This window comes from Dromaius novaehollandiae, chromosome 9 (genome assembly GCF_036370855.1).
Source record: "Dromaius novaehollandiae isolate bDroNov1 chromosome 9, bDroNov1.hap1, whole genome shotgun sequence".
Lineage (NCBI taxonomy): Eukaryota > Metazoa > Chordata > Aves > Casuariiformes > Dromaiidae > Dromaius > Dromaius novaehollandiae.
Window position 1 is genome coordinate 5655773 of NC_088106.1, and position 112207 is coordinate 5767979.

General features: G+C 37.9%; 2 protein-coding genes across 5 annotated transcripts; one reads left to right on the forward strand and one right to left on the reverse strand.

Moving 5' to 3' along the window:
* Window positions 1-6620: 6620 nt before the first annotated feature.
* On the reverse strand, window positions 6621-22773 carry PDCD10 (programmed cell death 10). 3 transcript variants are annotated; one of them, XM_026105733.2, is made up of 8 exons: window positions 22644-22773; window positions 14954-15164; window positions 14027-14080; window positions 12482-12599; window positions 11696-11822; window positions 9135-9213; window positions 8711-8793; window positions 6621-7104 (listed from the first exon to the last, which is right to left on the reverse strand). In XM_026105733.2, exons 2-8 carry the CDS (start codon window positions 15047-15049, stop codon window positions 7023-7025), a joined length of 639 nt encoding a protein of 212 aa, XP_025961518.1. In that variant the 5' UTR covers window positions 15050-15164; window positions 22644-22773; the 3' UTR covers window positions 6621-7022. The 3 variants fall into 3 exon arrangements, with proteins under 3 accessions (XP_025961518.1, XP_025961520.1, XP_025961519.1); XM_026105735.2 differs by lacking the exon at window positions 22644-22773 and adding an exon at window positions 21749-21917; XM_026105734.2 differs by lacking the exon at window positions 22644-22773 and adding an exon at window positions 15815-19339.
* Window positions 22774-22928: 155 nt separating this feature from the next.
* Window positions 22929-77831, forward strand: SERPINI1 (serpin family I member 1). 2 transcript variants are annotated; one of them, XM_064516585.1, is made up of 9 exons: window positions 22929-23052; window positions 51464-51729; window positions 53945-54175; window positions 56909-57103; window positions 57986-58190; window positions 65517-65614; window positions 71821-71907; window positions 73174-73263; window positions 75012-77831. In XM_064516585.1, exons 2-9 carry the CDS (start codon window positions 51480-51482, stop codon window positions 75086-75088), a joined length of 1233 nt encoding a protein of 410 aa, XP_064372655.1. In that variant the 5' UTR covers window positions 22929-23052; window positions 51464-51479; the 3' UTR covers window positions 75089-77831. The 2 variants fall into 2 exon arrangements, with proteins under 2 accessions (XP_064372655.1, XP_064372656.1); XM_064516586.1 differs by having other exon boundaries at window positions 22936-23003.
* Window positions 77832-112207: the final 34376 nt, after the last annotated feature.

The following is a 112207-nucleotide window of genomic DNA, read 5'->3' on the forward strand; positions in this document are numbered from 1 at the left end:
TTTTTGCCTCCTGATAGTATTTTGGGTGACCTGAATTACTATGCATGAACTACAGAGCACATCTAATATTGGGAAATTTCCACAAACATCTGCATTGCTAGTTTTTGCCCACCGAAAGGGTCAGAGCTAGTCTGACTTAGGGCAGATAAGCAGCATAACTCCCTAAATATTAGTGCCAGATTAACTGATTGCAGTTTGTCTACAGCTGCAGTTAGTATCATATCCATGGGAATCTTATGCAAAAATGATTATTGTGCAGATTGTCTAAATTCAGGCAAATCAGAGGAAGCCTACAGCTACGTCTGAATTTTGCTTCTCAGCCTTCCCAGACAGTATTTATTTTCTTCACCACACTACGTTCTTAATAGGAACATCCGATCTCACACTCCAAACCACTTAGGAAAATTCTGTTTGTCACTTTCATTAAGCAGATGCAGAAAAGCAAGCAAAATTATTAATACTACATGGTTATGCAAACATCAGTGAAAAATGGTTACCGCATTTTCTTGATAAGTATGCAAAATTCTTCCAATTAACATTGTAATTAGAAAATTCACTTACCATGAAAGTGTCCTGCATTTTCTTAAATGTTATATTCTGCCTGCTTTCAAGTTCCTCTACAGCATTTTTACTGTGGCTTCTGAGATTAGATACCCAGCAGCAGGAAGGAAGTTTAAGTGAATTATACTTATAGCTGATAATTGATTCTCTCTTTTAAAACTTGTGGCACTCATGCTTCTATTTCACCCATCACTTGTCCTTGAAGAGTAATTCATCTTTGGAAAAAAGGGATTACCTACTGTGCAAAAGTCTAATAGTTACAATTATGAAATAAAATGCAGAAAACATGTTTACTTAGATAACATTATGTTTTAAACTTTTTGTTTTAAGTTTAGTGAAATACTACAAAATATTCCCAAATCATTATATCCATTTGGTACAATGACCCCTTAAACTGTGATACGGAAAAAAGTTTAGAAATTTATATTGCATATCTGAATATGCATTAGAAAACAGCAATTGAAAATCCATTTTGTTTACCTTGCCACCAATAAGGTGTTCAGTGCTGCAATTATAATTCCATTCCTTTCTTGAATACCCTTTGTAGGCAATAACACTTTGTCTCTAGAGTAAAAGAGTTTAACATTTACAGGAATGCTCAGTTTTTGCTTCTCTACAAAATAACTGAACTCCCCTCTCTGACTTCCTTTGGTTACTAGTCAAAAGAGAAGCACCTAGGAAGCATCTTTAATAGCAAGAAACAAAAATTCTACAGGAATAGCAATGTCAGAGTTAATGAAAGACAAATTTCCAACTGGAAATTTTCTGATGAAATTAGTCTTTATGTAAAGTACGTTTTTTGGAATGGTAGACTTTCAACTTGCAAATTCTCACTGCATATGCTGCCCAGTAAAGCCTTACTGATCTTAACACAATTTGATCACTTAACAAGTACCGCAACCTGGCAGAAAAGGAGAAAGCGATTAAACCCTTTACCCTATAATTGTATACGCTGATAGTGTCCACATGTTGCACCCAAAACACAGGCAAGCTGCACTCCTTGTCCTCACTATTGGGTATTAAGAGCCGTGTCCTTGCACAGATTTTGCAAAAATAGTTGTGAAGACAAGTGGTATATGCTGAATTAAAGAAAACAATCACATGTGAACATGTAGGAATCAATCCTGTTGTAAATCCCTAGCAGGGAGCAGTCTTGCAAACACAGCTATCCTCTTGCTTTTGTTTTACTTTGAGAGAACACAGAGGAATTCTTTGCAATGTGGAATGTGGCCTCTTTAATTTTACAGCTGTTTCTAGGAAGTGTTCCTGCTACATAAGATAGAAAAGGAATTTATTAAAGGAGAAATGTCAGCAAGTAGCATTAGAAAAACAACTATGACTTAGTAAAAAGTAACCAATGGAGCATCTGAAAGACTGAGACTTATCTTATTATCAGCAAACCATCCATAGTAAGTGTGATAATTAAGTTTGCTGATGATAACAGTAGGAAGCATCAGAACACCAAACATCAGAACATTGGATGACTGAGAACAGAGTAATACAAACAGGATGGAATTTGATGGAATAAAAATGCAAGGTTATTATGAGCTGTTAGAAGTTTCTGTTGTAAGTTGGGGGGCTGGAGATGGAAACAGGAGAGGGACAGAAAGATCAGCAGGTTAGGCCATTGCACAGGACAGCAGAACATAAAACATAGCAAAGTCTGATGCTCTAAAGCCTGCAGGGGCTTGAGGCTTCCCAAAGTCCCAAAAGCCCTGCAAGCCAGGCTCACTGTCACAAAGCAATTGGGTCACAGTATTTCCCTACTCCTCCATTTTCCACTTGTTTTCTCCCTCACCACCAGTATATGCTACATGAGTCCTTGACATGACAACGTGCTGCCTGTAGATCCTGCTGCATGCCATACTTGGGTCAGGGTGAATAAGAAGGTGCAAAATAAGAGATTATGGAGAAGATCCTTATGCCATTTGGCTAGAAAATCATCTTGTATTGTGTTGTATGTGGGTCAAAACCACTTTGCAATGTCTCAGAAATCACACTTTAAATCTTGATCAGATAAGATCACACAAGATCATACAAGCAAGGGGGCAGGAGGGATAAAGCAGCTGAGAAGGGACCTCACCACCAGAAAAATCTCTAGAACGGCCCAGCCCTACTCCTTCTCTTTGGAGATGGCAGCTCCTCTGTGGCAAAATTCAACTTTGTACTACAAATGTAAGGATAAATTGTTTTGTCTCAGCCTTGAAGGGAAAAATTTAGCAATGCCTATACTTCTGCTATTTTTAATAAAGACCAAGAACTTGGGATTGTTTATCTTTAAAAAGTGAAGCTGACGATGGGATACAGTTAGCTCCCCACAATACATTAGAAAACTAAAGTGAGGAAGAGGGAAAAAATTATGGACAAGGTTAGTCAATTCTTTCTGATAAATTAAATTTACGCTTTATATTACGCTTCCATATTTGAAAAGTTCCGCCCTGACTGTTTTAAAATTACTTCTAACAAAAGGAATGAGGACAAAAAAGCTGGTCTTAAAATACAGCTTGATAAACTAGTGACCGTTGTGTAATACTGTTACCCTCTGTAACAGAAAGCCAAACTTAGTCTTGGAGCATCTTTTTAGTCCTTTTTTTTTTTTTTTTTCCTAGCATTGAGCAGCTAGTAAGTGATTCTGTTCCTGAAGTACCTTTCCTACTAGTCTCTTTTGAAAGCAACATCTGCTCAGAAGATTGCAGGAGGAAAAACAGGAACACTGAAGTAAAAAATGGCAAAGATAACTAATGCTCTGAATCCTTATGCAAAGCCAGAACAGTTCCTACACAGTGTGTGGGTAGAAACCCCCTGCAATACCCTTTTCAAAAAGATCACAAGTCCTGCAGGAAGATGGAGCCAGACTGAGCTGGTGTCTACTCCAAAGGTAAGTGATAATCACTGCAGTACCAGCTATGGTTATTAGTATCACACATTTTCAGTTACATTTATTTCATCTCCCTTTTGTTCTTTTCATAGCGGAATAATCAAACTCAGATTTGTGGCAAGATCATCTAGATAACCTTCCTTCCATTCCCTATTCAATTCATAAAGTAGTATACATATGGCATCTCTGTAAAATCAAAAGATAACACCTGCAGAGCAAACAAAATACATTTCTTCTCTAGACACGTAGAGAAAGATCTGAAAAAGAACAATAAAAAGACAAGGTACAATTTTGTACTAACCTAGATAGAATTACATGAAAAGAAAGCTTAATCTCAACATTCATACCTTATCATCATCTTATTGTCTGGGTAAATCAAAGTTCAGACACCAGGCCCCAACAAGTTCTCCCAAGAAACTTCATACCTGTCACATTATGACACCAGCTCAAGATAAGGCTTATACTGAGCTAAGCACCTTGCACATTTTAAAAGTTTGTTAAAAACTTCATTTTATGAATATTAAAACAAAAATCTTTCAGCCAGAACTTGGTCTGAGCTTTTCTTCACTTCTTTAAACGCTGAGAAAGGACCATCAAAACAAATCAAGTAATAAGACAAACCATGTTTCTTTGCTTCATAAAGATACCAAATATGCAAAGCTTTAATTTTATTAGATTGATTTTTGTCTGTTAACATTGCATCAGTTATAACCTACATTCACAGCAGAAATTTTATAATAGCAATTAGTAGCACTTTAGCTGCTGTATTAGAAATCTCTTTAAACAGAAACTTATCACTAGCTACTCAGATAACTTGAACATAAAGTGCAAAATCACAGTAAAATTCAGACAGATCTATGCCCCAGCACTTACTCAGTGGAAGATAAAGCAAAGTTTGTAAAACCACTAGATATGGATTCACTGTACACAAGGAAAGAGTGTGACCTGAATATATCAGTTCAAGTTTTCCCATTATCGGACAATGATTAAAAGGAGTAGTTTTCCATTTTTAAGGGTAACAATAAAAAACCCACAATAAGGCTACAAACATAAAACAAAATGCATTGGTCAGACTACCTGAAGCTTATTGCTATACTAGGTACCTTTACCTGATAAAGATGTTTGGAAGAACTGAGAAACAGTTCATTTCTTGATAGCCTTTGTTTGATTCTAACTTCAAGGAATCAATTAACACATCATTCTGCTTGGGACACAAGTCATAAAAAACATACGCGTGTGTGTGTGTGTGTGTGTGTGTGTGTGTACGTATGTGTAGAGATTATTTATATACATATATATTTATATAGTGGGCATGCACACACACGCACACACTTTGTTTTGAATTACCTGCAGAACAAGCATGTAAACACACTATCCTTCAACCAGTAGGAAGGCTGGCCAGCACTAGCAATTGTTCCTATTGTTATTGTTCCTCTCCTGATTTAGGCAGTGAAAACTCTGAATTTTATTAGAACAGAGTCCAATTCATGAAGCATAACCCAAGCTGTCATATGTCACTCCTAACAGCCACTGTTAACAGGGTACACTTGCCAAGGGCAAGCACATTTTCAATGTAAATTAAGTATCAGAAATTGTATGTTTTTCCCTTACATCCACCCGACTAATTAGTTTTAGTTAAGCCCTTTGGTACTAGGCCTTAATTAATAAGTTAGCATCATCCACAAGGAAGACTAGTGAACCTTTTTACCTACAGAATCTAAAGAAGCAAATTCAGTATTATTCTAAATTAGAGCAACTGCCTCCTTCCTAACCGCTAGCATCACTTCTACCACTTTCCAAAAAATGACAGTTTAGCATGTCAAGCTTTAAAAGATACCATATAAAGTTTTAAGTATTATAAACAGTGTATGTATATCTTTGTAACATTACTAAGCTCAATTTGCTAGTAAACACAAGACACCACTGTCGATACACCACTGCCACAACAGAAAACCGCCTGAATAGCAGAGCTTTCAGGACTCTGTCCTGTCGAAAGTTCTACGTAAGCATGAAACTCACAACCTCTGTTCCCAAGAACTCATTTTCACTCAATATCCTCCTTCACATCTTCGTTACATTTCAGTACCGTAGGTACATTTATCAAGGAAATGTTACTATGTACAGAGATACAACAGAACATCCAGAGTAATTTTGGAGGGATGCAGGTATCATTTTTCTACTTCTAGACTATTCAGGCAGATAACCAGAGTTTAAGACCCAGCTGTTGTACTCTGGATAAGGTGCTTGCCCCAAACAAGCAGGACAGCACAAGGCCACAGCATGCAAAGAATGTCTGGCCATACCTTTTCTTCATCATTAGCACCTAAACAGAGGATAGTCCTGTAGCCACTGTGCTCTTTCAGTCTGAAGTGATCCTTCCACAGACAGCTTCTACAGGTTTATAAACTGCTTCAGATTCTTCCCTAAATTTACTAGTTATTTCAATGTAAAGACTAAATGAGATTTTTAGAAATCAGTTCTATGAAGATTCTTTGTATTTCAAAATAAACTCAACTTGCATTTTGAAGGGGCATGCAAGATATTCAGTAGGGCATATGGAATATTGCCATGCAACCAGAGTGATAAGATTTGAGTCTTTGTCCATCAGCAGTTCATCATCTGCATAATAATGAAATTTAACAATCTAGGTCTCACGTGATTTAAAAAAAAAAAAAAAAGCCTTCTATGGCATGCATAGCAGAAACATCACTGGTGTTACCTAGAAGAGGCCCCCCCCCTCACTGCCAAAAGGGGCGCCAATATAAAAAGTAGCTGTCTTAAAATATTAAATTAAACCATTTGCTGCACACTCAGATGCATATATTTAAAGAGGAGTACTCAAAATCCTGGAATATTCTAGGAGTAAAGCCTGCTAATCTGCCACCAACAAAAAAATTAAAGAAGTGGGGTTAATTTCTAACAAAAACAAAAAACACACCTTACTTCTGGCATCCTTTATAATTTTGCCAAAGATATTTTAATAGAATTTTTCTGGTATTCTGGTCTAATATTGAATGACAATCAAAGTCTCAGCTTTAAAAGAAAAACCCTCACTTTTATAACTGATCTAAACTGCCAAAAGCCTTAAGCACCCAAATAATTTGAATTTCTTCCATTTAATCAATGATCTGCAGTTCTGAAAAGATGTTACACATTTCTGTTCACATACAAAAGGACAGTCTAACAGATGTAAACTATTTATTGAATATTTGCCACCAATATTGTTAAATACATAATCTTGCAGATTTTCGCTTTCAAGTTAAAATGTCAGAAACAGAACACCAAATATTTACAATTCTTATAAGGAATGTTACATAATGACACATTAAGGCGTAAATTCTTTTGGCTTATAATTCTGAAAAGAATGATAATAGCAAAAAGTGATGCAAAATCTTCGTTGTGAGATTATGATTAAGCTACAATGTTTTACAAAAATATGGTGTAAGATGGCAATAATCCCATTCAAAATCCTGCACTGGGCCCCTACAAGAGGGGCTGATAATTTATACAGTCAAAACTTTAAAATTTACATATAAAGGTACCCTAGCCACCATTGAAAAGTACAACTCAACATATACAGTTTTCAGGCCACAGTTTTGAAGGTCTGGAGTATCAAGTTGGTTTGATGAATTAGTCGGTTGGCACTTATGAACACATTTATTGCCCTGTTAGAAAAGAAAAAGATAGTATTTCAGACATTTTTAGAAATGTGTCATGTCATTGAATAAAACATAGGATTAAATCTGAGTAACTAAATATATTAGCATCTAGGCTTTGCAAAACAGAAGCACCTTTATATGTTTCACAATATTGTGATCTACCTTAAGTTTACAGCTGGCAAACAGATATCCTTTCTAGACCTACCTATGCAAATAGACCTATCATTTATTGGCAGGAACCTAAAGATCAATCATTTAGTTTTGGGGGTTTGACTAACTAAAGAGTTGAACAGACGGTCATTAAATGTTGTTTTTCTTTTTCTCCTCCCCAGAGCTGAACATTGCATCCCCTGATAATTTCAGAATTTGCAAGTCTCTCCTCAACAAATACTGAACATGCATTTGTATGGAAGCAACACACTATTTTGTTCTTTAACATAAAGATAAAAAGGGTGAGGTCACTGAATTTTCAACTAAGTAATTGTATCTCTAAGTATGACTATACCTTGTTTACTGCTTGTTACTTTCTGGTGGGGCCACAGCATCTTGCAGGGCATGCAGTTCTGACATAGCTAAATTACTTCTTATTCCAGAAGGATAAGGAATTCAAGTCTTATGTAGGATTCCTTGCAACATGACGTAAGGCAGTTTAAAGCTTATTCCCACCACTCATAGCACAGCATTCACTTCACATTGGGCTTAAAGCTGGTCTCCTTCAGTATGGTTGGGTATGCACACATACACCAGCACTCCCCCAAACTTCAGTCATAGCTCTTCCTAATCACCCGACATACTGTTTAGACCTAGGTCATGAGAGCAGCAAGGTGGTATTCCCAGCTGGTCTCATAAGACTTCTTTCCTCTAGTAACACACTGTCCCCTGAATGTTCTTAGCCTTTGCTAAGTTCAGCAAGACCAGAAATGCAAGTTAGTTCTCATCTGTAAAACAGCATCATGTAGAACACACTTTGGTACTGTCAAAAACCCGAGAGGTATAAGCTCATCATCCAAAACCACCGCTACAACGAAATACACAAGAATAACAACTTCAAAACCCAAAGCCTGAAAAAAAGCCTCACTTAACTGACTAAACTACTAGTTAGAGTATAAAAAAATTAATCTGCCGAGTCATTCCAAATATTACAATGCACTAAGTAGCTATGAAGAAAGGACAATAAAAATTTAAGTCATCTAAAAATGCTGCATAGCTGTATAGTGTTTTGCAAATGATATTTTGAAATAGGGAAGTTATTTTTTCAAATAGAATATTCATAATTTTTCCTTGTACATACATACACAAAAACACCACACGAGGCTATACAACTTCACTATTTGTGTAAGAATTCAAAGCTCGTACTGTACGTGGATGTTATATGGTCTCACAAAATCGATTTTCCCTCCCCACAACTGCATTACAAAAGGAATACTTTTTTAAAGCAGCCACAATGGTCTGAGAAGGCACTCAGAACCTGGGTGGAGAAAAAGAGTTAGACAAGCCCTGAGGAAGGTTGTTAATGCCCAAAAGCTCATCTGATTTCTCCAATCATGCCAGTTAGTCAAATACAAGATTTTTTTTCATTAAGTACAGTTTGTCATTACAAAAGCATACTTACTTTCCATCTTTAAAATAGGTTTTCAGAGTATCACTGAAACTTTTGGAGTATTTTACAAACTCTTTCTTTTGGTGCTCAAGTGCCTAAAAAAACAAAAAACAACAGAAGTAGAGTCTTCACGTAAGTGTTGGCCACAGTGAGGGTCTTTAATAAGTTAAAAAAGAAACAGGAAAATAGGTTAAAAATACATACATAGAGGAATTTAAATATTTTAGAAGACATACAGGGAAATGATCCTGTTCCTACTAAACTGATACTTTTCAATTAACAATTTTCTTGCTAAAGCAGTAGGTCTATTTGAAGTTTTCTTTGGCTACACATTCTATTATCGACCAGTTAAGCTCTCCTATTCATCCTTTGATCATAAGGATATGCTTCCTCTTATACTATTAAAAGCGCTGTATAAAGAAGTTATTTCACATACCCTCCGGTTCTGGTATTGATATTTCTTGAAGACATTATTTACTGTGTCAAGAAGTTCCTTTATTGCACTCGCGATGTCCCTATTTGGCAATAAAAAGATAGTTGTAATATCCTCAAATTATCTTAATTAAAGGCTGGAATTTAATCTCCTTCTACAAGCAGTCAAATCATATTTCTTAAAACATTCTCTACTTTATAGAATGAATGTCAGATAGGATGTAGTGAGACCTAATGCAAAGAGCCTGTCAAGTTACAAGGTAATTCAAATTAAGTATCAGCAAGTTAAATTCTGTCTAGTAACATGGGACTCTTGTTAAAAATACTCAACTCTGTTCACTCTTTTATACGCAAGGATCAAGCTACATTCAAATGGGAGCACAGTCATTAGTATCTTCTACAACTGTTTAAATATTCAGACCTAAACACAATGTTTGACCCTTCAATATTTTTCATATTAAGAGTCATTCTCTATGTTGAAGTGTTTTGTCATTAGCATCATAGAAACAATGGAATGAAAAAAAGTCTTCATGGAGATCTCAGTGCTAGCAAACAGACCCCCCGATACCTCCCCAAAGAATAGTGAACATATTGCTATGTAGTTCAAATTGAGCAGGACCCACTCTTAATAAGACTTAGCATTCCCTCTTGCTGTATTGAGGAGTAGTTATCAATATGCCGTATCAAAATTCTTCATTCCTTGACTAAGTATCATTAGGGTCAATAACATCAGGAGAGTCAGAGTTGTAGCTCTGTGGGTATATGATGCATTACTTTTATTAAACTATTTGATAACTTTTTGCATTTCAGAGTATTCAAGATCGTTTTCTGCTCACTAGGCAGAGTGTACAGATATTCAGGTACTTTTCTGCTACAGTGCTACAAAGTACCTTCTTGCTTCTGAGATCAGTGACGTTTCAAAAATATATCAATAAAGTACAGTGAATCCAAAATTAATTGTGAGCCATCCAATAAACCAAGCTTAAGACCTCACATGAATACAACAACTTTGTCTGACCCTTTGCTTCATGTTTAATATTTGTGATTCTGTAAGTATTCTTTGCAATCTTAAGATACACAAATTCTCTACTGACTTTATTCTCTTAAGAAGGGAAATCCACAAACTTCCAACTCCTTGCTGAAGCTACAAATTCCAAAAGACAGAACGGCCTTCATGTTAGAAAAGAACTTTTAGGCAAGGGTTGTGGGGGGAGAGAAAAGACTAATACAGTACGTGAGTAAAAACTAGGTCAGGTAAACTAACTGGTTTACCAAGTATTTTCACTAGATGAATTAGTCTGTCTCTAAGAATTTTCTGCAGAAGGTAGAACCCCTCCTACACTCTGCTGTCAGAGACTGACTACACAATCTGTTCATTTGATCCCTAGCAGAAAAGAAAGAGGAATCTCTGTGTGCAGTGACAACAGAATAAAGACAGTCCTGAGAGAGATCTATTGCTGACAAAGTTTCTCTGCGTCAATGGTAGATTCCCTTTAGGAGGTTCCAGATCCTATTATCTTGCTCTCTGCCTCTACTCCAAGGAGACAGAATCCCCTAGTGTGAAGTGCTAGGAGAAGAACTATTTTTGAGGGAAGCACAGGAGAGGAGGAAAGCTGACTTCTAAGAAATCCATTATTAGATATGGATATGAGGCAAAACTATAAAACCTTACATAATTTAAAAAGGTTGCATAATACTGCGTAACTGATTCTGTTCTTGAAGAGGCCTTTGAGTCCTATAATCACAACAGTACTTAAGCAGCTGTATGTGCACATACAGTTCACAGTATAAAAGGGAGAAAATGAATATAAACATGAAACCAAAGGAAATTAAACACTCAATATCCATTAAACAAATGCCATTAAGTTCTCTTAGGGTAGCTATATAGCTTCATATCAATGTGCTCTACAAACCTTTAAAATGACGGAAGTTGCAAAAGTTAAATAGAATTACAATAGTGCAATTAAGGTGCTATCACTTTAAAGGTTCAATTTTTCAATCATGGAATACATTATATTATGTCAACAAAATAGCCCCTAGCACGTATCGACTGTTTTATACTTAATAGTCATGAACTAGAGAATTCTACACAGGGGTAGAGTGCTTTCTTAGGGCCTCAAGACAAGTATCACAGTAATAATATTACAAGTTTGTACAGCCATTTTAATTAAATCTGTAACAGCAGAAGTGGTATAGTATAAACAGATTCAGAATCTTACATGCTTTGCAACATTATGTGAATGTCACCACAAACTACTTCTTACATGAGAGAAACTGATTTTAATTCAGCTTTTCATGACTGTTGGAACTGAAGATTTATCTGGCCAGAGAAGTTCAGCCCAAGCAAAATTAATGAAGAAAGAAACCATTGCTTCTTCCCAACTGTGCACAGACATTTAGTTTATTTAAAACACAGCATCGGTCATCCTGACTTGGCCTAGCCACGCTCCCCAGGAAGCACCTGCCTCAGCAAGTACCAGCACACAAATTGGTTTTAGTTTGTTATGTTGAAGGACAAAGTGCTTTGATCCTGATCTGCAGATAAATACATAATATAGTACTTACTTGATTGTCTGAAGAAACCTCACTCTGTCATTTATCTCATCAGGAATCTTACTAAGAATCTGTTTAAGTGCTCGTGCCTTTTCATTCAGGTCTTGGAATTCTGATTCTGGTCTTTCAATCATATATTCTAACAAGCAGAACATTCAAATATAGCGTTAGTTTTTCTTCAAGTTTCTAGTGACAGCTAAAACTGCTACTTCACAAAATGCAGCCTTATCCTCATATCTTACTTGAAGGTGAGCTTGACAACAATAGCCACACACCTACAAAACTGCAATGGATACACTTTGCATCAACAGAAACATAGCATAAATACCATTACTGGAAATTTGAACAAGAAAAAAGCCTATCTTATTTTATCAGTGTGAGACACTGAAAAAATTACACTTATCAAATGCAGTATTAAAAAGAACTTAAAGCTACTTTTTGCTCATATAACTACTGCTAGTAATTTGAAACATGGAGAAGAAAGGCAAGTTTTATCCTCTCCCTCCATATTTGCTTTTTTTCTGGTGGTTTAAATTGCAAAAGGCAAACTATGCAATTCCCCACACAAACATAAGTTCTAAACATTCATTCTCTTTCTTTCTCTTATTAGTCAAGTATGTTTGTGAGATTAACTTCTGAAAGAGGTATTCAGAAAGTACTACTATTCTTCTACTATGCTGAATAATAGAAAACCTATTAAGAAAAAGAACTTTTGAAAATAGGTACAGAGAAATACATGTTCCTAGGCAACAGCATAATTAAAAATACACATATTCAATGTAAGGGATGAGATTTTACCTTCTACATCATCAGCCGCCATACGCAGAAGAGACTCTGTGAAGTTCACATCCACACTTTTTTTCTCCAGAATTTTCATAATGATGTCCTGTGTGAGTCCTGGATTTTCTTTCTCAGCCTGCGTCACAAAGATTTTTGTTTAGACATGCAAGACCTGAATACCGTGAGCACAAAGGCAGACTTTTATGCAACGTACTTCACGTAAAGCAGGAGTTTGCTAGAAAATTTAAGAGTCTAATGGGCTTAAACAAGCAGATTACATTGTACACCATTCTTCTACTACAACATCCATTTTTCTTAGATTACATCATTGGCTTTGCATAAGCAACTTTCTCAATAAACTTTTTCATTCATTTCAATGTGAATAATACTCCATAATGAAATTCTCCACGTTTTGTTTAACTCCTATAAACAAACTCTGAGTGAATTAAATCCTAGTATGTACAATACCTTACTTTGTGTCAACCACAGGTATTTCACCCCATTTCCAAAAGAGATTTTAAGTCTGCTTCTTACAAATCACATCATATGCTCAAACATCCTCTCACCTGCTTTTTTGGAAAAGCCACTCTCTTGACAGAGAGCAGCTATCTAAGTCAAGCTGAACTAGACTAACATTGGAGGTATTCACACTACCTGTGTTGCTATCAAAAGATTATGCCCTGTTAAATAAGAATGAGAAGGACTTTTTTAGTACTACCATTTCCTTCAGCATCATAGTTTTTGCATTACTTGCATTCTGCTTAGCTCTTTACCACCAGTTTTAAAAACATTTTTTAACATATAAGAGCTCTAGTTGAGAATTAAGACTCTCTAAGTACAATTAGATTTAAATGTAGAGACAGGGAAGTATTATTTATTTACATGGGTCACATGTCAAGATGGTACATTATGTATATAGTTATTTTTTGTTTAAAGGAAAAAAAATCACCAACACTTATAAATAAAGCACTAGGAAAGAATCAATTCCTAAAGATTTAAAATACACAAAATAAAAATTCTAAAAGGAGAAGCATCTTTTTTTCCACTTACTGCTGGATACAAGAATATCAAACACTGAATCTCCCTCTCAGCCACATAATGAAATCCCATATCCATTCATTTTATAAATAATTTTTGCACTTTGCTACGTACCTATTTCCCCATAAACATCTACTCTAAATAATCTTGCCATGAGTAGACTAAAATTGTTACCTTTACCATTTTGCCCTGCCTTCACTGACCACCCCCTCATTTAAGCTTTTGCATAACAGAGAAAAGATAGGTATATCAAACAGTTTTATACAAGCCACGTCTTAAATCTTTCAGATTCCTATTCATAACATGTACAGCCACACTAGCCTAACTTACAGATGGATATTACCAATCCATGCAATTGTCCACAGATATATTTATATAGATGTGTTTTTAAGATTATGGATTAAGAACAAAGCAGTCTTAAAACAAGACAGTACAAGGAAGCAAGACAGCTGAAAGTTATTTTAAGCTTCATTACAGATAGTTTACATTCCAAATAACCATTTCTCAATACAAGTTACTGCTCACCTTAATAAAAGCTGCTCTCAGTGTCTGAGCTGCAGATAGATTTACTCTTTCTAGCTGCAATGAAAGTTTAGAATGATTAGCAATTCTAATGTTATCAGAACAAAACAAGTCAAGTACTCAGGTCTTACCTTAGAGAGTATAATGGAAAAGGGAACAGACAAAAGAATACGAATGACTGGTCTGATCTGAAGGATAGAGAAGAAGTTTGCTCCCAAAGGGAAAAAAAAAGACACCCCCCCCCCCCCAAATAAAAGTAGAAAAGCCCCCAAAGACATCACTGGACATGTTTTGATTTTGTCCAGCCTGCAGCTGCAGTTCCAAAGCAGCTTTGGAAAACCATCTTGACCATCCCCAATACTTGCAGAAAGAGAAATATCCTATTAAATTACAGCCATTAGCAACAAAGATAAAAGATATTATGCTGTTCACAGGTAATTGTACATTACTTGTCACAAAACACAGAAATTACTAAAGCTATGTTGTATCTGCAACTCTTATAACTGAAATAAGTTTTGGGCTTTCTGTGGAGTTATTTACAAAAAGAAAGAAACACTAAAATAACCATCTCAAAAAGAACTGCATATTCAAGAAAAATGTATAATTTTACCAAGATAGTTGGTCTAACCTTTAACTTCTATATTGTGCACTATCAACCAACCTTTTCTGTGAAAATCTTGTCTACTGCAAGAGTTAAGGAAAAAAAGATCAGGGCCAAGATAACTAGAAACCTTTGAAGAATCCGAAGTGTTGCCTTTGGAAACATGGAAAGTGTTGCCAATGGAAAAGATTAAAAAATCCATAGAAAGAAGATTGTGTTAGATGTGTGGCAGAAAGCTTTCCATATCAAGATGAGCAACCTATTACTGTGATCGTATTTCCCAACGTAAATGGGTTTATTGCATTCTAAAGCAAAAGCATGTAGCTTACCTCATTGAAGACAGGGTACATAACAGCATAAAGTGGCATGGAAACCATAGAAGTGGTCTCTGCTTCATTCTTCATCTCTTCCATTGTCATCCTCATTCAAAGACCCACTTCTCAAGAAAAATGCTATAGAAGCATAAAACTCCTCATTCACTGAAGCGTTTCTTCTTTTTCCTCGTTGTGCAAGAATAAAGAACTTAAAAAGTATGTTGTCCTTAGGATGCATGAAGGGGGAAAGAAAAAAAATTAAGACTTGTGCTTATGACTGAAGTTTCTGAAAATGAAAAGTCACAGAACAACATTAAGTTTACTATTGCCAGAAAGTAGGAATTATTTTATGGCAGGAGTTTAAGTAAATATGTTTCTACTTAATGAAATTTCAAAACCCTAGTTCAAATTTATTAAATGAGCACACATCTTCAGTAAGGTACTACTGAAAAGCTTTGGCTTAAGTTCTTATATAACTCATTTTCCTGAAAGTAGTGATTTTATTTAATATGCAATACATAAATCTTGCCACCACTAGTAAAAAACAGCATAAGATGCCTGGCAGCTCTCATACATGAAAAGCTTTCTTTAAAAGCATTAAACACTGTAAACCCAAAATACTAATAGATGTGTTACGATACAGCTAGCATTAAAACTAGATGCATATTCTAAAATAAATAGTATCTATAGCAAGCTATGATTCTGTTGAAAAGAACACTAACAAATATTACAGAACACAAATATCAGTGCCTGCTTCCTGCCCGTTTGAGTTCTGAATACTACATCTTTGTTTTCACATAAGCAGAAGTCTTGTTTCCATTCGGGGTGTGTCAACTGCTATGTTAACTCAATAGAAAATTGTTCCAGTAACTGAACCTAGTTTTTGGAAGTTCTCCACCCAGTCCGGCTCATCCTCTCCAACATGGAGCCATCACTGCTCAGACCCAGAAGCGGTGTGGAAAAAAGGTCACCCTGTAGGTTCATAAGAAATCTCTGTAAAAGTATGCTGTATTTTTCGTTTAACAGGTCAAGATTCTTTTAGAATATTTTACACAACACATTGGAGTTTATAGACTTAAAGTCCAAGTTCAGATTAAAGATGCACAGATAGATCTAGTTTCTTGACACATTCTTATTTTTCCCAATTGCTAGAAGAATTCTTCAGACATCAGGCATTCGTGTATTCAAGTACTAGATTTTATCGGTATTTTAGTGTAAAGACAACGCAAAGGGAATTAAGAAATATCACAAGCTATTATAGTACTCAGTATTCCTTCTCAGTAGTTTGAATAGGTTAAAAAGGCCAAAATGTTTCTTCTAGCTATATTCCTCCTTATGCTTTGTGGCTAGGAGTCTTCTGCATGAAACCATTTAAATAGAAAAAAAAGATGTTCATTTTGCCCAGGACAGGTATATAGCAGTTAACTATAATTATACAAAGGGAAATTTGTAATTGGTTACAGTAAGCACAGAGAGGAACCTGGATGACTACAAATATCATGCATGTCGTATCTAAGTATATGACTAGGTGGTTTGAATTTAACCAGAAAGTGAGAAATCAAGTAAAGAACTAGTCACATTGTGGAAACAGCCCATAGTTAAGAAAAGATTTGAAAAAAATTAATATGACTATCGTAAGAAGTGACCGTTCTTTATGCGAGTCTTCTGACATGAATCACCTATTCTAATTTTTTTTAATCTTCATTTCATGTATTGTTCAAGCCCTTCACCATGACATACACAGGCAGATTCCTACAGCCATAAAAAAAGGCCTGCTGTGATTTTAAAAAGTGATCTGATCATATGAAGAATGTCCACATGGATGGAACTCCAAAATTAGGATTCTCACATTTATATCACCTACCAGCAGCTATTTTACAGCTCTCAAGAACACAGAAGAGTAAAAGTGAATACTCATCACACCTCAAAGTTGAGTATGTTTAAAGAATTTGTTTCAAAGTTATAAAATCATGCAAGGTCTACTCAAATATTAGAGGGGAAAATACTAGTCTAAACAAGTTTTCATTCACAAGTGCAAGTATCAGCTGTCCTATTTATTATAGGTGCATATTCCCTGCACTAAAAACTCAGGCACATAAGGGGTGGGGGGGAGAACTGTTTATTTTACTGTTTAATTCTGTGTTTCTGCAAGCTCAGTAGAAAGAAATAATCCAGTGACAACTACACAAAGGAGGACATCTGAAGAGAGCATTTCCAGATTAACTTACTGCAAGTTTTTACCTAGGTTATTGTCATCAATAGATTTTTAGCTTAGTTTAAGACAGCCATATCAGGTAGCTGTACATTGCTCTAGTCTTCCCAAAACAAGATTTTTGATCTTGGGAGGGAGAAGACGGAGGATAAAACTAACCATTAGATAAAATTACACTGTTTACCAGTTAGCATTTTTTTCTTCTGAATATTGCTAACTGAAAAGATGTTTTATGATGATGAAAAACTATTATATCACAGACTACAATGAACAACCCATTTACTCCTGAACAGCCATAAACTATTACTAATCTATGGCACAGTTTAATCTGCCATTTAGAAACAAATATATACAATCTATCATCTCTTTACCAGATACCAACACTCAAAAAACAAAAACAGAACTGGGTTTTATATTAATACAAAGGATACAAGTGTTGTGACTGAAGGCAAGAGGTAGTTTTAAAAACATGTACACACAAAAAATACGTAAGAAACACCAAGTACTTTTGTTGTCAGCCTATGAAGAGAAATATAGTCAAGCTATCATTAGCCCTGGTTGCCTGTTATTCTGTAAAGCATCCCATTTTCCAGAAGATAATTGCATAATAACATGACACTCAATTACCTAGTGTATCTGACTGCTAATATCACCACACTATGTATCTTCATAACTAGAAAGTGACTTCTTTACATCTTTTATATGTAATTTAGGTGTACTGCAGTCTTTGATAGTGAAAAATAGCAGGGAATAGAGTCCTTCCAAAAAAACACATTCATTTGTGTTCCAGAAAGATAGTTTGCCATAGCCTCACTAAAACACATACAAATATTATCTTAGAAGGTCTCAATCCTGCTTATGGGCTGAATCGCTACGGAAACTGAAATCAGTTCTTTTATTTAGATAAATTATTAGAAAGTCCATGAGCCTTCAGAAGGGCCTGACTAAAGCCAAATTTTAAATGAAAATTATCATGCAGCTTTTAACATTTTTTTTGGTCTGTGATCAAGAGCGGTCACATGCATAGCACCAAGACTTAGGGCAACACTGTCTTCTGAAAGCTTAACTCCAGTTCACTAGAATCTCAAAACAATCTTTTAACTGAGATAAGTTTACACTAGTTCCATTAGCCATTTAACTTAGTTTTTACATTATCAAAGAGATGGAATAAAATTCTGTGAAAACATGATGTTAGAGCAGCACAATGTGTAGTTCTGTGCTAACTGAGCTCAGACAAATCCTGGCCAATTACTGTCAAAAGATGTACAAAGGTGTTTCTCAACTGGCATAAAACTTGTTAATTGGTCTGAGAAAGCAAGAAAACAGTCTACTACTACCACAGTCTTCTATCTACTGCCTGGAAATAAACACAGACTGCCAAATATAAACTGCACGTAAGCCTGATTTTTATTACAGTGATCCCACAGATTCAAACATAGCCTGTTAGCCAGTAGGTATAACAAAGTCATGCGTTACATCAGATGAAATCAGCCAAAGAGAATGAAAAGGATGTATACAAGGGAATTTAGAGAGAATCTACATTTGAAAACAATGCTAAGGTGCCTGTCTACAATCCTGTCTGCTCAGTCTAAGTCAAACACATCAAGCTCTATTACAAGACATGTATTGACACGGAGTATGCTTTCACTGTCAGTACAAATCTTATATTCTACCCTTTAAAGTTTCAGCACTAAAGTATTGTTATTCCAGCTATTCAGTAAGCACTGAGAGAATCTGTAAATTTTAGCTGATGAACAAATTCCAAAGAATTCTTTGATGGACCTATTCCTCTAATATCTATCCAATGAGATTTTAAATCATTCCACTCAACGATGTCATTAAAAAAACCTTAAGATAAACTTCCTGTAAGCCAAAAAGAATATATAGGAAAAAACACCACACTTTTTGAATTTTACAACTACTGTTAATAGTGACCAAAGTAAAAGATTGCTTTCTCTAATCTTTTTGACTGACAGATTTTTGGTAAAGGACTAAATCAAGTAGCAGAAATACAGAGCTACTTAATGAGAATACCACTACAACCTACAGTAATCTGCCCAAAACTTGTATTTGCTCATAGGCCAACGTGAAAGCCAGTGAGATATCTATGAACGTAAGAAAGGTGTTTGTTTAAAAGTACCTTTTCAAATTCTGTTTAAAGAGAGCACAGCATCTTAATTATAACTCTAAAGCTAAAAAAAGAAAAAAAAAAAAAAAAAAACAGGAACATTATGCATCCACTGGCATAACTCAGGATTGAAATCCTGCCACCAGTAGACCTACCTATGCCAGCATAATGCTGTCTCTATCCCACTCTCCATATACCTTAAATCTGGAAAACCTTAAGCACCTAGACATTAATGCCTAATCATAATCTTTCTTTTAAGAAAGCACTGAAGAGGAAGAAGGCCCTAAGTAGCGATCTAACAGATCAATGATTTCAATTGCTGGCTTCCAGGGGAAAAACAAAATTACGACTCTACAATTGCTGGTAAAAGCTGTCTTTATTGCCCAAAAGTTCTGTTCCACCTTTTGTACTAAGGATTCAAGAACATCAGGTTAAAGAAAGAGCCCTCCAAAATCCCCATTCTACCAAAAAAACCCTAACTTATGCTCAAGAAGAAAGAAGAGGGAAGGGAAATAGCAGTTAGTGTGAATATTATCCTGGATTCACAGAGCCAAGAAGTTTGGCCCTTATTTGTAAATCCAATGTGCACAGTAGTCAAATATTTCTGAGAAAAGAAAGTCTCATTAATTACAGGTGAAAATTTTATGGGGGCAGAGGGGGAAATAGAGTATACTATTTTAACTGCATACACACCGCCACACAGCTTGGTTGCTTTATTATGCCTCCCTCATTAACGGCCATTTAAAAAACAGTTTAAAAATGCTTTTTCCTGTTCAGACACTAACTTACCTGCTAGCACTATACTTCAATTATAGATTGCAATCATCTCCCATTGTACAACTTAAAGTATATGGTATAAAGCCTTTACAATACAAAACTATTTTTCCTCTTTTAAAAATTGAAGAGACTTCATGATGCAGTATGCATTTGCAAAAAGATTGCCAGAAAAAACTAAAGCAGCTGATCTTTCAGACCCAGACAAGCAAGGCTTTGGCTAAATAAGAATACTAAGAAGGTAAGGCTGGCTTGAGACATTTGGAAGTTAATTCCTTGTCATTCACTTTCTGAAGGCCTCCTGCTTCAGCTTTCTGAAGGGCAAGCAAGAAACACCATTTCTACATATTGGGAAGAACTACCTCACCTTCTCTGAAAAACAAAACAAAACAAAAACCCCAAAACAAAAAATAGCTCTGGATCTAGCTGACAAATATAGCTTTCTACTTTTAATTACTGCAAGCCTTAGAGAAACCAAAGGCTTACACTGAAGAAAATATCAGCTTTACCTCTACTTTCCTTAAGTGCAACATACTAGCCATCTGAAAGATAAAAAAAAAAAATGAAAAAAATGTGAAGACAGACATTTTTTCATTGGAATGAGGCGAGTAAGGAGAAAAAGGCTGATATGTGTATAGGGGGTAGGGAAAGGGATGAGGACTGAAAAGCCAAGTCTGATCAATACCCATCTTCTCCAGTGTCCTCTCTGAAAGTGGTTAGTAACACATTTCAGAGGAACACACAAAAGAAATCTCAACAAAACATTAGATCCAACAGCTTTACTTTTAAAAATCAGAAGAGATTTCAAAATTTAAGTTTCAACAGTCACTTTCAGACGATTCATTGGAATGAGCGTAGAGTTCAACTACAATGACAACTTCTGTATTTCAGAATCAGTAATGATAACCAGAAACAGTTAAAAAGGCACTCTACTGTACTAGTTCCACGTTCTAATTTGTATACTCAGTAGTTTCACTGAAAAGATAACAGAAAGAATATTGTCAGAAGATAGCATTGAAGTTTTAAAAGGATCTTTAAACACCCTCTACTAAAGACATATGCAGTTATCAAACACCCGTCCAAATACACTATAGCCACTTACACTTGAGTTCGCTCTGACAAAGCATAACTGCTTATGCATTATATCTTTGTGAGAGTGATTCCTATGACTAAATCAGAAGTCACACAAGCAATTCATAATAAACCCAAGAAGTCTACTTTTAGAATCGGATCAACTTAAAAAAATAAAAGCTTATTCTGAAGTCACTCTTATAATTAATTCACATTCTTTTGTGATGCTGAGCTTCAAAATGAGGATGATTTAGACTTTCCTAATACACCTAGTTTTAGTGCTTGCCACATGAGGAACAAGAATAGCCTCCTGGACTGCATCTCAATTTCACTAGTTACCCAAATGAAAAAGTTATTTTAACTGAAACAGGTCACTATTCTTAGCATGCATAATGGAAACAACATATGTCAGCTTCTTTTTCAAGTTCCTCCGCCCTTTGGGGATTTGAATGTGAAGGTAATATTTCTGTCTCTATTTTTCCAACAAACACTCTAAGAAATTAGATACAAACAAAACCACTTTCAAACACACAAACGTGTTTAACAAGCAAAGGAACAACAGAAAGCAATTGCTTCCTCTAGTACAGAAAAGACACAAGCCTGGCCCAAAGTTTCAGCCACCTACCTGCGCCCCCCACACCTGTAAGCGGCGGGAACGGAGCAAAGCCGGCAGTTAACGGAGCAGGTTAGAGGGACATCTCGGTGTTTACTTCGCTGTTTCTCCCGGCGGTATTAGAGCAGCCCGGGCAGCGCTGCCGGCCGAGCCCCGGGTGCGGCGTGGGGCCGCGGGGCGCTTTCGCTTTCCGCTGCCAGCCGGGCAGCCGCAGCGCTGCCCCTGCCCCAGGGCGGGTGTCAAAAACGCCTTTCCCCACCCACCGCGCCCGGAGAAGCGCTGCCCGCACCGCGGGGCGCCCTCGCTCCCGCAGCGCGGCCAAGCCACCTGACAGCGCTCCCCGCCAGCGTTAGGGCGAGCTAAAAATACACATCCGGGCCTGCGTTTTCCAGGCCCGGGCGTCCACCCGCAGGGCGCTGCCGGGGACCGGGCCGAGGCCGGGGCAGTCCCCCCCCCCGGGCCCAGTACGGGCGGGCCCCAAACCGCTAAAGGGCGCCGGGAGCGGGGGGGTGCGGGAAGGGCGGCGGGAAGGACAAGCCCGCGCCAGGCCTCGCCCCCGCCTCAGACCAAGGGGAAACCGGTCACCTGCCCGCCCGGGCCAGGCGCCGCGGCGCGGGGGTGGGGAGGGGAAGGGAAGGGGGGCGCCTCCCTCGCTCCCCGCCGCGCTGCGCGGCCCGCCCGCGCTCCCCTCACCTCAGCGCAGCGCTGCCGGCGGCCCCCGCCGCCCGCCCGAGACCCCCGCCCAGGCCCCAATGCTCGAAGGCGTTTTACGCTCCTAGCGCAGCGCAGCCTCGAAGGGAGCGCGAGGCCCTACGCAAACACACTAACGACCCCCCTCTCCCCCCTCCCTCTCCTGAGCGCACGCACTGCCCCGCTGGCACGCGCCAACGGCGACCCCGCGCCTTACCGTCCCCCCCGCCCCGCCGAGCCCCCAGCGCTCCTGAGTGGGCTTCGCCGCCGCCGCGCCGGAAGTGCCTGCGAACAGGAAGCGTCCGCCGCTGTTACCACACACCAGGCGTTGTCCGGAAGTAGCCGGCGGCCGCGCAGCCTCCTGGGATTTGCAGTCCGCTCCCAGCCGCCACGCGCCCCACAATGCAACGCGGCGCTGGGCGCCGGGCGGAGACCCGGAGGAGGAGCGGGTGGGAGGGAGCGTCCAATCGGCGCGCGGGGCGGGCGGAGGGGGCGGGGCCTCCGCGGGGCGGGGCGGGGGGATATCTAGGCGGTGGCTGAGGCGCCGCGAACACTCCCCGCGGCGGAGCGCGGAGCGGTGGGTGCGCCGGCAGCGGGCAGGGTGGCCGGAGCGGCGCGGCGGGGCGGTGAGTGCGCTCGTCCCTTCCCTGCCGGCGCCCCGGTGAGGGGTGGGAGTTTGCCCGGAGTGGTTTTGTTCCGTGGGTTGTGGGAGGCTCTTCGGTGCCGCCGCGCTGGGTGGCGGCTCGCGCGTGCGGCGGCTCGCGCGTGCGGCGGCGTTAACGGCCGCGGGGAGCGGTTGCCCCCGCGCGAGCGGTTGCCCCCGCGCGAGCCCGACCGTTAGCGCCTGAGGGGAGGCGCGCGCGCCTGAGGGGAGGCATCTCGCTGCGGCGGGGAGGGAGGCGGCGAGGGAGGAGGGTGTTTCCCCGCCGTCAGGAGAACTTGAGAGAGGGGGGAGGAAAAATAAAAATAAAAACCTGCTGCTGTCAGATCCTTTCCGCACCCGCCTGTGACGCCTGGGAGCGCGTTCCCTCTCCTCGCTGGCAACAGGAGCCGTTCCTCCGAGGGCAGTCTCGGCCGCCCCAAGCAGCTTCGAGCACGGGCGCTTTATTTCCAAGTAATTGTGTGATGAGTGTTGCAGCAGTACTTTAAAACTCGCTTATGCCGGAGAGGGTGATATAGTACAGGTCTGCATGGCTTTTCTGGTAGCTGCCCAGCTAGAGCGGTGATGGGCTTCCCTTGTTTGAGACACAAGTGTTTTGTGGGTGTTTTTTGTCAAAAATCGTAAGGAAAAAGATTGGAAGATATTTTAAGGAATTATCTGGCCATCTCCTAGTTCCAGGGCAGGGTCAGTTATACATGAAGATTTTGTATACAGCTTTATATGGATACATACAGCAGTTACTCTTTCCATTTCCAGTCAAAAGGCTTACATGTCCTGACCAATTGACCTATGACTGTGTTTATTATGAAGTTTGTGACTATGAATAATCCTTTTGCTTCTGAAAGCAGAAGTTTCAGCTTTAATCTTATGGTATCCTCCCTTTTGCTTATAATAACATTGTAAAGCATTTCAGTGCTCAAAAATCTGTAGAAATATACAGAGTATTTTTTTTGTCTGTTAGGAAACTTACTTGCATGTTATTTGCTAGAGATAATTGTGTTACTGAAAAGCTTTAGATTAAAAGTTTTAAATTGTATTTAAAAATAATTCAATACTGTTGAAGTGTATAACTCAGTTTTGGGTTTGTATCTGCATTTGTATACATCAGTATGAAAACTTTTTTTTAATACTGTCTAGTATGGCTTAATATTAACAGGACAAATTCTGATGCAAACAGGTGGATGAATATGTAACTGATTAAACTTATGAAGCATTGTCTGTAACTTCTAGCAGCAGTGAGATGGCAAAGTGGGAAGACTTTGACATCTGTCTGTCTGAACATACATATCATATACACATACTACATATGTTAACACTTCAAAATACACTTCTCATAGGTAAGTAAGAACTCACAGAAAGACACCCGGATTGTTGCGCTTTATTATGTGTACAGATTTTTTCCTCTTCCTCCACCAATTTATTTTGTTTTTAATCAGATCTATGTATGATCAATACATCAAATATTTCATATATCTTGCCATTAAAGGACCAGTCATATAACTTGCATAATGTGTGTGAACTGTTTCATTAATTGCATATTATCTTTGATTCCCCAAGTCTTTTATCTTATCAGTGTTGATATGACCAGTACTTTAGTTTGATGGAAAACTATGCCACCCGGCTTAGATGAGAGACGTTACCAAAATGTCATCTCATAGATTGAGGTATATGCATGTCTATGGTATTTTATCCTTTCAGTGAAATCAGTGTTTTTAAAATAAAGCTACAAAGCTTCATACAGTCTTAGTGGTACTAGTTTTTGAAATAAAACTATTATATATTATACAGTGGGATATAGATAGTTGAATAGAATATTCTATATTTCCCTGGTTCTGTCTCTTTTAAGCAGTGAGATCTTGGACTAGAGTCGTACTTCAGTGTTTTCATTTCCTTAATATTTTTCAGAACTGTTGTAGCTGTAAGCTTGCTTGTGTGATAGGGAGTTATCCTCTAGGAAGTGAGGGAGGGAGAAGGAATGGTTGTTGATGGGCTTTTTCTTTAAGGGTGCAGGTTAGGGCTAGGTATTGTATTAAATAACCTCTTTCCTTAATAATGCAAGTTTTAAGATATATGTTTACACCACAACAGAGGTATACTTCTGTGCTTTAGGTTATAGCTTTGTTAGATGTTTGAAATCTGAGTGGTTTTACCAAAGGCACAGCTTTCTTCATTCTGTCCTTTTTAACTTACGCAGGGAAAATGAAAGAAGAAAACTTGTGGAGCTAAATTGTTCATGGAAAAAAAAAAAAACAATTCAAGCCAACTTTAGTATCTGCTGTGTAATTAAACTTCAGAAAGGCATGTAGCTAACAAATATTTGCATAACACAAGATGAAGTTAAAAATACCACATTTTTCCAAGTTATTTTCTTCATATCCTCCAAAAAGGGAATTTGGAATTAGGAAAACATAAAAGATGAATTACATGTTTTGATGGAAAGCTGAAAGTAGGGCTTGCAAGACTCAACAGGGAGAGCAAGCAAGGTTGAAACTTATGAAGGAATTGGTTCTTTCTCTGCCCCTTCTTGGTTTGGTTTCGATGGTATTGGATGGAGAGTGGGGGGAAGTGAGAGAATTGGAATTATAAAGAAACCTGAAATCAAAAGATACAGCAAGAAGTCTTCACCTTTCTGCTGTATTGTGAAATGTGTGGGTGTGTTCTAGAGGATCCCACATCCCCCTGTACAGGGAGGGTAATGGTGGAAAAATGCTATTTAGTCTTTTGAATCATTTTTCTCTGATGAAAGCCCCCAAAGCTCTCCCTTGTTAGACGATGTTACTTTTGGTTGTCAAATCTGGATAGCAAATATATGGGCATCACAAGCACATGTGAATTACAGAATTAGGAAGGAAAAAGGCAAACCAAATTCTCCTTTTAACCCTTAAGGCAGCTTCTTTTTCTCTTATCTTACCTTTTCCATAAGATAAGTGAGTCCTATCCATTCATGGATAGCTATTCAGAACTACTTGTTATGTGAATGATTGCCAAGAGTAAAATAGAATCTATACTCTTTATTTTCAGTTGTTCTAATATCTGCAGGGGAAAGGGCCTACTTATGTAACTGGTGAGAAATATAATCCAGTTTCTCTCAGTCAGCGCAATCTCATATTGCAAGTGTATGAATGTGTATGCAGGGAACTGGACAAACTTCCTCTGTGGCTGACCGTACTATACTATAGCTTTTTACTTTCAGTGCCTCTAACTTAAGACAGATCTAACACTTGTGTACAGAATTACACAAAGCATCTAAGAGAACACAAGGTGAATATTTGTGGCATTTGTTCTCTTTCCCCTGCAGATATTAACACAATTGAAAATGAAGAATATTGATTCTATTTTGCTGTCTGTTATCAGTCACATAATGTGATTTAATAGTACTAAATGGCTTCCCATTCATGAATAGAACTTACTTATCTTATGAAAATCATGTAAAGTCATGTGTAGGAGATAATGAAATTAGCAACTTCAAGATAGAGGAAAATCCTACAGCTGCATAATAAGGGTAAAGATTTGGTCTTATTTTTCCTTTGCACTTGGTATTTAAAATTTAAAGCAATACAAAAAGGCAGAGATGTAAGCAAACTGTATCAATCACATTAGGAGCATATTTAATTTCTTTTATACCTTAAATAGTTTAATATGGTTATTAGGGGATTTAAGTGTCTCTAAGACAATAATAACAATACTATGAGAGCGTAAGTTGGATAAATTGCTGTTGCTATATGAAAAGTGTTACACTTCCTGCTTTCACTGACAGAATGATGTGATCTTGCTTCATTTTCTCCCTCCAAAATTCTATTTCTAAAGTTAATCACACACTGTACTAAATATATATGTAGATACTAAGATATCCTGTGCATTTTGCTAAAGAGTAAAGCTACCCTAGATTGCATTGCTTCAAAAACTAAAGGCTTCATTTTGTTTTCTGTATTAGTCCCTCTTGCACACATACACAAACACACACATTCTACTTGTAGCTCCCTCAGCCCAGATACAGCGTTTAAAAGTAGCTAGTCCTTGGCCATGTGGCCGATACCTGTTGTCTTTTTGCTGTGCAACAGTTATATTCTTTTCTGCCTGTTTCAATGTTGAAAAATTCTGAATCATATCCCATCTGGTGGCCTTAAGAACAATACCTTATCACACATTTTATGTGGTGTGTAAGGTCACATTCTGCTTTGTTTAATATACTTCAAAGCTAATGATTGTGAAAACTGCAGACTGTGGCTAATATGATGAAAACTAATTTTAGCATTATTGTGAAGCAACTGTAGCTATGGGACAGGAAAAGAAAATTTTTTATTGATAAAAGCCAATGAGTTAAATGCATTTGGCTTTAAGGTTAATAAGACTTGACCTCCTGTGTTGTAAAGGATTTGTGTCTTAGCCAAGGGTTTAAAAATTACCATAACCTGTAAGAAATATTTTTCAGGTCTTAAGATTGTTCTTTCAGGAAGAAATAATGACAAACAATATTCCTGCCAGAAGAATAAAGTTAAACACTGTGGTTGCATTCAGTTTTACCCAAATAGCTGAACTATTAGTCAGAAGACATCTTTCCCTTTATTCATGTACTTCAGCTCTGCAGTTCTACAGCATTACCATTACAACCAAGCAAGTAATTGCTTAATAGTGCAAAGTGTTTCCAATCTACTGTGTATGCCTGAGAAATCTAAACTCGTGATGACCTTGATGGGACTAAGGGTCAATCAGCTGCCTCTAGAAAGATCCTGATGCCTGTTAGGACTGAAACTTTGAAACTGTACCATATGTGCAGCAGGATTTTTTTAAATGTACAAACACAAGCACTTGTTAACTAGCAGTGGTCTTTCCAAGCCTTGGAAGAACTTCAGTTCCTGTGATTTTGTTTTCATCTGTTTTTTTTCCATCTGTTTTTTGTATGTGTACTGGGTTTGGGGGATTTCCATATCTGAGAAGGGAGAATTTTCACTTTCTTTCTGGCTTCTTTTAACAACATACTTAAGACTTGTTTTGTTTTTTCCAATGTTATTCCTTGAGGTTTGCTTAGTGCAGGAAAGGAAACACTTTAATAATATAATATAAACACTTCCCAATAATATAGTTTGCCCAAACACTTTCTCCCTAGTTGCATTCTGTATCTCCTCCTTTTGAGGAGAGATTCCATTGCACCTCTTGATTCTCCTGCAGTTTGTGGTGTAAACCACAGAACCTGGCGTTATACTTTTTGAATGCTTTTTTTAAACTGATCTTGACATGTCAAGGCAATGTTAGCACAGATATTTTATTAAGGATGGCCTGATTGCCTCACCATCACTTAACCACTGTAGACTGCCTCCTTCCTTGGCAATATAGCAAAATCTCATTTTCCAGTAACTACTGTTTCAAAGTCTGAGGTAATGTTCTCTGCCCCAGCTTTTCCAGTGTGCATTTCAGTTATATAAGCTGTAGTTAGAATTAAAACAGGTTTAAAGATTTAAGATGTATCTTTTTAATTGGTACAGTAAAACTGTCTTTTTAGAATGCTTTTTTTCCCCTCCACATTTAAACTAAAGCAGTTGTTGGAGCATTTCATGATTGTGTACTTCACATAAACAATTTGAGTTCAGTGCAGCAACTCATATTTTCTTTCTCAGCTATCTTTTTTTATTTAAAGCATTTACTCTAGTTTCTATTTAAAAATAATAATCAAATTAAGACCATCTGAGCAACTGACTAATATCAGATCTTCAACTGGACATGCTTTTGTTGTAAATGAGATACCTAGGTCTCTACCTGAATGATTGTAGGTAAAGACTGTAGATACATGATATTCTTTTCATCTGGCAAAGAAGTGGGAGGAAGATGAGAAGGAAGCCAAGTTATTTTTACTGTAAATATGTCAGTTTATTGAGTTCTTAATTTCAGATTTATTCAAAAAGCAGGAGGAGGTAACACTGGCGTCTGCCAGAACCAAAGTAATTAGTGGGAGTCAAAAGATGTCTAATGATTCCTACAAGTACTAAAGACAAACTCTTATTAATCTGCATGTGGACTTTTAAAACACTGCAGTTCTATTTTATTTTTAAAAGCATGTGTACTTACATATGGTGAATAAAAACCTCCTTATTAAAGTAGCTTTGTTTATTCACAATAATTCCCAGACAGCAGGTGTTTAAAAAAAGTGAAAAACAAAACTGTCTCCATGTTTCTAAAATAAAGATTCTGGTAATGCTCAGCAAAGCTGACATTTGGGTTGAAGATCACAGAATAGACTTTTGGGCACATGAAGATCTAGACTTCTACATGTCTATGGCCTGACCAGAAAAGTCTTGTTTCAGCACCATGTGCTCTACAGCCCACCTTTTTTCCTTGTCCTATGACACCCTGGCAGTGATTAGTCCAGTTGAAGAAATCATGTCTCTACACCTGTTCTTCTGATGCTCAGCAGTATCATATCTCCCATTTTCTCTATCCAAAGATGATGTTAGTGGAGGTTTGCAAATTAATGAGCTGGCAAGCAGAGGAGAGTTCTGAGAACTTTTTGAGGAGCTAAGGGATGATTTTAAAAAAAGGGGGCAAGCAGAGGAAGAGCTCAAATCCTTTTAAAACAATGCTAATGTTCTTGTCTTGGGCAAGCTGCTAAGATCTCATTTCCATCCTGCAGTGTTGTTGTGAGGTATGTAAGTATCATAGGATAGAGATCATGTCTCAGTAGCTGATAGTAGTTGAAGTCTGGAAAGGATATTTTGACTCTGTCATAAGTCATTCCTCTGATTGGGCCCTCCTTCATCTGCTCTTCTGTTTTAAATCTCCCTTGGTGCCCAGATACAGCTGTACAGACCTGTTTACATGTGCTCTGGCATTTCCTCTGCTGTGCCCCTTGCGCTCTGTGCTTCTGCAGTGTGTGTGTGTATGAGTCTCTACTGCTTTTAATGTCAAAGGAGCACAGCCCACCTCCGTACTTCCACCATCTGAAAATGTGATCACACAGAAGCAAACTATGAGGTGTGCTTGCTATGGTTTACTTTTTAGAGTAAGCAGGAGTAGTTTTACTGTCTTCCACTACTACCTTCCCAACACTGCAGTAAACTATTAAGCAAAGTGGTTCTATTCTTGAATGGAAGAAGTCTGTTTATAAGCCAGAGACAAGTGCATGCCAATGAATGGCTGGTGAGCAACTTCTCTTTCCCCCTGCCCCTTACCTGACAAACTCTGGCTCAGATATATAAAGAGCTCTAAATACCTGTTGGAAATTAAGAAATGTATAAAAGAATGTTCTTAGTTGAACAATATCTGACAGAGCTAAACAGACTGAAAAATGCTTGTCGTGGTTTGGAGCTGTAGGTATTCCCATTCTTCCTTTTAGGGACAGGTTCTCAAGGTGTGTGCCATATATGTCTGAATGCAACTTCTGAATTGACTACCATCTATGTAGTCACTTCATACCCTAGCCATGCTTGTTCTGTTTCCTGTAGGGAAGAGTGTTTAGTTGATTAGTCCTCCCTAGCATCTGAGTCCAGAAAATATGGTAGCACAAATGTGCATTTTAGAGCTTTTGGAGTCTCCACATGCACAGAGGCTACTTCTTAGTGTTATCTGTAGCTCGCTAGCTTCCATCTGCTGTTCCTGCAGTGCGTATGTTGAAATAATAAGGAAAACAGAATACTAAATTTATGAGGAGATGCTAAGAAAAAGAAGCAAGCAGAAATGTCTTCTGAGAATATATGGAATGGCAGGGCAGATAGAGAACTTGTATCAATGAAACTGAGAAAGAAAGAAATTAACTCTAAGTAGACTTATTTTGTGGGGATGGCATGTATGAAGGAAAAATGCCATTGGTAAAACTCATATGCGAGTGTGAGTGAGGAAAACCCACTTATGGTATCAAAACATAGAGCACTTGTTAGTTTGAGGTGACTGATGGCAGGTCTTCACATACAAAGTGACAGCAAAATACCTATTAGCTTCAAGAGGATGAGCTTTCACTCATTTACAATGAAAATAAATTCTTGAAGCTCTGGAAGCATATTTCTCCATGAGAACACTGGCATATCTCGTATTATTTGGAAGGAGAAGCAAGCAACCTAGGTCTGAATCTGCATGTAGGGGTTGTTAGAAGGAGCTAGGTCCATCTAATACAATAGTATCTCTACTTGCAGTGAGCACTGAAGAGGTAGGTGTGTGATAGTGTGTGTTACCACTACTTCTCATTCAGGGATTGACAGAGGCTAACTGAACTGATATTTAACATCCCTTCCTAAATGTTTCTTATTTCTTTGTGATAACTTGGAATAATCTTTATGTAACTATCCAATCTCCAAATCTTTTTGCTTAATTCCTTAAGAATTGTAAGGCTTAAGAAGAATCCTCAGAAATATAACCAAAGCACTAAGAGAAGAACAAAATAGACTTTTACTTTCAAGGATTATATTGGGCTCTAGGATTGTTCTGGAAGCTGAAAAAAGTAACACTAATGGATAGCCTAACTCTAGAAGGGAAAAAAGGCTTAGTTTTTTTCCCACATCTTTTTTGGGCTGGTTATTTAATCTACTTAACCTGCATTTCTCCAGCATAAAATGAAAATGATTGTGATTGTGAGGCATCTGGTTCATTAAAAGGTAAAGGTCAATTTGAATGTGATAATACATTTAACAGCTTTAATATGCTGCATATAATAACTGTAAGCAACTAGGTGGCATAAAAATCACCATGCCTGAAGAATATTACTATCCTAGAGCAGCTTGGTATAGATTTCTTAGAGATATCGGATCATTCATACTAGGTGCTTTAAGGATAAATGGTACTATAGATTTCCTGGGTTTTTTTGTAAATCTTTCAGTGCAATGGTTGAATAACACTTTATCTGAAAGATAGCAGTTGTAAATCCTAGATACTGTGTTTGTGAATTGTAGAGATGTTTCGTACTGCCCTGATCAAAGCTGTAGTGTATGTAGTAGATATGTAGTGTACATACCTATTCATGATTTGTTACATACATTCAAGAGACTACTAGAATACTATATTCCTTTGGAAAATGTGTTTCAGAGATAACATATTCACTTGTAGAAAAATTCAGTGTTGAGTGGAATTTCAGTCAAGGCTGTGAAAATACTTGAAAATCCCTTTTGAAACAAGGAGTTGTTCCATTGTTGGAATCTTACAAATCTGTGGATATAGCAGAAGGCAGCGTGCTAACATGAAATTCCATTTTTTTTTCATGCTTAAATGGACTAGATCTGAAGTTGGTTCATTGAAAAAACAGTATTCTTTAAACAGCAGTTTAGAACTACTTTAGATTTCTTGAGGCAACATGCTTTTGCTATATAAGGCTAATTCACCTTAAATACGGATTATGGAGACTGCTGAAGATTCTTTCACCCTTAAATTGCTACTGATCTTATTTTCTTATTTTACGTGGTTGACTACAATAATAAAATATTTTTGACTGTCTTTAGCTTATACAAAACAGTTAATTAAGACATGCTATACTTTTTCCCTAGAGTCAAAGTATAATGTTCAGTTGACCAACTTGCATGGATAATCCATCACTGTGAATCATTAATTTAGAAAACAAGCTATGGTAATTGATGTCTTTATGCAAGCTGTGGAAGTGCTCAAGGAAATAAGTGATTTCTCTTGTTGGTACATTTTAAATTTATTTTAGAATGTTTCATGCCATGAGTAGTGTTGGGCCGTAGCATCTGAAACAGATCCACCTGAGAAGTGTTTCTGTGGGAATAAGATTCTGTGGGATTAAAATGTTAAATTATACTGTAGCTATTGTGTCTGTATGGCAGAAAAAGTACTAATTTTTCCTTCTTTTGAAGGACTTTTTCCCCCTTTCACTCATAACTGAAATATTAGGGTTTACTAATCTACACCTAATACATAACAATTTACAGTCATTTTATCTCTTTTCAAAGCAAGAAGGATGCAGCTAGGTCAGTGTTTGGAGGGAAGCCTACAGCTTCATGGTATTTCAGTAGCACTTTAAAAGTGGAACTATAACTCAGAATAAAGGCATCAGGTTGCTGAGATAAAAATCACCAGGCTGTAACTGTTTGGTAGTATTAAAGATCAAGTTGGCTTCAGGGGGGTTTCTCTTTTATTGCCTATGTTTCATAAAACATCCACTCTGTATTTAAATTTCTCCTGTATCAGCAACCCAAGATCTTAGTCTTTGCTTTCACTCTTTCAGCATTGCTGTTGCAGAAACATTATGTACTTCACCTCAAATATACTTTACTTTTTTATTACAAAAGTAGAATTTTATGAACTTATGAAAGGTTGCACGCAGGGCTGCATGTATGCAAAATATAATAGAGTTCAAGTCTTTTGATTGACTTTAATGGGTCTTGGACTTGAAATACAGAGTACTGCAATGTTTTCTGTTCTATAAAGGAAACTTCTGAAATACTTGTGTTGAATGACTGAGATGCACACTTGCCCATTGGGGTAGTCTTAGCGTTAGTGCTTCTACATGTATTCTTGAAGTTCCAATGGTTTTGAAAACATGCAGGACTGCTTCATGTGGCAATTATCAGCACTCGAATTCTCCAGTAATGGGCATGTCTGAAACAGATATTATGGCAGGCAAGCAAAATTAAATATATAAATATGGATTTGATCTAGTCTAGTCCAAACAACTCAGGTACAATTTAGGTTGTGTCTGCTTGTTGTTTGTGTGTGTGTGTGTATGTTGTTTTTTAGCAGTACTATGTCCTTTCTGTTTCTCTAGAAAAGTCACAAAAGTGAAACCTTAATATCCAAATATAGGTAAATATTGAAGAATGGCAGAAAACAGATAGCAAGTAAAACATGTGAAATGCTGACTCTTTAAAATAACTGGTATGGGAGTTTATTTACATTGCTTAGGGACTCTTCATCCATCATCTTGATGGATAAGCTGTTCACGTTTTTTCAGTCTCTCATGCCTGCTGCCAAATAAATAACACTGATCATACAGGGACTTAATGTGACTTCATTTGAAGAGCAAGCTTGAGAATAGCATGAAATGTTTCAGCTTGCTGTTCTACGCATGCCTAGCTTACCCTTCAAAACAGCTGTTTGCATTGTAGATTTGAATTTAATATCTTTGTCTATACATGAGCTCGTTTAAGCTGATGGAGGACCTTTCAGAGCAAGGTGCTGTATAGTGCACATAGTGGTTAAAAACTTGACCATTAAACAAAAAAGTAGTTTTATACTGCATTTGAGTGGTCACATTACTTGTAGAAGTAAAGTAAACAGAAGTTAATTTTCAGTGAGGTGATTCTTCTGACAGTTTCCTTTTTAAAGACTTTTTATGTAGTATTTGACAGCTGCTGGCTGAGCTGTTGTAGGCCTTCAGCCATTCTTTCAAAATATTTTTAGAAGAAATTTGACTGGTCTAAAATAAATCAGATACTGTAACTGACCAATACCATTTGGTTATTTTTTTCCATCTAATTTTTCTTATTTAAATTGCTTTTCATATTTGTTCCTCCCCTTTGCTAATAGTTATATGATGATGACTTAAAGCCTAATATCATGTACTCCTCTTTCAGTACTTTTTAAATCTGTTTAAGCTTTTCCTATATACCACATTTCTCATTTTAACTTATCTATTAAGGATGAGATTTTCAAAATATAGAAATGATTTAGTGGCTAAAGGTTTTTGCTTTTCAGTGGTTATTATGTGTGCTAGAAAATTCCAGTTTGAATTTTTTCTTTGTAAGCTCAGATTTCTGCAGACCTGAACACTACCAAGCCTGGGAGTTCTTCCAGCCAGTTAACTACAGACAAATTGGAGAGGAAAGGGTGGAGGTGGGGAAGGAGGACCAAATGTGTGAGAAGGCTAAAAGGGTCATGTGTGAAGACATTAGTGGCATCCTTTTGAGAGAGATTTTTACCCTTTTCCCCAATATTTTGAGGTTTTTCTTCAGATCCTTGTTGGCTATAGGGAAGGAAAGTACTATTTTTGGCTTCCCCTTCTTCATATGCATAAATAACTTTTTTTAATATAGTTACTAATGGTAAGTTATTTGTTAGTGCACCTTATTAGTTAGTTCAGTTATTCCAGAATTCAGCTCTAACTGGCAGACAGTTCCCATCCATGTGTGACAGGTTTGTCTGGACATGAGTTCTATATAGATAAGTTGACATGTCAAAATATGCAAAATACCTTTTAATCTGAATAAAAGTTATTACTATGGTAAACTTTCAGCTTGCACAATTAGGTCTTTGGACTCAATTCATTACAGATAACATTTTTCATATAGAATACTGAATTGAGTCCGTGTTTATAAAATCGATTAGAGAAGAATAGAGCAGATTTTTCAGTGGAAATCCATTTCAAGTGAGCAATGACAATTTAATGGAGCTCTGTCAGCTGACACCAGGTCAAAATCTCTCTTGCATTACTGGAAATAGGTGTGTCAAAGGCTAGTTTTGCACAATTACTTAAACACTGATTAGGAATAGCATTTTCTGGAATATTCACCTTCTATTCGGGCACCAGAGTAGAGACTTGTTTTCTCATGTACTTGGCTGTTTCTGCTTGTTCTCAGTCGAGCTGTGGTGTGCTGTGCTCTCAGAAATCTGGCCCTGAATGTTGATGTATGTGGGAATAAAAAGAGGACATATTCACAATAAACTGGCATTTGAGTTGGATTCAAATGTGTTTTGCCATTGTGTTCCGATTTCATAAGGTATGAAAAGTATCATGTTGCTGATAAGGTAATGTTGCTGATTGCTTCAGTTATTGAAAAATGGTAATCATGTTTTTTATGAAGTAAGATAAAATATGTTTATTAATGTGCCTCCTTTGGACATGCAGTGATTTGGTTCTGGGACATTAAATGCATAGCTGTGTTATGTAATCAACTTTTCCCCTATGGGTTGGGAGGCTAAACAAAAAGAATTGCTGAGAAGTTTTGAAATATTTTTCTGAATATTAGTTCAAGCATAGGGGAAAATTGTCAATTTTTCAGGCCTTTTAAATAAAAGCAAAGATGCATAGTAAACAGAACTCTCTTCGTAAGGAGGGGTTATGTGCCATCCCTAAAACTCATAAAACAGTGACTACTTTGGTGTTTTCATACCTCACTCAAAGATTTGAGCCTTGCTTGCCCACATTGCCAAAAGAACCCTGTAAGCATTGAACTGAAAGGCATGCTGAGACTTTTCTTGTGGTGTTGTTTGTTGTGTGTGTTTGGTTTTTTTACAATTGTTTAATTATGCATAGATCATAGCTTTTTCTCTTGCCTTTCCTCTTATCCCACTTCTATTTGAGGCTGTTACTAACTAGGCAGAATAAGCCTATTTTTCAGCCCTATTTTTCAGTATTTAAGAGGGATGTAGTTCAGTGGTTCTTAAACTGCATCTATGGGATGCATATGAGAATGTATATGGACAAGAGAATGTATATGGGTGGGGGATGTGTGTGTGCATATAGATGTGTGTATGTTGAAAGATTTTATATATACACATATGGGGCATGGGGATATGTATGCTGTAAGGGGAATTTGAAACTTGCTCATCTAGTTTATCCACTTTCCCAATGCATGGTCAGTCATATCTTGACTTAACATGTTTGTCTAATGTTCTTAAAGACATCAAGTGGTATGGACTTCCCCAGGCAATCTATTCCAGAGTTTTGTTGTCTTTGTTAGTAAATTGCATATGTTTAATAGCAGGTGAATATGGTTGGAGTCCCCTTCCTGAAACACTTGAGCAAAAGACAAGGGTGAGACCTAGGAATATGTGAACAATTTGAGGACTTTGAGATAGTTAATGCTCTAACTTTGTCACGTCATGGTCTGACTGTATTACAGGTTAGACTAGTAGCACCTTTAACAGAATACATGGAAATGTTTTTTTAATAAGGTCACACAACTTTTTTTTTCTAATGCAAACTCACTGAATGGGAATGTAAGCAGTGCTTGAGGTTAGGGATCAGCTGTGACTGTTCAGGCTTGTAATTGTGGCTGTGATAAAGTATGTTTTCAAGTCTTGCTGTGCTGAGAGTTTTTCTTAATCCATTTTTTTTCTTACTGGGCTTTTTGTTGCCCCTGTTAATATATAGTAACAATTCCCTGAAACCTAGTGAATCTTGGGAAAACAAATGTTAGGCTATTAATTTCTGGATATATACAGAGACATGCATTTAAATCTTACCTAGGTAAAGCAAGTGCATGTTTGTCTGACATCATTTGTATTGCATTTAGTAACTACAGTAAATGCGTGCAAATTGTATGACTTTTTTCTGTGCAGTGAAGTTTGTACTGTTTTAAGTCTAGCTTTTCTAATTAGCATCAAGGAAAAACATTTATTAACCTTTTATTCCATTATTATTAATGGGCTAGGTTACTGAGGACTCTGGGAGCTAGAAAAGACGTGTCCCATTTATGACTTGATGTTTGCTGTGGCTGGCTTCTTTCTCTATTTTTATAAAGACAAGCACCAAGCTCATGTCTCAGCTGATTACTGTTTGCTCTTTAAGCCATGCAGAAATCCATGCTACTGAATGTCAAACAGGATTAGGCACTTGATACAGATAAGTTGCTTCCACCTGTATGCTGGCAGTTTACTGCTTCAAACAACAAATCCTTGAGCAGTATTCTTCACTTAAAGAATGCTTTTATATCCCATGTTGAATGATTTTGAACAGAGAAGAAACAAATTAAGAACTTCATTTAAGCAGGTAATTTCCTGCCATCTATAAGTAATGTTTCTCTGTTTAAGTCTACCATGTCTGTTTTTGTCCCTCAAAGCTAACCATAATTTTAAACAGAGTATGCAGTGTATCAAGGTGATAGTTTTTCTGATGATGAGATGTAGAGGTGGCTGAAGCATGCTGTCTGCTGTTAATTCCCACAAGGTGTATAGTTGACCTCTGCATGCTTCTCTGAGGGCTAACAGACTCTGTGTGACCGGAGTTGATGTGTTGTTGGGGTATAACTGGAACCAGTAAAATAACTGGTCTGAAGTGAGTAACTAAAAAAATAAAATAAAAACTAAAATAATTTACTTTGAGCAGCATTTAGCCCATAGCTCCACCAACTCCAGGACATCTGTACAATGCAGTGCATTCTGGTTGATTGCTGGCTAATGAATTTGCTGCGGAGGTATAATGATTTAAAATCTCTCTTCTGATGTGAATGCGTTAATGGAGCTGGTCAGCACAGACCGGGTCAAAATTGCTGTTTTGCAAGTGTGCTCGCTCTTGCTTTGAGGCTCAGCTGTCCACCTCACTTAAACCTCTTCATTTAGAATTAAAACTCAGACAACCCTTGGAGAACTTGTATGCAGGTGCAAGACAAGTTAACCTATTTTTTTAAAGCCAAGCTCATTAAGATTATTAGTCTAAAATTTTTAACAAGGATATGTATTAGCTGTCAATGTAAAATGTTACATGCAAATGAATCATAGCATATAATACAAAAAGATGGGGTTAGTAGTATAGCCTCCTTAACAAAGGATAAAATTAATGTTGACTTACCAAAGGAAGCCCTAGAGGAAACACCTAAGACTGGTTGGAAAACAAGTATTGTACTTTGGAAGCGTGTGTGTGGAGGGGACAACAAGGCTTCAGCATTTGTTTTCTGTTGTGTATTAGATGTGAGTTGATTACTTTCTGTAAGGTACTGGAGTTCTCAAAAATTATAAAAATCTGCTCTTTTTAAAAACCTTTTAAAAAAAAATTCTCCGAGTGAAACATAGACTGAATGCATTCATATAGCCACAGGGAGGTTGCATAGAAGTAAGCTAGTGAGGAACAGAAGTGGATTGATTGTTCTTGGGTGCTTCACGCTTGCTTGCTTGTCTGCAGTGCTTTAGCATGTCCCGTCAGAGCTAATGTGATACAAACTTCTCTGGGTGGGAGAATGAGAGATTAAAACAAATTCAGCTCCATACACGTGTTGTTTAAATGGCTTATCATAGAATGCTTGGAAAAGCATCAGTTTTCATAAACACAAACCAATGAGGCTTGAACAGTGATCCACAGAAGTGCATTTCAAGGCCAAATTCTACCTTCCGGGCACAGCTTGAATACTGGACTCTACACTGAACTGCTGTGTCCACGGACAGCCAAGAGGGATTTATGAACAGCCGTAGGTCTCAAAGGCCAGGATAAACAAAACCATCGGAACAAAGATATGAATATCTGACGATGTTTCGTTCTGTTTTTTTCTAAGTGGAGTCTCCTTTTTTTTTTTTTTTTTTTTTGCTTTTGAGGAAGTTGTACTTGTCTCCAGTTGTTGTGTATCCTTGCTCTTGTGGACAAGACAGCTGCACAGCTGGGACTTTTTTTTCCTGTCTTTCTCCTTCTGTTCCCTGCTTTCCCATTTATCCCTTAGAATTGCTGCTGTTCCAAACATTCTCTGTGATGAACAATTGAATAACACATATAGGGTGGTGCTGAATTTTTGTTGCCTTCATATCCTGCCTGCTCATCAGGTTAGAATGGTATGAGTACTGTTGCAGTCTTTTTAAGCTGGTAAGTTCATGAATACTAGGGAAGAAGTGAGAGGGAGGAAGCATTTGAACAAGGAGATTGGAGGGGGGGGGAAGACTTTGGGGGCGGTTCTGTCCATTATTGATAACTGCTTTTTTTCTTTGTATCCAGATATATAAGTTGAACTATTGTCTTTTCTGGTGTCTATAATCATGGCCCACAGACAGCTGCCCTGGTTGCTTTCTCATTTTTCCATATTTGCAGAGCTGCTCCCAAGTAGAAGGCATATAAATTTGGAGTTTTGAAGTTGAAATCTGAGATGAGAAAGGTAAATGAAAATATTTGAAACTACTAGCAGAGCAGGAATCTATGAAGCCGAAGAGACAAGAATTAGAATTGACTTTAGGGCAGGAGAAAGAAGAGGTTTAATTTTCCTCTGCACGTGCTCTTTCAGTGTTTCACTCCTTAGGGAAGATCAGTGATCAGCCTCCTTCACATCAAAAGTTAAGTCTTTATGCCTTGTTTGGAATTTTCCACTCTGAAGTAGAGAGAGAAATTCTGCTACTAGCTGAATTTTGCAGCCTGCTTCTGTAGTTTTCAGAAAAAAGTGTATTTTATAAGAGGTGTTATGGTGCTATCTTAGAAAAATATTTGAAGTGATTAAGCTTACATATTAGTGTTACATTTTATCTCAAAGGTACAGACTTTGATTAAATACATGTTGATTGACTCCCTCTTGCTGGTTAAGAAATAAATACCCTTTCTTTGACTTTTCTTTCTCATCTTTTTCTCTGAAGCTTTTATGCAAGACCACCTTTAGGGTTTGCTTCATTTTGATTTTGTAGCAACTGTGGCTATGTTGGTGAGGCTCAGCACACTTGCCAAGGCAGTTCTTTCAACTGGCTTTAAAAACAGTCCTTCATAGATCCTGTCCAGCTTCAGATGCTCTGCCAGTACAGCTCTATTAAGTGGATGGTAATGGCTTTGGCACCTCTGCCAGCACAGTTCCCCTGGCCAGCATCAGACCAGCTGCCAGCACGGGAGGTGCCAGGCTGCTGGGGCGGCCTGGGGAGCTGTGCTGGCAAGCTGCTGTGCTTGAGAGCTGCTGTGGCCCGGTGTTTCCTACCACTCTGTCAGCTGGCTGTCGGGACTGTAGCTGTCATGACAATCTGTCTGATACATGCAATTGTTTGAGAGTAATGGTAGCTGGCTGGAAGCTCACCACTTACTGTGTCTGCTGCAGTCTTCCATCCTGTATATAGAAGTGGACTATGAAGCTGAAAAGCATTAGACAAACAATGAATGCCAGTTATAAATAAGTCTTTGTAACGGTGAGTTGCCATTTGTAATTCATCTTAACTTACTTTCTAATTCCAGGCTTAAAAAGTATCATTTTTAAAGCAATCTGCACATCTTATTTCTGTACTGTAAGAACCCAATTCTGATCTAAGTAGTGTTAACATAAATGAGTGATAGCTCTCTTGACAGTAGTGCCATTACCTAAACGTAAATGGAGTTCAATATTGGCTTCAGACTTGCAATCAACATTGCTTTATAGGAAAGCAAGCTGTTTTGTTTATTGCGCTTGCATTCACTTTATGAAGTCATAGACTCCTTTTCTCAAATCTTGATACACTTTAACTTGCTTAATCTTTTTGACATATAGCTATATCCATGGCTTGATCCTTTTCCCTCTGAAGTCCTTGTAAAGGAAACTAAACAACATATTAAAGAATTATCTGCTTTCAACTTTTGAATCGCACTGTTTCACAACCAGTATATACCTTGTACTCTGGAGTGATTTAAAGACTATCATTCTTCATTGCATTTTAAAGACCTTTTAAAGACTTCCTGAGTCAGCTGGTAGGCTGCTGAAATTGAATTTGGCAGAAGTCTTTTCCAAAGAGAAACAATTTTAAGGTACTTTCCATGCAGTATTCCCTATTTCTGTGAATCACTGAGTAGAGAAGGGCTACCTGTTCTGTTTGCATCCCTTTAAGTCCCTAATTAGTTGTCCTTCAGTCCTCCAACATTTTAAGGTTTAAAATTGTCTGTGAGGTCTTGTATAATGCCCACCTAAATATGTAGCTTAATGTAACATAAGTCACTTTATGCATAAGTAGAGTTGCAAGAAAAGGTGTAAGGCACTTGAAATGTATTTAAGTTTACTGGCTATAAATGCTTTCACAAAATGTATTTATATTTTTAGGTTCTGCTGAAACTGTAATATCATAATGCATTACAGCAATGTCTGTGACATAAATGACAGCTTTCATCACTTATAAAACTGTGCTCCAGTATATGCAGTTATGTTGCCTTTAGACTTAAACTGCAATGATTGCATCTGGCAGCTGCATATGGTGAAACTCAGCTACTGCCCCTTTAATTAAATTACAGTTGGGAGCAAGCTTCTGGGAGCTTGCTGATCAACTGAATTTCACAGTAAAATAACAGAATATGTGACTTACTGTAAATAAGGGAATTTGCAATACAAGCAAGAGCAGGCAAGTAGTTGTTCCCGTATCTAAAATAATTCATTGCCGTGTGCTGTCTGTGCCGCTTCTTACGTAGAAAAGACTAATACAGCATCAGATCACACTGTTCCTCTGTCCTCTTTTCCCAACCAATCCGTAAGTAAATCTAAGGGAGGAAAAGCAATGCTACTGTCTCATTTAGAGTATCTCCCCTAGGTGGTGGTTTCATTGTGAGTGGAGTAATAAATTTTATTTTTCATTGAAAAGAAAAAATTCTGAAAGTGTAACTTGTCAAAATTGGTTTGTAAGAGAGCCTATGTCTAAGGGCTCACCTCCGCTCCCATGTCTTGGCATGTCTCTGCTCCACAGTGAAAGCAGTCTTAAGAGCCGGTTCCAACTGCTGGGCACTGTCTCTGCTCTCCACACCTGTACTGAAGCACAGCTGCTGGGCAGCTGTTGTGACCTGAGCCTAAATCAGCTTTCAGGGTTCCTCACAAGGTTGAGCTAGAGAGTCTGGCAAACATCTTAGGTTATCAAAACCAGATAATCAGTAGTGCTGACCATATTGCTGGGGGAGTGGGGGTAGCAATGGAAACCTTTTTAAGGTAAGGCAACTTTGAGACCCCTGTATGAACCTTTTTGTTGTTCTTGCTCCTTGATTTGTTTTAAGACTGGGCTGCAAGCTACATCATGTTCTTGTGGGTAATCTAGTCATCTCTTTTCTGAAGAGAAGAAAATGTCTCAGATTTTACACTACTTGTAAAACAAAACAAAAAAAAAACAAAGAAGAAATTGAGATCCAATCACTGTTTTCCTGGTTTTCTCTTCTGATATGTTGAGTTTTAATTTGTTGTGCAAAAGGTATATATGGTTATTATATAATACCAAAAAACATAACCGATGCTTCTGAGATAAAACACTCATTCTCTCAGCCACCTTTATTCTTGTCAGTGCTGAACTGAGGTCAGCATCTTTACTGGAAGTCCAACATTCATGTAAGTGATCTCATTGCAAGAGGTACACTCACAACCCTCACTGAAAGCCACATATATATCATTGTGCACCTGCTTATGCTGCTTCTAAGAGACTTGACAGGTAGATCTTTTTGATCTGTTGAAAGCAGATCTAAAGCAGTATTTCAGTTTCTAGCCTTGAGGCTCTCCCTCCACCCACAGCTGGCTTTTGACCTTCTAAGGAGGCCTGTCTGCAGACCATCAATTCTGAACCTTTAGAATCCCCAAATTCTCCAGTACTTAAGATTTTTCTCCTTCCCAGAGCTTGGTTTTTGTGTCCTTTCTTATTTATAGCTTCTTCTTTGTGAAGAACATGGTAGTTGTCACAGATAAAAACACTTTGCCAAAGAATTTCTGAAGTTTTTCTTTTTTTCTAGCCAGAAGAAACAAATATAGAAGTTGTATATGGGTCAACACAACTGCAGGTCTTGGTAGTAGTTTCTGAAAAAGACCACCTTTCCTTAATTGTCTAGACATGGATTTAGATGTTTGCTTTAGGCTATTCAAATTTAAGTATTTTGGATGTAGCTTCTCAGCATCTCTTTTTATTTTTTAATTGGAGCTGAGGGATTATGCTTGAGGAAGCTTAATTAAGATATCTTTGGCTTGCATAATTGCATCAGCAGGTTAGTGACTCAGTGCCAAGTTCTCTGAAAGTTTAAAAATATTTGGGGTTTGAGGTTAGAAATTGTCAATGTGAAAGTTTTCAGTACTGTTTTCCTTTAAGGTTTTCTAGAAGCTGCTGATGTTTCGGGGCCATAACATATTCTGAGGAGCATGCCTTGCTGTATGTGTTTGAGAACATGGTTTTAGTACATCCCGAACGTTTCTTATCGAATGACTCTTCATCATCTAAGGTATTATATACCAACCCTTAAATACCACAGTGCTTGATACTACGCTGTTTTCTGATGAAATTGACCTCAAAGTTTGCTGCTGCAGAAGGCACTGACTCCCTCATTGACAGATGGTGATGAAATCCTGTAACTTTATTACTAATGTTCATGCAGATTGAAATATGACTGTAATTCCATGTCTCTGAAATAAACAAAATCAAACAAGCTCAATGATTGAGCATATGTCTGTAGAACCTCCATCTGACAAGGTCACATGCTCACATAGGCATATTAAGCTGCCTTTGCTAATTCAATATAAACACTTTTTGCAACACAGAAAACAAATATGCCTTAATATGAAGCAGTAGGCTTGCAGGCTAAATATAACATACGTGTCAGAAACAGTATTTAAGTCTGACACTGAGATGTGTAATTTCACATGGTTGTCATCACTTCTCTAATAACCAAACTACTTTGTAGATATCTTCAAGTACTACTTAAATTACCCATGATAGCTGTATCTTAGAACTGTTTATGGGCATTTAGTTATTCTCCCATTTCCTTTAAATACCATTTTCAGGAGGAGTCTCCTGTACCTTAATTCCATATATGTGCATACTTTAGTGGATTAAGTAGGCAGACCCTTATAGTCGTAGATGAGGTGTAGATTTCACATTTAGATGCTTGGTTATAATGGTTAGCCTTTGCACTGCCATCTGCTGTGTACCTGCTTGTTCTTTCTTGTCACACAAAAGTAATCATTTCTCAGGCTAAGTCAATGCAGGTTATAGCCTTGTTTTACAGTGCACTGATTGTGTAAGTTCCCGTGCTGAAGGAAGAGAATAGCTGAGTGACAGAGACGAAAAGGACAGTGAACAAAGTAAACAACATGAAGGAATGAAGTGCTGTATTACTTCTGTGGGATTTGTTAGGGGTAAAGCTGCGAAGTTCTAGATGTGAGAATGGTTTGCTCAGGTAATGCTAGCTGCAGATGAAATTTTTGCCTAATCTGCAAAATAAAAAATGCAAGGTTGGATTTCTGCACAAAGCAGAAAGGATTGAAATAATGATTCAATATCATACTGTGGTACAAACTGTTAAAATGGGTTTGTAAGAATCTTGTGATATGTAATAGCAGCCGCAATCCCCTGTTATTCCAGGGCAGCATGCCTGAGGCAAGCCTAAACAAGTCAGGGAGCTGCTCCTTATTGCTGTGTACCTTTGTGCATCCTTTAAGGTAGTCATGACAACAACTGCCTGGCCCTCAGCAGCTAATGAACTTGCTAACTGCTCAGTGCATCGCCCATGCTCAACTAGTGTTTGCTAGTTTCTTTATGCAGGGAGAGCCGTGTTGAGGTTTTTTTGATTATTATGCAGCCCTTCCCTCTGATATGTGTACCAACAAGACAGCATCTAGAATAAAGGTATCTGCAGCAATTGTCATGTTTACTAGCTAGCAAAGCAATAGTTGCTGAAACTTTCATCAAACTTGTCCATCTTTCCATAATTAAAATCTATTGCAAACAAATAATGTGGTTTTGGTTGGGTATTGGGGAAGCAAGGGGCATCCAACTCCTACCTAACAAAAATTTCTTGTGTATTTGTGTGGTGTGGGGGTTTTGTTGACTTTCTCCCTCTGACCAGGTGAACTTGCTCCCAAGTAAATTCTTTTTTTTTTCTTTTTTTTTTTTAAACAAAAGCTGTTCTGCATATTACTTTGTTCCTACAGGTCCTCTTCTCTAAAGGAGAGAATGCAGTCTGTCCTGCTACTACACTTGCTTGTCTCCCCAAGCTTTTCCTTCATCAGAAGGAATCAGCAGTTTTTCCTCATTTGCTTCCCATACTGTTGGTGTTTAGCTTGCATGTAGCCAAGAGTAATCTTGAAGGCAACTAATCTTGGTTTAGCCTCTGTGTGCTGAGGAACTAAGGGCAATATATCACAGTTTTATTTTGTAAAGTCACTGAATTTTAAAAGCCATAAGGAAAGTTTCTTTATAAAACCCACAGTCTGTATAGGTGTAAAAGGCAAGGAAACAATAGCCTTTTTGTTTTTTAACATATCTGGCATGTACAAGGTGTTAAAATTTGACCCTTAATTGAATTTTTGGCACTTTCCTACTTCGAGTCCAGTTCTCCTTGCTGTTTCAAAACTCACGGAATTTTATTTCTGTGAACCCAGTGTGAGTTTCAGGCAATGTAACAGCTCTCAAAATATCTTGGCTTATAGAGGATGCTTGCCCCTTTTGCATTTTTCCTGAAAGCATATGTGATGAACTGAATAGTTCAGAGTTTGTGGGTGTGAGGGGGCGATGTTGTTCTACTTCCTCTCTCTTAGTCATTCCAGCCTTATGCTTGGAGAAAGGCAAGAGCTACAGTTGTAATCAGTCTTGTGTTCTAGCCTGTGGACATTTTTCTCTAAACATAATTTAAGTTGTTTTTTTCTGCTGTGCTGATGTGCAGGAGTACTACTGAACCTCTGCTGGCCATAGGACAAAAGAGCAGGAAAGTTGCCCTTGCACTGAGCTAATTGGAGTCTGTTGTGGAGGTGGGGCAGACTAAATTTTGGGGCTGATGAAATATTTACGGACGCTTTCTGAAATTTTGAAAGAAATTTTCCCAGGAATTGCACTAGTTATGACTTCAATGCAACTAACTACTGAAAGAAGCATTTCTGGAATCTCTCTGGATTACTTTAAGTAGTGAATGAGGGAAGTGATAAATGGCATATGAAGATTAAATTTCAAGGTGAAAAATCATTTGGTATTGGGAGGAAAGAAGTTGTTCCAAATGATCATGCTGTGCACAAAAACAAATTAAAATCAGAAAGAGAGGGGAGAGCCCTTCATTTAAGATGGTTCCAAGAAATTCAAGCTCTTTACAGAACTGCATCCAAAACCAAAAGAAGCCCACAGGCAAAATCTCACTACCCAGAGCAAAAGTACCAGGAGACCCACAAAGGAATGTCAGACTGAGTGGAGTAGGTGTTTAAGAAGTATGTGTGTTAGAGAAGCAGATTTAAATTGAAATTATGGTAAAATTTGTCAAATAACATGATGCACATGAGTATCATTGAATTGCTGCATCATTTAGTGTTCTGGTGCCACCTCTTTTTTTGAGAAGATCAGTTTGCAAGCAAGAACAAATCTAATACTATGACAAACCTCTGTAGCAAGAGATCATTTACTGTACACATTTCTTTTTTCAAGAAGAGGCTATAACGAGGAGAGCATTTGTGTATTTGCACTGATCCTTTCATCACCTGGTAGGGGGGAGAGTGTGTTCATGTATTTGGGTTAAGATGAAATACAGCAGAACTTAGTTTGTCACTGATTGGCCCTCAAACTGGAAATTCATGTGTGGCCTTAATAGCTGTGCTTGGTGATGAAAGGAATTTATTTCTTTTTTTAACTCGTGTAGTAGCCAGTAAATGCAAAATGCATACAGTAACATCTGAAACTGATGGTTCTTGGTTGTTTAAGTATGAACTTCAACTCCCTTTTCAGCTGATGCAGTATTATTTAACTAGATTGCACTGATGCAGAACAGCTAAGAGACTGTACTGCTGATGAGACTGACAAAGAATGCTGTCTAAAAAGTCTGATATTCATGGAAGTTGTTTAATTTCCCAGGCATACATTATGTAACGTTCAACTTCATTTCCTTCACTTAAAGTATGTTTGTGAATAGGGTATAGTGGATTTTAAAAAACGCTCTCCAATTCCATACTGTTGCAATCCAACAAAATAAGCAATGCTGTCAGATCTTAGTGAAGAAAGAGTTGAGAGCATGCCGCACCATAATAAGTGCATCTGTTCATTGGATCAAGACCTGCACGAAGGGGCATGAGAGAGCATAAAACCAGAAAGTAATATAGCCTTAAGTGGGGTGGAATCAGGGACACTATAGCCATTATGACTAGAATGCTAATTTAGAACTAGATTTCCAATTGTCATTAGACAAGTGTATGCTTTTTCCAGAAGTACAAAAAGAATTGAGTTGAAGAATTTACCCCAAACCTCTCAGCTTGGACAGGTAAGAATAAAATGTAAAAACAGGTAATCTTTCATGTTGGCTTGGAAGGCTTGATCAGAATGCTGTTCTATAGCCTTGTCCCACAGACATTCAGTCTGCTTTAGAACATCTTCCCTTACTTTGTACCCTTACTCATGCACTGTGCAAAAGCCATAGCTTCTGAAATACTGTAAGCTAGCACTGCCACCGGAAGAAATTGTTCCATCCTCTGCCTGGACCTGCCTGCTTTTTCCCACTTCACTGACTCCCTCCCTTTTTCCTGCATGTGTATATATGGGACCTTGTTATGACTTTCTCTAAACTGGAAGTGATATGGAAGGAGGGGGAAGAAATCTTAACTGTTTGGCTTTCATTGATTCATTCATACTTGGAATTTTGATTCAGCACAGTTTAACTTTATGCATTGACATCAATGGGATTTAAACATGTATTTAAAAACTAAGCTGAAACTTGGTGCTTTTTGCCTCAAAGAGCATTTCCCTTAATTAAAGTCTCACTTAAAAACTGATAACTTCATTCAAGTATGGACCAAAGTTTGATAAAGAATATAGATCTTACTTGTCTCAGTACATGTACCTATTTTATGTTTTGTCCAACCAAATATTTAGAAGTGGTTTTAGTTCAGTTATTTCACATGAGCTTTTGAGGAGACTAGTCAGGAAGAAAATCCTCAATTTGTATATGATTTGGGCTTTTTAGCATTATCTGATGCCAGATATTTTGTTAGCATTGCAATAGTCTAACTGACTTGGTGAGCACCTCAGTAAGACATATTCCCCCCCCCCCCATTCGTTTAATAAATGCCTAGCAATAGTGCATATGACAGGCGGCATCCAATGATGGTGTGCTGAATAGCTGCCTCTGCAACAAAAAGGCTTTGGAGAAATTTCCTTTTTTGAAATGGAAGATTATTTTATGTCTGCTGTAACCTCTTACTCAAAGCAGGCTGGAACAGTTCTGTGCTATGGGCTTGATACAGGGAAAATTCTTAGCTATTTTTATAACTACGTCAGTGTTCAGCAATGCAAGTTGTTTGCTCACATTAGGATGTGAATTTCTCTGAATTTGTAGGCCAGTTTAAAAGCCATGATGGCACTTTGAGTTCATCCTTAATAAAAGAAAAATAAACTTCTGCTTAGCTATTCCTGGAGTTTTTTGACACTGCCATCGACTTCCTGCAAGACTTGTGTGTATATATTTAGCTTAGCCTGTTCCTCCTGTGTAAAATATCACTTTATAAAGCTTCTTTCCTCACAGTTTTTTGGAGCTCTTTTTGTTCAGGCTGTCAGGTGTTCATAAGCATCTTTCCTTCTGTTTGCACAGCTTTCAGAAAGAGACAAATACCAGGGCTTTGTATATCACAGCAATGTGCTGAATGCAGTCTCTTGTGTTTGTAGTATGAGGAGAGATGCTTGCTCTATTTCTTTTTCATAAGGAAATCTAGAGTGTCCAGATCTGCAAAGGAAACAGGGAAATCAATCTATATACTGTCACAGAAATCTTAATATCCTTAAGCCAGTACTTTTGAAGTGGACAGGTAAAAAGTACTTATAGCTATTAAGAAAACTAATGAGAGCTTGTGATACATTTATGCTGTTTTGGACCATTAAAAGTTAATAGTCTCAGTCTTTATGAAGTAAGTAGCAAAGGTCATGCCACAGACTGAAACATGTTGCTTTGGGAGGGAGACAGTGAAATGTTTAGGTAGTTTTATAATTATGCTGAGGTATATAGTTATTAAGTAAAAAACAAAATTTGAAGCTAGTGCTTTAGGTCTAGATGAGTTATTCTGTGTCATTAAGTTGATGGTAAGTAGAGTAAGAATCTTCAGTGGAGATTTTTAATACTTTGCTATGAAACAAGTAAAGATTTACAGGTAGTGCAGAGAGATGATGTGATGCCAGCGTAGGGGAGTGCTTACTGGAATCGAGGAATGGGGCATATTTCACACAGCCAAATACTGCACATGTAAGCAATCATCAGAAAGGAGATGGGGGACAGGGTAAAACAAGGCCCTGGCTAACACACCTCAGTAGGGACCTGTCCTTTTCCCCTGAAGCTTTTGTGGTTTCCACACCTGTTCATCTGTTTCAATTTCTCACTGAAAAAATGAACAAAAAGCTGATCTGTGGCTAGGAGACGGGAAGAATCTTAAACAGTGACTACATCAAAGTTACTGCCAAAACACGTACATGTACCCTGTTGCTTTTTAAATTTCCTAGGCTATAAAATGTGAGTAATAGTGCTTAAATTATGTATCATTCAGTGTTGTGCGAGTCAATTAGATGATGCTACATAGTGCTTTGAAGATGAAATGCGTAACATAAATGTTGTATAAAGCTTACTAAGGGCCTCCCTTTCAGGTATGTAGAAGTCTGTGGCAACTCTAGAAACAGAAAAGCTGGGAAGCATAAGGCAGAGGCACTTAGGCTGGCTCATGCTAATTGACTTCAGTCAGGCAGCAGTCAGGTGCAGTCACACAAAGAAGGACCATGTTGGTAAGCACTGTAGACAGGCACAGCAACATGCAAATAATTCTTCTGGACCAAAGCTGTTTTATCATGGGTTCTCTAGACCACTAATTCAGGAATCTTTGCTGCTTTGTGTTAGAGATACCCTAAGTGTCTCAGAGAAGGAACTGAAATGTAAGCATGTTGGCTTGGTATTGCAGACCCCAAACACCTGTAAGCAGTATGTGAGGTGCTGAGGTAATGTGAGGTTTAAAGGAAAAATGGAGGGATGGAGATGTATGTAGATAGCTCTAGGAGCTGGAGTTTTAATAACATCAGCTGTTGTGTGTTTAGGCAAGCAGGTAGCATGGGAACTGTTGTTTACTGAAGCATTTTAGCAAAGCTGGGAGGTGGATTAGTGAAGAGCATTAGTACTAACCCTCTATTTCTCTATTTAGTTCACTTTCCCCTCTGTTGTGAAACTTTCTCACTGGTGTGTACAATAACCTTAACTTTCCTCTAAAGGTCTCAGAGCAGGTGTTGTGCCTTAGTCAAGTAACTAGCCAACTTTTCACTTTTATTTACTAACAAAAGTTATTTTGTTTGATAAACGAGGCATGTTTAGCACTGACTTATTTTTTTCAAAGACTTTTTTTGTTTGCCATGTTTTGTAACTGAGCAACATCATGGTATATTTCCTTTGTTATGAGTGTCAGCAAGCTCTCTTACAGTACTTAAAATAGTTTTACCAGTTTGGGGCTTTTAGTGGCTTAGATGAATAAGTTGCATCTTACTGGAAGGTCAAATGAAAGAAATGTCTTTAAGTCTTCTTGGTGAAGAACTGCAGAAGCGCATACCAATTCCAGAACCATTGTTACAAAAAAAGACTGTCCTTTGAGACTTTTTCTGTAGAAGTTGCGTTTTGCTAATCTATTGTAGGTAGATTTCAAAAGGATAAAGTCATGTAATGATCACTACTTCATAGATCATTACTTGAGTTTGAATGGTATGTTTTTCAGTGTCTCCTCCAAATAAATAAACTGAACTCCTTAACTGAATTTTTGTTCGCACATATTTAAGGCTAAACAATTTAATATTGTATTTCTTCCTTGAGCTGAATCTTTTATTTCTTAAGCAAGGCTGACTTATTTTCTCTAAATTTTATCTTGCAGATCTTAATCTCAAGACATGTATTTCCTTGGACTGTTGTCTTTGCTTGTTTTGCAAAGTAAGGCCTTCAGTACAAATTTTCCTGATGAAACCATTGCTGAGCTTTCTGTGAATGTTTACAATCAGCTGCGAGCTGCAAGAGAAGATGAGAATATTCTTTTCTCTCCTTTGAGCATTGTAATAGCCATGGGAATGGTAGAGCTTGGAGCCCATGGAACCACTTTGAAAGAAATTCGACATTCCTTGGGTTTTGACAGCTTAAAAAATGGTAAGGCCTTTTCATCATGTTTTATTGTGAGTATGTTTTTTGTCTTAAAGCAACTGATGGCAATGCCTGAACAACCATGGACACGACCCAGTGTTGTCTATGGGTTATTGATCAGTAGTCTCCTTGACCTCCTGTTTCACCTGAGCATGCTGAAGAAGGTTTTGGTGGATTCTACATAATCTGGGAGATGCTAATGTACAACCCTGGCTTGGGCACCTGAACCTCAAGCAATTGAAGTTAACTGTTAGTCTTGGCTTCCATATGTAAAATAAGTGTGTCACTTGCCTGAAAGTCATAAGATTATTTTTGGTAATATCATTTGTTAGGGCTTATAAAGAAACTTGAAAATGAAAGCAATAGAATTAAGCAATATTGCATCAAAGAAATATGAAAACATCTTAGTAATTTAATTGGAAATGTTATAATGCATCTCTAACTCTGACAAAATTTATTTTTTTCTAAGATACTTTACATAATTTTGTCATTCCTTGATAGAACTGACTGAAGTTTGTGGGGTTGGGGGAAAAGAAAGCTTACGTGATGGGTAAATGTTGAGTATCATTAGTCATGAAATTCATGTTTAAAATCTGTAGAAGGCAGGTGTATAATTCCTGTTGCATTAGCCATTGAAAGGCAGAATGCAGAGGTAAGGTGTAAAAACAGGTGTGCTTATACTTCATCTTTTGCCTTGTTTCTTCTAATATTGAATTTCACTGTAAGAAATATGCAACTAATGTAATTGTATGGATGCAACTGAGGGCAAAATTTTGCCACGCGTTCTTGTTTGTATAATAGAATCTGCAAGTTCTTTACCCTAAATTCTGTCTCTAATATTCTGTCTGCATTGCACTGCGTAGCAAACAGATATTCAAGCCAACTTAAGAAATAAGTGCTTGGATGTTTCAAGATGATACCCTGTGGGTTCCCATTAGCCTTACTGAGAAACAGATGCATTTCTTTGGCAGAGAGAAAAATACTACCATACCATACCATGCCATTTCTGGGACTGGGTGAGCTGAGTCATGTGTCTTGATGTAGTGCTGCACTGTGGAATGCAAGCACACTGTTAATGCAAGCCACTCTATAGTGTAACTGCAAATGGGGAGGATCAGTGAATGGCAAAAAATGACTTTGAAGAGGCAATTTCTATACATTTTGATATAGTAATTAGTTTGAAAACTGAATAAAACTTCTTATTCACTTATCTTACTGGACTTTTAAGTCCTCTGAAAGGATCTGGGGGAGGGAATTCTGAATACAGCTTAAAATAAGATGTGTTCAGCAAGTTCACTGTGCACTGTACCACTACACAGATGATGCCTGAAGATTACAGCACATGTTTACTTCTACAGCTTGACTCCAAAACATTGACAAGTTGTCCCCTGACTGTAATTGAAGAAGGTATGCAGTTGACTTAAGCTGGGCCATTCACAGTTCTTGCATGAATGATATTCCATGAAAGTACTCAATGATTTTGGCTTGGAATATATCATTTTGCTCAACTTTTAAGTTACTTTTTAAAATTTACCCAGAAATTTCAGCTTCAGGTGAACCATGCAACAGTACAAGCTTTCTGTCTTAAAGCAGAATACTTCGTGAGTCTCATCAGCTTGTTGCTTTAGGAGCAGTTCAGGTTTCTAGAGCTTTTTATCTGTGATGCTGTCACTGTCAGAATTCCTCATTAACCCAAACAAATAATTCTGTCCTTCTGAGGCCCTTACTTCGAAACTTGAAACTCATTGTTCTTTGCCAGGGCCCTAAACAATGGGCTTTTTGGATGTAACAAACATTCCATTAAGGATTTGTGATAAAGCATAAAAGCGTGACCTGTAAGAATAATTCTTTTAAATTGTTCTTCTTGTGTTGAAAGGAATACCATCGGCAGCTTTGTGTGTGATGGCGTCCAAATGCCTTGTTAATTATGCCTATTGTAGGTAGCAGAAAAAATAAGATATGAATAACATGATGTTCTGCCTTGTAGATTCTTCATTCAGATCTGAAGATGTGGGCAATTTCCAGTCAATAAGGCTGTGTGTGCTGGTCATTACAGGATTTAAAAAAAAAAAGAAAGATGCTATCTGTCAAATATAAAACACTTAAAAGGTGGACATCTGCCCTTCCCCTACACCCCCAATAGCTTTGTGAATTTCTGGAGGAAAACACAGAATTTCATTTCCTGAAATGTCTCCCTGAACCTATTTTTTTCTTTCTGCAGGTGAGGAGTTTGCATTCTTGAAGGAACTTTCTGATATGGCAACTACTGAAGAAAGTCATTATGTTCTGAGTATTGCTAACTCCCTCTATGTGCAGAATGGATTTCATGTCAGTGACAAATTTTTGCAATTGATGAAAAAATACTTCAAAGCTGAAGTGGAGAACGTAGATTTCAGTCAAAGCATGGCAGTAGCCACCCGCATCAATAAGTGGGTGGAGAATCATACAAACAGTAAGTCCATATGGTTCTTTTCTGTACTTCTGCAGTAAGTGTTCATTGTGTTTCCAAAGTTGCATAATTTTGTAGAATTGTTGCCTTGACTGTTATCTGTTCACTTTAAGACTAAAGTATCTCCTCCCGTAAAAAGAATTCTAATACCAATTCTTCATGGAATTATTTTTCCTGTGCAGGGATGATCTGTCTTTAGGTAGTATTTACTGTTACTAAACCACATGCATCTGTCAGAATCTATCTTCTTCTGTGCTGCTATCTTGAAGTATCTGTAACATTTATTGAAGGTGAATGATATTTTAATAGTTGGCATTTTAACAGTATTCTAATACTGATCTAGATATTTATTTATTAGAAATAAATAGATAAGTGCTGTTAACTGCAGAAAAATTTTCTATGAAGAGATTATTGGCCTATGTTCTAGGTGTGTGGAGGATCCCCAGTTCTGTTTCTCAGGAACTCAGGTGCAAGGTACTGAGAAATAGAACACTAAGGAATACAAAAGCTAACTTTGATAAGCACAAAATCGAACCCTGTAAGTGAATCTCTTCCAACTTGAGAAAACAACTCAAGTGAGCCAGATATCAAACACTTTCCCTACATGCTTTCAGGAAGATTAACAACAATTTGTACCAGGGGAAAGATGCAAGTGTGAAACTACTTTGTAAATGCATTTACTCAGACCTGCATGATATATAGTGCTTGCTTCACATGTGGAATCACAAGCATATGGTATTCTCTGATTACATGTGGAGTCAAGGTATGGGAGTGAAGTTACTGCCACCCCCCCCACCCCGCCACCCAGTAGGGATCAAAGCATAATCTTATTCTAGATCATCTGGCACACTCTGTGGAGGTTGATATTTTAAGGGTAATTCAACAACAGAGGACCAGTTCTAACACAATTGGTACCATTGTAAATCTAAAGGTAAGATCAGAATCTCCTTTAAGGAACTGACACATCACCATGTTGTCTGAATGTTTAAGAATCCGTAATGCTTTATAGAAACTTATGGCACTGAAGTAAAAAGCAGCTCATGTAATGCTCTTATTCTGTTTTGAAAATCATCTTGTTTTTCCAAGGTAAATGGAATCTATTATATCCATAATAAGTTCTGCCCTTTATCTCAGGTTACAGAAATAGAATGCAAGTCATGCAGCAGATTGCACAATGTTTTCACAGAGAAACATGGTGCATGTCTGAAGGAAACCTAAAATTTTCTTTCTTTTAGAAAGAACAGCAAGATCAGATCCCCTGCTTAATATCTGCTGCATGTGCTGACCAAGTTCATAACCATCACTGGCAGGAACTGTAGAGCCAACAAGGGCAGCTGGGGGTCTCTTGACATTAGGCTGTGGTAGTAACAGCCCCTCAGCCTGGTTTCTTAGCACTAGAAATCATTTTGTCCTGCCTGCTAGCTCTGCTGACAGAGGAGACTACTTTTCTCATTAGGAAAGGTATACAAGACAGGCAGGCTTCTAGTTCCAGCATGTTGAGCGTGATGAAAGGCTCAAAGTAGAAAACATAACTGTCCAAGGTTTCTCTGGCCAGAAAAATTCTTAGCGTACCTTTGTTAACAAGATGTGGCTGAGAAATATAAGGGAATATGATGTACCAAATGAAAAAGGAAAAACTGGAAGTGTGTACCACCTTGGTTTCTTCCTTTTTTTCCCTCTCCAATGACAAGGAGTGAGTGTGTAAGCACGGGTGACGTTTCATTTCCAAGAATGTCCTTTCAGAAAAAATGAAGTATAAATAGATGGTCATGCCCAAAACAAATACTGCCCTATGACACAAGTTTCGCGCCAGCTGACAGGTGTCGTGTAGCTCCATAAAGCAGAATTAATGTGTATCTTAAGCCATGGATTAAGTAGTAATAATCAGTGTGGAATTTATTTTAACACCTTGCACTGCAATGTCATTTAAAAATAGAAGTGAGCAAGAAAGCAAGCCACCTGAAGTAGGCTGTAATTCTTCAAGAAAAGTGACAAATCTGTTCAGTGTATCAAATTTAACAAACTCAAAATGCTTTTGCTGAAAAGCAAGCTGTTTAAGATGAGCTAAAGCAGGTAGTGTAGAGTGTATTCTGATATAAATGATTTATTTAGGACTAGGAGCAAAGCAGCTGCTGTGATCAGCTAACAAACCTCCTGTGAACAGAGCAGATGCAAGATGTCTTATCTTTTGTTTTCCAAGACCAAATGATAGTGGAACAAACGCTGAGAACCCGCGTTCTTTGATTAGTCCTTTCTTTGGAGTCAGTGGGACTCTTTGATTAGAAACTGAACACTTCAAAATTGGCCCAGGTGCTGCTGAAGTTCCAGTGGATATGCTAACACACTTTAAGCACCCATTTAAGTGCTTCTTTAGTTCAGAACCAAAGTTTCTAGGAGTTTTGACCTCTAGAGGATAACACTGAACCATACTATAGCACCAGTGTAAATATTCTTTGACCCCATTTCCACTTAAGATTTCATTGTGGTGTATATTCAAGCAGTGATCAAGAAACAGTTCACTGACGTGCTTGATGGAAAGATTTACATACCTACGCTGTGATTTAGGTTTGCAAAACACTGGCAGTTTAATTTGGGAGTTAATGAAACATCTGAATTGGAAATTATATGGTAGCGCAGCTTTTTATTTTCTTGCATTTTTTTCAAGCTGTCTTAGGTTTTGATTTAATGTTCAATTTGACATGCTGACTGACAGTTGTTTTTTTCCCCACCCCCCAGATATGATCAAAGATTTTGTGTCATCAAGGGATTTTGGTACTCTAACTCATTTGGCTCTAATCAATGCGATCTACTTTAAGGGTAATTGGAAATCACAGTTCAGACCTGAAAATACAAGAACTTTTTCTTTCACTAAAGATGATGAAAGTGAAGTGCAGATTCCAATGATGTACCAGCAAGGAGAGTTTTACTATGGTGAGTTGGAGCTTTAGCAATTTAAAGCTAGTAATTCTTTCCTTAATAGCACTATTGCAGTGATACTCATTTGTGTTGTGTATTCTTCTACCTGTAATTCCAAATGTGGTATCTGACTGCCCAATGAAGGGATGCTGATTTGATGTCTTTTCATAATGTGTGTGCTTGTATATTATTCTGAATAGTGACCTTTTCATAATTCATAATGACCTTCTTGATTATTTTTTAGGTATGTGTCTGATGCCACATGCTGAATTTTGGAATGTTTGACCATTATTTCCAACCTCTTTCTAGAGCTATTCCTGGTTCTCACAAAATATTTTCTTGTGCTTTGCTATATGCTGAGTACTGTTTGTAAATGTCTCTGCCCCGTTCATTGCTGTTCTAAACCTTAGAGAAGAGAGATAGTGCTTCTGTGAACAGCAGAATTAATGATGCTTGTTTTCTTTAACGTGAGATTGAATCTCCAGTATGGGTTCTACAGTGTCTAGCACTGACAGCATTTCCCTCGGTCTCATCATTGATTAAACTGTCTCTTTCCTGAATGAAAATATTCTGCTGCTCACTTCCATGAAACTCTTGGGAATTTTAACATCTTTGAGGCTTCTGTCTAACTTGATGGAAATTAGCTGACAGATTCAGAGTTATGATTACCTACAATCTGTGTGATTGCATAAGCTTCCCTGCTTTAGGAAAACAGATGTAAGGCTCAGATCCTATGGTGAAGAAAACAATATTGATTTTATACAGAGTAGAGTAAAGAGGGTCGCTTTAAGCTCCAGTATCTAGCAAATATTGTGTAGTATTAACTACTTGATTTTTCCCCTATCTCTAGGGAAGACAAAAGAGAATAATTCTGATGGCTTTTTTCCTCTTTTGTAGGGGAGTTCAGTGATGGCTCCAACGAAGCAGGTGGTATCTACCAAGTTCTGGAAATACCATACGAGGGAGATGAGATTAGTATGATGATTGTTCTTTCCAGACAGGAAGTTCCACTGGTCACATTGGAACCACTGGTCAAAGCCTCGTTGATTGATGAATGGGCTAACTCTGTGAAAAAACAAAAAGTGGAAGTATATTTACCAAGGTGAGATCGTGTTCCCAAGTCAAAAGAAGGGGAAAGACTGTTTGCGTTCAGGATGATCGGAGTAGCAGAGTAGATGAAAACTTGAATAGCTTGATCAGATCTGTGGTTATGTAGCAAAGAAGAAAAGCCCAGGAGGCTTGCACTGTGATATGGTAGTTGCTTGAGCAAGAGATGAATGTTGCATTTGTCTCTTCATCTGTAAGCCCCAGAAAGGAGGAATATGTTCACTCTGAATGATGGCTTGCTTCATTTTGGAGAGCTCATTATGAATAAATTCTGTTTAGAAAGGACCCATAAAAATACTGCAAGTCTGAGAATTAACAAAAGCTAAAATGTTTCATTTAAGTACTAATTAGATTTCTATTTGTTGCTAATTTAAAAGTCTTAATGGTATGCATCTATGTAGACACAAATAGTTGAATGTTGAGAGGTAATTCCAGTTAGTCTGCCTTTTCCTGCAGCTGTAATAAATAGTTTTCCCTCTTTTTCCTCAGAGGAGCAATAGAATAATAAGACACTACTGTCAGAATGGGTTGAGACTTCTGTCTATTCATTTGTGGGCACATAAACTGGATGTGCTCAGTGGCATGCATATTTACTCAAATATACCACTTAGTTATTTTTCACAGAATTCTATTTTATCTGCCTCCAAATATTCTTTTTTCATGCTGGCCCTATACTTGACCTAGTAATAGAGGTACTTACTGCTAAATGTCTCAAATGTATGGTTGGATCATGATACCTTTTGAGTGATTCATAATTTCACTGAAGTTTTTATGTAACAAGATGCTACAATTTTCATGTAGCTCATTCTCCTTATTCTGCTTTCTGTGGCATTATGCAGCAGTACATGGCAGTAGAAAAAAATACTAGTAGTGAATCCTCTTACTCATTAAAACAGCTTTTTTGTTTTTTCTTCAGATGATTTGAGGACTCGAGTTTGTTATATTTCACATATAAAGAGCAGGACAAGAGTCCTTGCAGTTTGACTTTCCTGCCAGTGTAAGGAGCACTTTCAAGAAGCTAACTGCAGCTGTGAGCACAATAAGCCATGGCTACCAGGGCTAAATTAGATTTGAACTGGTGCTGTTGGCATGCCACATCATTCCAACTCAAGATTGAATCCCACTTCCTTTAAAGTTGTAACGTTTGGAGTCAGAGCAGTGAGGGAACAGCAATGTTTTGGGGCACTCTATTTTTCTCTGCCCCATATAGTTGACAATAGGAGTTACAGTTTTTAACCAGCTGTTCCTTTGAAGAAGCACAGAGAGCAAAGAACTACACTGCAGATTTTGCACAAACTGAACCTACTCTTCCTGTGTTTTTCTCATTTTTGTTTTTCCCTCCCTTGAAATTTCAGGCCCAGGGAGGTTTGGCATTAACATTCTGCTAAGATGCAAGGGGCACTTCTCCCTGGTAACATCTATCTGTGTCTGCAGACAGCCTAGATATTACTAAATGAATTAAATATGAGAATATGAGGATTCTTCAGTTCCTCAAACTTCTTTTATAACTCTTATAACTCTTTAATAAATCTGGAGTATTTCCGTGTCTCTATGGGGTGCTGAAGTTGGACGACATCTCTCAGTGGAATACTAGAGAGGGAGCATGTGATTCACGGTGCAAGTCTCTCAGTTGACTAGGGAATCTGTGAAAACTAGCTTCTAAATTTAGGTAGCTTAGGTATATAAAGTTAAATACCTGAATACCATTGTAAACATGTTAATGATACTGAGTTTGAGTTTTATTTTTACAGGTAGTTTGGGGTTTTGTGTGCTTTTCTAACCAAAAGCATGGATTTTAACCAAAAGCCTGGAAATTCCAGGACTTCTTGAAGCCAAGATCTCAGGCATGAGTTTGTGGGAGCTAGATTTTGTGTCTTTATTTCTTCTGTACCCAATACCTCCTTTCTCACACTGGTCTTCATGTCTGTTGCTCTCATCTAAGAATCTCAAAGAACTTGGTAAATGTTAGTGAATTAAAGCTATAAGCAAAAGAGTTTCAACTCATCTTCTGTATTTTCAGATTATAAATGATAGCTAGTGTGAGCTTGAAATTCCATACGGTAATACAGTAACTTCCTTATCAGATTCCAAAGATTAATTGCATGCTCCCAGGGTGTTGGATTTCTGTTAGGATTCAGAGGTGATCTGTGGGATTTTATCAATGCTCTAAATAAACACTTCATAAATATTTTATTTTATACTCTGGCTCAGCCATGTTATGAAATGTGGCCTGCAGGCACTGTCCACAGAGAAATTAAAAGCAGTAGTGGAATAAAATTAAATTTTTATATCCTGAAAGATGCTATCCAATTATAAAGTGAACATTTTTTAAACTTACACATTCGTAATAGGGCATGAATGACTAGCTAGAGCAGAGTTAATCGCAACTTTCCAATTGTCTGCGTTATCTGTGTGCAAATGAAATTGTGTATTACTTCTCTTAATAGCAAAGAGGAGATTTGTACTGAATTGTTAAATTATACTTTCTCGTTTTCATTTTCAAATCATTGTTTCCAGCTTAACCCAGGCTAAAGTGATCAACATTTTAATCCACTTTTTATATAGAAGTGAAACAGACCATGAATCTAATTTACAAAGCTGTCTCCCAAACATTATTTATTTCAAAAGCACAGAAGGAAGAACTACCTAATAACAGTGCTACAGTCTTCACAGTTCCTCTTAAGGATTGTTCCAGTATGCTTGGATTTCTAAAAAGACCTTCCTTTTTTGTGTATTTGAAACATCTTAAAATGCCTCAGACAGTACTAAAAAGATAAGTTGCTTTTGCTAGAAATTGTTTTGTCTTCCCTCCAAAAAAGAGCAAACATTCTCTTTTCTTCCAGTGTGCTCTCTTGAGTCCCCATCTCATGAGGAACAGGCCAGTTCTGATTGTTATACGATCATGGAAGAGGCACAAAACTGTTTTGCTGAAATGCACGCTTAGCCAACTTCTGCAGCCCATAATTAACCCTGAAAACAAGGACTTTGCTATAGAAAGAACCATGACCTGGCCTTGGTCATCAGAGCAGCTGTACATCTCTTTCAGGCTGTTACATCATGCAAATCAGTCTTAGCACCTCAGGAGGACCTAGTTGAAATTCCAGCTAGGCTGCTTGCTAGATTAAAATATTGATATGGGTCGTGAGGGCCTGTGCTTCAAGCAGGAGTATGTTTGACCCTATGGTTCTAAGAAGGGCAGCTGTTCCTTTCCTTGCTTTTTGTTCTGCAGAATGTAATGTGCTAGAACCAATTTGAGAACCTGGAGTTTCTTACTCTCTCTTTCAGAAGTTGTAGTAGTTTATGAAATTATAGCCTTTGGGATGAATGACACTAATCTCCAGTTCACTTTTGTTGTGTAAGTAGAAAGTATACTTGACTCTATGGATCCTGAGCTTCTGAGGATTTCTCTAAAAATTTAAAATCTCAGAAGGGTTGCAGTGTGTTATACAAGATCAAGCCAACTTTTTTCTATCTTAAAAGTCTAACATGGAAGAAAGATGCTCTGCTCTTGTATGATGGTTATTCCTATATACAAAATCTGAAGTTTCAAGTATGAAATTAAGGAGGCTCTGTCTATGCCATAAATGCATCATTTGAATCTAATGCTTGTATAACTACAGTTTCATGAGCAGCTCATCCTTTTCTGCTAAACTCTCAGGAGAACTGTTTGTTAGGAAGTAGAATTAGTTTGAGAAATTGTCTCATTTTACCCTCCAGTTTATATGAGAGAGGTCCAAACACAGTTGAAATCATTTCATGTTTGGGAAGTAAAGAGGCATTACAAACAAATCTTGTGAAAATAAATATAAAGCTAACTCCCAACTTTACTTCTTGACTTTGACTAGCTTCAACTCATAGGATAAGTCATTATCCCTTATTAGTATCTTTCTGCTGTATGCTTCCTGAGGAAGTCTGTAGAAGCACATATGTCTATATGCATGTGTATCAGTGAAACGATCTAGAATTGTGTAGTAAGAACAGAAGATCTCCTTTGGACTAAACAGACCAGTCCTCCGACTTCTTTTCTAGCTCTGTGGCAAAAATAACTTACTTCACCTTCTTCAGTGTCTGACTTATGATTAAGTATTGCAATTGATTTGGAGTATAACTGATACAGAATGCTAACCTGAGTTTGCATAGCCTGAAATTATGCTTCAGTGTTTAAAGCAGCCCTGTTATTTTCAAAGGAGGCTAGTTCAGATGTCAGATAACATACGTGAAATAACAGCTTACTGGTATCTTTCACTGCTCTTCAGTGCATGTGAGAAAGGAGGAGAGATACCATATTGATGATAGTTTATTTCAAGTGAGTTTTTACCATATGGCAAAACTAAAAGGAAAGGAGGGAAGTAATCAGTTTTATTTCTTTAAAGCAGCAGTTTGGTACTTATATAGTTGATGTGGTATTTTCAGTCTACTTCACAGACTGAAAAAAGGAGGTACTCATTTCTATAGATATTGTAGGGAGCTTCACTCTTCCACTTATTTGCCTTTCCAGAGATTTCAGTCAGGGCTAATAGCCTCTTTCCAATATTTAAGTCAATGCTCTCCACCACGTAGGTATTCTTTAGCAGTACAACTGATCAACTTGTTTGTATTTTCTTTTAGCTGCATATTCAGCTAGGGCTTTCGGGGTTGGTTTATCTTTTTCAAAAAGATTTCCCAAACCTTTCTTGACTAGCATGCAAAAGCATCTCTTTTATATCATGTTTTTACCTTCTGGGTTGTTATTCATCACTCAGCAGATGAGTGTGTTTGCTGTCCAGTGGTTCAGAGATTTAAACCCATCTAATTTCCATTTATATCCTATAGTGATTCTCTGCAGCCAGAAAAGTGCACTTTTGCAGGTTTTTTCTCTTGTTTGTGACCTCAAATTTTGTTTTTCATATGGATTCCTGCTACTGTCCTATCCTGGAATCCCTATCTAATTTGATATTGTTAGTTAACAGCTAGGTTATGGTGTGTTGAAAGCTTGATAAGTTTAATGTTAACTGTGGTGAAGTAAAACCCAAAAAGAGAAAAATGCACCACTTGGAAATCTTTGTAAAATGCATTTCAACATTAATTTACCATTTCTGCATGCTTGTAAGGTAGGTACGGCTGGATTTGTGTTTTGAAAAATATCATAATATTGTTTTAATATAGAAGGAAATATTTCTGGATTTATTCACTCCAGTGCAAAAGCACAGAGAACCTCTGTACTGTTTAAATCCACTAACTCTGGCATCAGGAGTCAAGTCTCAGTTCACCTCCGCAGGGCTTTAATGCAGGCTGTAAAGTAATTCCAGATCTATTTTACATAGTGTGTAATGAGAACAAAACCTGGTCTCTTGTTTTGGACCCTGAAAGCCAGTGGGAAACTTGAATGAATAAGCAACTTGTAGATTTGTCTCTTAGCTGAAAACTAAAATTGTGCAGAAGGTCTTGAGAGTTCCCTGCCTGTAGTTTTTGACTAGTGCCCACAATGGTCTAAGGAGAAAGCAAGTGCTGATTCCCCTTGGAGAAGAAAGCTAGAGAGCTAGTACTTCCCTTTCCCAAAATCCCATCAGCAATTTTCAGGTCATCTTGTATGTTCTTCCACCTACATCTCGTTTGGTAAGATCATGCTGTGTGTACTTGTTTTGTTTTTAACAAATGCTGCCATGCTGGCTGATACAGAATATGCGAGAACACCATGAAGAGCTTCCTCTTGTGCATAGATCTATATTGGTCTCTTCTGGTTTTTCTGATAACAGCCAGAAACACAGTAAGATCACAAGAGTCAGTTCTGGCATAGCCTGGAATTCATCTGGACAGGGTTCATGAGCACTTGCAATGTCACCTGTAATTTGTCATTCCTGAACTATCTCCAGACCTTATCTTAACTTGGATAAAATTCTCTGTATAATAACTAATACCTATTTCATGATGCATTTTTGGCTTCCAATAGCACCTCTAAATTCATTATGAATGTAGATTGTTTTGAATTTTTCCTCATTCTGTGTAAATCTTGTAAGTGAGGAAGTTCTACTTGACCGTTTTCCAGTTGTCCATTAATGTCCAGATTTGTACACAGAAAGGTGTCATCTCTCCTCTTCATCAGCTGCTCTCTGCTCGGAGTTCTGTGCTGTACTTTCCACTGAAGAGAACCTGTTTCTCCCTGTAGTCAAGGAAGCTTAACCATGGGAAGAACTTCAATTACAAGAAATTTCACAGCAGCACATTTTATTTTAATTGTTTTGAGGACAGATAAGACCCTTTGATAAGGAGTGTAGTCTAACTGCAATCAATGGCTTGCTGGAGAAACTGTAACAAAACCCTGTGGACCATATACTTTGTATAGTTATTACAACTGGTCATTTGTCAGCATAATTGAAGTCATTCATAATTTCTCTGGTGAGTCTACAGAGAACCCTTAATTATACCAACATTTATAATTAGCCTTTCATGTCTGTCAGTAGACTTTGGGCATTTTTATTCTGGCCAGGGTTGCTATCCTTATTACTTTGATATACTGTATAGTGTTTCTCCAGCAGCCCAGGTCTGTGTCTGCCTATACAGAAGGGACCTGTCTTGTTTGTCTTACTAACACCTAACACAGACATAACTTTTAGAATCTTTTAGAAGAAGTTGTTGTAAACTGAACATGTTTCTGCCCCAAATTTTGCCCTCGGGGACAGATCTCAATTTATCCTTCCAGCTTAGTAACATAGTACAGAGCATGATTTGGCAAGCTAATCCTGAAATCGTGCCGAGTTTTGGCCAGGTTGGTGCATTTGCACCAACAGCTATTTGTTTTCCTTGTTCTCTACTCACAATCAAAACCCAATGAGAATTTTGCCACCAGATTAATTAGACGCTAAGTCAGAACTGTTATATTATTGTTCGTAATGGCTGTTCTTTGCTTATACTTTTTAAACAAAAGTGGAATATTCGTAGTTTCGTACTCTTGCTTTGCCAGCAGCTATCTATGAAGCTTGTGCTGTCCTTTGACTTGTCTGATATTTCTTCTATTATGTGTACAATTAATTCAGCTTTTATATTAACCCTTTCTTACTAAAAGTAAGCATTTACATCAGCTACTACATAACTGGTACTAACATTTAATGGTTAGGGATTGTACATACCATTATTATATCTTTGATTTGCTTCTGCGTTAGAAAAATTAGCTGTGACAGTAAACTAGTTCATAAGCATTTTAATAAAGCATCAGTGTGCTATACTGCTACTTTACATTATTTACCTCAGGATTTCAGTTGTCATTATCTAGAAATTTTAATATTCTAATAACAACTACTGCTTGCATTCTTGGCTTTTGGCAATTTTCTGTTATGTTCTCCAGGTTCACAGTAGAACAAGAAATTGATCTGAAGGATGTCATGAAAGGCCTTGGAATTATGGAATTATTCAGCAGTAACGCTGACCTTACTGCAATGTCTGGTAAGAGGCTCTCATCTTGTCTTTTAAGATGTAAGAGGAAGTCTTAAAATCATGTAAAGATAACAAAAAAGCTCCGAGTTACCCAAACAAAAAATCCTGCTAGTAAATTTTTGATCCACAGGGATTCTTGAATGACCTAAGTGTATGTTCACTGTAGGAGCAGTTGGGGCAGAAGAGGAATCTCTTGGGAGAAGACTTTTTACCTGCCAAACTTCACTCTGAGCACTTTAGAATTGGAACTTACTAGATCTGTAGAGAAAACAGAATATTATGCAGGAGGCAGATCCATATTACAGAAGAACATGTGGCCTGAGTGCCTTGACAGCAAATGGGATTCACACCATCAGTGGGTTGCCATCTTTTGTTTCTAGAGGCTGTTTGTTGACAGCATTAAGCTGTTGTACAATTAGTCATCTCCCCAGATACCTTCTGTATAGAAGCAGCACATGAAAGAAAAAGTTCTACGATAAAGGCGAATTGGTCATATATGCCATGTGTCTATTTGAATTGATTGTTCATACTTTTATCATCAGAAGGTGAAATATCCAATGCATTTAAAAATTGAGATGGAAATGACAGATATTTATGCCTTTAATACCCTTTAAGGGTGTCAAACTGAAGCAAAAGGTAGTTGAGCCTGAGAAGTTGTTTCTTTTGTGTAAGAAGCCACACAAGCAGTGTGTTTGGTACAGTCTGCTTAGACCCAAAGTGTAGCAGACCAGTTGAGGTCCTAGACTGTTCTCTATCTAGAGGCGAGTTTACTGTGATTGTTCTTATAACTTACATTTATACACCTCTCTGTATGTGTTTCTGCTCTATGGCTTAATCAGCCAGATAGACCCTCGGGGTTTGGGAATCAGCTGTTCCTAATTGTCTGTTTTTGGCAGCAATCATATTTGCATGGCTTTGTTTAAGGTAGTGGTGATGAAAGGGAACCTTTATAAACATTTCTGCTGTAAGGTTTAGAGACTTTTCACATAGCTTTGACTTTTACCATATTTGAAGTACCGTTTGTAGCTTATGTGGTTTATCCCATTGCTTTGCTGCTTGCACTTTTCCAGTGATACTGTGGGAAAAGATGGAGTTAGATAATGCAAAAAGAATTTGAATAAATGAAAAATCCTTCCTTTAAAAAAAAATCTGAAGAAAAGTACTTCCTGTTTCTCTGTCACCCTAAAGGAGAGTAAACTGTATAGTAACTTGAGGCCTATATACTGAAAAATACTTAAATGAGAAAAGTGTCCAGACCAACAGAAAACACACAGGGGAGACTGAACCACAAAGGGAGTGTTTGGTTCTTCATTCTAGATAAAATAGAGGCCTAAATATCAGGGAGTAATTCTGAAGTTGAGAGATTAGCAGAAAGATTGGAACTTGTTTCAATCCATGTGATCAATGATTTGTTTAAAGCTTTATAGTTTTAATAGTTGTACCACACAAAATGAGAATACCATGTTGCATAAGTGAATTAACTCCTCTACTATTTAAAGATTACTTTGTTTAACAAAGTAATGTAGAGCAGTGTGTAGCGAGAATTGATGTGTTTCATTGTAACATTCTCACCTTTGGTTTAAATAAAGAGCATGTGCCACCAGGGGATGAAAAGGTCATTCATAAATAAAAGGTCATTCATAATTTCATTAAGAATAAGAAAATATTTTTGGAGTGATGTATCTAATGAAAACCTGACTGTTCATGCTATAGAGACAGAATTTTAAGTAATTGAAATACAAAAGATTTACTATTTCAAAACTTTCAGTGTAAAATGGGGAGGGAGAGGGAAGGAAAAAATACTTGTGAAGACAAATGGTGAAAGCTAGCTTTTAAAAATATGTGTGTAGTATGTCAGGTAATGGGGGGGTTAAAGCCAGAAGTTTATACATGCTTCATTGTCTACTCGCTGGAAAATTTGGCAATCTGTGAAACCTTTTTTAAAAAAAAAAAAAAGTCCAGGTGGAAACATTTTTTTTCAAATACTTGCCTTTAATTTAAGAAGATATAAATTGCAGAAGAAAATATAGGGAGATTTTTGAGAATTCTGCTGTATTTAAAAATATTCTCCTCCCACTTTCCTGTTGCTGTTGCCTTTGGATTATTGTCAAGGAAAACCTTCTGCAGTTTCAACAAAGACTGTAATCCTGTAATCAGATCCAGGCACAGATTGTTGACTTCAGTGAAATTCTATGGGGGTTTAGTGGATATAAATCAAAATGCAGGATTGCAGGTTTATTCTTCAGTATTCAGATTTTTATACTTTTTGCATTCAATTTGAAAAATGGAAATGGAAGAGTCAGTTTTACCTTCTGGAATATCTGGGTTGTGAGCAACCAAACAGAAAGTACTAATCCAAATGTAGTTTTAGGTGTGGCTAGCTTGCAGAAATTAAGTTGTCAGTGAACAGGTGAGTGGGGAAACTGAGGGAACATTTCTGTTTGCCTGTCTAGTTGCATGTATTCTAACTCCCACTTATGCAGGAGAAAAAAAAAGAACACCCCACTTCTGGAAGGCTTGATTTGTGTATCTCTGATTCTATCAGGTGTTCAAAATAATCAAACCTGAAACTTAAGAAGAAACAAATCTTGAAACAGCTTCTGGTATTTGAGACTTTAGAATTTACATAGTGTGTAAACTTGCTGCTTGAGTATTTTGATACCACTTGAGACTTGCCCTTGAGCAAGTATGAGTCTACTTTACTAAAACTCCCCTCTTCTGTCAAATGATTATAGTATTTCTTACTGTTGTACAATGCCTTAAATGGCAACTGCTTTTAATCTCAAGATGACCTGCATTTTGATGAATAATGAAGTAATCTTAATGACTGACTTTCACAATGTAAAGTAATTGGAAGAGGACCATTCCAGTAAATAGTTCTTAGAAGTCTTGACTGAGGTAGGTATAATTCTTTCTGGGACAACTTAGGCCAGAAAAGCCAATAAACCTTCACTTTTTTTTTTTAAGTGAGACTTGCCGAGCAACCAGTTGGCAGCTCTGAGTGGGAGTTTGCAAACATATGGAGTGTAGTGACAAATGAAATGTGATGCTAACAAAGTCATGTACGTTAAAAGTAAACCTCAGATTACTCCTACACGTTAATGGGTATCTAGGCTAGGGTCTTGCAGAAGGCTTAAATTCTGATGACACATCTCTGTGGGGCTTTTCTGGGATGATGGTAATCAAATCCTTTTGGCTCCTATGAAAATTCTGACTTGTAGAAGCTAATTGAAAAATGACATGATAGCAGATGCTCAGTTAAGCCCCGCCTTATCCACAGTCAAAGGCATAAAGGAAAGACATATAATAATGACAAGAGTTTGCACATAAGTTTGAGATATTGCTGTCAGTCCTAACTTGACAATCACAAAAGAGAACTAAAGGAGAAGGACACCTGAACACCAGGTAACAACATTATCTTTACAAATGAAGAGAGATTCATTCACTTCAGGGAGATATGATGGAGAGGGATGTGATAGTGACAATATAAAATGAATAGTCTAGAGAAAGTAAACTGGGGTGTAGAATTGCTCATTTCACCATCCAAAGACAAAGATATCCAATGAAGCTGAAAGGCAACATATTGCAACCAAATAGAAAGTGTCTCTCTGAGAGAAAATTCACCCACAGAGCTCTTTGCTGGATATTGTTTGAGATTGTGAGATTGTTAGGATTTTTTAAAAATAACAGATTTGATATTTCAGAGCAGTGGAAATTATCCATACTACATTGAATAAAGCCCTTCTGTGTATTCGGTGGTTTATAAACTTGCTTTAGGGCATAAGACACATTCTGGGTGAGGGAATTTTTCCCTTGTGGGTAAGTTATGTGCTAGTTGTCATCTGTAAGGCTTCTTGTGCCTTGTTCTGAAATGACAATAATACTACAGCCAGAGCAGTGTGCTAGGCTAGTTGGACATAGTGGTCTTATCTGGTGACACTTCTTGTATTCCTGTTGACTTAATATATTTTTTTTACACTCAGATTCTGAGTATGTTTACAACTAAGCATGCTATTAGAGCATTATAGCTGATGGTAAATGTTAGTAATGTTTGTGCTAGCAAAATTAGTCCCTCCTTCTGTGGTACTTGGACTGTCAGATGGAGACCAATCTTGTTAGGTGCTAAGAGTTTTGATCAAAAATATACTGTGCTATGCAGAAACATTCAGGATGAAAATGTGGAGTATTGCTGTAAATATCAGGTCGCAGAAGAAGGCTTAAGTAGCATAATAAAAAATGTGATTGAAATGCATGGTTAGGCTGAGTGGACAACTGTCTGCTATTAAACATATTTACTGAGATTTAAAATAAGGAGCTCGAAAACAGTATTTTTCTTCAAAGGCCGCAAAATTCTTGTTTTCTCTTGGCTTGTGAGTTAGCCCAAATACTTAATTGAACTTTGAAATGATCTCAAGCAATGATAGCAAGATACAGCTACCTGGAACAAGAAACTTGTGGAACTGGCAAATAAGCTCACTAGGAATCTTGTTAGCTGATGCATCTTAAAAGGCAACACAAACATTACATGAGACACATGGGAGGAATTATTTATACATGTACATGGATCTGCCGCCCTTTTTTGCCTTAGGTATCTATCCATTATAATTTTGTAAATGTTCTTGCACATCTGGTGTTTAAAAAAAAATAAATAAAAACCTTTCTGGAATATTTGAGTCTTGCTGCATTCATAGGAATGTAAGCTTTAGAGGATGACTGTATTTAACACTTGATTGTGGTGTTTATTTAACTTGTTTTTTTAACAGATAATGCCTAAGGCTCAAAAGTGATGTTAGTATTTGAGTGTAACCACATTATGTTTTTAGATGGTCTCTTTATTAGCATCACTTAAGGATACAAAAGCTGTTGGAACTGTGCTTAATCTACAAGACAGACGTATGCTGCATGGCTCCTGTTCTAAAATAACACAACTAACAACTTAATCCCAGCTTTCAAGAACTTTTCTGGAGGCTTGTGACTGAAGCATAGAACTCGTACAATATTTAGCAGTCTAGTATGTCTTACTGCACACAGTCCCATAGGGAATGACTTGAGGCTTTTCTTAAGATTTCTTAAGACTACTTAAATCTTAAGTTAAGCAGCTGAACTGTGAGGTTTTGTTCAGTTTTGAAGCATATGTAGCAGTAGTGAGACCTACTGGAGAGGCACATTATAACCTGCTGTCTCTTGTGTCATGGCTTGCATCAGTATTAGAACTGCTGGCTGTAGTTGCCAAAAAAAGAGCCAAAATAAACGATTAACAATTAGAATAGTCCCAGGCTTCCCTTCTCGCTTGGCCTTCAGCTAGAGTTTTCATGCTGAGCATTTTGAGGGTCAGAAATGCAAAATGCTATAGTTGTCTTATTGGGGTTATTGGATCAGGTTTTCATGGTTGCATAACTCCCTGTTCAGAAAGCTTTTATTTCTTAACTACCAATTGTCCTCTGCCATTATTGTGGATTTCAGAGAGGTACAGTATCTATAGTATATCTAATCCTTGGTATGTCTTACCAGTGACATTTAGTCTGATTAAATAATGTTAAAGTTATTGCTTCGTGCAAGGTGCTGAGCATTCTGATATGTCTGATCATTTAGTCAGTGAAGAAAAGCAGTGAAACATCCAAAGACTTAAGCAGGAATAGGCTTGGATTAAAGGCCTGAATTAAAATACTGGGAAGGAAGGATAGTAAACAAATGAGACTGAGAAAAGTCAGTCCTACAGTAAGTTTTGTTGCAATAAATATTTATCCTCAGCTTCTTTTATATAAAATGGTGAGACCAAAGAAAATACCTTTTTTCTCCAGATGAAGTCTACATTGCACCTAATACAGTAATAAGTAAAATTCTTCCTGTTAAGTATTTACCCTATAGTGTCAATCCTTTTTTCCCCAAACTGTTGAATTTAAATTCTTTGGTGCAAGAACTGTCTTTTACTGTTTATGCAGAGTCTGATATGCAGGAGCTTTAGGTAGTACAATGCTATTATAATACTAATAGCATAGAAGAGCACTACAAATATAAACAAGGTAAATGGTGCAACTACTTTCTGCCCTTTATGGGCAGAAAATATTTTCATGCAACTCCTGTGCACAAAGCTTTTATCCTGCCTCTGCTTGGTACTGAAAGTGGATAATAGTGTTGGGTTTTTGTGTTGGTGTATTTTTAAATACTTCATTCTTACTGTTGAGTCACTTGAAATGTTTCCTTTTCCTCTCCAGATAACAAAGAGCTTTACCTTGGAAAGGCATTTCACAAGGCATTCCTCGAAGTTAATGAGGAAGGATCAGAAGCTGCTGCTGCCTCAGGTAGCTGACTGAAAAGCAGAACTAAATCAAATGTCTGGTTAATTAATATTTTAGAGCTGACTTGGTGCAAAGCCAGGAAAGCTGAGTAGCATGTAGCATGAAGACAAAGTACAGCTAGTATACTGCTTTTCTGAAGAGATTTCTGGAATTTGAAAATGCTAGCATTTTCATAACATGGCGTGTCTCACAAAGCATTTTGAGCATCCTGTGGAAAAGTTCATCTATCTTATTTTATTTCTAAGTGTCAGACAAGTACAAGCTGCAGTTTACACTTTCTTTCTGGAACTTAAGCATTGGTAATTTGGAGTGATGATCTGCTAATTGAGACAGTCTGCCTTTGCTCCAGAATGGCTGGAAGGAGCTGAGAGTTGCTGTTGCATTTTAATAAGCAGCTCGCACACAGAGATGTAAGGTGGGAGGTAATAAATAAAAGGTTAGTTTGCTAGTACTAATGCTACAAGGCCAGATGGTTGTTACTTGGTGGTCACATGTTCTTCCTGAAAATAAGTTACATTAATTGCCAATAGGGATTATTAGGTAATTACTAATTGTACCAGTACTTGTACCAGTCTTTAAGGAAAAGAAAAACAATTTACATCATGGATACCAGTAACTGCTGTAATGTAATGTTAATATGGACAGAGATTACTGTCATGCAGGAGTTTTTGTTGACAGTGCAGTAAGAATGTAAAAGAAAATGACACACTGGGAATAATAACAGCCTGGAGAAATCCGTGCATCTCCAAATAAAAATAATGAAGAGCAAAATTTTGCCTGACTGCTAGTTAGTTTTACCCTCAACCTCTTCGTTATTTAAGGACTCAAGTGCATCTAAAAGCTGCAAGATCAGCCTGTTTAGGTATTGCTTACTCTAGTTATTAAGGGTTACTTCTTACTTTGAAATGCAGCCTTGGAGCTGTTTAAAACAGGTCAGCAGTGCTATCTCACATAATGCACTTTCTGAAGTGAGCAGGCATCATAACTCCTCTTAAGGTTCTGCATCTTATTTATAAACTGCTCTTTCAGTGTTGGAAATAAATTGTGCCACTCGTAATCATTCTCAAAGCATAAATAGGCATGCAATTACTTTGTAGGTCCCTTTTGTTTTCAGTTAGGTTGTTTGTGGTGGCACTTGGTTACAGTCAGTGCTGGAGTGTGGGGTTTCAGTGTCTGTTTGAGCTTCACAAGTATTTCCCATGAAGAGCAGGAGGATGTGAAAAAGATGCAGTGATGTTTAACAAGTTGCCTTTCTTCTTTTTCCTTTAGGAATGATTGCCATTAGTCGAATGGCAGTGCTGTATCCCCAAGTTATAGTTGATCATCCTTTCTTCTTTTTGATCAGAAGCAGAACAACAGGTGAGATTCTATGAGACACTTCTACATTTTTTCACTGTTCATAATCAGAGATGTGCAAGAGAACTGCATATTTTGAGTGGACCAGTCTTGTAGTATGAATTTTCCTTAATCCATCTTGAAATGGTATTACGACTGACTCTTTCCGACAAATCTTTCTATGTCCCCTTAACATTTCACTGAGACAGACACCCAAATCTCCCATAATCCTGAAAAATATTCATAATTTTGATTAAAAATCCAGGGGAAGAAAAATTCACTGTAAATTATTTTCCTTCAAAGAACAGTGTTACTTTCCTGAATAACCATAATCATTGAGCTAGGCTGTAGTAAGACCAGCAAGCTAATGTTTGCAGTACCAAATGATTTACATAATGGACAGATATTACAGCTGTGAATAATTGTGCTGTTGAAGTGTTCTGTGGCAGGCAAGGGATGAGAACAGTACTCATAGCAAAATGGGCAACGATTAAGTAATTCTTTGCTTTCATATTTGTAATTTGTCTCTCCTAATGATGTGGATGTGACTGGATGACAAACAGGACATTACTACACAGCCACTTCAGAGACTATTCGATGGATCTGTGTGTTCTGGTATTTTCTGTTTTATAAGCAAACATCAGTAGTTCCAGTTTGCAGGGGTTTTATTGCATTTGAGATGCCCATCATAAGTATCAATGTTTATTAAACCATTTTAGATTGCAGTAATGCTTACATTCTAACCAGGTTGGGTGCCTTGTGTGCAAGATGTCATACAAGTGCTTACAGTTTGTCATGACTGTTGCCCCTAATGACCAAAAGTTGAGAAGCCTTGCTGTTGTAGTCATGTAGTTAGGCAAAAATGCAGGTGGAGTCGGTCCTTTCCCCTGCTCAAATCCCCTGTCTCCAAAAAAGAAATTTTTTAAATTGGAAGAGAGTAGAGGTTTGTAGCCTTAGGGCAATTCTTAATGTTTCACAGGCATTGTTGTTGCATGTATAGCCAACAGCTATATTTAAAGCCAGAAAGTGCATTGCTAATTTAGAAACCTAAGGTTAGAAACCTTTTGAAAAGATGTGTGGAAATCATGATTTTTACTCTTATTCTCAAGAGTATTCCAAGTGCTCATGATTATTCAGGTTAGGTGGAAAATGTATGAAAAATGTAAGCTGTAAATGGTGATTAAATAACTCTGGAACATGCAATCCACAGCAAGAAATACTGCTCCTCTATGGGGAGTAAATCTGTGAGCAAATATGTATCAAATAATTGTGTGGTGGCTTCTATGGCTCACTGCTAATTGTGAGGAACATTGTCCAGCAGCTCAGGGATGTGAGGGCATGGAGTGATCAAGAAAACCATTCTAAATAGGTATACACACCTTTGGAAACCTCCAGCCTAGAAGCTAACACTAGCTTAGCTGCTTACCTCACAGCAGTGGCAGTATATCCACAGGCCTTCACCAGAGCCACTGAAATGGAAGTGAACCTTTGTTTTGATTTCTGGTGGGCTTTGGCTCAAGCCCTTAGAATAAGCTAAGAGGCACTTACTTACATGTAGAGGACTTCAGTGTTCTTGTCTGTACTGTACCTGTTCTCTTTCTCTGATACGCATGTACACACACATGCTGCACACGCACACACCCCTCTATGTTCCCATAAAAATTGTGTACCATATATTCTACATTTTAATATTGGCATTCATCTTAGAACCTCAACAACTTCTTTTGGTTCTTCTTCCCTCCCCCTGCCCCCCACCCTTCCTTTTGCCACAGGTACTGTCTTGTTCATGGGAAGGGTAATGCACCCTGAAGCAATGAATGCAAGTGGCCATGACTTTGAAGAACTTTAACTACCACCAGCTACCAAAAAAAGGAAATAAGCACATGAAGTTTGAAGTTAATATATTTAAGGTTTGCTGTGTTTTTCCCCAAGATACTGTTTAAAAGCCTTTCAGGTTTAACTGTGGTTTAAGTTGCAAGTCAGTTTCTGGAGGAAAGTTTACAGTATTAAAACAATGGTCTGTTTCTGTAACTGTGATTGCTGTGTCCTTAAAATAAAATTGTGTACATGTCAACAGTTGTTTTCTTGTTCTAGTGAATTGTAAAGCAAAAAAATTTTGCAAATCCATAATTCCTAAATTTTTTACAGTCCAAAGGCTGACTTGATCAATGAGACAGGAGCAGAATGTGTGCAGCTCTGAATAATGCAAATGGCAAACATTAACAATAACTTAGAATTGGATGAAGAATTATATCTGGAAAATGTAATCTTGTCCTTTTCTTGTAGTAAACAGACTGCAATATGGTGTTCCATCAAAGTTAATGGAAGAAATTAAGCCTAGTGGATTTTATTCTCTAAGTTAACTGTGGTAGAGTTTTTGTGTGAATCTCCAACATGTGATTCTAAAATGTTGCTTTTATGAATGCTTCTGCATGTGACCCTGCAATTCACTTTCCATAAGTGTTGATGGCAATAAAATTTGATCGCATGAATATTTGAGACTAGTCAGTATAGAATAGCAATATATATATGGCTGAAGTAAATTAATTGAAAGTCACATCATTCATGTGGACATATTTCTCCCCCCTTCCCCCAAAGTAGTTGTTCTATCTATTTTGCTAACTCAAACTTTGCAATATCTCACTCCAGTGATCTAGAACAGCCTTTCTTATAAAATAAAAACCTTAATTTCAAGTGTTGAAAAATGTTCAGTTCATAAATAAATGTCTAATGGAACATAATCCTTTTTGTTCCCTAACTTCTTATTGAGAATAAACTGACAGAGGAGAGAATGACACACATCACAGGTAAATATTAGCAAGGAAATTAGTTGTCATTCCCATTTGCAGGAGGGAGGAGAAGTACCAGTTATCACCAGAGAGGTGCATAATTATTTCTTCCCTCTTTGTGTAAAATATAAAATCAACAGAAGTTACTAAAAGGTGAAAGAGGAGAAAAGAGGGGAGGAGCTCCTTTGAAACAGATGATAAATACAATCTTTTTGGTAAGAAGTGGGTTTCTTTTCAGTCAATAGGAGTTTTGTGTTTTGAATTCTATGGGAAGAAATGCATTTTGGCTGAGCTTTAGTTTTACTTACGGGTTCTTCTGACATGCATTCACTTCAGACCAACATAGATACTACTCACAAAGTTATTTATACAAGGAGAATTTCCAAAATTTAACACATTATTGTTCACTTTATATATACTGTTGGTGCAAATCATGCAGGTCACACCTACAGAGTGATGGATGCTCTCCTCTGTGAAGGCTGATGATGCTCCCTCTGAGAAGGGGCACCTGAGCATGTCTAGCCCTGCCTCTTTCAGTTGTTTCATTCTACTGCATGGAAGAAACACAAAGCTTCTTAATGTTCAACTTGCTTGTTACCCTTAGTGTATTATTCTGGACTCATAGAAATTTTCATATTTAAATTAAATTAGACAAAAGTTGTAATCCTTTTTAGCTCTGTGTAATGAAGTGTTATATTTTGGAGAAAGGAGGAGAATGCTTTTAAGAAGGAGCGGAGGTTAACTTTACCAATGCCTAGATCTAGCCTCAGTGCAAGTGGAAATGGCCCCTATGACATGAATGGAGTTATGCAATGGCTGATTCTTCATATTTAAGCAATTCTATGAATATCATCTGATGTTTATAAAAGCGACCCATATGCTAAGCATTTCTAGTGTTTTAAACTTTATGGGGAGCCTGAAAATAGGTAAGGTTTTTAAGCTATTACACTTCAGGCAGATTTTTCAAGGTGATTACTCTGAATTTGAAAGAGACAGGAGAAGGCAGATGACAACTCAATGATCTTTATTCTCAGTCAAGTGAAAGTTCTTCCTGACCAATTTTGTTTTCCTTGCATTAATCTGTTTGCAGTGTAGATGCTCCTTACTAAGGGAAAGACTTTGAAGACAGACTTGAACTAAAGCTATGGAATTATGGAGTGATGACTGCCAGTCAGCAATATTTATAGAGGATGTCAGGCAAGTGCATAGACTTCCCTACCAGTTAGACTGAGCATAGGTACTAAGTGGAATGATGCAGAATCTCATATTCCAAGTCTGATTCTGTGAGATCGCCTCAATGGGTGTTTAGGAAAACCAATAGAAACAAGTGCAAGGAGTAGTTACCTCATTTGATACTCAAAATAGCCAGTTCATGTTCCTTAAATCCAGAATTACTTAGTTTTAAGCAATGATATGAACTGACTTATTACCAAATTATGTGAAGATGTTAGCTGTCAACTACAATGAAAGCAACCCTCTCACAGTACTGTTTTTCAATAGTGATAATCTTAAGTATCATTGTCATTTATATACAAAAATATATACCTGTACACATGTGCGCACACACATGCCTACTATTTCATTGTGTTTTAATCTAGATTTTGTATAGTGGTCTTATCAAAGATATTGCTTCTTCAAGACAAAAATAGCAAAATACTTTTGTCTTTTTTTTTTGGTAATGGGAACTTGTCAGTTAAGTTTGACATGTTAGTTTAGATACCTGGTCTCTATAAAAAGCAAAAACAGATGTGTTTGTATTTGGGGGAGGGTGAGGCATATCTGAAAATAAAAGGCTGAAACTTCCATAGTTGTGCTGTGTAAGTGACCCATGATGTGACAATGTGTACTGAGATCTTTCTCTGATTCAGATGGAGTTCAGCAGGAGGTGCCATTTGCTAATGTTGTAATTTTCTGTCCTTCTTACATACACCTACCAGAGTCTAGCTGGGAATGCTTTTGTGGGCTGCAGTTGGAGAGAGCACTTTCCCTCCTAATCCTTTCAGTAGTGGCTCACTAAGTTCTGCTTGATTGCTTTAGGCTAGCTGGTCCCTGTACAGTCACTGAGCTTATACATGAAAGCATCTGTTGTGAGCGAAAACATCTCTGGAAAATAGGTGTTAAATTTCTACAGAATACACATTCTTGAAGTAAGAATAATCTGTTGGGGAAGTTCAAGTTTCCCCTCATCCCCATTCAGTCAGGTTTTGTGGCTTTCAAAATTTAAGTTGTGTTTTTTGATGGTGTGTTATAATGATGTAACAACGTATTATTTATAATGATGCTGCATTGATAAGGTAATACTCAAGAAGTTCCCTGTTATTTCATTTGGCTACAGGTTTGCAGACTGATAATTTCCAGCAAAAAAGTTGTTGCAAATCTTGATACTAATGGGGGGGGGGGGAATTATCTGGACTCCAGTCTGTTTGATATTAACTAGCAGTTTATACCTCACTCACACCAACATGTCTGACAAAATAGGGGGAGGAAACAGCATAACCTTCATTTGCTTTTTTTCCTCTTTTATTTCAGTGCAAATGAAGCAGAACTTGTTTGAGATCACTATAGTTACTCTGGGTTTTCATACATAAAATGGAGACCAAAATTCAGCATGCAAAGTAAGTGTTTGGGCCAAAAAGCTTATGGAATAGTTTTGTACTACCTCAGAATCTGGCTGCTTATGGTAGCAACAGATTCAAGCTGATGTAGCAGAACATCTTTAAGTTACTAGTGTGGAGGAACAACTGAAAGACTAGGATTAAAAAGAGGAATATATCAGGTTTTCATTCAGCCTTACAAGCTCTATTTTTCTTTACAGTTGCACTGCCCCCCCCCCCCCGAATACTTACCCCAACCCTGAAAACTGGGCATTTTTCCTGAACTCATCAATAGGCTTTTTCACATTTTTTCCCCTCTTAAAGTTGGCCAAGGCTCACAGACTGCTGGAGGTAGGCACGAGTCTCCTGCTAACCTTGAGAGAACTGGAAGAAAAATGGGAGATGCTCTCTGAAGTGAGCGGAGTAATCTAATTCATTGTAAACATGCAGCAATAGAGAGCGTGAATGCACATAGCTTAGCAAATACATATCCCTTCTCTACTCTTGTGGCTGAGCATTGTGGTAGGGAAAACATTAATTCAGGAGTTGTCTGCCTGCTTTGTTACATGTCACAAAAATGAGCTCCTTTCAGTACAATAATGATAATACTCGAACATGTTGAAACACATACGCAGGTGTTAATAGCATATAAACAGAGCCTGGCACTTATCTTCTAATGTAAGGAAATAGACAATCTGTTCTCATTTGCTTAAGATTTCACTGTGATTCATTTAGCCGGGTTTAATTTGTGACTTCTTTGAAACACAGAGACAATTGCCTTGGGTTTGTATTGAAAAGCTCCGTAATAAAGTTAGAATTCCTATGGTACTGTCTTTGGTCAAGGGAAAAACTACTGTTGGCTTTAAGTGAGCCAAACTGTGGTTGGGCTAGCAATGACCCAAAGGTCGCTAGCTTCTCATGAGTAGCAGAAGGATGCTTATCAGAAAATCTCCCAGACAGTAACTGACCTATCTAAGCGTAAACACAACCTGTAGAGGACAACCAAACTGTAGTAGTAAATCTGACCGTGCTTCTTAATGTTAAATTAATATTCTCATACACAGTGTTTCATAGAAGTTTATTAGGTTATCTGAGAGTACCATTATTGGCAGTGAATTAGAAATCATCTAGTCTATATGCTTAATGCTACTGTTTTATCTTTTTTTTTCCACAGAAAAATATTTATTAAGCATGCTTACTGAGCTGTAGAACAGCTCTGAGTAAACAGAATCAATTTCAATACACTATTATTAGCAGAAAGCAGTCAGTGCTCTGCTTCTACAGAGGGTGAACAGCAAGAGCAAAAACTTTATCACATTTAGCTAATTGGTCCCAGGTTTATATGACCTTGAGTGGCAAACACTTATTTGTAGATTTGTTCTACACTCAAAAATTCTAATGTAATGTGCATTAACATGGTAACATATTGCTCTTCCGAGCATTAATTGTGGCTATTATACCAAAAGTCTTAATGAGAATACATGTTTAATATTCAAGAAAACCTCTGGTCCATAGAAGAGACTGAAAGCATGCTGAAAATGGCAAGATGTCCATGTTATCATCCTGTTGTTTAGGGCTATGACAAAGGAAATCCATTCCTAGCTACAGTTGTCTGTTAGATGCTAAACTCCTTTCATTTGCTTTGGTCTCCAAATCTGCAGTAAATTACAGTAAGGACCATGGATTATATTTTGAACCTAGTTCACCCCACTGTAATTTTACAGCAAGTAAAATTACACAAGTGTAAAATTGGACCATGGGACTGAATCAAGTCCATGATATTACTCAAATCAGATCCTAGTGTTATACCAGAAACAGAAAAAAGGTTTTGTGGCTATTTTTTTTATTTCTCAGTGACAGACAGAAGAAGAGACCACAAGATGTCACTCTATCCTAAGAAGCTGAGAAGTACTTTCTCATAGCAATCCTTTGGGAATGTTGGAAAGCTGAATATCCTGAATGGGATTCTCTCTTAAATAAGTATATGTAGCTCTTAGTGAAATCAGTGGGGGTTGCTTCTGCTTTTGAGAGTCTAATTAGAACCATGTGCCTTGGATTAGTAACTGGTAAATATCGCTTATCATCTCTGCTGTGGGGTGCAAACCTTTCTCCTTGATTCTTTACAACTTAGAAATGTTAAGTTCATTATTCACAGGTGACTTCATAGGTCCAGTTCACAGCCTGCATCATGGTATTTTGTGCTTGGTGGGTTGAAGTAAAAGAAAGTTTATTTTCAACCCATCCCAATAAACAGCACTAGCATTATACTATGATTACTTAGTCTCTCAGGGCTGCAGCAAGAGATGTTCTTTTTGTTGACTACAAGAGAGAAATGACTAAGATTGGAGCCACTGTTATGCTGGCTTTGTTATCTTTCTCTTTGGTTTACCTCTATTATTTCCCATAGTGGAAAATAGAAATATATGAATTAAAAATGAGGGATGTATGATTACAAAAGCACAGTGCCAGGGAAGAGGGAAGAAGGTACCTTAACAACTCAGATAATACCTGTAGGATGTGAATTCACTTCCATCATGAGCTACTCTGCATCTATGGGCACAGTCAAAGAGAAATTGTAGTTTAACTTGGTTTGTAAAACAGTCTGCAGTCCCCAAGGATTTGGGATCAAGTTGCAATAGTTACAGTGGCCCAGACAAAACAAAGACACTGCCTGCTTACTGGGGACTTCGTTAATTGGTTCAGTAGCTTGTCTTTGGCCTCGAGCTGGTATTGCTTAAGTGCTATAAAATAAAGTTACATATGACAAACCATTTGCAATACACAAAGAAACATAGCTGGTACTGTAAAACTCATAAACAACATTGTATATCTGTTACCCCCATCTACTGGAGCTTCTCAAATAACATTCTGTTATATAACATAGTACTGCTTTTATAACAACATCCACATTAATTTTGTTTTTCATAGCAGTAATTAGTCATGCATTGATTGCTCTAGGCCTTAAGTAAACTGAGTGATAAGATTGTCACAAGTCATGTAATAACATGTAGTTTAAAATGCAGTTTATGGACAATAGTATAGTGCAATAGTCAAGACTGCAAGGCTGATAGAAGGACATCAGGTTTATTCACAATCACTCTGGCAGATAGGTAAATGGAGAAAGGCAGTGAAGAATAAATGCACTTTATTTTTATCAACAGACAAATGTATTTCCAAATAATAAGTGACTTTTGGCTCCACTCACTATTTTAGAAATTGTTCAGACATTTTCAAAACACTTTACAAATAAAGCCTCAAAAATCTGTTAATGGCTATGCCTGGAATCCAAGCAGCTAATCATTCTCAGGTAAGTGGAAGCCCAAACCACGAGTAGCAGAGCTCAAAACATTAGCAGCTGTTCCTAAAAGCATGGTCTGCAAAAGTATCCACAGGACTCTCCACCTTCTACTGTGATCAAATAGTCTGAAATTTTTCCTTAATGATGTGTTTGCAACACTGTTCTGAAAATTAATCTGCCAGATAGTGGTAGTAAAATTCTAGGTGGTCTTCTAGGAGCTGGCTGAAGAAAAAGATTAAATTCCCCAGCTGCAGGAATGAATTAAGCCTAAGTTACCTGACTTTCTATCTTTGCAGCCACACTGAATCATAACATGAATGACTATTCAGGTATGACCTATGCTTTACAGTTGACAGGTTGTTTCACCATCCAGCTCTCATAAACATGTGTCTTCTGTTCCCTGTGAAAAAGGCATCTTTTGGAAAAACTGAGGGAAGAATTCCTACAGAAAAAAAGGAGTCTGTATTTGTGCAGACATACTCTAAGTAAAGAAAAAAGGAGGTACAGGGAAAATCTGATGCATAGTTAATGGATTTTATCTAAATCAAGTGTTTAGCATTCCCATTAAGGGATTGGAATTGACTATGGAAAAAAAAAAATCCTGTTTTTTCTTCCAGAAAGATCCTTTCTGCATGCGTATTTGTTCAGATGGAGTGCAACACTATTTACTGCTAGACAGAAGGGCTTCAAGCATTCTCTCAGGTACTCTAAAGCTAAAAAGGAGCGTTAAGGTTAAATCGGAGTTTAAAACTTTTGCTCTGTCTTTACTCGTATTTGTTAAGACCCATGTTTTAAAACCAAGCAGCTCAAAGTGATAGAATGCATACAAGCAATAACTATGATAGCATTGCCTTTATAAAATGAAACAAATATGTGAGAACATGCCAAGAAATACAAGAAATCAGGAAGTCCTTCATGCCCCAAGACCTGTGAGGGTCATGGTCTAAAGAGTCATGGTTTGAACAATGCCAAAGCTCACCAGTTGCCAAGAATCTGATACAAAAACCCTTTTTATTTGAGGCTTTTTAAATTGTCAGTATACTCTCTAAATGGCATGTTTTAAACTGCAAAAGCCAGAAAGCTGAAATAATTTCACACAGAAACTGATAGAATTTTTGAGGTTCAATACAGGAGAAATACTGATCTTAAAATTCATCAGTGCTTTTGGGAAAAGTTCTCTTTGGGTCAGACTGCTGACCTGGAATTGCCAGAGTGTAGAGACACTCCGTCATTTTCCAGCAGTGGAGCACATAAAGCTCTCCTGCCAGCTCTGAACCAAGGATATTTCTTTATAAGCTGTATCAGCTGAGCTGCTGTTAAAACCCTCAGTGAAACCCACAAATAGGCCAAGGAGGCCAATTTTACTCCCAGCTGTTTTACATTGATGTACCACCACTGATTTTTCCTCCACAGAATTTTTTCCTTGGTCTAAACAAAAGGAGAATCAGACACTATGCAACAGTTTATAAGTTCATTTCAGATTTTTTTTAACAAATCATTTGTGAATCATCACAATATTTCAGTGCCAGTCTTTCTGCTACAGTTTCGTAGGGTGCAAGTGGAACCAGCTAACCTTGAATCCCTTTAATTCATTTATTTTTCATTTATTCTTCTTTGTAATGTGTTTAACATCTGTGGAACAAAGTGTTCTGAGGAAATGATCTATTGATTACTGACTTTTTGCATCATGATATATGCAGGATGAAGAGCTCGAAACCATGAGTAAAATAGATTAACTTGTATCAAGCATTTATAAAAGCTGAGGATATTACCAGTGCTTCCTCTTCACCATGATGATTACAAGGTGGGCATAAACCATCCTAAAGGAGAAAGTGCAGTTACGAATGAGCAAAAATTAGTCTAGTTCTGAGGACTTAAATGTTTAAATCAAACAATCACATAGCATCTAAAATACCCGTACCAAAAAGCATCATCATAAAGACCTGTTAGAAATATTTAGTCAGTCTCATCTGGGGCCTGATAAAAGTCCTTCTGCAGTCCATAAAGAAGATTGCTATAAGTTTCAGTCAGTTTGGGACCATATTAAAATTTCTCTCAGATTATGTTTTGAAGCATAATAGAGAACCAGGTGGGCCCTGCATACCTGTAATTTTTGTTGATTAGTACGAACTCAATTTTTGCCCAGTTGTGGCAAAAATCACTTCAGGTCACTTTCCTGATAATATGAAATAGACCTCTGATCATAGTGTTTCTACAAAAAAAAATTCAAGGCTATAAGCATGCAGGATATAGAACTTATAGAACAGGTGTGTTGTGTGTATGTACACCTGCGCATGCACTCCACTGAATGTGGACATACTATGAGAATCATATATTCTGTTACTATTATACAATTATGTTATAATAATACCTAAGTAAAATTATATTTGCATGAAACCATAAGATAATATAGTACAAAATAACAAGCCCCTCTCTGCCTCTTAGTTTGGAGACTGGAGGACTATTCTTGGGTGCAGGATACCTTTAGTAGTATAGAGTATAGCTTGTTTCACTCTCTCCCTTTCTCATCAACTGTTTAGGGAGCCTAACTTGACTAAATCTGTGTCTTTGGGTCCCTAAAGTTAAATGGGATATATTCAGGTGTTCAGGCCTCCTGAGATTGTTGGAAGCATATTCCTCTTTCTACAGCCACTGCACAGGGAATTCACAAGTTAAATATAAGATGAGAAGCAATAGATAGATGAAGGCAGAGAATCCTAGGGGAATAAAGGGATATCACTGTATAACATGATGGGCTGTGGCAGAGCTCACCAGCTACTTGTCAACACTGAGGGCTCTAAAGAGGAGTCATGGCCCTCATTTGAGGAGCTGGCAGAATTCATCCCCTTATATGCTGCCTGTGTATTACTTTGCATGTGTTTTCTAGATCATAGTGGCTTGGTAGTAGATTTACTGGCAGTGTACTGAAAAGCAACTTTAGGACAAGTTAATTTGGGCTCTCTTAGCCCTGATAACACCTGCTTAAAATATGCTCGCTTCTGTGAATGACAAGTGTATAGAGATTATATTATGATAGTTCCATGGCAAGTGTCTTCTGAAAAGCAATATGGAAGGCTATTTTTCAGAAGGGCCATTAACCATCTGGCAGCCCATTTTCCATCTTCCTGCATTGTAAGCCTGATAATCTGAATAGCATTCAAGAAAAAGGCAGATCAAAGTCTTTGCTGTTTTCATTGAAAATACATCCTGACAACCCTATAAACAAAGATTTTCAAGTGGAAAACTCCTAGAAGCTTGTTTTACCCTTCTGTCTTTTTGAGTGCCATAAAGCCCTGCTTATTCTTTAGATTTTCTGTACACAGCTTTTTTTTTTTTTAAGTGAAATTCCAATATTATTCATTTTATAGGTTTGTTCACATTCAGCACTATGGAAGACAGAATATCCTAATAAACCCAGGAGGATTTTGTGTGTGTAATGCCATTGTAAGTATGGCAATAATGCTGCTAATGAATTACACTGCTGTAACACTCTAATCCTGCTCAGTCACAGCATTTAGGACTGGGTTTTTCCTAACACAGTTGGTAGAGGAGCATCGTATTCTTTGCTCGTCTCCTATCTCAGAGCTCACCTAGAGCTTGCAGATTGCAAGCTTGCAGATTAAAATTTTGCTTCACATGGGGCAAGGCTATTGTGTAGGAAAATGCTATTATCCCTATTTGTCAGATAAAATCTGAAAGTGGGAGCAGTAAGAGGCTGTAAATTCCAAGCCAAAATGACGTGGAGACTAAGGGGGAGCTATCCACTGCGTCCCAAGCTAGTGTCCAAATCAGTGAATCATCTTGCTGGGCCAAAGTGCTAATGAATTTATGTGGTAGAAGAATCCAGGGAACAGTCAAAGCATTTAAAAACAAGCCAACAGATACATGCAGCATTTGGGAGTGACAGCTGATGGTCCCTCAAAGATGTAACGTGATTTCCACAATCATAAAGAAATACTTAATTTTATTTAAACTAGCCTATGTTTTGCTGTGAGCCTTAATTATCGGGTGTCACACAATAGCACACTAAATGTCATACACTGAATGACATCTCCTGAGACAATGTTATGAATATCCTGGATATATTCCCCAGCTGTAGAGAAAAGTACTTCATGCCTTACTAGCTATAGAGCACACACAGTCTTACTGCTTTGTTTTGTATTCAGCAACTCCACAAAACAGCAAAGGCAAAATGAGGAATACTACTGAAGCTGAGCCGCTGATCTTTCACAATTTAACTGCAAAAATTCAGAGGTCTGAAATGAGATATAGAAGTACAAGTATCAGTAGAAAAATTGAACTACCTTGATCAACAGAATTACACCTAGTCAATAATTTTTAGTACAATATTGTGTTTGTTTGAAGAAGCAACTCCACCGCGTAATGTTTACTGTGGAAGGGAGAGCCTTCTCCTTTCCCTGATGCAAGTCAGAGAGAGAAGAAATTTTGCACTTCCCAATTGCTAGAATACAGCATGGAGCTGGCAGAGCACAGCAAAGTGGGGCAGCCAAAAGGTGGCTTTGGTTTACGTTTGAGACCGGTTCAGCAGCCAGGCAGGCCTGTGACTGGAGCATGCAGTGACATAAAGTAGCTTACCAGCACCTTCACAACCCTCCTCTAGGCTTGCAGATGACATAGCTTCTCTGAAGTCGAAAGATTTGGGTGGGTTCAAATGTTATTTTTTACTCTTTTTTTCTTTTCTTTTCTTTTCTTGAAACAGCCTCAAGATGCTTCTTCTATCACCTCATCTCTGTTAAAGCAAAATTAAATGAGGAAAAAAATGAACCTAAGCAAGAAGATAGTTTTGTCTTTGGAGGGGATTTTGGATAAAAATAGCTAAAAGAGAGAGAGGCACTGAATGAATTTATTCAGTTTCAAGGCAGTAGAGTGCTTTTACTGGACCCTGATCAAAATTAATCAGTTGGCCTGAAAGACTAATTCATACTGGTGGTGTACTCCCTTATCAGTGATTGCAAACACATGCTCTGGGCTAGTCCTGACAACAGATTTGGTGTTCCAGAGTATCAGAACTTGGGTGGAAAGACAGGGTTGTGTGGAGTAAGGGGAAGGTGCACCATCCAGATGAAGATACTTTAAGGTCTTGTCTTTTGAACATACATGAATTAAGAATGTCTCCTCTTTGGAAGCCAGTAGGCCTGATTTAAAATGGCTATTTATATCTGTGCCTTGTGAATGCAAAATGCTTGTTGCTCAGAATTCTCCATTTGGTCATTACACCTACTGAGCAGCAAGTACAAATACTTAGCTGAGGGAGAAAGCAATGGAGGATCAGTCCAAAGAATGCTTAAAACCTTCCCAACTCTGTGATATGGCAAATGCATTCTCTGACTTTGACCAGATGCACATTTTCATTACATTTAATTTCTTTTGGCAGGACATGCCAGTTTCTAGCTCTAAGTGTAGGAAACAGGGATAGCTGTAGTGTGTCTTCCTCCTTCCCAGAAAAGAGGCATTTTCACATAGAAGCATATTTATTATCCTTGAAAACAGCAAATAACAAGATATTCATTTGAACTACACTTTCTTTGGCAATAAAAATGGGAAAAGGACAGGGATGAAAAAGTCAGAGATGTCAGGAACCAGTTCTGCCTGAAAGTACCCATTCACAGTTCTCAGTTCAGTCTTGGTTGCAGGTGAGGCAGGTGTCCCTGAATGTTAAACAACAGAATTGTGTGCTTTTGCATGTTTTCCTCTTCTTTCAGTTCATTCTTAGCTAACGTAGAGGTTGTTTTTACCATCTCAACCCGTCAACAGAGTAACATCAATGAGAAATGTAGCTCAGCAAAGCAAACTGTATCACAGAAACAAAAGGAAGGAAGGATAGCTCTTTGAAAGACAGTAGATATGTTTCAAAACACATCTATTAAAATTTGATAGTGTTCTATGGAATTTTCATGTATGTAGAAAGACATATATTCTGTTCCCCTCCCTGCCTTTGCATATTATATATGTGCATGTATGTGTAAACATGCACACATGCATGTGCACATCTATATGTTTATACAAATATAAATATCTGTAAATATATGTATAAAACTGGAGTTGGCTACGCAGGTGGAATTATATATATTGTGTGTGCATGCACACAACTGAACATATTCCAGTATCTAAATGAAATAGATGTACATGTGAGGCAGGAAGGTGCTGGGGAGAAAGGGAGGGAAAGGGGCAAAGTATTTCAGACAAGAAGAAAGGCTGCCAGTATAAACGCTTTGAGCACTGTTGGTATGGATAATGCCAGACTGAATGAATCAAATTAGTAGTTTTCCCACTCCATATTTAAAGTATGTCTGTTTAGCCTAAATATCTAACATACGACAACTTTGTAAAGCCAGTTTATTAAAGGCATGTTCTAGTGACTTCTAAGTGTTCCCATATTTGCAAGATCTGAATTTCAGGAAGGCAGGGTTTTGATGGATGAAGTGAAACAATTTTTTCAATATAATTCAAGTAAGCAATTTTCCACAAAAAAAAAGGAAACATGCCTCTTAAGCAATTAGCAACAGTTGCATAAATAAATGCAACAATTTATGGAAATTTGCTGGCATCTGCCATGATGAAAGTTAGACAGGAAAATAGCTAGAGATATTACTTCAAATTACACAGTGTAAAAGGAAGCTTACAAGACTGCAATAGGAAATTGTTTATCAAATGAAATTTGGGATGATTTTCGTATGATTAAAATTACCTGATGAAACTCATATTCAATAAATTAGGAACCACTTAATGAATGTTGTGTTCCATCTGGAATTATTAACAGTTAGTACACGATAAGATGAAATGTGAGACTCATAGTAAAGATGTGGATGGAGGCAAAAAAAGATTGCCATGCTCACATTAGGGTTTTCATCTCTGGATGGCTTCATCAAATGTATGATCTTATTTGTTTTGGCAGCTTTGGATAAGATGTTTCAATTTGTGAGAATTAAATAAAAATGGCATTTGGACAAGTCAAGACTAGCAGAAAACTCATTAAAATGGATGGCAGTTTGCCTATCAATTTCAATGAGCTCTAGACCATGCCCTCCACAAAAGGATACTTGGTTCAATCTCATGTGAAAAATCTGGCAGATATCTGGCAGATACCTTTTGTTTTTTTCTGTATGCACATACGGTTTGTTTCTACTCCAAAATCAACAGCACTACTCTTAAGGGCTAAAATGTTAAACATAAGCTTAGGTGCATCTGTGGATGAGAGCTCCAGTAATTTTGTTCAAAGATAAAAAGCTATGTTTTAAAGTGAAAGGGAGAAATATACCTCATCTCTGTGAGATGTATAATGGGATAAATCATTATTGCACTTCAGTCAGTGGGAGTGCTGCATGACATAGACTTCACTTGAGGTACAATTTTGTTTTATCTTTCATGCACCTACAGATAAATTGCCAAATGCAAGAGAAGGCAAGTTATGTCTATTATATTTTTTAGAAAACACGCATTGTTTGTCAAGAAAAGAAACTTTTAAGAAAAAAATCTTTAAACATTACTTCCACATGACCTTTCTCTAATTTCAGAAACTGTCTACTTCATCCAGAAATTGCTGACCCACATTTTATTAGTAAAGTCAAATTTGATACTGAAATAAGTCTCTCCTAAACCAAATAAAAATGCCGTTCTTCATTCCATAAACATCTCTTTTTATGGCTTGATCCAAAGACCATAAAATCAGTGGAAAGACTCGATCTTCAGTGCCAGATATTGTCGTTGTGAGTTGCAGGTCCAATGTTTTTCCAGAAAAGAGGACCAAGTTTCAATACTGATGCTTGGTTACAGTCCCTCCAACCCTGCTGGAATTTGTGGGTTTATGACACCTTAGAAAGCCAGACCTATATAGTTTTCATTTCCATTATTTATGTAGGTAGTTGTTGATTCCTTTTTGTCTGGTAACTCTCATGAACTATTTTGCTCACTCTGCCCTTCTACTATCCAAGACTTTATTCTGTATTTGGCTTTTCCCTGTGAATACTCTCCAAGTCCTACCACTGGGAATCAAATAGCTCACTGGAATCCTGAATGTGCTGGAGGAAAAAAAAATGTTGCCTGGGTAACTAGGCAAAATAACCAGTTTGTTTATGCAAGTGTGCCTGCTTGTGTGCTGGAGCATGTACACAGACGAGCGTATATGCATTTAACAGTGTTCTTTTCTAGTGCTTTCTATGAGTATCCATGCAGATTACACTGATTAAAAATTCAAAGAAATTCTCTTTCTAACTGATTCATCCAACATAAATGCCATGATTTCCTGGATATGGTCGAACCATGTAAGACCAATATAGAAATTAACTTTCTACTGTAGATACAATGTCATTAAGTTTTTAGATCTGATTTTTCTGGTGACATCAATCAAATGGCTTGATATCACCAGTAGGAATCAAGCTAACACTAAGATAGATAAGAAATTTACATAAAGAACATGAAATAACATCAACAAACTGATTTTTAAGAGGCTGCTGTATCCCTGCATCAGAAAAATATAGAAGTGTAATTTGAATATTTGTTGATTATTAACATGTCAGATCAGAAAAACTCAGCAATTTATTTTAAATACATAGATTTTAAAGCCAAATTGTTAACGAAGTCAGTTTCTGTGAATCCTGTATGAATGCTGACCCTGGTCACATTAGCAGAATTTTTGCTGTTGGCTGCTACAGTGCCAGGATTTCATGGTCTGAGCATCTCAGTTATTTCTCTATAAAAGAGGGAGGGATAATATTATTTCCTTTCTCCTCCTCTTTGTCTGTCTGCTCTGTTCAATTATACTATAAACTCTCTGAAGCAAACTATTTTACTGGCTTCCTATGGTGCCCAGAACAATAGGGTGTCATATGGCCTACACCAGTCACAATAGTATGAATTGTTTCTATCATTAATCAGATCTCAGGATGAGACGTATTCTGCACAGTTCATACATATTTCAGTAGAGCACCAGCTGTATCTGTAGGACATGCAGAGAAGCCTCTGGTAAGTGGAAATTACCATAGATGGGAGAGACACGTGCCCGAGACTGATACACACCCTGTATTTGCCCCACTCAGACGTTCCAAAAACAAAATTGCTGATCAAAATTGGATGAAATGGGAAACACTATTGCTGTCTTGTGTGGATGTGGTATGCTGCTGAATTTCTAGGCAGGAGCACATTTTTGTGGGCAGGTCATAAAGATCTGAAAAATAGTGTTTATAATGGAAATGCAGACACCATCTTAAATATGTCATTTCACTGAAATGGCACATAGATAATTTTTCTTATGTTTTATGAGTAATGCATTTGCCATAAAAAGATCTGAAGCCCATTCAGCTGCAATGTGGACTAATACCTTTCATTTTATATTTAGAGGAAAAACATTAAGTAAAAAGGTCTCAAATTACATATTAAATTTAGAAATGATTTCTTTTTTTTTTTGTGGGCAGGTAGAGAAAAGAAGTACTAAGTGTCCTGATGAAACTCTTCATAGCCCGTGCTCTGCCCACCCTATAGTAAGCTCAGTTTGTATGACCTGAGGTTTTAGTGAGACCTCCGTGGAATTAATTTCGGATAGTGATCTGACAATTGTCATTTCAAATTTCAGTATTCAGCATTTGGAGCCACATATACTTTTGTAAAGGGACTGAAATTTTCTAATAAGCTTTGAGGTCCTGTGCTTCACTGGCAAAGTAAAGTTTGCCAGGAAAATTTCTAAGAGGATGTTTTAGAGACTTCAGTTATTCTTCATAAAAATACGAGCCTTTTTATGCCTTATATGCAGACAGCTATTTTGAGACAACCTCAGCCTTTTTAATGACCAAGAAGAACAGAAAAGGGAATTCTGAAAAAAAGGGAGGATGGGGAATATTTCTTCTATGAAGAAACTGAAAGGCAGGAAGGCCAAACTGTAGAAGTTTGTGGCTGTACAGTATTTCCAGTTGAATATCCCTAGGCAGAGGAGTTTACTGTGTACTTTTCTGCACATTGATCTTAATTTATTTGTCCTTCTTCTTTCAGTATGAAACCTAGGAGTCCAAGTAAAGCAGGAGCTGTGCCCATCATGTGGGAGAGAGATGCACTTACGGACAGTAGGGCATGACTGACTGCTCTGTCACAACCTTACACAACACACCACTGAAACTTAGGCTCCCATAAATGCTGTTGAAGTTTGAAAGACATCTGTAAACTTCAGCAGGGACTAGTCAGTGCCCATAACAACATTGAGCTGTTCCAGATCCGTCGGTGGCACGCCGCCAGCGTCTCCACTTTGTCTGAGTGAACCAAGTGAGCATTATATCAAATGCATTTTAAAGCAAATAGCTTTACTAGGCTTATCCACAGAACCTTATAATCACACTCGAGTAGTCCCCATAGCTTTAAAGTTTTAAGAAAAAAAAATACAAAAATAGACACAGAACTGGCCTGTCAATTCCCACAAAGAAAAGTGTCCCTTGTTTCTTCACTCACATGCAAACTCAAAGAAGATAGCCTGGAAGATTGTGTGCAAAATGGCTGAACATTTTCAAATGGGGTAAGGATATTCAATAGCAAGAAGAAATGCTTATAAAGAGCGTTGATGAACTTTGCATAAAATGTGAGACAGTCTGAATATCTATTCTGTTTTCATCCAATGTTCTTGGATTAATTCATAAGCCATTCAACAGTCATCAGTGAAGCAGGAGATCTTTTAAGCTTAAGACAAGCTAAAATTCAAATAGGCAAAATGTGAGTGCAATTCAGGAAAGTGAAGTCTATGAAAGGAGCACACCAGAGATTCGTCTGGATGATCACATATCTTGCTACAGGTACCACCAGTCTATCTTTAGCCACCTCCTGGAAAGACAGTTCATTGATACCAGCTAGATCAGCACGGGAATTTGTTTGATGTGCTTAAGAGATTGGTAACAATAGCTCCTAACATGACTGCCTAACGTGACTGCGTTTCGAGGGGACGGAGTGTTTCCTTGGAGACAGTGAATCCGTACAGCTCCAGCCAGGATCCTGGGAGGTTGCCTCTCTTCAAAGGATGTAGAGCTACCACTCTGTACAGGGGAAAAGATGGGAAGATAAGCTTTGACTGTAGACAAATAGCCTTATGCAAGATGTGAGGATTTTATACAACAGCAAGACATGTCTGAAAGGTAGGAGAGTGAAAGAAGATAAGTAACTGTAGTCATTGCACAGCTGGCTTGACACACTTTGACAACAAAGATAGTGTTACAGGATTGAGTATCTTTTTAAATTGTACCCAACTGTGTTGCTGATGGAGGATGCTGTGCAATGAAAAGAGAAAAAAATGTGGGTTTTTTTCTTGGTGTCAGTGCCTGAAAACTAAAAGACAGAAGAAGTCTCCACAAAAGTACATAATTTATTATAAACAGGTGCGAAAGGCACAGTGATTGAGATGTGGAATTTGTGTGGTTGCAAGTTATATCCGTGAAAAGCTGCATGAAATTTTAGTGATAAATAGTGATAAATGTGCTAGAAATGTGTGATTATGTTGATAAGACCTGATTATGTTAATTGCATCTCTTTTGGGGGCGGCTTTATGACACATAAAGCAAGATAATTGATGCTGCAGTTAACAGCAAGGATGCGTTGTAGCCGTAACTTAGAGGTGTGTTTGTCATTAAATTATGCTCAAAAGGACTGCTTCAAAATATTGCATAATGTCTCATAAAACTCATATAAAAATAATCAAAAGGTAATAGAGCATGAAAACACTATGTCTAAGTCCTCTCCTGTTCTAAAAACACCCGCTACGTAGCAGTGAATTATATGTGTTACGAAGAAAGCCCAAATTCTGAATTTCCTGGCTTATACACTTTGTATACAAATTGGATTTGTATCTTAACCTTGTGGTTCATTTCTGTTTATCAGCTTTGGCACGTGCAATTGACTGAGACAACATAAATAGCTGGGTCTTTGTATCTTGTAAGCAAACAACTATTTGTGGAAGTGGTTTGGACAGATTCATAACCAGCTCTCTTGGAGCCTGTACAAAATCAGCAGCTCCTACCTGGATGTAAGAACTCTCCACTTTGGATTTTTTATCATGCGTTGTTTAGTTTACCTATTTTTTTCATAAAGGTGGTCATAAAATTCTGCAGATTTGGTACCTTTAGAATGATCCACATTTTTCACTTCCATACTTTTAGGACTCAAAGAGCTTGGAGCACTTTGCTGTTAAATATCATTTTGACCATATTCTCACTGAGTTCAGCTGCCTAAGGGCCTTTCCATCCCCTGTGTCCTCTGTTTCAGAGAGGTTTGAAGCTGGTTTGGGTGCTAGAGGAATTCTCACTCTGGATATGCAGAGGTAGTGCAAGTATTCTTCATTCGGAAGTCTTGTGGTCCCAGCATGTCAAGGGCATTTCAGATTTACTGGGAAAGTAGCTATGGTTCAGTGAAAGTTTAGCCTACTTGAGCTGCTGAGTCATGAAAGTAGCTACTGGAAGTTAGACCAGACCCCCAAATTGCTCAAAACTTGGGCAAAAGCCTTTCAAATTCCAGTTGGAAGAGTTTAAGTCTTTGTCTCTACTTCTCTTCTTCTGAGCTTTCCATTTGCTGTTTTCCATAAGGCAAAGCTCAGCATCTGCAGTAGACTCTTAAATGTTTCTGTACTGAAGCTGTCAGTTATATCAGGAGAAGGGAGTCTTTCAACTGACACTCTTTTCTTAAAGGCCAAATATCTAAAAAACACAGGAGAAGTGTTTTTCACTGAGAGTATCTTTCACTGATACAGCTTCAGAAGCAGCACAGCAATAGCTCTTCAAAGTATTTCACAGACTTTTACTATGTTCTGCCCTTAAAGTCAGCAGGACTCAAATGTACTTGCACTGCAGTTAGAAAATTTACAGAACTTTGTTGCCTATGAAAATTTTGCCAAGATATCAGTGGGAAGAGAAGCAGGCCCATTTCGCTGATACACAACTGACACTGACATCTTGATATGTGCAATTTTTATTAGTGAAATTTGTAGAAGCGCATGATTTTAAGACATGGCTTCATATCTCATAAAGCATGTTTTGAAAAATGCAGTAGCTCTTGTATTCTCATACTTTCCAGTTTACAAAATACTTCAGCCACTTAATTCTCCACTCTAACTTCCTCTGAGGGAAAAATACAAAATATATGAGGTTAGTCATGATTACTCTCACTTACCCCAATTATCTGTACTATCTCCACTCAGTCATATGCATCACTCCATATTTCAAGGTGCTAGCAAAGATCTGCTTTGTAGAACATATTTTGTTTGTTTGTTTGCTTAGATGAAATGGCTGTTTTAGATATTTCAACAATGAATAATTCCTTTGAGCTTTTTGAAGTGATTGGAAATCCTGCTGTTTCAGCGCACACTTTAGGCACTGAAGATGGGATCCTCCTCACCAAACTTCAGATGCCTAAAAGTTGTGTCTGTTCCCAGGGAAGCCTGAGGGCTCCTTCTGTAGACAGTGGAGAGTGATATATGCAGACCGTGTTTCACCCCAGCTGAAAATAATAGGTATCAAGGCTGGCTGGGGTAAGTGGGTATCTGGACATACTCACTACAGAGGGAATCAAGATAACTTGTCAAGCCTGGATATGCAACTTGGCAACTCCAGCTAGGTAAGAAAAATCCTTTAGATGTTTATTTTTGATTTGATTATTCTGAATTTTTGTATATGGATTTGATTTCAGTGGCAAAGCTGTACTCATGATGCTACCAAATAGACTGAGGGCCAGCTTCGGAAGTTAAAAGCCACTTATATGCTAGATTTTTCCCCCTTTACCATTTTAAGTTTCTTCTCCAACCTTTTTTTTACGTGATTCTTAAAGTACTGCTTAAAAGACATCATAGATCCCCCCCCTGAGAAGACAGAGAATGGAGGAAGGCTATTGCCACAGTGGGTTTCCATTACTGAAATTAATTTCTCTCTCATAAGAATTTAGATCTATGATTTATGATAACCACCAATTTCTCACTGCAGGCGAAGTGAGAGGAAATGACTCAGCCTGGACAGACATCATGAATCTAATTTTTTTCCCTAATGGCTGACATAATCTAGTGTGCTGCTCCCAGAAGTGTCATTGGAGATTCATATCCAGCCGAAGGGCCTCACAATCAAGGCGGAAAATTTTGTTACTTTCATGTATTGTGTGATCTGTAATTGTTTGAAATTGCATCCTGCCTCATTCATTGCAATTTCTTTTACATGAATTTTACAGCAAAATAGTGAGGAAAACAAAACAAGGGAGAGAAAAGCAGTGTTGTGCTTACTTCTTGAGAAAAATCTTCCCTGACATAATGTTAGTGTCCAGCTGGTGCTTATTAAACTCAGACAGTTCTGAAATGACACATCCTTCCTTCTGTCTCTCCTTCCGATAGAAATCTCACAACCCACCTGACTTCACAAGTTCTACCTTTCACATACTGTTCTGGAATTCCATATTCTAGTTTCTATCACTGAGGCAGAATTTTGCGAGTGGACTTCTGCTGAAAGACCAGAGTAGAAATCATGTTAAATGGTTCAGCTAAAATATTTTATCCCATATTTCAAGGAACTAGGAGAGTGTATCCATGTCTCAGCAGAGGCAGCACCTAGCTGATAGAAAGCTAGGTTTTGAAAAGTCTTGCAGTTACAAACAGTAGTTTGAATACATCCTAATAAATTGCTTCCAAAACATCGATGCATAATAGATCTTCTGAAATATAAAAGTATTCCTATATATTTCTGACATGACCTCATTTAACATACAACAAAGCAGAAGCAAAACAAATACCAAGACAGGGTAAGCAAGCGTTCTCAGCACCCAGTCACCAAACGTTAACCCTCTTTTCACAGGGTTGCTGTGTGAATGCCCACGGATTCTAACAGGATGCACACATGAAAATGGTCTGTTTGCCTCAAAATAACCTCTAAAAATGTCTAACTGAATAGCTGTATATTCATATACATGACGATGCTGAGCATGCTCAGCTTCCTTTAAGTCACCTACAGTTTATTGTGGCTGTTTTGATCCCATAAAAAAAGCATAAAGCAAGAAGGGAGGAGAGGTTCTGTATGTCAGTACTGGTCTGTGCAGTCAATATATACTTCCAAGTAAAAGCCAGGCAAGATGTAGTATGTGTTTTTGATAATACTTTAAAAAGGCAAAACAAAATCATAGAAGGTCAACAGAATAAGTCCATACATTATTATTTTCCAGTACCTCTGTGATCTTGAGTTCTATACTATGTTCTATTTAGCTTGTCTTTTATACTCAACGTAAAACTTTCATTACCATCCTCACTACACAGTTTTAAAGCCACATTTTTATTCTCCATTTCTGCTCCTGAATATAATTGTTTTAATCATACTTTCTGACAAGCTCTCACTGCGATTGTACAGTAAAAGGCAAATTATCGCGCTGGATGCATACACCTACTAAAGTTAAAACTATTTTTCTAAAGTATTCCATGGTAAATTTCTAAATTGCAGCTGCCAGCTTGCGAGTTACTCAATATCTCTGAAGCGCAATTGGAGAAATTGCGCCACTTGGGGTATATAAGATATACTTGCGCAAGTGCTCTAAAGCAACGAGCTAGCAAAGCACACAGCCCATGGCTTTGTGTTCCACTAAAACTTACTAAAGGGATTGAAATAGATATCTCTAAGGCAATGGTTGAAGTGTCTTGTCATACAAACTGGATCCATAAAAGCAGGGCTATATCGGATAAAAGGGGGCATATCATGCTATTGAACAAGTTCCGTTCTTTATCATCTCCAAGGTTGAATCTTTCTAACAAACTGTGGCGGTGAGTTCCCCTTTCCAATATTTGGACATATCTGTCAAAGCCTCATGTGCATAAGTAAATGGTATTTTGATGAATGGTCCCACAGAGGGACGGGAGGGGATTGCTGTATCTGTGGTTTGACCTCAGAATGCTGTGACTATTTTCCAGTAGTATGTCCTACCCCTTGCTGCTCCTTGTTTCCTATTATTATAAAATAGTTTGCATTTCTTTGAACAGAACGAGAATCTATCACTGGTTTAACATCTCCTATCTAGTTCCTCAGGTCTGACTACAAGCAGTCAAAGATTCTGCAAGTCCTGTTCGTCCTACTGCTCCATCCTAAGTGATACGCATACTGTTCCACCAGTTTTATCACGGAACAGAGGACTCATTGGGCAGAATTGTGATTCAGGGCTATCTTCCCCAGTAAGTGCTTGGCTTACCAGTCTGATTATGAGCGTATAGAACAGAGACGCTAACAAAGAGTAACTCAGGCAGAAATCACTTCCTCAACTTTGAAACTGGTTATGTTTTGCATCCCTTTATCTTCCAAAGCTAGATCAGATTGTGAAAACGATTGTATGACATGGTGTCAGCAGTGGCAAGGGACTTGATTCAATGGCCCAGGAAGCCTTTGAGCACTGTGCCCTTAGCCGGATGCAACTGGCAAGTATGTAAGTCCTGAAGTGGCTGTGTACATTTACTATAAAATACCATAACCAGTACTGCTATGAAAGGCAACAGTAAAGATATTCTGTGCCTTTACGAACACAAAGCTCTCCTGGGCATGAGCCAGTACATACAAGCTATCATGAAACCAGAAGGTATGTGGTAAACCACCCCTAACCTGTGAAGCCTGGCAACATTTCCCAGCTTCTGTGTTTGTGTACAGCTCAGCCCTAACTGGAGGGGATGAGCCAGAGGTGTGTGCTCCATCTCTCCTCTGCCTTCAGCTCAACCACTGTGGTTTGCACCAAAAGGAATGCTGGAAACGTCAGCAGATGGTAACTTGCAATACACTGAGAGGTTCCTCCACTGTAAGCAATCGTAGGGCCGGGTCTGTTGGGCATGAAACAAATCACACCTATCCCACAAACTGCAGGCAGAACTGGAGTGTTTGCTTCTTGCTCCCTTCTGTGAAACTGATGCCCTGGAAATTACAGAACAGGTTTTAGTGGGAAGGCAAAATGGGCAGAAACCTCATGTTCTTGACTAAAGTGGCAGGTTTTCTGTGTTTCGATTTCATGCCTGGATTTCATTCAGGATATTTGTATGCAAGTTTGTCCATAAATTTGTGTTTACATGCATATGCATACACAAATGGGTGCCATTATATCCTCACTTCTATACATCATTTTGTTGTTCACCAGATGGTATTAAGGCAGAAAACATTGTGCAAACATGTGCGAATGTTATTTCTGCTGGGGTAAGGCCAGAAATATGAAAACATCTATTGCCAGAAACTGGAAAACCTTAACCAATTTTTTTTTCTTTTGCTTCTTTAAGCTTCCTTCTGATTCCTTCAAGTATCTCAACTGGCATGACTTAGAGGAACATGATGTTCGAGGAAATCAGCTCCGTTGTCCCCGAGTAAGAGAAGGTAAAGATGAAAAAGACATATTCATGTTAATCCTTACTCTATTTATGTAACGGCATGTTGTTAAATGTTAGAGATGAAATCAAAATTTGCTGTTGTTTTGAAAAAGGACAGGGTTTCATCCCATATTGCAGATATTTACTTTTTTCAATTGCTAAGAAAATACCCTTAAGCCAGAACTGTCATTTTTAAATTTTTACTGTTAATGTGGTGTTTATTATCTCTCTCAAAAGTTCGTTAACATTTAAATAATGTTCAGAATGCTATACACATATGTCAACTAAGAAACTGAGAATGATACCCAGTCATGCAAACAATATACACACATTTTATTTTAAGCCTGAATTGGCCCAAGAATAGCCTATAGGAGTACTCAAGAATGTGGTTAAAAATAAAGTATTTGCATGTTTGGGACTAAATGGAGAAAAAGTCCCGCATTGTCCTTGCTTCAGCTGGGAATGTAAATATGTGCATAGCTCTAAGCATTTCAATAGATGCATTGACTTTAAGTCCTCAGTAAGTGTTGTTTTAAATAGCTGTACTCAAAAAGTCATTAAGCCCAGTCAATGGCTCAGGAATTGCAAACACATCCCTTTCTCAGGACAATGAAAGGATAAGTACATATCTGTTGTATAATCTTACTTATAGCATATGAAAAAATATATAGAAACAATATTTTAAAGCTCAGATTCTTAGGACCTACCGTTTAAAAAAAGCTTTTATTCTGAGTTCTAGAGGAAATGTCGCTTACTAACCATGTGCCAAATCATTTTGAGCTTAGATTGTCTGCTGGAATATGGGCCCAGAAAAGGTAGAAAATCTTCACATTAATTTACCTCATAGAAGCCTGGAAATCTATGCAGCTAAAATATTACATATATTTGCAGCTAAAATATTACATATATTTCTTCATTTCAGATATCTTCCCAGCCATATATATAATCTTTCAGCAAGTAACTAATGCCAGTTCCATATCACATCCATTATTGTAAATCTTTTTTCTGAGCAGGGCCTTCAGAAGAAGAGCTATTTTTCAGGGGAGAAGAACATACTTTGAAAAAAAGAAAACAAGTAACTGAAACAGAGGAATGGCAAAAGAAACTGCAAGAGAACTGGGAAAACTGTGCTGTAAAACTTTTGTTAACTCTTCTTATTAACTCTTTGCATTGTAAATAAGCGGAATATATAGTGCAGGGGTGGCTCCTGACAGTTAGTTTTCAAGCTGAAGTTGGCACTATACATGACATTATAAAACAGAATGTTTTTACAAGCCCTGTACAAAGAGTCAGCTTCTGTCTTGTGACATGGTTTCATCTGTGCTTGGGCATATAAGAGCTAGTGAAGTTACTTGCCTGCTCAGTGCATTCCTCAAAGAAATTGGTGATAAGTGGATGGTTAGGGAATGGCTTAGTTTCGTTTTAGCTCTTCCACTCTCTCCTCATACCAGCCTGAGCAGTTCTGTTACTTTTGGCTGGAGGAACAACATTGCTGCTGGTTCTGGTCAGCAATAAATTGTGACCTCCCTAAGATCGAGGGAGAAGCAAGGTAGTAATTTCGGAGTACTGGATTTCAGTGTTAGATGGATCTGTCTCTCCCTTTGCATAAATGCACAGTACAGACTGGGGGAACACCAGTGTCTGGCTGCTGCAGGGCACTTCTGTTCCAGAGTTCAGAGGCCAAATCAATAAGCCACAACCACTTAGTACTTCATTCTCCAGCCAGAGCAGACACAGAGGAGTCCCCAGTCAAAGAGTAAGGCAGGCCTGGAAGTAAGATTCACATGCTTAAGGGATGGTTTCAGGCATAAAAGACTGTGTGGCAAAAATGCAAAAGTAATGGTGAAGGAAAGAAAGCAAAAGATGACAGGAAAGACTCTGTTGAAGAGCAGAGAAAGAAAGGAGACCAGTGTTAAGATGTCTGTAGAGAAAAACAGAATAACACTCCCAGATACAGCCTCATACAAATAACTGCTGTTTGAATAGAAAAAGACCAGCTTTTTCTACTGTACCACTTCAGATTAACCTTATTTTCATAGAAATAGGCAGTGCATTGCTACAATTGTAAGGTGAATTTGACACGACCTTTTGTTTTTAAGTGGATATAAGAGCAGCATAATAAAATAGATTCATCTTTTAACTAGTTCTGACATAGAAAAGATTTAATAATATAGTTACTAGAATGCAAGAAAAGAATTAATTGGTTTCTTTTATTTTTCCCTCCCCAGGAACTGAACCTCTCATTTCAGGACCTGGGAGATCTTTACCAGGTGGAAAACTTCAATAGAATTCTCCGAAGATTAATTCGGGTGGAAAAACTTTGGTTGGTGGACAATTCTTTGACAGACCTCAGTGCCATAAGGCTGCCAAGGTAGACAAAAAAATGTCCTATTTCTATTCTTATCCACTATCATAGAAATGAAAGCTGTTACTTACTTAAGTGGCATCTGGAGCAGACAATTGGGAACTGCCAAAATATGATATTGTTTTGGTGTTATACTGAGACTTTGTCATTATACTGCTATTGTGAGTTCATGTTTTCCCTAAGTTGAAAAATATTCAGTAAGGTAGACAGATTATATCCCCTTTATTCTTAGTGTTTCATGTGTCTTATCAAGCCCAGTGATATTTTTGCTAAAAGAGAAAGTTATTGAATACAGCTGAAGGAATGTGTATGCAGAGATGGTGGAATATGATGCAAGCGGAGAGGCCAGGTGTGATCATCACAACTGTATTATTACAGTGTGTCTACTGCTACTATGTTGTCTTATGATTGGATATATGGAAAGTTGTAATATTGAGAAAGGGAGTAATCAAATATCCATTTTACAATATAAGGAAAGCTCAGGGTGTAAATTATAGGGGTCTGATCTTGCAGTCCTCTGTTAGGCAAAAATAACACAAGTGTGAAACTAGTGTTAAAACAGGTCCACAGGAATCAAATTCTTGTATCTCTCATTGAAAACCCTAAGGTGCCGTGACTTTAGTAGGTCAAGAGCCATCCTTATGTTGGTTTACAGGGATATGCTATTGTAGATGTGATCAGTGATGTCATTTGCTTTGTACTTTACAGATGCAAAGAACTAAATGTTAGTAAAAATCACTTTACATCCTTCAAACAGTTGCCAAAAATACCTCAGATCCAACACTTGTCACTGGCTGAAAATAACATTATGACACTAAGTGGAATATCAGCCTTGAGACATACTCCGCTTGAATCTCTTACACTCAAGAGGAATCCCTGTGAGTTTCAAGAAAACTACAGGCAACTGTAAGTTTTACGATCTGATAGTCAACAAAAATATACATAAAGAAGTGTTTGTGGAGGAGCACAGAAGGAATAGGATCTCAAATACAGCAAGCTCTCCCAGGTAGCCTTTTTGTTTTCCCGTAGTACCAACCATCATAAATGCTCCAGAAAAATGGGCTGGCAAGCTGATATCTGAGAATAGTCACAGAATATTCAGAAACTGCCTGGGAGTCTCTGTAGTGACGTGAATGTCAGTTCATGAACTCAGCTAAGTCCATGAACCAAGTCTGGAAACATTGAGTAAGGTAGATAAATTAGATTCCCTTTTATTAATAGATTCCCTTTTATTAATAGAAGTTACCTGTTACTAAAACTCCCTTCAGTCTCATTACATCACTCATGGATTCTGAAAGGAGTCTACATTACACTATGTGTCAGAGACAGAATCAGAAGGAAGTGTTGAAAAATGGGAGAGAAGCAAGAGAAATCTACTACCTTAATTTGCTTTTCTGATACTCTCTTCTCTCTCTGGCGGCACTGTGGGAGTTACACTGCCTTGAACTCCCCACTCAGGGTATGTATAGGTTGCAGACAGTACAGTGTAGCATAGATTTAACTGAGCTGCCTCAGGTATGGTCTATTCATGACAAGAGTAGAGAACTCAGGGGAGGATAATTTATTCCAAGTTTCATGCATGTTTTGACATCCCTATTCCATTCTTCCCCACCTCTATTGACTCCAAAACCCAATAGCCAGGAAAGATCGCATACAGGTCAGAAAGGGGTACTAAGCATATTCCCTCTGAACTCTTCAGAACTCTACGTTGTTCGATGTTTTTCCCCACTAAAAACAGTCTAGTCTTCCATCTAAAGCAGGCGTTGCTGATATTTCTCAGATAAACCCATTCCTACAGCATGTGCCTAAGAAGTCTTTGCTTCCTGGGAGGAAAAAAAAAGAGAAAGAATCTTTTTAATGAAAACCTTTCTGAGTTTCCAGTAGGCTTTTTCCTTCAGTCTAGTAGGCTTCTCTTTGACAGTGTGATGGTGATGCTTGTGCATTTTAAAGATAGATAGATAGATATCAAAGTGAAAGTTTTAAAAGTGAATTTGAAATAATGGATTTCATATTTTATTCATATATCAAAAGGCCCAGGAGAAGAAATGGTGATAAACACCTTTTAACAATTGTTAATTATGTTTATGCCCCAATCCTACTAGTTGTAAAGGAAATTAAATATAGATAACTCTGGCGTTATTTTCACTGTGTTGGAAGACAGACAAAATGATTTTCAAGCATAGGTAGCCCTGATTTACATGCAGGGACTGGGCACTGGAGTGCAGGGGAACATGCAATAGCAAGTGGGCTAAGACCCTGTGCAGTGCTTATCGGGGCTACGACTCCATCAAACTCCTCTTCTGGAGAAGAAAACAGAAGTGCTGATGACCAAGGTCACATGTACTGACATGCTGCTTAAAAGGAACCATATTTTAGGAGGTAGGGTCATTCATTTTGGAGCATTTGGCATCATGTCCACAGAACAGGGAGGACTTCTCTTCTATGAGAGTAGCAAGAGTGCAAAAAATTATGCAGAGTGCCCAATTTCTGCATCACAGAAGGATAAAAGTTGAGCTAAGCTTCTTACAATGTGAATCTTTGCTTTTCAGCAGTCTAGGAATTTCAATCAGGGCTAACCCACTGTCCTCTCTTTTGTGTTAGACTTCTGGTTCGGTTCTACTCTATTGAAAATGTGGATATCTGTAGTGTTTTAATGAATCTGAGGATACAAAACTTGTGCAGCTACGTGAAAAGTGAAAATCTTTCATTAGCTCTTTGATAGATTCTTTGATAAAGCTCTTAGATAAATTCTGCATCAAATTCCAAGTTAAGATTTCCAACAACAAAAATGTATTTTGGGTATGTTTGAACCGACTGCTTGGTTTTTATCAATGTCTATTTTGATCTCAACACTTTCCAGGAATACACCTCTGATTTTTTATTTTTCTTCTGTCTCTCTTTAAGTGTATTCTCCAGTTTGCCAAACCTGAAAACACTGGATGGTGTCCCACAACTGCCAGAGGACTGTTCACCCCCAGAAGTCAATTTTCTTTCCAAAATGTGTACTATACTGTAGCACTATATTTTTGCATGATCACAGATATGCTGGAATGACGTTATTTAAAAGAACTGATACATTCTGTATATACAAATTACCATTTTTTTCTGATCAAAGAGGTATTGAATCAGAAATATTCTAATTCTTTTGCATGTGCTTGCTGATACCATAGAATTCAAGGAAGTATAGATAAATGACAGTAGGACATAATATATATGCTGAGTGTCATGAATTTGATGTATTAAAGATATCAGGTAACCTTCTTGTCTAGAAATTCCTGTGTAACTAATAACCCACAATTATTGGCTCCCATTACGTTCCCCTAAGATGTGTCCAACTTCAGACCGCATGTCCATGTCAGGAAATGATGCAGGAATTAAAAAAAAAAAAGAAGAAGAAACAAACTGAAGAAAAGAACAGGCTTTGCAGTTTCCTTCTTTATGTCCCACCAGTGTCCTAGTGCTATTTCATGGTTTTGTAGATAGGAAAGCCAGAGTCACTCAAATCATTTTGACCTTCAGAAATTCAGAAATAGTGCAGAAAGTTCTTTGGGAGTTTTGCTCATTGCATTTGGGATGGCTAGAGAGCACTGGAGAGAGGTTAATCCTGAAGAGGAAAGATGACTTTCAGCTGGTTGTTGGCATTGTTTAGGAAGGCCTTAGTGCTGAATAAAGGGTCCTCAAACCAAGGCCACAAGGAAGAAAAAGAGCTGTGGAAGCTGAAAAAGGATTTGTAAAGGCTCCCTGGGAGACCTGAATGCAATTATCTTTGAGAGGTATCTGTCCCTTTTTGATTCATTTGCTGTCCAATTTTAGATTTTTTCCAGGCAGCTCTTGCTGGCACACAAATAGCTATGTCGCTAGCGGTTTAGGAGAAGAATGACAGTGTCATGGAAAATGAAGACAATTAACAGCATTGCCTAATTCCAGAGACAATCAATAACTTCTCTGATGTGTATTGGCTGCCTGAGCAGTTTGGTTCAGTTATACATGGAGGACTAATGACCGCTCAGCCCTGCAGAACTCCACAGTACAATGACTTACCTGCAGAAAGGCTGTAGCAGCTCAGTATAATGTGATGTATTGGCTTGGGACAAGAGAAACGATCAGCTTGAAAAGTTTCCATGCTCCCCGTTGTGAGTGTCCTTGCCTATCCCAAAGGTTAGCAGTCACAGTATTTATCAAAATACTGTATGAACTATGTCACAAGATCTTGAATGTGTAATGTATGTAGCTCAAAATATATTCTACAGCTGTGAAAGGAGAGATACTATGGACCACTGCAAAGAGGGGTCAGGTTTAGGGCTTACACACAGGAAATATTCTTGAGTGATCCGTAGAAGCAGGCTGCTCCCTTCCCAGACACAGATGTTCACATGCTCACAGGATTCAATAACTATATGTAGGCAGTATAGCCTGTTCCAAAAAAGTGGGAAGAGACCAAGCTATGACAAACCTCTCCATAAATGTGCTACAAAATTGAAATGATACTGTTCAACATCAAAATGCAGCTAGCTTTTAGAGTCAGAGAAAAGATGTGGTTCACACAGAAACAACAAGGCAACCAGAGGCTTGAAACAGAAAAAGCAGAACATTGTGTGCTACGCAGTGCGGCAAACTGGCCCAAAAGAACATAAGTCTTTTACAAGGAAGAATAAGAGCAGAAAAGCTGAAAGCTTTCTGAGGGACGAGGCTAGTATTCTACCTCAGAGAGAAAAAATTAATACAGAAATAATATACAAAAGTAACCAACGCAAAAATGTAACTCTTGTATTTGGGAATGGAAAGGGTAGAAACAAGTGTGAAATGTATTCTTCTTGATTGAGGAGGTACCTGAGAAAACACCATCTCAGAAGTAAGGCTGGGAACAAAAGTGGGAAGTAAACAGGGCTTAAGAGTACTGACAGATGCAGCAAGTAGCTGAATACTGCCTGTTGTGGGGCTGCTGCATCTAGAGGCTAGAAAGGGAAAGAGTCTTTTCAGAAGTTAACAGATGATAGAGAGCATTCAAATCAGCAGTGCTGAAATCACAAAGAAAAGCACTTGGGGACTAGGCGGAATTTTTCTACTCTCATTCCAGGATTCGGCAAAATAATCCCCAGAAGGTATCAGAACCAATGCCAAGGATTTGAGATGAAGTACACTGAATTTCTTCACCTGGGCTTATCTCATTGGGATGCTTTTTAGGATATTCATTGCATTCTGTATGCAATACAGACCACCAGTTGTGCTTTCTGCTTCCCATTCCTACAGAGACAACATACTCGGCATTCATAAATCACATTTTTAGAAGTGTCCGGGAGCAGGAAAGGGAGTTCTGCAGTCCCCCTGCAGCATGATGGAGGTGCTGATCACACCTTTCCTTAAAAATATTTTCCATGTTCAGAGATCAGAAAGTGTGACTGAGCTGGGAAATTTCCCTATCCTCTGGGCAGATATTTCAGTTGCAAGCTCCTAGTGAAGCTACCACCCACTTCTCACATCTGTAATTAGGAATTGGTTGATTCTCTCCTGAGCACATGCTCAGAGGCTTCTTTGCTCTCATAGACCTGATTCCTGGGTAAACAACAAGGAAGGGGAGTAGACTTTGATTTATTCTTTCCTGACAGAAAGTTGATTCTACTCTCATAATTTTTCCTTTAATTATCCTAATTCTCTGGCTTTGGAATCCCAGCGAAATATTAGGTAATATCTGGGGAGTCTTGCTGATTTTATTTAAAATGCATCCAAGAGCAAGACTGTACTGGCAATGTTTTAGCCACTTTGTTGCAATGAGATTTAAATGAGATGTTCACTATCAGCAATGTCACCTGGGAAGCTGGCAAGAAAGAGCGATTAAGTTCCAGCTGTTTGGTTGGACAACAGCCATAAGACAGAGGAAGCATACTGGATACATTTCAACATTACCACTCAACTAGAAATGCCAGCAGCAGGAATCTTTTGAAATGGGCCTCAAGTTCATGTCAAACTGGGGATAAATTAATGAACTTTTTGGTTTCAAAATTAGATTATTACTACCTAACTTTCTTTTCCTGCCAAAACTACTTTCAGCTTCACTTAGACATTTCTTATGAAGGAAACTCCAAGGTTTTACCATTTCAGCTTTCCAGGCCTGTCACCACTGCACACATTTTGTTAGGGCACAGACAGGAAGAAGGGATCACCAAGTTTGCTATGTGGTTAAGAGATTGTTTTGTTACTCTCTTATGTGAAAGATGGGTTTTTGGCCCAAGGCAGTATTGCAGTCATGAAAAATGGCTGTCCAAAACCAAGAAAAGAAGGGCCTGAGGCAAATTACTCTTGAGTTTTAATTCCTTGCATTTCCACAGTCATGTTATGGAGCAGTCTAATCTAAGCCTAATCTATGATTCTAGGAAAACTTGGAAGAAATGGAACAAAAGTAGAGCCTTTCTTTTGCCAGAGCTGTTGAGATTTCATTGATTGTGTTTGCACTCTGAAATCTAAAATAATAACTACTACCTGTGACCTCAGTAGCACAGTATCATTAAATCAACTGCATATCTAGTTATTCACAAAGATACCTTCAAACCTGACATTTCATGCAAATCTAGCAGAGCTTTTGCAAAGTCTTGCCTAATCTCACGTAACAGATCCAGGGCTGGCAGAGCTCAGAACTGAGTTCCCAGGTCTCATTCTAACTCTCTATTCATTTGTCATTATGTCTAAGTCTATCAATACAAAATAGAAAGTGAGCAATATCAAATCAAAAGATAGCTTCCTGCAAGAACAGAAAGAAAACAAGACTTTTGCTTTTAATCCATTCATTATTATCCCAGGAATTCCCAAACAGGATTTAAAGCATCTGAAATTATTCCAGGACATGGATCATGGAAGCAATCAGAGATGTAACAGAAATCATCAGCTACTAATGAGCAGTTCAAAGAAGGCCCCTTGCTCACGTGCACATTGACTTGGTAGAACATGAAGCATAAACACGCTGTATTCATATCAGTCCAACTTATAGCTCAGGAAATAAAGACTTTGAGCCAATATCCTTCTCCAGGACTGTGCATTGCAGCCACCAGTACTAGATGTGAGTACAGTGAAGGGGGAGGCAGTGGCTCTCAAGTCTACCCTGCAAAAATTTTTTCTTCTAATTTCTTGCACTGAGCTTCCAGAGGCTGAAGGAAAGCATCAGAGGAAAATCAGAGCTGGTCAGTTAAGGCTGCAGGTTCAACATCAGGAATGTTTTTGCAAATGGATCAAGCCCAGATTTACACACTGATGGAGTAAATAGCTAATCAACAACTTACAGTAGATATTCTGATTCCCTGCAGTTTAGCTTGGTAATGCTGGAGCGCAAAATGGTTATAGGAACTTCATAAGTGACTTCCTTAGGTCCTGGTCAACTCTAGTTTCCCCTATAACCCTAAGAATTTGCCTGGCATGTGCTTTGAAGTATACTGTGTGAAAGGATCTGGGTGAGCTGGCTCGTCATGGTGCTTGCTGCATCATTGTAAAGCAGGAAAGAGCTGACATGGAGAGCTGTGCTCTGACAGCGTGCTGGTGGCTTACTGCACGGCAGGCTCTGCTTCGGCTGCTGGTGAAGACAGTCTAGCTCTTCTTCTATGGACAAACTTGCATGTTCCTGTGGCCAGGAAGGGGGTTCATTTTCTTTCTGTTTGTGGTATTTGTGTATTAGCAATGCCAGGAGAGTGATGCTTTCAATACTTGCTTATTCACTCACTTTTACAAGTGACCAAATGAGTCCTTCCCACATTAAATTCAACAGCAAATCTTCCACTGATTTCAAAGCTGCAGAATAACTTTGTGCTTCTGTGTGGAAGGAAGGAAAGCAGTCACAAATTAGGGATCAGGTTATGATAAAGGGCACTTTAAGGCTGCTTACCTTTGAGAGGCAGACGCTCCCCCCTTTCTTTGAGAACCCCTTTCTGAAGAACAGAGGATATACATTTGTTTTACCATTTCCTTCCTGACTGATTAAAATCAAATACTTGCTAGTCTATGTAAAGCAGCTTTCAGTCACTGCCACTTAGTGTTTGCCATTCACTAAATAACCTTCAGTATTTACAGTGATTTCCTTGCTATCAGCACTAAAGAAAAAAATGAATTTAGTGAATGTATTGATTGATGTTTTGATCTATTTGGATACATGTATGAGACACACAGAGGCACACTGGCTGGAAGCTTGGGTAGAAATAAGCTATTAAGATGTCTCAGAGCATTCATTTTTCATTTGTAATCTATCGTCCAGGATATATTTGCTTTGGAATTGCTAGGTACCATGCTACATTGAAAGCACTGAAGATAAGGGAAGAAGGCCATAGGCAACATAAGCTTTGGATAAAAGCAGCTAGAAGAATAAATGCAATGATCATAACAGGGCCATGGCAAGCATTGACAGTGACAAATTGGGAATGACCAGAAAGTTCATGAATAGTCAAATGACATGAAACTGCACAGTCAGCCTTGGGGAGTGGAATATGAGCCAAGTTTTTTCTTTTCCACACCAATCATTTTATTTTTATTATGTGTTAACATAATATATTTGCTGCTGCTACTCCATATAGTCTGTTTTCTTTATAATAGATTGTTATATTTATTCTTTTTGACCAGAACACTAGGCCAGTCTATGGATGCCCCTATTAAGAGGAACAGATAATGAAGTCAGATGTTTCTTTGATGCAATTTTAATTTTCTGCATAAAATATACAAAGTTCCATTTTTCTGAACACAAGGGAAATCAAAGAGGAGACTGCTCCATGCTCAGGGATCCAAGCCCTTTCTCAGTCAGTACTTAGCTCTCACCTTTTCTCAGGATTATGCATCTCAGAGCTTTACTCTCTGGGGTTTTATCCTGCCTCTTTTTCTGCCTTAGCTCAGTTGCACTGAGAACTTGTGGCTGCTAACAGCTTTATCATGCTGGGCCAGTGCTTCTGATGAACATGAATCTCTAGCCCAAGATGTCTCTGGTTGCTCGGGCTGGCTCTTCTGCAAGCCTTTCATTGCCTGACAGGTCTAGCCATTCTCCTCTCCTTGTTTGCGTCTCTGGTCCTGCCATCACTTCTGCCCCAGCTCTAGCTTCATGTCCACCACTCTGTTCAATATATTTGATATTATGCAAGCAATGTAAAAATGGCTGGTGGAGCAAGGAATTCTACGGGTTTAAATAAATCAGTCAAATGCCATTCATTCTGTATGAGCTATCTCTATTTAATCTTTAAAAAGAAAAGGACAGATGTCCAAATCAGAGTATAAGATTGCAGAGAAATGATGGAAAGTTTATTTGTTCAACGTGGAAGACATTTAAAATCAATGATGTCTAAATGACAAAGAATAAGGAGCTTAGAACCTGTTACATTTCTTCACTCAGCTTAATATTTTACCTCTGATTCTAACTGGAAGTATTGGCATTCTTTTTTCCTCTGCTGTTTTCTATTTTTTTTCTCTCTTGCTTTAAACATTACAAGATACAACCTAATCACTACTTGACCTCCAAAGTATAGATGTATCTAGAGAATATGTTAAAAAAATATTCATTTCACTATAGAGAAGTGTCCAAAGTGCTTATTATGTACTATGCCACAAAAATTAGATAAAAGTTTCCAAAGCTTTTTACTATGACGGTATCACACTCAAGCACTCTGAACCAAAAAAACCCCACAGTAGCAGTGCAGCTAATTATTATATTCAGTCTCTAATATTTCATCAACCTGAATATGCTAAAATAATTCCAGGACAAATTTCTCTCCAGGTATAATTGCATTTATTCCAGTAGTGTTTATTTATACTACAGATGCCTATAAGCTATTAAAAAGTACATAATTAAGTCTGCCCTAGATCTGCCTCCAAGTTTGTGATTTTCACATCCCAGTTCAGTGTGATGCCTGGTTGCCTGAAGTAATTCAGGTGCTGGATGCAATGTAGCCATGCTGGCGCGACAGGCATTAGCTCGGGCAGGGCCACACCACAGTGGTTTATGTGACGGAAGGTGTCGGAGTTCAAGCATAGTTGCATGGCACTGCCAAGTTCTGCACAGAGCTTTCTGAAGGATATAACAGCACGTACAGGTCTCTGCTAGCTGTCCAAAAGAGAAAGAAACTCATTTTTTTGCCAACCCTGCTGGAAAATGCATATATGTTATTACAGTTCCAAACCTGCATTCCTGTGAAGTGGTGCTAGTCCTTGAAGAGCAGACATTTGGGAACTGTAATCCCATTGACTGGCAGACTGGTGCAGAAGGCAGTACTGGAAAGAGGTGATTTCTGTGCTGGGGAAGGGACTGGTGTGAGCGTGTGTGCCGGAGAGGAACCGGACCGGGTGGTGGGGATAAACAGGAGGTCAGATGGCTGGGGACTGTGTAAAGCTGGAAGGGAGGAGGAAGTTCTGGACAGAGCCTGGGCAAGGGCTGGGAAAGGTGTTGTTGAATCAAAGCTAAAGACAGGCGTTTCAGCAGGTGCCTGGCTAGGTAATGCCTTGGTGGGTTTGGAAGATGTATTGTAGCAGCCTTGCTGTGACAGTGGCATGGAGCTCAGTGCAGATACACAGGTTATCTTCAAAGTTAGAACTATAAACAGGTCTGAAAAAGTAATGTCTTCTGTTGTACTT

Coding starts and splice junctions, on each gene's coding strand:
- PDCD10 (XM_026105733.2), bottom strand. CDS start 15,049: ATGAGGATGACAATGGAAGAGATGAAGAATGAAGCAGAGACCACTTCT. Junction 11,823..12,481: donor GGCGGCTGATGATGTAGAAG/GTAAAATCTCAT, acceptor TCTGCTTGTTAG/AATATATGATTGAAAGACCA. Junction 8,794..9,134: donor ATCAATACCAGAACCGGAGG/GTATGTGAAATA, acceptor TTGTTTTTTTAG/GCACTTGAGCACCAAAAGAA.
- SERPINI1 (XM_064516585.1), top strand. CDS start 51,480: ATGTATTTCCTTGGACTGTTGTCTTTGCTTGTTTTGCAAAGTAAGGCC. Junction 54,176..56,908: donor GGTGGAGAATCATACAAACA/GTAAGTCCATAT, acceptor CCCACCCCCCAG/ATATGATCAAAGATTTTGTG. Junction 73,264..75,011: donor GATCAGAAGCAGAACAACAG/GTGAGATTCTAT, acceptor CTTTTGCCACAG/GTACTGTCTTGTTCATGGGA.